Below are 144,179 nucleotides of genomic sequence, written 5' to 3'. Positions count from 1 at the left end.
AAACATAAGTGCCTCATAGTAGCAATGCTGGTCCGACTGTGATCTCCATCTGTGAGCAGGCCCTGTGAGGCCTGCATCCTTGTGAGTCGAGGCAAAGCTTGTGACTATTGCTACAACTCCAACAGGTACCACGCCAAGACCACCTGCTCCCCATCATCTTCATCCTTCTCATCATGCACAGTGATTATCCCTGTGTTGCCAATTTCTATCCAGAAAGGCAGTTGGTCTTCCGGTGGTCACTTGAAAGGTGGCTCTCTCATAGAAACTTCTCATTGCACCTTTTTAACCTGTCAAACGGGCACCAAAAGTATGAAGAGGTTCCTCAATGAAACCCCCACTCACTACCCAATTAATCGGCTGAGATGCTGGCAAACCAGCAGTGAGGCAGCAAGGCAGCAAGAGCAAAGAGAGGAAGACCCCAACCCAAGAACAGGGGGGCCCGTTTGGCGACCCGCACCTGAGCTCGACCAACCCAGCAGGATCGCCAACACTTGCCCAATCGATGACGGAGAAGCTGACAGAGTTTATCCCCACAGATATCCAAATGCCAGCGAGACGATAAAAGAGAACCTCGTGTCGGCAATGAAGTCAGCAATAAAGGAAATATTGGACAGAGCAGAGTGGAGACTGCAGGCCCAGGAGGTGACGGTTCGGGACCTGGAGAAAGCAGCCACTGACCAAGGTGAGCAGATCACTAGCTGGATACTGAGGTTGCAAAACTGATGACGACCCAAATGGCGCTAAAGGAGAGAGGGTGGACAGCCAAGAAAACAGATCCCAGCGGCACACCATTTGGATCTTCAGGCTACCGGGGGGTGCAGAGGGTAGGAGCCCAATGGAATTTATTTTAAAGATGCTCGAAAACAGGTCGGGGAGGGGGTTTGGACAAGCACCCAGAGGTGGACGGTGACCACAGGTCACTCCGAGAAAAACCCAAGTCAGGGGAACCATCCTGGTTCTGAGGTGGGCGAGGAGGGCGCATTCCTGTAAGTGGGAAGGACACACCACCCGCACGTATCAGGACGTTGGAACTAACCTGGCCAAGTGCTGGGCAGCGTTTAATGGGGCCAAAATCACATTGTTTAAAAGCAAGGTGTGATTCAGCATGTTGTACCCGGCAAGACAATCGGTCACATACAACAATAAAAACTCTATTTCAATACACCGGAGGAAGCAAACGGGTTCATACAAAAGAACAGACTAGGGAAGAAATAGTGAGGGAAAACTAAGAGCAATGTGGACTTACACGAACTGGGGGAAAGGGAGGAAGGGGGGGGGTGACTGTACTTGGGATGCGGGGGAGGGGCAGGAATCAGACAGGTTGGGGACAAAAAGGCCCGTTTTCAGTGGGGAGCCACCACACTAGCGAGCAGGCTGGTGCACAGAAGTAAAAAGCGGGGTGGGGCCATGGCATGTCTCCCAAAAGCGAGGGATGCGGGGGGGGTGGGGGTGGGGGGGAGAGCAGCAAATCAGGGAGAAGGGGGGGGGAGGGGGAGAGGTGGCAAGAGGCAAGTGAAGGGAGGACAGGGAAGGGGGGACAGAAGCATTAAGGGAGGGGGGGAAAGTAAAGGGGACTGCGCAGGCAGAGGGGTCGTGGGGGGGAGTTGGTGGTAGGTGAGGGAGGGGACAAGGGGGAAGGGTAGAATGCTGGTTACAACAGGTCGTATGTGCAGATGGTTGGAAAGAGGAAGGCGACGGCAGCCATCTTGGATGGCTCATGAACAAAGCGAAACCTGGGCATGCTGGGACACATCCATGAGGTAAGTATGGCTGACCCCACAGGAGGATAGCTTAAATCGGCGTTTTGGTTGGCATGGACTAGTTGGGCCAAAGGGCCTGTCTCCGTGCTTAGATTCGATGATTCTATCAGAGTTGCCACCTGGAACATGAGGGGACTTAACGGGCCAATGAAAGGATCCAGAGTCTTGGCTCATCTAAAATCCTGAGGGTTGACACAGTCTTCCTTCAGGACACACATCTATGGGAGAGGGACCGACTGAGGGTAAGGAAAAGCTGAATGAGTCAGACATATCATGCCTGCTTCGACACAAGGGCAAGGGATGTGGCCATACTGTTGAATAAAAGGACAGCCTTTACAGCGACAAACTCAGTGACTCACCCCGGGGATGATATGTAATGGTTAGCAGGATCCTAGAATGGGCCCCAGTGGTACTTGTAAATATATACGCTCCAATCTTTGACACCGCCGAATTGATGAAAAAGACTATGGCAGAGATCCCCGACCATGACTCCCACCGACTTATCTTGGGAGACGCTTCAACTGTGTGCAGGACCCAAAGGAAGACAAATCCAGCCCTAGATCGGGGGCAAAATCAGGAATGGCAAGATAACTAACCACATTCATGGAGCAGATGGGGGGGTGGACCAGTGGAGGTTCAATCACCCGAGGGAAAAGGAGCTCTCCTTCTTCTCCCAAGTCCACAAAGCCTATTCCCGCATAAGCTTCTTTGTAGTGGGTAAGTCAATGCTTCCAGGGGTGGAATATCCCGCGATAGTAATCTCGCACCACGCACCTCATGGATGGGAGATGGGTCGGATTCAGCGCCCCCCCCCCCCCCCCCCCCCCCCCCCATGAAGGCTGGACACTGCCTTCCCCATCTACAAGTAGTTCTGCAAACAAATATCACAAGCCATCAATAAGGCTGTAACCTGCAACCAAAATGGGACAGTCTCACTCTCCACATTCAGGGAGGCATTGAAGGCAGTGGTAAGAGGGGAAATAATAGTGTACAGAGCTCTCGGGGACAGAAAGGAAAGGGCAGCTAGGCAGTGGCTGATCAACTCCATGCTGGAAGTGAATCAACGATACTCTGCAGCCCGACCATGGAGCTGCTGGCGGAGAGGAAAAAGCTACAATTGGAATTTGACCTGCTCTCCACTGGGAAATCAGTACACCAGCTCCGCCAGATACGAGGGACTTTTTATGAGCAAAGGGACAAGGCCAGCCACCTATTGGCACACCGGCTGAAGGCGCAGGCAGCCACAAGGGAGGTAGCACAGATAAGGGGCGGTAACAGTAGGGTGGCCACGGCTCCAGATGAGATCAACGGGTCATCGCAATTTCCTACTGGGGATTGTACACCTGCAATCCCCCAGACGGGGACTCAAAGGTGAAAGGTTTTCTGGACGGGCTGGACATACCGGCTGTGGGGGAGGAGAGGACACTGAGACTGGAAGCACCATTAGGACTGGAGGAGGTGATAGAATGCATTACTTCTATGCAGTAAGGGAAGGCACCGGGACCTGATGGGTTCCCGGTGGACTTCTAAAAAATGTTTGCAGCAGCACTGGCCTCTCACTTGTGGGAGGTATTCAGTGACTCGCTGTCGAGGTGGGCCCTACCTCCCATGCTGGCACAGGCCTCGCCCTCATTGATCCCCAAGAAGGACAAGGGAAAGACGGTGTGGGTCATTCAGGCCCATCTTGCTCATGAACACTGATGTCAAAGTCCTGGCGAAGGCTCTGGCAAGATGACTGGAGAGTTGTGCCACTGGTAATCACAGAAGATCAGATCGGGTTTATCAAAGACAGACAGATAACGGTGAATGGCCTGTTGAATGTGATTATGACCTCACCCGGGGAGGAGGCACCAGAAATGATCATCTTCTGGACCCAGAGAAGGTCTTTGACAGAGTAGAATGGAAGTACTTCATAGAACTACTGGAACAGTTCGGGCTTGGCCAGCGTTCACCTCATGGGTGAAACTACTTTACTGAACTCCTATGGCGAGCGTACGGATGAATACCGTCAGCTGTAGCTATTTCCAGCTATACAGAGGCATGAGACAGGGATGCTCGTTGTCCCGGCTGCTGTTCACTCTGGCAATTGAGCCACTGGCTATCGCTCTCAGATCAGCGAAGGGGTGGAGAGTCGTTCAGGGCAGACAAGGATCCCAGAGTCTCACTCTTTGCAGATGACCTGCTCCTCTACGTCTCAAACCCCCTAGTCAGCATGGTTAAGATAATGGAATTCTTAAGTGAGTTTGAGCCTTCTCGGGATATAAACTTAACTTGAGCAAGAGCGGAATATTCCCAGTCAACCCCAAGGGGGAGAAGCAATGCTGGGAACACTGCCGTTCAAACTTGCCCAAACCAAATTCAAGTACTTGGGGATCCAGATAGCCCACGACTGGGCACGACTCTATAAATGGAACTTGTCTGGACTAGTGGAGGAGATGAACAGACACATGTGGTAGTGGGATTCGCTCCCTCTCTCCCTGGTTGGAAGAGTGCAGACAATAAAAATGAACATGCTGCCAAGGTTCCTCCTCCTATTCAGATCCCTCCCGATCTTCATCCCCAAATCCTTCTTCACCAAGGTAAATAAGGTAATCATGGCATTTGTTTGGACTGAAAAGGTCCCCAGGATCCCCATAAACGTCCTAAAAAGAGGATGGCACATGAGGGGCTTGGCTTTGCCGAACATCCTCGTCTACAACTGACCAGCACATGCAGAAAGGGTGAGGATGCATCAGGGAGCCGGAGACGGAATGGATGGGGTGGAGGACAGAACATCCCTTCGCACATTGGCCATTACCCCCATTCCCCCCAACCAAGTACTCCAGGAGCCCGGTCGTGGTGGCCACTCTAAGGAGCCAGCTCAGGCACCACTTCAAATTTGGTGACATGTTTGCTGCGGCCCCCATCTGCAGAAACCATAGATTCACCCAGACGAAAATAGATGCCACCTACAAAATGTGGAGAAAGGATGAACGGGTACTGACAGTAGGGACCTGTACGTAGATGGTGGAATAGCGACCCTGGGGAACTAACAGAGAAGCTCCAGCTCCCGAAAGGGAATGAGCTCCGGTACATACTGCTATGAGACCTCCACTGCAAGGAGACCGCAATGTTCCTCCCGCTACACGGATACCCCATACTGTACAGACTGTTAGTACCAGATGAGTAAGGGGATGGTAATTGTGTCGACCTGCATGGACAACTGTTAGAAAAGGCAAGATCCCCACTGGACAAGACATAGAAATGATAGAAATTCATAGAATCCCTAAAGTGTAGAAGGAGGCCATTCAGCCCATCTAGACTGCACTGGCCCTTGGAGAGAGCACCCTACTTAAGCATAAGAAAGGTGGGAGGAGGAAACGGGCATGGAGATAGGGAGAGGACTCTAAATCAAGGCACTGCACAGGGCGAACCCCACCTCCTCATGCACGGGGCTGAGCCAACCAGAAAGAGGGGGGAGGGTGAGAATGTAGCTTGCATAACACAGGGATAGTGATAGTTATGCATTACACAGGGGCTCAGGTGCCCACGCGCAGCACCACAGAAACATACCGCAAAAGAAGGGCGAAATCCCCAGATGAGGTCTCACCATCCTTAGTGGGCCCCATCCCGGGGTACTATGCGTTGGGACTATCCTCCGCACCCCCGCCCACCTCATAGATGGTATTAGGGTTTGTACTTCTTTTCTAAGCCATAAAGTTACCACACCTGTCACCATCTGCAAATATGGCCCACACCAGCAAAATATATATTACAAGTGTGAGGTCTAATCACACAGTGTCGAGAACAAATTACAAAATGTGTTATTTTTGTCTTGTCAGATGCAACTGTATAGTCGAAGTATGTGTGTGATAGGTTTGTTTGTCATAAAATGAAAGCCTTTCAATAAAAATATATTTTTTTAAAAGGCAGTTGGTGAGTTGGTGATGGATAGAAATTGAGCCAATTTTACACACATTTTTAAGCATCTATTTAGAGTTACACAGTACCAATAAGCACCTGCGAACGCATCAACAAAGGTTTCAGTGTGTGTCTATCAGGGTCACATGAGAATCACCAGTTAATGTCCAAAGCCTGAATATGATTGAACACAGCTAACATACAAATAGAAATTCAAGTGTATATGTACAAGAACAATTTCAAAACACATTAAATCAAGATTCCCCCATATTCATTATATTACAAGACACCTCTCCTTGAGGACCCCTACCAATTTATTTGTTCATGGTTTTTTTTGGTAAAACAATTGGCCATGTCTTGCACCTGTCAATGTGATTCTGGCAGTATCCCATCGATTGAGCTCAGTGAGGTAGAGTTACGTAGGCGGACTGTATCATTCTGGTCGGAACAATTAGTCACCGGATGAGCTCAGTGTTAATTGAGTGGCTCACATACTCCCTGTAAAGTCATCGGACGGTGTGACCAGTGAAACAGGTTGCCTGTGTAGGCTGGCTTTTAACTCAATGAAAACTCATTATCAACTACTTTGAGCCAATGAGTCACTTCCACAGGGACAAAGATAAGCACTGCGACAATATTTATAATCTGTTTAATTATTTGGATGAGATGAAGTTTCGGTAACTGACGGATCCCGCAATTATGGGATGGATATGAAACCGAAGGAGAAACACTGAAGCTGCTAATCTCCATATAAGGAGTCTAGTTAAAATCCCACATGCTGCATTTGAACAACGAGCTGCCCTGTTTTCCTCAACAGCTCCAGGTTCATACAGTACAGCAGGTTACATTTTAACAGGAAGTCAGCACCTCATTAGATAACGAATTATTTGACTAGTACATGGCATCACGGAGCTCCTGATGAACCAAAATGAGAGAGTGGTGGGATGGATCATGAAATGAAATGAAATGAAAATCGCTTATTGTCACGAGTAGTCTTCAAATGAAGTTACTGTGAAAAGCCCCTAGTCGCCACATTCCGGCGCCTGTTCGCCTATAAAGGAAAATAAAAAATTCACTTGTAAAAGGACCAGTAAGCCACAGACAGTTACAGACCGTCGGCCTTTTGGCTAAGATCAAGTAGAGGGTCATGCCTGAGATCAGGTGTAATGGCTGTTCTTTTAAGATTGGATCTAGTGCTTCAATCTTGTGGGGGACCATGAATTGGATTCATTTTGAATTTGAATTGGTTTTTGAAGCAAACAGGGAGATGGATTAAGTGTTTGCTCTCTCCACTCTGCTCATTGGCTTTTTTGTTTTGAAAGTTACGAGAAGGCTGGGAGTACGGCATTAGACTGGTTGTCATTGCTGGTTGCTATGGTTTCCAAATGAAATGGGGAATTGATGACAAGTTATCCGAGGGTACAATCAGTTGGCCAGGGTCATGACCAAGGTAATCGTGATATTCTCCCTGTGATCTCAATAGTCGATATGGTCACATCCATTATGGGTCTCAACCAAATGGTGACAGTTTCTACCCTGGGGTCCACTGGCAGCGATTGGGACATAGAAAGTAAAAGAAAAAAATAACTCCCAGTGGCCATTTAGGAACAGGATAACAAGGAAGGTTAATCACAGTCACCCTACCAGTGAGGACATTGGGCTCGGTAACCTGGTGGAAGAGAGGTACACAATATCATGGGGCAGCACAGTGGTTAACACAGCTGCCTCACAGCACCAGAGACCCAGGTTCGATTCTGACCTTGGGTGACTGTGTGGTGTTTGTACTTTCGCCCCGTGTTTGCGTGGGTTTCCGCCGGGTGCTCCGGTTTCCTCCGACTGTCCAAAGATGTGCAGGTTAGGTGGATTGGCCATGCTACAAAATTGCCCCTGAGTGTCCAAAGATGTGAAGGTTAGGTAGGGTTACAGGGATAGGACGGGGGAGTGGGCCTTGGTCGGGCACTCTTTCAGAGGATTGGTGCAGATGCAAGGGGTCGAATAGCTTCCTTCTGCATTGTCGGGATTCTATGACACTACAATATGTATTTTACAAAAGGTTGCTAAAACCAGCTAATAAAAACTAGTAGCTCTCTTGTGGCATTTCTCAGTCTGAGTCAGAATATACATTATCATACTGAGAGGAGCATTATACCATGTAAACACAAGAGCAAGTATTTCCATTGGAGTTGCTCATCATTACATTGCCATACTCTGCCATATGAACATTGGACTGGGAGCAGCTCAGCCCTCGACTATAACCAGGACATTTTTTTCTCCTGTACAAACAACACAAGTTTGTTCTTCCTGTAACTGTGTCTTTGTTCTTTTCCCACACTCTGACTCTTGTTTTCATCTCTAACTTTCTATTCAACTCTCTCGCTCACAATCTGTATATCTCTCACATACTTTTCTCACTGAGATGCACTGCAGGAACTCACCAAGGCAGCACCTTCCAACTCCTTGACCACGACCATCTATAAGGACAAGGGCAGCAGATCCTGTATGTTCCTGTCCAAGCCACCCACATCTTGACTTGGAAACGTGTCGTCGTTCACTCACTTTTGCTGGGTCAAAGTCCCGGGGCGAAATTCTCCACCCCCCACGCCGGGTGGGAGAATAGCGGGAGGGCCTCCCGACATTTTTCATGCCCTCCCGCTATTCTCCCCCTCCCACGTCCGATCCACGGCACGAATCGGCGCTCGCCGTTTTTTACGGCGAGCGGCGATTCTCCGAGGCCGATGGGCCGAGCGACCGGGCCTTCACGCCCGTTTCAACATGGCAGCAAACACACCTGCTCGCTGCCGTCATGAAATGGGCGGCAGATGCCTGTTTGGGACATCTGGGGGCCCGATTGGCATGGCAGTACCACGGCCGTGCCAAGGAGGGCATAGGCCCACGATCGGTGGGCACCGATCGCGGGCCGTGCGTCCGTAACGGTCGCACTCATTTCCCTCCGCCGCCCCGCAAGATCAAGCCGCCACGTCTTGCGGGGCTGCTGAGGGAAAAGACACCAACTGCGCATGCGCGCGTCAAGGCCGCGCCGCCGTGACGCACGGGGCCGCGCTCCTAGCCCCACCCGGGGGGGAGAATCGGCCCTGGAAATGGGCGTGAAGGCTGCCGTGGGTCATGGCCTGTCCCATGGCAGCCTTTACGATTCTCCGCATTTGCGGAGAATCTTGCCCCTGGAATTTCCACCCTCACAGAACAATAGGTGCACCTACATGACATGCCGCAGAAGTTAAAGAAGACGGCTCACCACCACCTTTTCAAGGGAAATTAGGGATGGGCAATAAATGCTGGCCTAGCCAGTGATGCCTGCATCCCACGAATGAATAAAAAAATTGTCAACTTATAATAAATCTTTAATTGGTTCAGGTGTGTTGCTGGAGAGGCCAACATTTGTTGTCCATCCCTAATTGCCCTTGAACTAAGTGGCTTGCTGGGCCATTTCAGAGAGCAGTTAACCACATTTATGTGGATCTGGAATCAAATGTAGGCCAGACCATCGAAGGGCGTCAGTGAACCAGGTGGGCTTTTATGTCAATTCATAAATTATTTGTTGTCATTTCCACTGCTTGAATCGAGATTTCAGCTCCAGGTTTTTTTCAAAAAGTCAATTGAACTGAAATCCCACCCAGATGCTGTAATGGAATATGAAGCTGTGTCCCCACGCCTGGACATCTGGATCACCAGTCAAAAGAAACTATGTACACCGCCATGTCCACTTAAATGGCAGCTCCAGTACTACAGCTCCTTGAAATGGTCTGTCAAACTTTGCGCAAGTCGAGAAGACACAGTCGGAGTGAGGCACATCCAGAGTGGGAAATTGGAACTTGGTAATTTGGTGCAGTGAGGTAATCAGGAAAGGGATAGAACCAGGGAGCATCTGAGACCCTGGGTGAGTTCTCCCAGTGAGCCAGAGAAGACGCAGCCAGAGTGAGGCACAGCCAAGAGTGAGTTTGGGAATTCGAAGCTAGGTGGGAATTCGAAGCTGGGTGGGGAGGAAGTGCTTTTAACCCTGGTAAGTGACTGGTAAGTAGTTTTTCTTTTTATTGTCTAATTTATTTATTTTTCTTTCGTTTTTTTGAAATTGTAGTTGCATACATTTACCGAAGGTTTAAGACATGGCAGGAGATCCCAGACCCGTGTCATGCTCCTCGTGTGGGATATGGGAGCTCAGGGACACGTCCACTGTCCTTGGCTCTTTCATGTGCAAGAAGTGTGTTCAGTTGCAGCTCCTGTTAGGCCGCTTGACGGCTCTGGAGCTGTGGATGGACTCACTTTGGAGCATCCGCGATGCTGAGGATGTTGTGGATAGCACGTTTAGCGAGTTGGTCACACCACAGGTGAAAGTTACTGAGGGAAATAGAAAATGGGTGACCAAAAGACAGAGCAATAGTAGGAAGGCAGTGCAGGTGTCCCCTGCGGTCATCTCCCTGCAAAACAGATATACCGCTTTGGTGGATACTGTTGATGGAGATGGCTCACCAGGGGAAGGCAGCAGCAGCCAGGTTCATGGCACTGTGGCTGGCTCTGCTGTGCAGCTGGGCAGGAATAAAAATGGCAGGGCTATAGTGATAGGGGACTCGATCATAAGGGGAATAGACAGGCGGTTCTGCGGACGCAATCGAGACTCCAGGATGGTATGTTGCCTCCTTGGTGCAAGGGTCAAGGATGTCTCAAAGCGGCTGCAGGACATTCTGGGGGGGGGTGGGGGGGTGAACAGCCAGCTGTTGTGGTGCACATAGGCACCAACGATATCGGTAAAAAACGGGATGAGGTCCTACAAGCTGAATTCAGGGAGTTAGGAGTTAAACTAAAAAGTAGGACCTCAAAGGTAGTAATCTCAGGATTGCTACCAGTGCCACGAGCTAGTCAGAGTAGGAATGTCAGGATAGATAGGATGAATGCGTGGCTCGAGAGATGGTGCAAGAGAGAGGGATTCAAATTTCTGGGGCATTGGAACCGGTTCTGGGGGAGGTGGGACCAGTACAAACTGGACAGTCTGCACCTGGGCAGGGCTGGAACCGATGTCCTAGGCGGGTGTTTGCTAGAGCTGTTGGGGAGGGTTTAAACTAATGTGGCAGGGGGATGGGAACCAATGCAGGAAGTCGGAAGGTAGTAAAACAGGGACAGAAGCAAAAGGAAGTAAGGGGGAAAGTGTAAGGCAGAGAAGCCATAGTCAAAAATCAAAAAGGGTGACAGTACAAGGTACAGTGACTGAGAGGAGCTCAGTGAATAGGACCAGTAATACTAAAAGGAATAAAACTGGAATAAAAACATTAATGGTGAGCGACGCGGCAGGTTGTTACATGAAGATATGCATTCAACGTAAAGGAAAATTAGAAGAAAAGTTAAGAGGCAATATAACTTAGGAGAGGTTACTGATAGAGATGTTAAGATTCAAAACAGAAAATGAACGTATTGCCCAGGTTCCTCTTCCTGTTTAGATCCATTCATATCTACATCCCCAAGGCCTTCTTCATAGCGCTGGACAAACTTATCATGGCGTTCGTATGGGGGGGGTAAAAATGCTAGGATCCCAAAGAAGGTCCTACAGAAAAAAAAATCCAGGGGGGGGGCTAGCCCTCCCGAATCTACAATTCTACCACTGGGCGGCAACAGCCGAGCGAGTAAGGGGATGGATCCAGGAGCCAGAAGCCGAGTGGGTGCGTGCGGAGGAGGCCTCCTGCATGGGGACCTCCCTCCGGGCCCTCGCCACGGCAGCACTCCCATCCCCACCCAAAAAACACTCCAGCAGCCCAGTGGTGACAGCCACCCTCCAATCCTGGAACCAACTGCGGCAGCAATTTGGCCTGAACAAAATGTCGGACAAGGCTCCCATCTGCAACAACCATAGGTTCAAACCAGCACTGACTGATGCCACCTTCAAAAGGTGGAGACAGGACGGGGGGACACTGACAGTCAGGGACCTATACACGGACGACAGGATTGCAACACTGGACGAACTGACAGAGAAATTTCAGCTAGCTGGGGGGAACAAGCTACGGTACCTGCAGCTCAAAAGCTTCCTACGAAAGGAGACAAGGACGTACCCACAACCGCCACGACAGACAATACTGGAAGACCTACTGGACGCAAGTATCCTAGAGAAAGGGAACTGTAGTGACATGTATGGCCGACTGGTAGATAGGGACGACACCGTACTGGACGCAACAAGAAGGAAATGGGAGGACGACCTGGGGGTGGAGATAGGGTGGGGACTCTGGAGCGAAGCACTGCACCTCCACGTGCGCAAGGCTCAGCCTGACGCAACTAAAAGTGGTACATAGAGCCCACTTAACGAGAAACCGTATGAGTAGGTTCTTCCCGGAGGTGGAGGACAGATGTGAGCGGTGCCAAAGAGGCCCGGCCAACCACGCCCACATGTTCTGGTCTTGCCCCAGACTTGTGGAGTATTGGACAGCCTTCTTCGAGGCTATGTCCAAAGTGGTGGGGGTGAGGGTGGAGCCATGCCCGATAGTGGCGGTCTTCGGGGTTTCAGACCAGCCAGATCTATTCCTGGGGAGGAGGGCGGACGCCCTTGCCTTTGCCTCCCTGATCGCCCGCCGTAGAATCCTGTTTGGCTGGCGGTCAGCAGCACCGCCCAGAGCTGCAGACTGGCTGTCCGACCTCTCGGATTCTCTCCAAATGGAGAAAATCAAATTCGCCATCCGAGGGTCGGACGACGGCTTCCACAGAACGTGGGAGCCATTCATGCAATTGTTCCAGGACCTGTTTGTGGCCAACGTTCAAGAGGAAGAATAGTCGGGGGAAGGTAGCCGGCGGGGAGGGGGGGGGGCTACGGGCTCGTTACGGGGGTTTGATGGCTAGCTAAGGCCCAAAACCAAACTAAATAAATGCCAATAAACATGTTGGGGAATGTAAAATATGTATGCCGGCGAAAAGGGGGAGGCCACAGTTATTACTACGAAGATGCTCACCTGTAAATATATATGTTAATTTTTGCGTGTTCTTTTTTTTTCTCTCTCTCTAACAATTTGTAATTTGTTCAATATAAAACATGAAAACTGAATAAAAAACATTTATAAAAAAAAAAGATTCAAAACAGAGGTAAAAAAGCCAACATAAGTGTACTTTACCTGAATGCTCGTAATATTCGGAATAAAGTAAATGAGTTGATGATGCAAATCATCGTGAATGACTATGATTTAGTGGCCATTACTGAAACATGGTTAAAGGGTGGTCACGACAGGGAGTTAAATATCCGAGGGTATCAAACTATTCGGAAGGACAGTGGATGGTAAGGGAGGTGGTGTAGCTCTGTTATTTAAGGATGGCATCCGGGCAATAGTAAGGGATGACATCAGTGCTACGGAGGATAAGGTTGAATCCATTTGGGTGGAAATCAGGAATAGTAAGGCAAAAAAGTCACTGATAGGAGTAGTCTATAGGCCACCAAATAGTAACATTATGGTGGCGCAGGCAATAAACAAAGAAATAACTGATGCATGTAAAAATGGTACAGCAGTTATCATGGGGGATTTTAATCTACATGTCGATTGGTTTAACCAGGTAGGTCAAGGCAGCCTTGAGGGGGAGTTTATAGAATGTATCCGCGATAGTTTCCTAGAACAGTATGTAATAGAACCTACAAGGGAACAAGCGGTCCTAGATCTTGCCCTGTGTAATGAGACAGGATTGATTCATGATCTCATAGTTAGGGATCCTCTCAGAAGGAGCGATCACAATATGGTGGAATTTAGAATACTGATGGAGGGTGAGAAGGTAAAATCAAATACTAAAGTTTTGTGCTTAAACAAAGGCGATTACAATGGGATGAAAGAAGAACTAGCGAAGGTAGACTGGGAGGAAAGACTTTATGGTGGGACAGTTGAGGAACAGTGGAGAACCTTCCAAGCAATTTTTCACAGTGCTCAGCAAAGGTTTATACGAACAAAAAGGAAAGACGGTAGAAAGAGGGAAAATCGGCCGTGGATATCTAAGGAAATAAGGGAGAGTATTAAATTGAAGGAAAAAGCATACAAAGTGGCAAAGATTGGTGGGAGACTAGAGGACTGGAAAATCTTTAGGGGCCAACAGAAAGCTACTAAAAAAAGCTATAAAGAAGAGTAAGATAGATTATGAGAGTAAACTTGCTCAGAATATAAAAACAGATAGTAAATGTTTCTACAAATATATAAAACAAAAAGAGTGGCTAAGATAAATATTGGTCCTTTAGAGGATGAGAAGGGAGTTTTAATAATGGGAGATGAGGAAATGGCTGAGGAACTGAACCGGTTTTTTGGGTCGGTCTTCACAGTGGGGCCACACCTGGAGTATTGTGTTCAGTTGTGGTCTCTTTACTTGAGAAAGGACGTACTGGCACTGGAGGGTGTGCAGAGGAGATTCACTAGATTAATCCCAGAGTTGATGGGATTGATTATGAGGAAAGGTTGAGTAGACTGCGACTGTACTCGATGGAATTTAGAAGGATGAGGGGATCTTATAGAAACATATAAAATGATGAAGGGAATAGATAGGATAGATGCAGGTAGGTTGTTTCCGCTAGCGGGTGAAAGCAGAACTAGGGGGCATAGCCTCAAAATAAGGGGAAGTAGATTTAGGACTGAGTTTAGGAGGAACGTCTTCACCCAAAGGGTTGTGAATCTATGGAATTCCTTGCCCAGTGAAGCAGTAAAGGCTCCTTCAGTAAATGTTTTTTTTAAATTTAGATTACCCAATTATTTTTTCCAATTAAGGGGCAATTTAGCGTGGCCAATCCACCTACTCTGCACATTTTTGGGTTGTGGGGGCGAAACCCACGCAGACACGGGGAGAATGTGCAAACTCCACGCAGACAGTGACCCAGAGCCGGGATCGAACCTGGGACCTCAGCGCCGTGAGGCAGTTGTGCTAACCACTAGGCCACCGTGCTGCCCTCATTAAATGTTTTTAAGATAAAGATAGATAGTTTTCTGAAGAATAAAGGGATTAAGGATTATGGTGTTCGGGCCGGGAAGTGGAGCTGAGTCCACAAAAGATCAGCCAAGATCTCATTGAATGGTGGAGCAGGCTCGAGGGGCCAGATGGCCTACTCCTGCTCCTAGTTCTTATGTTCTTATGTCACAGTTCTGCCATACCCTTACCCAAAACAAAATCGAGCAATCTCATCTTGAAATTTTCAATTAACCTAGCATCCATAGAGATTGTGTGGGTGGGTTTGTGTGGGGTTGCTGGGAGCGGAGGGGTGGGGAGGGGTGGAATTTAGCTTTAGAGAGTTCTATGTTAAATGAGCGAAGAGAAGGAAGGACAGGTTTATTTTAATAATAACCTTTATTTCACAAGTAGGCTTACATTAACACTGCAACTAAGTTACTGTGAAAAGCCACATTCCGGCACCTATTTTGGTATACAGAGGGAGAGTTCAGAATGTCCAATTTACCTCACAGCATGTCTTTCGGGACTAGTGGGATGAAACCCTGAGGAAACCTACGCAGACACAGGGAGAACGTGCAGACTCCACACAGACAGTGACCTAAACCAGGAATCGAACCTGGGGCCTTGGCGCTTGAAAGATTGAAAGAAAATTAGTGAGAAAACAACTCAATAAGAACAGGACACAGACCCTCTCAGTGAGAAACGTATGTGTGAGATATACAGATAGTGAGAGAGAGAGAGTTGAATCGAAAGTTAGAGATGAAAACAGAGTGTGGGAAAAGAATAAAGACACAGTTACAGGAAGAACAAACTTGTGTTGTTTGTACAGGAGAAAAAAATGTCCTGGTTATAATCGAGGGCTGAGCTGCTCCCAGTCCAATGTTCATATGGCAGAGTATGGCAATGTAACGATGAGCAACACCAATGGAAATACTTGCTCTTGTGCTTACATGGTATAATGCTCCTCTCATTATGATAATGTATATTCTGACTCAGCCTTAGAAATGCCACAGGAGAGCTACTAGTTTTTATTAGCTAGTTTTAGCAACCTTTTATAAAATACATATTGTAGTGTCATAGAATCCCGACAATGCAGAAAGAGGCTATTCGACCCCTTGATGGTGCACACTGCTCCCACTGAGTGTTGATGTGGATGGGGTGGATGCTTGTGGATGAGGTGCCGATTAAGTGGGCTTCTTCATCCTTATCTTAATGGTGATTGAGGAAGGAAACAAAGCCTGGAAAATCCCTGTCGGAAAAGCATCGTTGGATTCGAATTCAAAGTTCTGCCAGCTGTAATAGTGATATTTGAACCCATGCACCCAGATCATTAGCCTGGCATACGAGTTCAGGAACATCAGCACTGCACCATTCTTGCCATGCTTTGTAATTCAAGACCAAAAAGTGGACACAGCATAACAATTTCTCCCCCAAGCTAGGCCACAAACATGAAACTAGTAGGCCACAAACATCAAACAAAGAGCCTAAAGTAAAAGAGATTGCAATGGGTTAAAGGTTACTCTACCCTCAGGTCACTAAATTGCACTGTGTCGGTTGTTGGTATCTGTAAACAACATTACGTACCCTGTCAGGAAATGACTGTTCACGTTCAGACTTTGAACAGAAAGAAGGGAGAAGAGCTTTCAGTTGTTAATCATTAACCATGTTGTCTCCTCTGCCCCTGCAATCTGTTGCCACAAATAGATTAATGTGGAACCATCACAGATGACAATATTCTTTCATTTATCAAGAAACATTTTTAAGAGTGGGGTTTGCATTGTTAACTGCGAAGAGTTGAGCTGAGGTCTCTCTCCTCTCCGACATTGCAACTATACCCAAACTTCAAAAGTCCCTCTTGTCTGTAAAGTGTTTTCTGATATAATGGAGTCACGTAAGGCATTATTTCAGCACAAGGTTTCTCTACCCTCTTTTCCAGTTCATCTGTAATTCAACGTCCACTCTTTGGTCCTCCTCATGCAAGGTGCTTTCAGTTATTTTTCTGCATAAACGCTGGATAAATGCAAGTCTTTGGTGATGACACCAAAATTGAATTTCGGCACTGTTCACTAGCTGACGTCTTATTCCGGAGAAGATTTTACCACATGTTGCCTTGTGTTACCTGAAGAAGAAGAAAATAGAATAATGTGATTGATTACATTTAGATTGAAATATTAGTGCATCAAAATCAAGTGGGGCTGCAGGGTGTACCCATGCGACTTCACTTGAAATCCAGCCCAGTGTGAGGGTATGGAAGGCTCCTTCTCTTCACTGGCTGTTGGTGATTTTATGAAATACAGCTGCCATCAGTTTTGGATTCTGTCAGAGGTCCTGATCAGGGAAACAATGGTCTTGCCCAACTGATCAGGTGCAGAGAAGCATTACATGTTTGCCTCAACATCCATACGATCCCGGCTCTGGATCACTGTCCATGTGGAGTTTGAGCATTCTCCCCGTTTCTGCATGGGTCTCACTCCCACAACCTAAAAAAAAGATGTGCAGGGTAGGTGGATTGGCCACGCTAAATTGGCCCTTAATTGGAAAAAAGCAATTGGGTACGCTAATTTTTTTAAAAATTAGCTGTCAAGTACTTTGAGGGCATTATGAGATTATAGAGCTCACTATTTAAATATAATTTTCAGTACATTATGGATTTAAGGAGATTGCCTTGGTGAGGGCAAATCTTTCCCCAAAGGATCTAATTCAATCCATTCCTAAGGGGATACAATAGGGGATGGAGTTCCAATGGCCACTCACTTTCAGCTTTATTCACAATATTGGAATTGGTACCAAATAATATTCATGAATTTGTAGGTTGTGTGTATTGGCATATGCTTCCCTTGTGGTGTTGTGCTAGCATTCAGTGTTGTGGACCACTGCTGTGTTCCAAGTTCAATTCCTGATCAAGAAATGAAGATTTTACTAGGATGAGGGGACAAAGTTTAAAAGTAAGGGACCTCCCATTTTAGACAGAGATGAGAAGAATTTTTTTTCTCTCAGAGGGTTGTGAATCTTTGGAACTCTCTTTCCCAGAGAGCAGTGAAGGCAGGGTCATTGAATATTTTTAAGGAAGAGGTAGACAGATTCTTGACTAACAAGGGAGTCAAAGGCTAACAGCCTCGGCGGAGTGTGAATTTGAGGCTACAATCCAATCAGCCATGATCTTATTGAATGACAGAGCAGGCTTGAAGGGCCAAATGGTCTATTCCTGCTCCTAATTTATACGTTTGCTTATTTGTCCAGCAACTAGGTAGATTCCGTATCCGCACACTTCCGCTGAAAGTTTTTGCCATTCATAATATGGACTGTTTCATTGGTCAACAGGGAGGTAGTCCAGCTCATTCAACAGCGGGATAAAAATCCCTGCTACCTCATTCCTGATGTACACTGGGAAAGTACGTGATTGCACACTCATTGCCTGCAATGTTCTCTCCATTGATTTCAATGTTACAAAGCCATAAACCCGGAAAGCACAATTTTACGATGTCTGCTCAGACCCAAAGGATTTGGTGAGTGGTATTCTGTGGAGTTCTATGTTGAGTGTCCTATTGTTAACCATGGATCAACATGATTCGACCAGCAGGTTAAATTCAAAAGGAAGCTTCATGAGAAGAGTCCACACAAGGAATCCTCGTCAAAGTCCCAAAGCCGGAAGGAACAATGAAAAACCGCCCCAAGGTTACATTTCTGCAGGGCCCGCTCTCCGAATCTTCCAACTCAAAACAAATCCCACCCGGACAAATGAATGGAAATCATTGGACATGACAAACACGTACCTGGTCTCAAACCCAACCCAACAGCTGCCTGCTTTCAACCTTCCAAGGCAAAAGTGTTCCCTCAACAGGATCTGGACCAACCCCCTGTTTGGCCAACCTCCAGTTTAGGGACATTAGTGTCAGCCCCCTGTGTGCCTGAGAGAGAGAGCAAACTATGCACCACATCACAGAAGAGTGTCTAATCCACAGACTCAGCAGAGGCCTAGTCGCACTCAACACAACAGGATCAGAAGACACTGTTTGGCTTAACGACTTTGCATTCGCTAAAAAAATACATTTTAAAAACCATCAACTCAACACATTATAGAGTGAGGAAAATATTCTCGCCAGGATGTGGTACAATGGGATAGAATGCAAATTTCAGCTGCAGACGTGTCACAGCGTGGGTTTTATCTCCCCGAGCTAGGGGAGAGCAGCATCAATCTCTGGTTAACTGCTTTAAAGCGCACATATGTGTAGATTAGCTGAGCCAAGGATTGGGCTAGGCCGTAATGCATTTCATGGTGGAATAGCCGAGGACTTTTGCTGCATCGCAAGTGTAACAAATGGTCACTCAGGCATTGGAAATGGGCTGATAGCAGCAAATGTCCCTGGCATAAGTCAAGAAAGGGATCGAAGGAAAGTTTAGACAAAGTATTTAAAGGTGAAGAGTTTATTGACATTGAATATCACTTAACACCAGTTGAAAAAGCCCATGCTAGATCTTCAAGGTCAGTTCTAATAGTGTAGTCCCTGAGATGGGAACATTTACGTGTTTTATCTTGCGCACTGCTCCTGGTTAATCATTACCTCGCATTATCAATGGTTGGGTTCCAAAGTACCAAAAAGAACTTCATGTTCAGAGGCGACAAAGCACGGCCTGCAATGAATATTCACTTTAATGCCGGGATGGTGACCAGTGAGCTGAGTCCAAAGATGTGTCGGTTAGGCGGGGGTTACAGGAATAGGGTGAGGAGTGGGCCTAGGTAGGGTGCTCCCTCAGAGTGTTGGTGCTGACTTGATGGGCCGAAGGGCATCCTTTAGCATTGTAGGGATTTGATGTCCCTTCAGCTTGAAAATCTGATGCAGAAATGAAGCCTCCAGATGAGAAGGATCACAGCTTCCATCTGTGTTCTCTGTTGAGACAGTTCTCAGCTGGGGCAGAGGTGCTGAGATTGGCCTCAGTGGCACTCAGGCCATGGGAAGGGCCGGTACAGGGGGGGGGAAGGAATCAAACAGGACTTCCACTTCTTGATTGTGGGTCATTGGCATATGGCTGGAGAGACTCTGATTTGATTGGATTTCTGCTGTGATGCCCATTTCAGCCAAATGGCCACAGAATCCATAGAATCCCTACAGTGCAGAAAGAGGCCATTCAGCCCATCAAGTCTGCACTGACTCTCTGAAAGAGCAGGCTACCTAGGCTCACTCCCCCGCTCTATCTCCGCAGCCCTGTAACCCCATCTAACCTTTGCGCACAAAGGAACATTTAGCATGGCCAATCCACCTAAGCTGCATATCTTTGGGCCGTAGAAGGAAACCGGAGCGTCCGGAGGAAATTCGCGCAGGCATGGGGAGAACGTGCAGACTCCACACAGACAGTCACCCAAGGTCGGAATCGAACCCAGGTTCCTGGCACTGTGAGGCAGCAATGCCAATCACTGTGCCACCATGACACCCTATGACATATGACACTCAAATCCAGATTTTTCTGCTTTGGACACCCACCTGCCAACATAATAATCAGGCCAGTCAACAATTTCAGGCTTCACTCTTCAAGCTGGTATGTGAAGGGCAGAGAAAGAAAGAATTGCCTTATGGTATTGGAAATAAATAAATTAACAAATAAGGGACAAATTAAAGGGACAGTCCCTTAAAACATCAGCAATAACCACCCTGCTCTTCTTCAAGATAGCACTATTGGTGGGCAGCACGTTGGCACAGTGCTTAGCATTGCAACCTACAGCGCTGAGGACCCGGATTCGAATCCCGGCTCTGGGTCACTGTCCCTGAGGAGTTTGCACATTCTCCCCGTGTCCGCGTGGGTTTCACCTTACAACCCAAAAGATGTGCAGGATAGGTGGATTGGCCGCGCAAAATTTCCCCTTAATTGGAAAAAATAATTGGGTACTCTAAATTTTTTTTAAAAGATAGCACTATTGGATCTTTCATATCCTCATGAGCTGGTAAATAGGGCCTCAACTTAATGTTTCATCTGAAAGACAGCACCACTGATAGTGCGTGAAAATTGAAAGTCGCCAGAGTCCCATAGCTGCTCCCCACTTTGAGGGGAAAAACTGACTGGTGGTGATTAACCTGAGGGTCACCACACCTCAGGTGAGGGACATGGTTGAGACGGCAGTAGTGGTAACTTCAAGGTTAAGTGCAGGAAGACAACGTGAATTGGTTTTCGATGGATTTTGATTAAATAAATCAATCTCGAAATCTGAGAATTCGCTAGTTCGCTGTTGACATTACTTTGCAAAACAAACTAGCCATCCAGCCAACTGAACTGATTGATGTTCCTCAGTACAGCACACTACTGGAATGTCAGCCTTGATTTGGGTACACAAACATGGCAGTGAGACTTGAACCCACAATCATGTGATTTAGAGACCAGCGTGTTACGGACCAGGCCTCAACTGACATTAGCTGTTGAACGGGAGTTAGTAGCAATGGGATGAACAGGGAGAAGATGGAAAGATGAATAATTTTAAAGAAGTTCCATCTACCATCTCCACCTGGGTACAGCGGAAGTAATTGACCAGGATTCTCCCTTCTGGGGACTAAGATCCCACGCCCGCAGGCAAACCGGTGCCAACGACTCCAGCATTAACAGCCCCCCAAGGTGAGGAATTCTCGCCTTTCTAGGGGGCTAGGTTGACGCCGTTCCAGCCAGCGCCGAAGGGACGGTGCGAGTTCGTGCATGCGCGGAACGGCCGTCGTGATTCTGCGCATGCACAGACCGCCCAGTGTATTTTCACGCATGCACGGGTGGTTCTATTCTCCGCGCCGGCCCCCGGGGCAATATGGCGGAACCCTACAGGGGCCCGGCGTGGAAGGAAGAAGTGCCCACACGGAACAAGCCCACCCACAGATCGGTGGGCCCCGCTCGCGGGCCAGGCCACTGTGAGGGTCTCCCCGGGGTTAGATCCTCCCACCGCCCCCCCAGGACCACCCCCGCATACTCACCTATCAGGTGAGTTGAGTGATTCACGCCGGTGGGACTGGCCAAAAATGGACAGTCACTCGGCCCATCGGGGCCCGGAGAATCCCGGCCGGGGGTCGGAGTATCCCGTCCACTGTGTTAGAAATCAGGCAGTGATTATAAGAGAATATCAGCAAAGTCAAATTGGCATAGGTAACCATGAGGTACAATTCACAGAGGGTATTCAGGAAAGGTTCCCAGAACAATGTGTTGCAGATCCAACCAGGTATCAGGTTATTTCGGATCTGGTCATTTGTAATACGGCAGGTTTAGTAAACAATCTCAAAATAAAAGATCTCCTAGGAAACAGTGACATAACATGGCAGAATTTGACATTCCGTTTGAGAGTGAGAAACGTGGGTCAGAACAATTGTGCCAAACTTACATAAGGGTAATTGTTAAGGAACCCGGGCAGAGATGGCCGGAGTGGACTGTAAAATAACTTAAGCAGAAAAGACGTTCGATTAGCAATGGCAGAAGTTTACGAAAATAGTTCATGGCTCACAGCAAAGATATATTCCAGTGAGGAAGAAGGATTCTGCGAAGTGGATACATTAACCATGGTTGACCAAGGAAGTTAAGGATATTAGACTGAAAGAAAAAAATATATAATGTGGCAAAGATTATGATAAGCCAGAGGATTGGTAAATGGCACCTGTGATAAATTAAATCCCCTCGTCCACCTCCATTAACGAAGATTTCAGGCGCATTTCAGATGCAGTCAAACTGACTCAGCAAGACATAAAATATTTAGATGCAACTGAAAAGATATTGTTGTAATTGTCCAATTCATATACTTTCAACCAGTGTATTTACTCAAAGGTTTTACCTAGGTATCTTTTAATAGCGAGGAGAACAATGAACAACCACAAGTACAAATTCAGCAATCTTCATTAAGCACACAATTAACCCAAAATAGATAATACTAGAAACACCAAAGTTTTGGTGATACTACCCGCAAAGATGGCTTGATTAAATTGAGGATCCGATTCTTGAGTCCCTCTGGTCTGTCATCATGAAGGTGAGTCTCACTGGCAGCTTCTTTCTTCTTTCCTTCCTTGTCAGATGTCTTGATTGTCTCTGTCTGGATCTTCACTGCTGATGTGCCTCAAGTGCCTGTTTTTACACCACCTCCCTTCGCGCCCTTTTGCCATTTCCCCTGGCTTTCTGCCGATGAGGTGTAGGGAGGGAGTCTCAGCACCCAATGGTCCGGTTGATGGCCATTTGACAGGACACCTGAGCCCACCCCAGGTGTCCCACCTCTGGTGGTCTGCACATAACTGTAACAGAAGAAACTCTGGGTGCTAGAGAGTCTGGGTCAATTAAGGCTGTGGACGAACGGCCGATGAAATCAATATGGGGTGATGATCTCTTGATTGGCGATTGACAGGGCAGGTCCAGACATGCCCAGGCAGCCTGTCTGAGTTTGTATGTTCAAACTTGACCAAGTCCAAATTCCCAGCAGGCCATTTGCTGGAGCTGACTGGAGTTTAATTTAAAGTGTCCAATTCTTTGATTTAGGATATCCAATTTTAATCGGGTTCAAAACCAGGCTCAATAGGTTACCACATTATGTTAGGAGCAAAATCAACACATCAAGGGAGTATCTTCAATGTTTAGTGCAGGAGGAGAATGTGATTAAGTTTTCGATGGATATTGGACAAATAGATCAATCAATCTCAAAATCTGGGAATTCGCTTTTAATGAAGATAAAGTGCCGGCACCATTATTAGCATACTCTTTAAAAAAGATTCTTGATCTTTGTGTGTTGGTGGCAAGGGAGTATTAATTGTCCACCCCAAGGACATGTTAACCATGTAGTTTGGGATTGGAATGGCATGTAGACGAGAACAGGTTGTGGTGGTAGCTACTCTTACCTGGAGATTATTAGTAAACCAATTTTGTTTTTTGATTATAATCTGACAATTTAATGTAAACAAAACCTTTATGATTCCCCAGATAATCTCTTCATGTGAAAACCCCACAGAGTCATTGTAGCCATGGGAGATAAAGGAACCTATCCAATGTGAAGACCTACTGCGGTTCAGGAAGGCACGGAAACCAAAGAGGTGCAATGAAGTCTTTGTGGTTATCAGAGCTTAAAACATAATGGTCGAGGTGTAACAGATAACCAGACAAGATGGCTACAACTTCCGGGCATTATAGATGAGCAGGTAAACCACACGTCCTACTTAGCCTGAGGTTGGCCAAATTTGATTGCCTTGTGTTCATCCACATGCAAAAAAAAATCATATATATAATCCAGGTTCATTAAGTCAGTGACGTGTCATTCCTATCAGTGGATCTAGCAGGGGAATCATTCTCTTCTGCGTGCAGCAGGGTTTGTGGTGGGAGAGGGAGCAAACAATATGGTGGGAAATAACTCCTGGAAGAAGACACCGGTGGGAGTAGTCTACAGGCTTCCTTCCTAACAATAGCTATACTGGAGGACGGACAATGAATCAGGAGATAAGAAGGGTATGTAAAAATGGCATTACATTAACCATGGGTCACTTCAATCTTCATGTGGATTGGGAAAATCAAATTGGCATATAGAAGCCATGAGGAACAATTCATAGAGCGTGAACAGGACAGAATCCTGGAACAATGGGTGGGATTCTCCATTATCCGGCTGGCGGGCCGTACTGGCGACAAAGAGTGACGTGAACCACTCCGGCATCGGGCCGCCCGGAAGATGTGGAATCCTCTGCACCTTCGGGGGCTAGGCCGGCGCTGGAGTGATTGGCGCCGTGCCAACCGGCATCAAAGGGCCTCCGCCCGCCGGCACAAGTTGGCACATGCGCAGGAGCACCAGCATGTTCCCAGAACCGCTGGCGTGATTCCTGCGCCTGTGCAGTGGGTTTCTTCTCCGCGCCGGCCATGGCGGAGCTTTACAGCGGCCGGCGTGGAGGGAAAGAGTGCCCCCCACGGCACAGGCCCAGCCGCAGATCGGTGAGCCCCGATCATGGGCCAGGCCACCGTTGGGGGCCCCCCTGCGGCCAGATCCCCCAGCGCCCTCCCCAGGACTCCGTAGGCCACCCACAGAGCCAGGTCCCGCTGGTACAAACCTTGTGTAATTTGCGCCGGCGGGACTGGCCGGTAATGGCCGGCCGCTCGGCCCATCGCGGGGCGGAGAGTCGCCGGGGGAGGGGGGGCTGCTGCCAATGGCCCCCGACCAGCGCGACGCAATTCTCGCCCCCGCCAAAATACCGGCGCCGGAGAATTCGGCAGCCAACATCGAGGCGGCGGGACGGGATTCACTCCGCCCCCCCCCCCAGCGATTCTTTGGCCTGGCGGGGGGGTCAAAGAAACCCGCCCAATATGTTGCAGATCCAACCCACTTGTCCCAGAGTCACAACACAATTGAATTAACCAATAATTGTTAGAAAAATGGCCAAAGCCTTGGCCCTTGGCTGCCCAGTAATTACAGTCACCATGTTTGTAATTTAAACACAATTACTTGTGGGTGAGATGGTGGCACAGTGGTTAACACTGCTGCCTCACAGCTGCAGGTACCAGGGTTCAGTTCCTGCTTTGGGTCACTGTCTTATTCAAAATGGCAAGGATGATAAAAAAACAGGTAACTATTTGCCAGTTGGCTAATATCTGTCATTGGGGAAATGTTCGAGTCCATTATAAAAGATTCAATAGCAGAGCACTTAGAAATACATAATATAATGAAGCAAAGTCAGGATGGCTTCATGAAAGGGAAATCATACCTGAAAGATTTATTAGAATCCTTTAAGGTGGCAATGAGCAGGATGGTAAAGGAGAACCACTATATGTAATACAGTTGGCTTTCCAAAAAGCATTTGATAAGATACCAGGCAAAGGCTACTTAATAAGATAAGAGCCCTTAATGTTGGGGGTAGTATACTAGCATGGATAGAGGACTGGCTAACTAATAGAAGCCATGATGTGGAGATGCCGGCGTTGGACTGGGGTGAGCACAGTAAGAAGTCTTACAACACCAGGTTAAAGTCCAACAGGTTTGTTTCAAACACGAGCTTTCGGAGCACGGCTCCTTCTTCAGGTGAATGGGCATTCACCTGAAGAAGGAGCCGTGCTCCGAAAGCTCGTGTTTGAAACAAACCTGTTGGACTTTAACCTGGTGTTGTAAGACTTCTTACTGTGCTAACTAATAGAAGACAGGGAGTTGGGATAAGAGGGGTATATTCAGGGTGGCAACCGGTAACGAGTGGAGTTCTACAGGGATCAGTGCTGGGGCAACAATTATTTGCAATACATATTAATGACTTGGATGAGGGAAGTAAATGCACTATTGCCAAGTTTGCAAATATAGAGGGATATAGACAGGTAAGGTGAGCGGGCAAAAACTTGGCAGATGGAATGTAATGTAGAAAAATGTGACGTTATGCACTTTGGTAGGAAGGATAAATGAGCTGAATATTATTTAAATGGAGAAAGACTGCAGAGAGTTGCAGCATCGAGGGATTTGCGGGTCCTCGTGCATAGAATCCCTGCAGTGCAGAAGGAGGCCATTCAGCCCATTGAATCTGCACCAGTCCTTGGAAAGAGCACCCTACCTAAGCCCACTCTTCCACCCTATCCTCGTAACCCCACCTAAACCTTTGGACACAAAGGGGCAATTTAGCATGGCCAATCCATCTAACCTGCACATCTTTGGACTGTGGTTGGAAACCGGAGCACCTGGAGGAAACCCAGGAGGAGACACGGGGAGAACGCACAAACTCCACACAGACAGTCACCCCAGGCTGGAATTGAACCTGGGTCCATGGAGCTGTGAGGCAGCAGTGCAAACCACAAGTTAGCAGTGCATAAATCACAAAAAGCTAGCATTCAAGTTCAGCAGGTAATAGGGAAGATAAATGGAATGTTGGGCTTCATTTCAAAGGGAATGGAGTATAAAAATAGGGAAATCTAGCTAAAAGTACACAAGACCACACCTAGAACACTGTGAACAGTTTTGGTTCCCTTATCTAAGGAAAGATATACTGGAATTGGAGATAGTCCAGAGAAAGTTCACTAGGTTGATCTCGGGTATTGAGGAATTTTTGAATGAGGAGAGGTTGAGTAGGTTTGCCCTGTACTCATTGGAGTTCAGAAGAATGAGAGGTGACTTTATTGAGACATATAGGATTCTCAGGGGCTTGACAGGGTGGATACTGAGAGGATGTTTCCCTATTTGGGGGAGTCTTGGACCAGAGGGTATCATCTCAGAGTAAGGAGCCACCCTTTTAGGACAGAGATAAGGAGGAATTTCTTCTCTCAGAGGGTAGTGAATCTGATATTCTTTACCACAGAGAGTGTCGAAGCTGGAACATTAAGTATGTTCAAAGCCAAGATAGGTAGGTTTTTAATCAGTAAGCTCATCAAGTGTTCTGGGGGTAAGGTGGGAAAGTCGAGTTGAGGATTATTATATCAGATCAGTCATGTTCTCATTGAATGGCGGAACAAACTCGATGGGCCGAATGGCCTACCTTTGCTCTTATGGTTGTAAATGGTCGTGATGATGGGAAATTGTGGCAAGGATTGGGAGCCTGACTGCTGTCACGTTGGGCTATTGGGGTTCTCTATTCGGTATCTCATTGGTGTGATTCAAATGACCACCTGATTGGAACTGTCACTCCCCCAACTCCTCCCCCCGCCTCCCCATCCAATCATCTGGCCCACCAGTGGGAGTTCATTCTGTCTGGAACATGACCGGACCAACGTGCTACGCATATACCTGGACGTACAGGATGGATAGCTGGATTAGATGGACGGCTGCAGAAGGTCCAAAGTGCCCGGCGACCAGGTTGGTGGGGCCGTGGTGGGGGCCGTGGATCATAGGTGCGAGGGGAGAGGGCAGACATAGGTCAGGCTCGCGAGGGTGCTGAGATGGGTGAGGGGGTGTTCTTGTACCCATGAGGCTTTGTGGAGGTCTTGGTTGGAGGCAGGGGAAGGGACTAGGGAGCGGTACAAGGGCTGTGGGGTAGCGGGAGACAGTGTGGGGTGGGGGAACAGGAGGAGTTAGTATGGAGAGGGAGCAGGAATGATACATATAGGGGACAGGCCTAGTTAGTTTGGGGGAGCAGGAGGGACTAGTGTGGGGGGGGCAGGAGGTGTTAGTGTGGGGGAGACAGGAAGGGTTAATGTGGGGAGCAGGAGGGGTTAGTGTGGGGGGGAGATAGGAGGAGTTAATGTGAGAGAGCAGGAGGGGTCAGTGCGGGGGGAAAAGGAAGTGTTAGTGTGGGACGGGAACAGGAGGGGTTAATTTGGGGGGCCAGGATTCAGAAGGAGTCGTTGGTGTTGCCAATTGAAAAACCCGGATGCCAAACAGGCCTTTGAAGGTGGGAGGGACCATTTACAGTTTTTTTGGTCACTAAGGGCAATTTATCATGGCCAATCCACCTAACCTGCACATCTTTGGACTGTGGGAGGAAACCGGAGCACCCGGAGGAAACCCACGCAAATACGGGGAGAACGTGCAGACTCCGACAGACAATGACCCAGCAAGGAATCAAACCTGGGGCCTGTCATAATATACACATCAGTATATCATGGTGCAGACACACACTGATTAGCACACTGCAAGACCAATCAACACACACAACACAGTGAAAGTATGTTCAACAGTTCCTAGTTTAATAAAATAGTGTTGTACTATTTCAAGTGTTGATAGCCTGTATGTGTTAATGCTGAGGTAAACGCAGTCTCCACAGATCCAGAGTACCCAACACATCAGGTCCCTGGCGCTGCTTTATGCAGGTCTACCCAGCATGCCAACTCTAGTCGCTCCAACCAGCTACGCAGGGATGTCCGCGCCATTCAACCCACGGTCACTGAACCCGATTCTGACCTGCTGCCTGACATTGACACCGAGGACCCAAAGACACCTTTTTGAGTCGGTATCATTACCAAACACAGGGTCCCCCCAAAGCAAAAAGTCCAGCCTCTACCGGTATACAGCATTGATCCGGATGATGAGTGGTGTGCCACCCTCACAGTCAACCGATCCCGAATCCTCCGCCAATCTCATTGTGTGGTCTGACCTCGAAAGCCTCCGTGTCAAGCCAACCATCCTGCCATCAGCCTGCCAGCTGTTAGATTATAATGGCAATACTATTGCTGCCAGTGGCTCATACCAACTTGAAGTGGCGCACAGGTCACTTAAAGCCATCCTTCCCTTTGAAATAGTGGGATCCTCTAAAGCCTCCCTGCTTGATGCGCAGGCATGCAAGCTATTGAACCTGGTCCAGAGGGTTCACTCCCTCTCTCCTGCTGATGCATCTGCCTCTCAGGACACTGATTTTAGGGCGCAGCTGGATGCCATTATTAACCGATACCACAATGTTTTCGAGGGCATGGGTACGCTCCGGTACACCTACAAGATCTTATTGAAACCGAATGCCACGCCTGTGGTGCACGCACCTCGCAGGGTCCCAGCACCCCTCAAGGACCGCCTCAAGCAGCAGCTGCAGGACCTCCAGGACCAAGGAGTGATTTCCAGAGTCACGGAACTGACCGACTGGGTCAGCTCCATGGTATGCGTGAAAAAACCTTCCGGCGAATTGAGAATATGCATTGATCCCAAGGACCTCAACCGCAATGTTATGAGAGAGCACTATCCCATTCCGAAGCGCGAACAGCCCACCTGTGAGATGGCTCATGCCAAGTTCTGTACCAAGCTAGACGCCTCAAAGGGGTTCTGGCAGATCCAGCTCGACGAATCCAGCAGGAAACTGCACGTTTAATCCCCCCTTTGCCATTTGGGATCATCTCTGCATCAGAAGTGTTCCATAGGATTATGGAACAGGTGATGGAAGCATTTGAAGGCGTTCGCGTCTATGTGGACGACATAATCATCTGGTCCACCACCCTGCAGGAGCACGTTAATCGCCTCCAGCGCTTCCTCAGACGGATACATGAACATGGCCTCCACCTCAACAGGGCCAAATGCTCCTTTACTCAACCAGAATTCGTTGCCCACCTCAGAGACTAAATTTATGAATTTTTTGAATTCATGGACTCTCTGAATTGTTTTGTTGCTTTGTTTACTCGATTCACTGGTTTGTATATAATGTTGCTCTAGTTACTATTTTGTTGCATACTGTTCATCTGCACTAGACACCTTCCCATGTAAATAGCTTAGACATAGTCTTGTAAATATGCCTTCACACTCCACACGTAGTTAGGAACATTCTCACCACACATTATTTATTACCACAACCGCACATTTTTTTAAATAAAAGGGAGGATTTCATAATATACACATCAGTATATAATGATGCAGACACACACTGACTGACACACTGCAAGGCCAATAAACACACAACACAGCAGCCAATCACCAGTTAGAGCACACTCACTATAAAGACAGAGGGCACTAGTTTTCCCGCTCATTCGGGATGCAGCCTCTGAGAAGGACAGAGCTCGCAGCTTGTAGCACAGATCTTTACCATGTGCTGATAGTATAGACTGGTTAGGATAGACATAGGTCTTCAGTTTAATCTAACATAGTGTCGACCCACAGTGAAAGTATATTCAACAGTTCCTAGTTTAATAAAATAGTGTTGTACTATTTCAAGTGTTGGTAGCCTGTATGTGTTACTGCTGAGGTAAAAGCAGTCTCCACAGATCCAGAATACCCAACGCATCAGGACTCTGGCGCTGTGAAGCCACAGTGCCACAGCAGAGTAGGCTCGGAATGTCGGGACAGCCTTGGAGAATCCTGAGTGGAAGCTCCAGGGGTGTCTACCGGAAGCTCCTCCTCCCTTTGGCTTCCCAAGTGCCCTTCCTGAAAGGGACACCTGGATAGAGGTCAAGTTGTCCTGTCCCCTTTTCGCAAAAGTTTGCCCAGGGATACAGTGATGGAGTGCAGGTCAAAGTGCATCTCTGGTATAAACTGTGCACTCTGCTGGACCAGGTTCTGTCAACCTCCCCACGGTGACCTTACTATGCACATGTCAGGCCACTACATCAGAGAACAGGCGGGCAGACTCCTGCCCGACTTGTGCCGCTCTGTTGAGGGCATCTGACACCACTGCCTGAAGTTCCGCCACCTCTCATTGCATCTTGTCCAAGACCACTCCTAGAGGGCTGTCGTCCGACTCAGACTTAGCATAAGCCTCTTCTCCAGCAGTCCTACCAGTGCCGGGAACCGTAGCTGTCCCTCCTTCCTCCTGCTGTGGATATGCATCCTTATTTTTACTTTTATTTTTTATTTTATAAATTTAGATTACCCAATTATTTTTTCCAATTAAGGGGGCAATTTAGTGTGGCCAATCCACCCACCCTGCACATTTTTGGGTTGTGGGGGCGAAACCCACGCAGACACGGGGAGAATGTGCAAACTCCACACGGACAGTGACCCAGAGCCAGGATCGAACCTGGGACCTCAGCGCCGTGAGGCAGCTGTGCTAACCACTAGGCCACCGTGCTGCCCGGGGCATGCATCCTTGAGGTTCCCACTGCAGTGCTAGGTTCATTCTAAGTTAGATCCAAAACCCAACGAGGCGGGTGCCTCTAGGCTGGTGGAGGGAGCAGGTGAACGCTGTGACAGCTCCTCTACAGGTGAGAATTAATTATCATTGTCATTGCCCTCGGTCCTCAGTGAGCTGGGATCGGTACTGAGCTCAGGATCTATGGTCTCATAGTCCCAGGGCTATGCTGCCCTCACCATCTTCCTGCTGGCACCCCTGTACTGGGAAGAGAAAAGAATGAGTAACTGTGTGGGCAGCCTCTCACATTTCAGATTCTCAGCCTCAGGCTCCGGTGTGCTGAGATTAAACATGCTTCCTCTCTGTGTGGCTGGGGGAGGCTGGCCTCACCATCACCACAGAACCAGACGAGGTGCTCTCCTGCCAGCTCGGCAGCCTGATCTTCATATACTGTGAGGGGGCGGCGATTGGGCACATGCCCTCTCGTGTTCTCCCTCTCACACTAGCCCTGTGGCATTATTATTATCTTCTCCTGCATAAGGAATAAAGGTGGTTCGAGAGCACTTCCGGCACACCTTAAGTTTGCATGCTGCCAATCTCCACCACCAACCCATTGGCACATGTGTGCCATATGAAAGATGTACCACTTCGAGAAGGACAAGGACAACAGGTGCATGGCAGCAGGAAGATCTGCAGTTATCCTCTATGGTAACCAGCGCACGTACACCCCCCACCCCCCCACACCCTGCCACAAGCAACCCCCCCCACCTCCACCCTCCACCACACAAAATTTGTGTCCACCTTGTGGCTGATTCAGTGACTCGCTGTTGTCTCCCTACCTGCAATGGGACTACGAGGCACCTTGCAAAGGGCTTTTATGCAAGGGAAGCACAGCTGGAGGCCTATGTTCCAGTTCCCATTCAATGAGGTGAGTATGGGGATAGGACGGCTCACAGACCTTGGCGGCATGGATGAGGGTCATTCATCCTTTTCTTGCACAGCATAGTGTTGTCACTCCTCCACACTGGAAAATGCCTCCCATTCTAGGAGGGTGCGACAGGTGGGCCTCTTCTTGTCATCTGTCAGAAAAAGGAGCAGGTGAACGCTGTTCTCCATTGAATTCAAAAGTGAGTCCAGCGAGGCATTGCTGAACCTTGGGGCCGGTGCTGGCTGAGTTCTGACTGTCATGTCCTGCTCCGAACCCCAATGCACGACAACTGAATAGGCACCCAGATATGTTGGGGCACATGGCTTCCTGCCGTGCGAATTGCCTGGAAACCCCCAGTTGCATAAGTAATTATCCAGCGTCACACAATTCAATGCATTTTCCCGCTAAGGTCTGTGGCCAGATTCACTCTGACTTCCCATTCCCGCCCTGGGACATAGGCCCAGAGTGGATGACTCTGCCCCGGAAGTGGAATGTCGGGAATGGGCATTTTGTGCCCACGCGATCACATGGAAATTTAAAGGGTCACCAGTGGGAATATTGAACGCGTGCAATCGTGTGGCGGGGACAGGTTTCCATTGGGGAATCCCATCCAGCTGGACTCTGAAAGAGTCAGCTGGACAAACAGGGAGGCACTGTGTCAAGACCTTGGCTCCACATCTACCTCTTTTCAATCCGCAGTTTGGGAAATTTCATTTTGCAACCCGTCCGATTCCTCAGCCAAACTCAAGCATATTCCCTCATCACTGCTCCCTCATTTTTCTTGAGCCGTTACATCATTGGCGGGGACAATTGCCAGGGGAAATCCTGCCAAGTAAATTGTGCTTTGGGCCTCTCGCGATATTTTGCACTCCCATCGCCATTCATGCCTGCTGTGAACGGACACTTAGAATCCCGGCCATTGGAGATTATTCTCCTAGCATAGGGAATGGTGGGAGGTATTCTTTCTGAGGGATAGTAATGGCAGACACTTCCCTCTGGTCAAGGCGACCTGGACAGAGGATACAGAGAAAAATAGCAACCGTGGACTCCACTCAAGATAATGCCGTATCGAAACAGGGCCAATGCCAGGCACAGTGCCACAGACCTGTCTTTCATGTGGTTAGCAGGCTATGTAATTTTGCCAGTGCACAGCCAGGCCAGGCAGGAGGGTGTGGGATCCAAGTTATAAAGTTTTCTATCAGACAGGTCAATTGTCATCCAGAGATCGCTGTCAAGAAATGAATACCTTTATTTTTGAAGTCAACCTTTCAGCTGCAGTTGCCCACCCCACTTGCCATCCTGTTCAATGGCAAGGTCCATCCTTGAACTTCCTTTGGCACAGCTAGGAAGCACAGTAAATGGTGCGGGCGCTTACTTCTTTTAAAAATATTAATAACAATCGCTTATTGTCACAAGTAGGCTTCAATGAAGTTACCGTGAAAAGCCCCTAATCACCACATTCTGCCGCTTGTTCGGGGAGGCTGGTACAGGAATTGAACCCGCGCTGCTGCCTTGTTCTGCATTACAAACCAGCTATTTAGCCCACTATGCTAAACCAGCCCCAACCTGGGATTTGGACAGTTCAAATTGCCTGGAAACCCCCAGTTGCAACAGTTCAATGTTGGACCGCGCAGGTGTTAGAACATAGAACATACAACATGCAGTGCAGAAGAAGGACATTTGGCCCATCGAGTCTGCACCGACCCACTTAAGCCCTCACGTCCACCCTATCCCCATAACCCAATAACCCCTCCTAACCTTTTTGGACACTAAGGGAAATTTAGCATGGCCAATCCACCTAACCTGCATGTCTTTGGACTGTGGGAGGAAACCGGAGCACCCGGAGGAAACCCACGCAGACACAGTGACCCAGCGGGGAATCGAACCTGGGACCCTGGGGCTGTGAAGCCACAGTGCTAGCCACGTGTGCGACCGTGTTGCAGGACTTCGACTCTGCTTCACACCCACTGGACTGAGGGAGATTCGAGAAATTCCCTCCTTGCTGTCTAAGAGGAAGCCATTCAGCCCATTGCACATGTGCAGGTGCTCGCTTTTGAACTGGAGTAGTCCATACTACTCCCACTTCCCTCAACTTTCACTGTTTCTCCTTTGCAAATACCCACTCAATCCTCTTTTAAATACTGTAAACCCTCTGTCTCATTAGCCTCACGTGTTTAAACTTTTCCAAATTTTGAATGAACGGATGTATGAAACTACTTTGGAACTTTTCCAGTATTAACATTCTGTCTACTGCTCCCTTAATGCTGAGACTGCTAGTCAATGGAAGCAATGGGGGCGATTGTGACTTTAATCAACAGTATGAAAGGTATGATCATAAGCCGGCAGCCTGTTTCACATCACTCCCCCCATTTTAAATGATAAAATCCCTACAGTGCAGAGGGACGCCATTCAGCCCATCGGGTCTGCACCGATCCACTCTGCCCTATGGCCATAATCCCGTAATCCAACCTGCACATCCCTGAACACAATGGGGTACATCTTTGGGCTGTGGGAGGAAAGCGGAGCCCCTGGACAAAAGCCACACAGAGACGGGGAGAATGCACAAACTCCCCACACAGACAGTCACCCAAGGCCAGAATTGAACCCGGGTCCCTGGTGCTATGATGCAACAGTGATAACCACTGTGACACCCATAACAATGTTTCCATTACAATAGAGTCAAAATGATAACAATCTTACACGAACCTCTCAACATCTTCACTATCTTGAAAACTTTAGCTCAACTTTGTTAGATCTCCTCGGCATTTCCTGTTCAAGTGAAGAAACCTCTTCTGGCTTCTGTTTTTGTCACTTCCATTTAGAACATTCCTTTGTTGGTCCACATGTAGCAGAAGGGGCTCCAAACCAGATTCGACTGAGACACTGTAGTAATCAGTTCTAACTGCCCACTTGTTTCCTGCTTAATCACCAGCTGTGTTTTGAACAGAATGTAACTCTCACGTTACTGATGTTACAACAGTGACCACACTCCAAAAGTAATACATTAGAAATAACACAATATGTGTTTGTGAAAGGCGCTATAGCAATGCAATCGGACATCATGGTAGCACAATGGGTAGCATTATTGTTGCACAGCTCTAGGGAGCCAGGTTCGATTCCCGACTTGGGTCACTGTCTGTGTGGAGTCTGCACGTTCTTCCCGTGTCTGCGTGGGTTTCCTCCGGGTGCTCCGGTTTCCTCCCACAGGTCCCAAAAGACATGCTGTTAGGTAATTTGGACATTCTGAATTCTCCCTCTGTGTACCTGAACAGGCGCCGGAATATGGCGACGAAGGGCTTTTCACAGTAACTTCATTGTCGTGTTAATATAAGCCTACTTGTGACAATAAAGATTATTAAAAATATATATATGTCTTTCATGCTTTCTTTCTTGGCTGTGAGATTAATTCTGCGTTCAATCGTTTGCCCATCGCTTCTGTCCTCTCGAACTCTGACCTCTTTGGAGAGTGAGAGCCGCTCTCTGAACAGTGGGAGGGCTTGCAAAATCTGGTTTATTTGCAAAAACAAGGTCACCACCGTTACCCCACCGTACACCCCACCTGTACTTCAAAGCTTGGTAGAGAGGGCGAGAAAGATGAGAGAGTTCCTATCACTTACTATTTGCGCAACAGACAGTTCGTAGGACATTCGGGTCGACTGACAAACACACAGAGGTAAAAACATTCTAGAATTTGGTCTATATTACTGTTAACGTTGTTTTAATGGCCTGTTATCCCACAGCTTGGATCATTGTTTTACACCAGTCTTTGGCATCGCTTTCAAATTAATTGAAGTAAGATAGCTTAGTTACAATAACATCTATTCACCGTCAAATGTGACTCAGTGGTAGCATGCTGGTTTCTGAGTTGGAAGGTTTTAATTTCAAGCCTCCATCCGGGGACTTGAGCACAAAATCAAGGCCGACAACCCAGTGTGGTACTGAGGGAGTGCTGCGCTGTCTTCAAGAAGCAGCTGTTAAACTGAGGCCACCTGTGGTCTATCGGGTGGGTGAAAGTGACCCCATGGCACTATTCTGAAGAGTAGAGGACTTCTTCCCAGCTGTCTTTGTCAATATTTATCCCCTAACAATCCACAAAAGATTATCTGCTCGTTTTTCCTTTGCTTCTTGTCAGAGTTTGCTGTGAACATTTTTGTTTTACACTGTCCCTACGTTAGCAAATTGAATTTGCTTCAAAAGCATTTCATTAGCTGTGAAGTGCTTTGTGGCGTCCTCAGGGCAGGAGAAGCATTGCACAAACGCACATCTTTTTTTCTTTAATGAATTATGTGGGGTATATTTTTGTCGATCAGATTTCACTTTTAAAATTTTATTTTTCTCACTCTCCTTACCCTTTCATGTTACGGATAATAACTGGGCCAGCATTTGTTGCCCATCCCGTATTGGCCTCACCGCTGTCTTCTTGAACCACTGCAGTCCATGTGTTGGGTGTAGGCCGCGGTGCTCTTCGGAAGGGAATTTCAGGGTTTTGAGCCAGCGTGAGTAAAAGGACGGCGGTATAGTTTCACATCGAGGCGATGTGTGACTTGGAGGGGAAGTTGTAGGTAGTGGTGTTTCCATGCATCTGCTGCCCTTGTCCTTCTAGGTCGTGGAGGTTGTGGGTTTGCCGAAGGAGCCTTGGTGATTGCAATGCACCTTGCGAATAGTGTACACTGCTGCTGCCGCTGTGCGTTAATATTGAAAGGAGTGAATGTTGTATTGGTGGATGGAATGCTGATCAAGCAGGCTGCTTTGTCCTAGATAGTATTCAGGTTTTTGAGTATTGTTGGAGTTGCACTCATCCAAGCAAATAGAGTGGATTCACACTCCTGACTTGTGCCTTGTGGACACAGTATTTGTACGACTAGTCCGGTTAAGTTTCTGCTCAATGTAACTCTTCGGATGTTGATAGTGGGGGTTACAGCAATGCTAATACCATTGAATGTCAAGGGATGATGGTTAGAATTTCTCTTGCTGAAGATAGTCACTGCTTGTGGCACAAATGTTACGTGCCACTTATTAGTCCAAGCCTAAATGTTGTACATGTCTCCTTGTATATTAACATGGACTGCTTCAGTATCTGAGGAATTGCGAATGGTGCTGAACACTGTGCAATCATCAGTGAACATCCCAACTTCTGACATTATGATGGAAGGAAGGTCATTGATGAATCAGCTGAAGATGGTTGGGCCGAGGACACTACCCTGAGGAACTCCTGCAGTGGTGCCTTGGCACTGAAATAATTGGTCTCCAACAACAATGACCATCCTTTTTTGTATTAGGTATGACTCCCCCACCCAGTGCAAGGTTTTCCCCCTGATTCCGATTGATTCCAGTTTTGCTGGGGTTCCTTTCTGCCACACTCACTCAAATGATGCCTTGATGTCCAGGTCAGTCACTCTCATCTCACCTCGTGCATTCAGCTCTTTTGTCCATGTTTGGCACCAAGAGGCTCTGGTGGAACACAGGCATGATCAGTGAGCACATGTCTGTGCTGCTTGATAGCACCATCAATGAAACTTTCCATCACTTTACTGATGATCACGAATAGCCTGATGAGGCAGTACTTGGCCAGGTTGAATCTGTCCTGCTTTTTTTGAACAAGACTTGCTGTGCAATTTTCCACATTACTGGGTAGATGTCTGTGTTGCGCTGGGACAGCTTGGTCAGGGTTGTGGCTAGCTCTGGAGCACAAGTCTTCAGTACTAATTGTTAGGGCCCATAGCCTTTCCAGTATCCAATGCCTTCAGTCATTTCTTGATATCATGTGAAGTGAATTGAATTGGCTGAAGACTTGCATTTGTGATGATGGTAACTTCCGGAGGAGGCCAATATATATGGGGTTGGATTCTGCATCGGTGGAATTCTCTGCTTTGTTGGCAGTTCACTCACGCCCACGGATTTCCCGACGGTGTGGGGGTGTTCACAATGGGACAGACAATCCCGCTGCCAGTGGGGCGCGCCTAACCGGAAAATGGTGGGATGGAGAATCCTACCCATGATGTCACAATCCCAGTTTGCGTTCTAATTGGATGGATAGATCCCAGAATGGAACTCTGGCTCAAAAGACTGTCAATTTATTTATTTTTTAAATGAAGTGTGGTGGAACAGAGTCACAGCAACACTGATTAGTTTTAACAACCAGGAAAAAGACATTTATTACACAAGTAAAAATTGGATCATAATACAATACTCCTTTACTCCCCCCTCGGTTTAACAAATACACACAAGTTTCAGGTGACAAAATACATTTGACAATTACAGTGGTCGCATTAACACACAAAGTCCCTTTGAAGCACACATACTGCCTGTGGCCAAATACACACTCCTTTCTGAAACCCCAAGTGAATATCTATGTTTGCCTCCTCGGTCTCTACTCGCTCAAACTCGCTTTACAATCTTTTCTCGTAATCATGCTTTCCAAGAGCATTCTGAAATCCAGTCCATGTTTTCCAGAAGAATCTTGTGAATAGAGCTTCCACTCCACCTTTCCCAGAGAATCTAGTCCAGCATTTTAAATCAACACCTTTCAGGATTTCTTGGTCTGAAAGGCTTCTACACAGACTCTGAGATCCAGCCACTTGATTATTTCAAGTAATGTCTCACAAACATTAGCACCACTCTAGATATCCTTCTGGCCTCTCACGATCCAATGCTTTTTCAACTCTCTGTGACTTTACTGAGCAGTGATCTGTTCTTGTTTCTCATTTCCTCTTTTCTGTTTAACTCCAGCCTTCTTAAGAAACTCTTTTTGTTCCGATTTCCTGGTTGCCTGGACTGTGACTTGTTTCCTTGGAAATTTCCATCATTGAAAATCCCTTGTCCTGTCCAGATTCTCCTATCAGAGGTAAGAGCTGTTCACTCCATGATGATCTGGTTCCAGCTGCTGTGGCTTTCAGTTAAAAAAAAATTAAGAATAATGGAAAGCTTTCTCTCTGTGGGAAGTGACCACTCCTTTACTTTATTTATTTTTCATATCGTAGCCCTCTCTAAGCACAATAGAATCCCTATTGCAATTGAAACCAGCCCCCCATACATACTAACACCTTGCCCAGCATAAATCTAGCTACAGGTCTCACCCAGACACAGAAACATTACATTAAACCCACCTAAAACTACCTTATTTCTAATGTTTACTCATACAACTATAAATCCCCTAAAACTACCTTCGTTAGGGTGGCGTGGTGGCAGAGCGGTTAGCACTGCTGTCTCACGGTACTGTGGTCCCAGGTTTGATCCCGGCTCTGGGTCACTGTCCGTGTGGAGTTTGCACATTTTCCCCATGTCTGCGTGGGTTTCGCCCCCACAACCCAAAGATGTGCAGAATAGGTGGATTGGCCTTGCTAAATTACCCCTTAACTGGGAAAAAAATATAACTGGATACTCCAAATTTAAAAAAAAAATCATTTGTTTTCCTAACAATGATAAAGCCTTAATGATCTTAAGTGTGGAATAGGAAATGCAGCCCAGTATTGAATAGACTTGTACAGGGGCAATAGTTATTCCACACTTGTGGGTGGATAACTGCTATTCCTAATTCTCAGCCTTTACATCTAAGCAGCAGCAAAATAAATGATTATAGTTTTACGAAGATATGCAAGGAGGTGAAGTTAGTCGTAAAGTAACATTTTATTTGTGGTCTTCTGCTCTAATTCCCTTACACTGCCTCTTTCTGGTGTTCAGTTCCATTGGCTGCTGATTAATTCCTTATCCATGTTATATGAAGATGGTCATTTTTTCTCAATCCCTGTCCCCTTACCAGCCAGGTACCCCGAGCTGAACATAGAACATACAGTGCAGAAGGAGGCCATTCGGCCCATCGAGTCTGCACCGACCCACATTAAACCCTCACTTCCACTCTATCCCCGTTACCCAATAAACCCTCCTAACCTTTTTCGGATACTACAGGTAATTTAGCATGGCCAATCCACCTAACCTGCACGTCTTTGGGCTGTGGGAGGAAACCTGAGCACCCAGAGTAAACCCACGCAGACACGAGGAGAACGTGCAAACTCCGCACAGACAGTGACCCAGCGGGGAATCGAACCTGGGACCCTGGCGCCATGAAGCCACAGTGCTATCCACTTGTGCTACCCCAAAAAACAGGAGCACCCGCTCACCATCCTTAAGCTGGCCTGCTATGGGGATTTTGAGTGGTGGGAGGCTGGCAAGGAAAGAATTATAGAAACTAGTACTCAAAGAGATGAAGATTGGAGATAAGAGTTGAGCAGCAGAGAATGAGTTGAGGTGCAATGGTCTAGGAGTGAAAGGAAAGGTTTTTGGGGAAACATTGTATGTGGAGTAGAAGGGCAATTAGTGATGGGCAATGAATGCAGGCCTCATCAGAGCAGCCCACATCCCACAAATTCAAAAAAAAAGAAGCTGAACTCAGAGTCAAACAGAGCAGAATACTCAGGCTCTGCTGACTGAGCAATATGGGGAGATTGAATGAGGTTGGTGCCAGGTACATGTGGCTTCTGGTAAAATACAAAAATAAAGGTTTCATCCTGGTCCATATGAAGCTGTAGTAAATTCCAATGTCTCCATGATTGATAATTGAATGGTACAGCAACAGTCCTGGTTTCAGTGTGGGCAGCAGAGAGATCAATTTGTGCAAAAGCTGACCTTCTATTTCTGGGTGTCTTTGCTGGGTAGGGATTGTGTCATGCAAGTTCCAGGAAGAGAGGTAGTTTGAGGAGCTTGGTTGCGTCGAATTACTTAAGCGTGGTGATGCACCATGGAAGGCAATGGACGGAACAGAATGTCCAACATGTCAAAGGCAGCAAGGAATCTGATGAGCACAAGAAGGATGCAATCTTGTATGATGCCTCCTGCTGCTTAACCAAAACAGTTTTGTTGTTGTGCACTGATCAAATACAGCATGGAGGCAACCAATCAGCTGAGCCAATGTCAAAGCATGCGAGATGGGAAAGATATGTTCAAAGACCTTGCGTGAAATGGCAAATTGGAGATAGATGAGTCAGTATTTGCTTTACTTGATGAAAGGGAGTGATATAAATTAGCCTAGGGGCAAAGGGGAAGTTAAGTTTGAAGGAACTCAATTGAAAGAGAATCAATGGAGTGGTTATGGGAATTACTGAGAAAATGATATGAGTCAGAAGGAAGAGAAAATAGGGGTGTTTCGGAGGTGGGGGGTTGAACGAAAGAATATGGGGCTTCTAACTGAATTTGAATAAGTGGAATATTGGGCTCAAGGAGGAGGATAAGTTGGTGGAGGCAACAGTAATCTTCGCATCAATTGGAAAAATCGAATTGGCAAAGCTAATCTTGAAGATAGGTCCATGTAGGGTATTCAGGACAGTTCCTTAGAAGAATACATTTTGCAACCAACCAGGGAAGAGAGTATTTTAGATCTGGTGTTGTGTAATAAGACAGGGTTAATTAATAATCTCATTGGGTAGGATTTTCACCCTACCACCGGAAATGTTTTTTGTTTTAAAATTTAGATTACCCAATTATTTTTTCCAATTAAGGGGCAATTTAGCGTGTCCAATCCACCTACTCTGCACATTTTTGGGTTGTGGGGGCGAAACCCATGCAGACACGGGGAGAATGTGCAAACTCCACACAGTGACCCAGAGCCGGGATCGAACCTGGGACCTCGGCACCGTGAGGCGGTTGTGCTAACCACTAGGCCACCGTGCTGCCCTACCACCGGAAATGTTAGGGGTGGGTGGTGGTGTGGAGGTGGCAGGTAACCCATCCCCACCAATGTTTGCAGCGCTTTAGCCATTTCCATGGAAGAAATTTCATCTCCAAGAGCTGCCGACGAATCCGATTGGTCGCAGCGCTCTAGCATCAGCTGCACCACCGTGACAGGTGCCAACTGTTGGGACTACCGAGTCTCATGTGTCTGAGGGCTGGGATTCCAGGATAAAAGTAGGTGTAGGGGACCACCCGAGAGGTAGGATGGGAGGCCTGAGTGGGGTGTGGATGGGGGGGTGGGGGAAAGTCAAGTGGAGTGAGGGTCATGTTGGTGAGGACAGGAAGGGAGGGGCACCCAGGGGTCAGACCTTGGGTGGTTTACCTGCTGGGATCTTAGCCCACCTAAGGGCCACTCAGCCTCGTCTGCCCCCGCAAAATTTCTAACAGGTCGGTGGTGAGTGGATAGGTGGTGGGAAGGTCAAAGGTGAATTGGGCCCCACGCCTGCAGGTCAACCATTGTGGGGGGGGGGGGGGGGGGGGGGGGGGGTGGTATTGCAATGAAATTCAAAACTGGAAAAGTTGAACTATAAATAAATATATATTATAATTGTTAAGAAGTAGATATTGATTGAAATAACTTATAGCTTTGAATTTTAGTTTAATTTTTTTAAGTTGCCCATAAGCCTGAGGCTTTGTTTAGATGCCGACATTTTAATGAGGTTTTATTTCTTTAAAAGAAACATGGTATAAAAAAATTGGCTATTGCCTCAAAACCAGAGATCCACCCAGAAAAACAAAAGCAATTTGAGTTCAGTTGGAACAAGGTGACTCAGGAGGAATCTGTATTCCACAGAAACTGTCAGAACAAGCAGGACAATATGCAGGGACAGAAAGCTCAAGAACAGAATGGTCCAGAAACCGGAGAATGGGACATAAGGGCCGGGATTCTCCGACCCGACGCTGGCTTCCCCATTCTCTGGCGCTGTTTTTTGGGCGCCGGTAGGATCGCCGCCACGCTGATTGGGGGCCGTTGACAGTGCCCCCCCCCCCCCCTCCCCCCCCCCCCCGCCGATTCTCCAGGTCCCGATGGGCCAAGTGACTGACGAATGTGGCCCAGTCCCACCGGCGTGGATTATTCGCCTCCCACACAGCGGGACCTGGAAGGTGAGTGTGCGGGGGCCGTCCTGGAGGAGGGGAGGGCGGGGGGGATCCGACACTGGGGGGGCCCCCACGGTGGCCTGGCCCACGATCGGGGCCGACCGATCGGCGGGAGGGCTGGTTCCGTGGCGGCCTACATTACTGCGCTGGGTCCCTGCAGGGCTCAGTCATATTGCCAGGGGCCAGCGTGGAGAAGAGAACCCCCGCGCATGCGCCAAATCACGCTGGCCAGTCCGTGCATGCGTGGAATGCCATGATGGGCAAAGGTCTCTTTGCACGCCCTGATGACTGTTGCTGATGTGAGGTCATTCAGTCTGACCACTCGGGGTAGTTAGAAAAATAGTCCACGAGGAGGACGTAGTCCCGGCCTTTTGCGTAAAAGAGATCAATGCCAACCTTGGTCCATGGGGACGACACCAGTTCATGCGGCTGCAAAGTCTCTTTCGGCTGAGCCAGCTGGAACCGTTGGCACGTTGGGAAATTGAGGACAGTATTGGCGATGTCCTGATTGATGCCAGGCCAATATACTGCCTCTCGGGCTCACCGGTGACAGTTTTCCAACCCCAGGTGACCCTCCTGGAGTTGGCCGAGGACGAGCTCTCGCATACTCTGTGATATTGCTATCCTGTCCAGTTTCATTAGTATGCCATCGACCACTGCCAGATCGTCTTTTATATTGTAGAGCTGTGGGCACTGGCCCTTTTGCCAACCATCTGTGAGATGGCGCATGACCTGTTGGAGTAGAGGATCCTTGGCCATTTCATGATGAATCTGTACGACCCGTTCGTCAGTGGCTGCAAAGTTGGATGCGCAGAACTCAACATGGGCGTCGATCTGGCAGACGAAGTCCGACTGCTCCCACGGCGTGGTGATGGAGCGAGAGTGAATCGGCCACAATGAACTCCTTGCCCGGGGTGTAGACCAGGTCGAAATCATAGAGTCGGCGTTTGAGGAGTCTGCAACGGGGTGCTGCACTGACCAGACGTTCCTGCGCAGCTGCTGGGATCGATGTGTGGTGGGCAGTTGAGTAGATCTGCACAGGGCTGCGTAGTGGCCAAGCTTGCCACACTGGAGACAGCGTCCAGATTACGCGGGACATTGCCGCTTTAAGTGGGCGGACCCACAGTTGCTGCACGTCATGGCGCCGACGTCAGGATTCTCCGTGCGCCACTGCGCATGAGCAGTGCAGTCAAACGATGTGCGCACCTGCACAGTTCGGTCCTCGGCCTTGCCGTCCCCTTGGTTGTTGCGCGCATCCGCAGGAGCCCGGTAAAAGTGTGCAAAATGGCTGCCCTCACCCAGACTCAGGCGCTGGAGCTGTTTTACGGCCTGCACCCGCTCCTCATCATGGGGGCCTTGCCGCGCCGTCTCCGCCGCCTTGATGGGAGTACCGGTTATTAGCGTGCTCATGTAGAACGCAGGTCTCGATGGCGGTGGTGAGGGTGAGCTGCTTTACTTTAAGGAGCTGCTGGCGAAGGGAATCGGAGTGGACCCCGAAAACGATCTGGTCGCAGATCATGGAGTCGGAAGTGGAGCCGTAGTTGCAGGATGCGTGAGGAAACGGAGATGGGTTAAGAAGGACTGAAAAGATTCATCCTTACCCTGAAGCCTCTGCTGGAACACATAGCGTTCAAAGCTCTAGCTGACTTTGATGTCGAACTTCATCAGGACTGTTTTGAGGACTTGTCTTGTCCTCATCTTCAGCAAAGGTGAGGGAGTTAACAATGTGGATAGTGTGGTCACAGTAGAGAGGAAGAGAGCAATCTTCCTGGCATCCGATGCGGCTTCGATCAGACTTGCTGAGTAGTAACATCAGCAGGGATTGTAACAAAAGGTTAAGTGTTATGGGCAGGTATTAGAGAACTGTAACCCCAGTTTCCTTCCCTTACTTTCTGTAATCTGTCTGTTTTTTTATTGGGGAATGTGGTAGTATGACTAGGGAGATTACGGTACCTTAGAACCATGCTACCATTGGTGCAGAAAACTCGCTGCCCATTGGCTCAGACAAGTCATGTGCCTCTCTGCCAATTGGCTGAGGCTAGTCATGTGCCTACCCGCCGATTGGCTGAGAGGTTGGTAGCTCCACCTATGAGGTGGGGTATAAGAACCCGTTCCGGCTGGCAGTCGGCCTTTCTCTGTAAGTCTACTGCCGGGCACACATCTAGTGTATTAAAGCCTGTTGTTTGGAACTACTTCACGACTCGAGTCCAATTGATGGTGCATCAGGGAAGATGTGTGTGTTTCATAACCCCTGAGTGTATGGTTAATTTGAATAACCAGAAGCAAGCTTTTGGCTGTTTAAATGAAGAGAAATAATTATTCAGATGCTCACTTCAAAAATCTAATACTACATTACTCATTCACCTACACACACACATACACACAAATGCACTTGAGGAAAAATATAGTCGAAGAGGATAGTGCACTTTTAAAAGTTATAAAAAAGGAATAGTTCATGGGCTGGATTCTCCACTGCCGGGATTCTCTGTTTTGCCGGCAGCCCCGGGGATTTCCCGACGACGTGGGGCTGCCCACAATGGGAAACCCCAATGGCCGGCTGGCAAGTTGGAGAATCCCGGGGGCGCGCTGCACCGGACGGAGATTCCCGCCCCATAGCTCCTGAGATTGGTTCATCTCATTGCAGGCTTGGTGAAGTAGAGAATTTGTCCATCGCCAGGAGAATTTAATATCCAAAGATGTTTACCAAGTCATTGCAGGATGTCCTCAAAGGGGTAGAGTTTTAGTTGGTCACCAAGTTAGTTGTTAGATGTCTTATTGCTAGGACATAAGTTTCCGTACTTGTAAACTTGAAAATGAACAGATTTGGAAATTGTACCATATTGTAGTCTCCAGCTTTGGGCATAGGCAGTTGCTGATTTTTTTTGTTTGCAGACTGAATGGTTGCTCCTTAGTTCTTAAAGCAATTAAAATTGGTATCTGGGGACAGTTTTGTTCAGGTGGCCACATGATCAATACCTCTATTGTCCACTTGGAATGATGCGAAGTTCAAAGACATTGCTACATGATCGGAATGTTCAGGGGGTTGTTGGGGGTGGGGGGAGGATATGTATAGGATGATGACCATTCACACCTACTTATATTTTGACTGTTTTTTAAGTTTCAGTCATGTGGTACAGTGAACAGAGGAGTCAATAGATTTTGAGTTTTTGATAAATCCGCAAACAATAGGAAGTGTGAATTCCACAAAGAGTTTTGTCTTGGTATATCTATTCACAGGACGTGCTCCACCCATGATCATCCCATTGAATTAGGAGCTTTCTCATTTGTTGAGTTACTTCCGAGTCAATGCATCAATTGCAAAAACTACCTGACCTTGGGCAGCCATCTTAGCAGCCTTTTAAAGTCCATTTTTGAAAGAAAAGGCAGCTCCAGAAAATTCTGTACTGAATACAGTCCATTTTTTAAATTAGGAATATGACATGCCTTTACTGGGCATGACATAAGTAAGATAGAGCTTGGATTTTACATAACACCATGGAATAACCCCAAGTGTTTTACAATCAATAGCTTACTATTGTGAAATGCAATGTAGCTGCTGGTTTCTTTGCAAATATTTTGTACACAGCAAGGTCCCACAAATAATAGTGAATTGAGTGACCAGTTGACCTGTCTGTAGGGGTAACAGTACATTTTGAGAGAGAAACATTGGCCAGGAGATTGCAAAAACACCAGCTTTACAATGAACGGTGTCATTCAAAAAAGCCCTCCAACAGTGCAACCTTTCCTCAGTACTGCTCCAAAGTGTCAGCCTGAATTGCAGGCTCAAGTCATGGATGACACAATGGTTGGTGGAATTGCAGATAGTGATGAGGACTGTCAGAGACAATAGCAGGATATAGATTGGTTGGAGACATGGGCGGAGAGATGGCAGATGGATTTCAATCCAGACAAATGTGAGGTAATGCATTTTGGAAGGTCTAATACAGGTGGCAAATATACAGTAAATAGCAGAACCCTTAAGAGGCAGAGGGATCTGGGTGTGCAGGTCCATGGATCACTGAAAGTGGCAACGCAGGTGGATAAACTGGTCAAGAAGACATACGGCTCATGGCGCCGAGGTCACAGGTTCGATCTCGGCTCTGGGTCACTGTCTGTGTAGAGTTTACACATTCTCCTCGGGCGCAATTCTCCCAACGGGAAATAAGTGCCGACGCCGGAGTGAAAACTGGAGTGTTTCACTCTGGCGCCGGAGGCCGCTCCTCGCCCCCTATTCTCCCACCCCCAGGGAGCTAGGAGCGGCGCTGCGTCAATTACGCACGCCGGGCCTTAGCGCCCGCGTCAAAGCGGCGCCGCGTAAATGACGTGGTCGGCGGCGCTTAAATGACCCGCGCATGTGCATTGTGCTTTCAAAGGGACGTTGAAAGAGGGACATTTTTACACAGAGGGTGGTGGGAGCCTGGAACACGTTGCCGGGGGGAGGGGGGGTGTCTTGAAGCAGGTACAGTAGTCACATTTGAGGGGCATCTTGACAAGTATGTGAACAGGATGGGAATAGGTTAGATGGGCAGCATGGTTGGCACAAGCTTGGAGGGCCGAAGGGCCTGTTCCTGTGCTGTACTTTTCTTTGTTCTTTGAAAGCACAATGCGCCTGCACAGGTTGGCTGGCGCCAATCCGAGCATGCGCGGTTGTCATCCTCCCCGCAGTCACGGAGGATTGATCTTGCGGGGCGGTGGAGGAAAGGAGTGTGTACTTTAGAGACGCTGTCCTGCCGATTGGTGGGTAACGATCACGGGCCAGACCCCTCCTGAGCACCCCTCTGGTGCTCGATCCTCCCTCCTCCCCCCCACAGGCCGCACATGCAGCGTTCGTGCGCTGTTCCCGCCGGTAGCGACCGGGTTGGCGCCAGCGTGAACCGGTCGGATTGGGCAGGGAACTCGGCCCATCCGGGCGGGAGAATCGCCGCTCGACCGTTAGAAATTCTCCGAGCGGCCTGTCTTAAAACTCGGCACGCCGTTTTGGGGGGGGGGGGTGGGGTGGGAGAATCGCGTGCGGGTTCCAGGGCGGCATGGCGGGAATCGCCAAGAGCTCCCACGATTCTCCCACCCAACGTGGGGGTCGGAGAATCACGCCCCCCCCGTGTTTTCATGGGTTTCGCCCCCACAACCCAAAGGATGTGCAGATGAGGTGGCTTGGTCACGCTAAATTGCCCTCAATTGGAAAAATGAATCGGGTTCTCTAAATTTATAAAAGAAAAAAAAAGAAGGCATACGGCATGCTTGTCTTCATCGGACGGGACATTGAGTTTGAAAATTGCAAATTATGCTAAAGCTGTACAGAACCTTAGTTAGGCCACACTTGGAATATAGTGTTAAATTCTGGTCGTTGCACTACCAGAAGGATTTGGAGTCTTTGGAGAGAGTACAGAAGAATTTTACCAGGATGTTGCCTGCCTGGAGGGTAGATGCTATGAGGAGAGGATGTATAAACTTGGTTTGTTCTCACTCGAATGACAGAGGTTGACTGGCGACCTGATAGAAGTCTACAAAATTATGAGGGGAATGGGCTGAGTGGAAGAGCCAATTACTAGGGGACATAGGTTTAAGGTGCAAAGAGCAAAGTTTAGAGGAGATGTGCGAGGGACGTTTTTACACAGAGGGTAGTGGGAGCCTGGAACTCATTGCCAGGGGGAGGGGGGGGGGGGGTCTTGAAGCAGGTACAGTAGTCACATTTGAGGGGCATCTTGACAAGTATGTGAATAGGATGGGAATAGAGGGATATGGACCCCGGAAGTACGGAAGGTTTTAAGTTAGACGGGCAGCATGGTTGGTGCAAGCTTGAAGGGCCGAAGGGCCTGTTCCTGTGCTGTACTTTTCTTTGTTCTTTGAAAGCACAATCTTCAGATTTACAAGAAAGAGGGCTCCCCATCGAAACAAGTTAACACTTACCCCAGACTTTCAGTAGATCAGCATAACATAGGAACAGGGTGAGGCAATTCAGCCCCTCTGTTCTGTCAGTCAATTAGATCATGGCCGACCTGTATTTTCACGCTGTTTACCCAATTTCTTTCCACATTACTGCCCTCACATATTCTGTCTGGGTTGTGAAATCCATAATTCACTGCACCTTGAGAGCATTTTGGGGGAGAGAATTGGAGATTATTTTTGTGTTTTTTTGATTTTTTTTTGTCCTTTTCACAAACCATAAGATAAAACACTTTTGTTTTGGGATTATTACAGCTTCTGAAACATTTACAAAGGCTTTTATAAAGACAGTCAGCTTTAATCAGCTATTGAGGTCGCTTTAATGTCACCTTTATAATTGTTTTTCTTTTCATGCTCTTCCAAGGTTTCATGAATTCAAAAGGTTTTGATTCAGATTGAGAGGAGGAAATGGGAAAAGAAGTCTCATGACTATTTTGTGGCTTGTTTAATGTACCAAATTGTTGTTCAAAGATCCCAAAAGTTTCCAACTGTTAATAAATAACTATTTACTCGTCAGCCTTTTAAGGTGGATTCGTAGCTAATTCTATTTTAAAGCCTTTGGCTAAATGCTGCGTGAAAGGTTTTGGGGAGAAATGTCAAAGGCCAATTTGCTCTAACCTTTATTTCGAACCCAGATTTCCCCAATAAATCAAAGGACTTGCAATAAAACAAATTCTGCCGGGTTTGCAGGAAGAAGAGTCTTGGTGTGCTCGAGTGACGAAAAGCACTTTTCAAAGACGACGAGCAAATCCGGAACAAGCGGCAATGAAAATAAATTGTGCAACGCATTCAATTGCATAAAATGCTGAAGTCCTTATTTTGTTTATGTAAACATATCTCACTTATTCGAGTATTTCACAAACAGAAAATGCTACTTATGCAAATGCTTGGCCTTGAGGTTCATTCCCACTTGCCTTGCACTAAAATCCTGATCCAACCAACACTGAGCGCCACGGTGGCACATTGGTTAGCCCGGCTGCCTCACGGCATCAGGGACCCGGGTTCGATTCTGACCTTGGGTGACTGTGTGGCGTTTGAAGATTCTCCCCTTGTCTGCGTGGGTTTCCTCCGGCTGCTCCGGTTTCCTCCCATAGTCCAAAGATGGTCAGGTCAGGTGGATTGGCCACGCTAAATTTCCCCTTAGTTCCAAAAGGTTTAGGTGGGTTTATGGGAATAGAGCTGAGGGAGTAGGGTCCTCTTTCGGAGGGTCGGTGCAGAATCTATGGGCCGAATGGCCTCGCTCTGCACATTAGGAATTCTATGATTCTAGCACTTTAACAAGGCGATTATTTCCCACTCCAGGGCTGGACACATAATTAACACTCACTCTACTTGTCTCTTGCAGATAAAGAGCTTCAGGTTCCCTTGGCTCACATTCATTTAATCAGCAGTTGGAAGAAATGGGAGCGACAATCGTTCAGATTCTCTGTCTACTGTTGGCCTTCCTGGGAGTAGTCCTTACCTCTGTTTCCATGACATCCAATGAGTGGAGGATATCCAGCCCATCTGGCTCACTGATCACGACCATCTGGATCTATGATGGCCTCTGGAAAACATGCTCTGCCAATGCTATGGGCATAGTACAGTGTACCCAATACAGCTCATTGCTCTCCTTGCATTGTAAGTGGCAACATTCCTGAATTTCTGGTCATGGGTCCGATTTAAAAAATGCTCAAGGGGAATTTATATCCATTTCGCAAACAAACCCTTTCTGAAGCCGAGCAGACCTCCAGTGATGTTGCTTTTGCCAAGGACACACTGTCTGGAAATTTCCTCGCAGCTGCTCACACTCCACTGAACGTGTGGTCAGAAACCACACTCACCAATGTCCAGGGACGTCCTGCTCCAGTTCAGGCCAAGTTATGGCAGCGGGGCATGAGCTGTCTCCGGGAAATGTTTTCCTCCATCGTTTCGATGCCTGGGGGTGATTGTTGATTTACTGTGACTGAATAAGTCAAACCCTTAAATGATTAAAGGGTTCTCTGGGGATTTTCACCAGCACTTGCAGTATTGAATTCTATTAATCTGTCCCATATTCTGTGAAAATCATAAAAGTGGGTGGAAAGGTATACCAGTTAGAGGCAAGTAACTAAGCTTAAACTGTAGCGGTTAAGGTAGCACCTTGGCTCTGATGGTATGTGCCTCACTGGAGTATCACAGTTAATTCGAGTGAGGTTGTGGAGGGGGTGGGCTTTTACCATTCTGCGCACTCTCCTTTATGCATGTATTATATTACCAGAACAAATGTGTGCACTTGCCTATCGTGTTACGTGCCCCATTGCAGGGGTTTTGGAACAGTGCCATTTTTGACAAAAAGTGGGTGGAAATCCTGCTCCAATCACTTATGGGAGCTCATGACAAGAATGCCTAGCCTCTGGTACTTATTAGTCTTGGGTGGGCTTTATTGACATTAGAAATTGCTCCTCACTTTGGCGCATCTGGAGATGGTCCTTGTTGTGTTAAGCATGTTGAGATAACATGGGCTGCAACTGGATGCAGCTATAACTCAAGTAGACTCCAGACCTTGAAGTGAGTTCAACTTGATTTATTGAACCTGTCACACAGTTAGCACAGTTCTCTGTGAGTTCGACTCTCTGCTAACCGAGATAAGATTTCTCTATCTAGACTGAGCCAGACTAGCTCTTCTCCATGTGCTGTATACGTTACGTGATATGTACACTGGACTCACTGTAGATGTCCCCAGTAGATAAAGGCGGAGTGTGAGTGCCTCGTGCCTTTTATAGTGGGAAACCACCTCCCAAGTGTTCTGCCTGCTGATTGGTTATGTCCTGTTCCCTGTGCTCATTTGCTGCCTGTCTGTATCTCATTAAGTGCCTGTCTGTATATCATGACAGTCCTGGGCATTACGCAGAAGTGAATATTGGAGTTTGGAAGGGCAGAGGGGCTGTTAAGGCCTGGAAGCGTTGGAAGATGAATCTTTGGTCTGCAATCACTGCAGAAATGTGAAGCCAAAGTTGAACAAAGCTAGGGGTGGAATGTGAGGCTTGGTCCAATGAGTTCCTGATGTAATGAGAGAGAAGACATGGGCTGCTATTCTTCAGTGGTCCCGCAGCGGGCATCGTGGCGTGCAGGACCAGGAAATGCGGCCAAAAGTTAGGGGCGGGATTTTCCGGCCCCGTGCAGGGTCGGAAAACCGGCTGGGGGCACGATTCACGTAGCGCCGCCCAGAAGCCGGTCTGCCGAGTCTCCGGTGACCGGAGAATCGGCACCATTGGAGCCGGCGCAGTTGGCACAGCGCCAGTCGAGGGCCGTTCTATGCCCCCCCCCCCCCCGGTGATTCTCTGCGCGTGATGGGCTGAGTGCCCACCGAGACAGGCCGAGTCCAACCGGCCGTTCACATGTGGTCCTACCCGGCGGGACCTTGACATCCATGTTGCGATGTGCCGCCTGGTGTGGGGAAGGGAGGATCCGACCCCGGGGGGGGCCTTCCATGGTATCCTGCCCGCAATTGGGGCCTACCGATCGGCGGGCGGCCTTATCCTGGTGGGGCCTATGTTCCTCCATTCCAGGCCCCTGTAGCTCTCCGCCATGTTGCGTTGGGGCCGGCGCGGAGAAGGCAACCCATGCGCATGCAGAAATTCGCGCCGGCCGTAGAGCGCACGTGCGGATCTGCGGCGCCTGTTCTGACGCCAGTATCGGCAGTTGGAGCAGTGAGCCTCTCCAGTGCCATGCTGGCCCCCAGTGCAGCACAGGATCGGTGCACCTGGGGGCTTGTTGACAACGGCGTAAAATGCTCTAGCATTTACGACAGCTTCAACACTTAGCCCCAGGATCAGAGAATCCCACCCCAGTTTTCCACCAGTAGGAAAGCAGCTTGCGATTTTCCCCTCCCACTTTCAAGGTTGTCCATTCCACCATAACGGGAAATGCATTGACATGGCAGCCTTCAAGAGCCAGGAGCGGCATTGCCAACCTCAGTGTACTCAGGGCAGTATACTTGGAGCGTTGCAAGGCCCCTCAAGGAGGACAATCATCGATCACTGGTTCTCACTTAACCATCTTAGGACTGATCTGAATGCCGACTGCGGCAGCTCTCCATAGACCATCCCTCATACAAGAATAATGTTTTAACCTCAACCTCATACTGAGATCTCAGCACAAGATAATCCTTTAGGACGCAGTGATCTGTGACTCTCAGTCATGGATTTGAGCTGTGAGTCAGGTTATTTTTGTGTGCTCTCAGAGAGATTTAGCAGCACCATCATCTAATTATTGATTATTGACAAAGACTCATGACCCAGCCTTTGCCTGGAGATTTCCAATTTCACGTCCGGCGTTGCCTGAGTGGCGTGGCCTAGTCAGTCCTCGCACTGCATTTAAACAGTGATTTCATTGATAATGAAGAGCACTCGGCAGGTGTACTGAAGCTTCCCTCGCATCCCATTAGGGGCCTCCACATTTTCATTCTAGCAGTTTGGGATATGCACGAGGAAGCCTAGGACACTGATGATGCTGTCACGATCAGGTCGCCATGTCGCTTGCCCTTCTCCGAGCTCACAAAGGACTCTGTCAAGCCACAATAGCCAGACCTTCAAGTGGAAACCAGTAGGTTCACATATTGATAATATGAGGCTTAACACAAACCCAAACATTTCAGGAATCACTAAGTATCTCATGGCTCTGCATCATGCAGATGGAGAGTGAAAATTACGATGGGGTAAAGTTGAGCCGTAAACAAAATCACATTGCCGCTCGGTGGCAAAGTGGTTAGCCTCACAGCACCAGGGACCCAGGTTCAATTCCCACCTCAGGTCACTTTCTGTGTGGAGTTTGCGCATACGCTCAATGACTGTGTGTTTCCTTCGGGTGCTCCAGTTTCCTCCCTGAAGTTAAAAACTCACCACTATTCTTAGAATTCCCCCTATACAAAAAGGGTCAATATTCTAAATGGTGAACAGGGATTCTCACTTCCTGACTCCGATGCAGGCTTCGGTGGGTGCTATTCAGGTCAAACTACATTTTCAAGCCATCCCCCGGTATAACCCATACCTTCACCGGAGAATTTTATCCCTTAGTAGCATTGATATCCTGGGTCCTGCGATGCTAAGTAAGTAAAGTCGGCGAATAACCATTGTTTCAGGTTAAAACTCTTAAGTTATTTTATTATTATATATTTTTTCTTTTAAAAGATGCAATCACTGTTTTTACAGAAAAGTAAAAAGATCTTGCTTCTGGATCCTTCTGGTTGGTTGAAGGGACCTTCAGGCCCAACTTGACAATCAATCTTCTTTTTAAAATCTGGTCTTCTTTAGATGTATTCACTAGTTAGCTCGGTTGCTGAGTCCTATCTTTCCCATGTACCGAGCTGTGAGAGCTGGCTCTGGTGGCTGTCCCCTTTCTTCAGGTTTATATATTTTTCTAACAGTTATTAAGTTTTTATGACTTTATTGTAAAGTAATTTTTCTTTCCCTTGGATTGTAAAATGTATCTTTAATTTGAATTTTTCTAACACGACTAAGTATTCATTTTGGGCATGGCCTTAGCCCTCAGATCTGATTACATTGTCCTTTGTGATGTTCAAAGTTCCTTTGTGATATTCAAAAATGCTTTGGTTTCAATTGGGGTGTGAATTTTGGTTTGGTTCCTGTCATTTCTATAGTTTTATTTTCCAATTGTGTCCTCAGCTCATAATTTTGACTTTGATTTTGGCTGTAAATTATGTTTCTCGTAGACTGATAGTCTCCAAATTCCTTTAATTTACCTGATATCGGCAGAACTTCACACCTAGTATTGTCACCAAATTCAACTGAACCTCATCCTTTCTTTTCCAACTGCTTACTAAGATAGTTAATTTCAATGAAGGTGTGAAACATTGCTTTTAGCTGGATGCTAAAATCCACTTGGTTATAACTTGAAAGGTTTACATTTATCACCTAGTTCAACTGAAACCCTCATCCATGCTTTTCCAGATGCTTACTAAGATAGTTACTTTCAATGAAGGCGTGAGCCATTGTTTTTAATTTCAGACAAACATCCTGTTTGTTTGGGAGAAGGAATCTGCATTTTATAATCCTGCTCTTTGCAGCTGCTATTAACCCTTCGTGGGATCTTTCCCTGTATTCTTTCAGACCAGATATTGCCAGACTTCCATGTTTCAAATGACACATCTTTCCATATTATCAATTACATCCCACAGTCCAAAGATATGCAGGCTAGGTAGATTTGCCAGGCTAAATTTCCCCTTAGTGTCCAAAGATATGTAGGTTAGGTGCGGATAGGGTGGGGCAGTGGGCCTAGGCAGGGTGCTCTTTCAGAGGGTCAGTGCAGACTCTGTGGCAGTGTTCTTCAAACACTGGTCGCAGGCGGGTGTCGGGAGGGTCACGGAGCCGTCCTTCGCGGCGCTCCCGATCACGCAAATCAGCCAAGGCAGCCGGCTTTTAATAACGGCGGCTGCAAGCGGCTTTCAAAATGGGCGCGAACATATTGAAAACAAAATCGGCCGCATTGCGCATGCACGCCCGATCATTGGTGTGCATGCACAGAACTATAGTCGCCGTCATTAAAAGCCGGCTGCTGCTGAGACACAGAAGATTTTTTTACTTAATCTATCTAATCTTCCTGCCTAAAGGGAGGCAGAGGGCAGGTCACGCCCCCCCCCCCCCCCCCCCCCCCCCCCGAACATCGACGTCACGTGCTTTGGTCGCGATTGCGATTCCTCCATTTTGTTAGCGGCAAACAAGCAACAGGACAGTAAAATTTAAAATGGATTGTTTTGTTATAAGGAAGAGAGGACCAGAGACACAAACTGGCCAGGGTCTCACAATAAAACCTGCTGAAGAGAGTGGCTCAGGAGAATCCACACCAGGACAAAGCAGTGCTGGTGTGAGCTGTTCAGGAGGGTCCACACCAGGACAAAGCAGTGTTGGTGTGAGCTGTTCAGGAGGGTCCACACCAGGATAAAGCAGTGTTGGTGTGAGCTGTTCAGGAGAATCCACAGCAGGACAAAGCAGTGTTGGTGTGAGCTGTTCAGGAGGGTCCACACCAGAACAAAGCAGTGTTGGTGTGAGCTGTTCAGGAGGGTCCACACCAGGACAAAGCAGTGTTGGTGTGAGCTGTTCAGGAGGGTCCACACCAGGACAAAGCAGTGTTGGTGTGAGCTGTTCAGGAGAATCCACAGCAGGACAAAGCAGTGTTGGTATGAGCTGTTCAGGAGGGTCCACACCAGACCAAAGCAGTGCTGGTGTGAGCTCCAGGGCCTCTAGTGCACAGCCCACTAAGAAGAAACTGAAATCAGGCACAAAGCAGTATAAAGACAATTTTTTTAAGGTATGGATGTATTAATTGCGCCAATGCAAATCAGGATGCAAGGCCCATATGCGTTATATGCAGGGAAGTGCTGGCAAATGAAAATTTAAAACCCTCAAAACTTCAAAGGTGAGTTCGAGGACAAGCCTCTTGATTTTTTTCAAAGGATGCAACGAGAACTTAAATCGTCAGCTGAAGTCCTCAGCAGAAATGTTACATTGAACGACAAAGTACAATTAGCCTCTTACATGATAGCTTACCGTGTAGCTAAAGAGAAAATGCCCCACACTATAGCAGAGAGATTAATTCTCCCTGCAGCATTAGATATAGTTTGTCCGGTCATAGATGAGAGGTTCGTGAAAAAGTTAAATGCATCCCACTTCGTGATAGCACAGTGGCTCGCCGAATTTCTGATATTGCTGAGAATTTAGAAGCCCAGCTTATTTCTCATTTAAAATCAGGGCAGGCATTCTCAATACAACTGGATGAAAGTACAGACATTTCAGATTGCGCAACCTTGCTAGTTTACGGTAGGTATGTTTGGCACAATGAATTTGTTGACGATTTGCTGTGCTACCTGACTTTAGCAACCCACACGACTGGAGCAGAAATGTTTGAAGTTTTGAATAGTTTTGTGGTTGCAAAGTGTGGGCTCGACTGGGGTAATTGCAGAGGAATCGCAAGTGAGAGAGCAGCCAACATGACTGGGAAAAACAGCGGAGTTATAGTAAGGATTAAGGAGGCAGCTGGTCAGGAGATTGTTTGGAATCATTGTTTTATTCACTGTGAGGCATTGGCATCGAAAGGAATTCCATCCAATTTTGAAGAGGTGTTGAAAGGAACTGTGAAAGTTGTGAATTTCATTAAACGCAGCCCACTCAATACCAGACTTTTTGACACTCTGTGTTCCGATATGGGGGCTGAGCACACACATTTATTGTTCCACACAGAAGTACGTTGGCTGTCAAAGGGTCGGCTGCTACTCAGAGTTTATGAACTGAGGCACGAAATCCACGCTTTCCTCCTCGAGAAATTGTCCCCTCTGGCTGATTCGTTTGCTGATGAAACTTGGATGCTAGCAATGTCTTACCTTGCAGACATCTTTTCAATTCTAAATGAACTGAACCTCAAATTGCAAGGGAAGGATGATGATTGCTTTCAGCACTCTGAAGAAATCGAAGCTTTCCAAAAGATATTGAAAGTTTGGCAATTGCGAGTGCGGAGCCAAAACTACTACATGTTTCCCACACTGCTACGACACATTGAAGAAAACAGCATTAGTAAGGAAACTGCAAATGGATTTGCAAGCCTTATTGAGTTGTATCTGGCTGCCCTGATCGACAATTTTGGTCGCTACTTTCTACAGGAGAAGTTTAAGATTCTGTGAGAGAGAAGGTGGGTGAAAAATCCCTTTGAGTTTGAGACCCCAGAATCAGTTCTTAACTTGCAGCTGACTCCAAAAGAAAAAATTGAGCTTATGCGTCTCAGCTGTGATAGTATATTAAAAACACGGCACAAGTCAATGAGGCTGTCAGCATTCTGGAGTAGCATCTCTGAGGAGTATCCGGAGCTGAGTAAAACAAGCATTTTGTTGCTCTTGCCCTTCACAACGACCTACATGTGCGAGGTTGGATTTTCCGTCCTCACAAAGATGAAGACGCCACAAAGGAACCGGCTGAATCCTTCACCCGATATGCACATAGCCCTCTCTCCCTGTGAACCTGATTGGAGTGAGATCGTGAGGACCAAGCAGGCTCACCTCTTGCATTAACGGGAAGAAAAAATAGTATGTCGCGAAGGTCGGCCGGGTTGGGTCCCGAAGGTTTGCCGGTTGGTAAAAATGGGTCCCCGTAAAAAAATTTTGAAGAACACTGCTCTATGGGCACTATAATAATTCTATGGTTCCATGGCTGCTATGAACGACTAAGGTCCCGGGCTAGTGTTTAAACTGTAAACCAGAGGCACACCTGACAGACATTGCATGGAGGCTGTCATAATGTACATCTATGTATATAATGGAGTGCAGACAGGCAGTGATTGACACACAGGATGACCAGTAAGCCCACAGAACAGAGCAGCCAATCACCAGACAGGACATAACCACTATAAAGCCAGAGGGCACTAGGTTTCCCGCTCTCTCGGGACCCAGCCACAGAGACAGTCAGAGCTCGTGAGCTAGCCAGTGCAAACACCATGCGGTAGCTAGTAAGTCTGGTCAGGCTAGTACTAGGTCTCCAGTCAAGTCAGTATAGTGTCAACCCACAGTTGAACATGTATAGAAGTTAAGATGTTAAATAAAATCGTGTTGCATCTTATCGAGTGTTGGAGGTCTGTCTCTCGCTACACTGCATAAAGTGCAGTCCACATCGACCCAGCCTTCCCAACACATCAGAGGCCATTGGAAAATGCACCTGGTTGGAATGACTCCAGTGAGGCTCGCTATTAAAGCCTATAACACCCACAGAGAACAGACTTCACTGCAATAGCATCAGGCGAATCAGCAAACTGCAAAACCTATACACATGAGGCCACATTGTATGATCCTCTGATGTAAGTCTAACATTTGAATTGCTCAATGACCTTGTTGGCTTTGTTGATGTTGCTTCTATGGACATAAAGGCAGTTTACTGAACTGAGATTGGGCGAAACACCACAGACCTGAGGGTCATGCTAGGAGATAAGCGATGTCAAGGGTGGGGGGAGGTACCCTGGTTTGGGGTTGATGGGCTGGTTATGTGTGTCCCTCAACCTTTTCTGGTTGGTGGCTGTAATAGAGAGAAGAGATCATTTGTGACTAACTGGAGAGTCACCTACATTAAATAGCACTCGCAGTATCAGCAGCTGGATGAAGACTATTGGATGGATCCTCACTGACTTGTTGGGAGACGCCAATCTTACGTTTGGTGCAAGAACGATCTCTGTCCTCGCCAGGCAGCTCTGCCACCGGCTCCTCAAAGAGAGTGAGTGACGTGAACCGAGGCATCCTCCTCCAGTCCGGGATCTCTACCCCTTGTTGTGGGCAATCTTGTCCTCCGTAAAGCCAGACGGACAGACCATGAGCAGAATGGATACAAAAGTAGATGATAACCATTCCTGCCTGCTGTTTGTGCTGAGTGGATCTCTATAAGCACTGAAAATGCAGCTTCATAGAATCACTACAGTGCAGAAGGAGGCCATTCAGTCTATCAAGCCTGCACCGACCCATTCAAAGAACACACTACCTAGGCCCACAGCCCACCCTATCCCCGTAACCTAATAACCCCACCTAAACGTTTGAAGACTAAGGGGTAATTTATCATGACCAATCCACCTAACCTGAACATCTTTGGACTGTGGGAGGAAACCGGAACACCCGGAGGAAACGCACGCAGACACGGGGAGAAAGTACAAACACCACACAGTCACCCAAGGCTGTAATTAAACCCGGGTCCCTGGCGCTGTGGGGCAGCAGTGCTAACCTCTGTGCCAATGTGCTGCCCCGTGCAGGATGTTACAAGAGGTGAAGATGTAAAAGTATGTGTGAGAGAATAAGTAATGATGTCCCTTATTTTGGTACGATTTGGAGATGCCGGCGTTGGACAGGGGTGAGCACAGTAAGAAGTCTTACAACACCAGGTTAAAGTCCAACAGGTTTGTTTCAAACACTAGCTTTCGGAGCACTGCTCCTTCCTCAGGTGAATGATTTTGGTAGTGTGTGAGATCCCTGTGGACTGTAACACTGTGAGTGCCAGATTACCTTATGAGAGTGAGGAGAAGGTTGACTTACCCTGAGCAGATGCACTGAACACCTGCTCTCTTCTGAGGAGACCTCTTTCCAAGCCTGTGTGACGTAGTTGCCTTTGACTGCCTGGATGTATCTCTCTAGCCACCCGCTCATTGTCCTTTGGGTCAGAGGTTTGGGTCTTCTTTGAGCCATTCTGATGTTTGCCACAACAAGTCTAGGTGTGTGTCGGGGTGCGGTTTAAATATGGCGTCCAGTCCTTCGACCCGGTGAGGTAACAGCGGGGCAGTTGCATCCCAACTCTCCCTACAACGAGATACAATGAGCCACTCATTTGTGTAAACATATTAAGATGAAAGGTGGATGATCTGGTGTGGCAACCCACTTTTGGAAGGCAACTTCACCAAATTCTGCTTAATATTGGATTGATTATTGCTAATTTTTCACAAATAATAAATTAATGAACTCTTACTGAATGATTTCTCAATGCAATGCGTTTATCAAAGATCGTAGGACAAAAAATTTGACAAAGACGTTGCAGAGACTAAGGCAGGAATTTTACATGACGGATAGAATCTGCCCCTCAACCAAAATGGTGCCGGAGCCATGATGCCACCAGTCGAACCCCCTCAACCTGAGACCCTCTATTTCTGCCGGGTGTGTCTGGGGGGGGGGGGGGGGGGGGGGGGAGAGGGGTAGTGCTACTGGGGCTGGGGGGCGGGGCGGCTTGTACTTTGCACGTCTGTGATTCACGGAGGCAGCTGCACATGGAAAGCGTGTCTGCCAGATCATTACCGGGGTTTCCAAAAGATGACTTGCGGGATTGAAGGAAAAGATTCCAGGGTTATGATGCATGATCAATTGCACAAAGATGAGAGTTGGATACAACTGAGTCTTTATTGCTCTAAGATGTGTGGCCTCCCACAGCAGCTGGCGAAATGGCTGCAGCATGGAGGACACACACATTTATACTCCGCCTACTGGGCGGAGCCAGGAGGCAGGGACTACCGACGTACCTGTAGTACAGATCCTACCATACATCACCTAATATAGGTGCAACAGTGGTTTACCACATTCACCCCCTTTTAAAATTGAGTTCAGCGGGGTGGTGGAGAACTATATACAACAAATGGGATACACATTGGCAATATTGGAGAGAAAAAAAATATCTTTTGAAGTCCAGTTAGAGGTTTAACCGGTACGGGCCCTTGATATGCCGCTGGGAGCGACGCAGTGGTGGCGGCGATGCCGATGCTGGTCTGATCTTCGGTGACTCTGGGAGCGTGCCGAAAACCTCTTTATCCTCGGGCGTGGGCAGGGGGAGGACAGATGGTCCTGGGGGGGTTGCTGCTGGGAGCGCCGGGGAGGGGAGGGTGGCGCCGGGCCGGAGGGGTGTGTGTGGGTGGAATCTGCTGGTGCCAGGTCCCTGAGGGAGACAGTATCCTGGTGGCCGTCGGGGTATGCCACGTAGGCATACTGGGGGTTTGCATGGAGCAATTGCACCCTCTCCACCAACGGGTCCACCTTGTGGAGTCGGACGTGCCTACGGAGCAGGACTGGTCCTGGAGCTGCGAGCCAAGTCGGGAACGACACCCCGGATGTGGACTTCCTGGGGAATGCAAAAAGACGTGCATGGGGTGTGTTGTTAATGGCGGTGCACAGTAGTGACCAAATGGAGTGCAGTGCATCAGGGAAGACCTCCTGCCAGCGGGAGGCTGGGAGGTTCCTGGACCGTAGGGCCAGTTGGACGGCCCTCCAAACCGTCCCGTCCTCCCTCTCTACCTGTCCGTTTCCCCGGGGGTTATAGCTGGTCATCCTGCTGGAGGGGTATCCCCTGCTGAGCAGGAACTGACGTAGCTCATGAATGAGGATCCCCTGTCACTGTGGATGTAGGCGGGGAAGCCGAACAGAGCGAAGATTGTGTTGAGGGCCTTAATGACGGTAGCAGACGTCATGTCGGGGCATGGGATGGCGAATGGGAATCTGGAGTACTCATCGACCACACTGAGAAAATACGTCGGTGGAGGGGAGGGGCCATTTGAAGTCCACGCTGAGGCGCTCAAAGGGGTGCGAGGCCTTCACCAGGCGCGCACGGTCTGGCCGGTAGAAGTGTGGCTTGCACTCCACACACACCTGGCAGTCACTGGTGATTGTCCGTACTTCCTCGATGGAGTAGGGCAGATTGCGGGCCGTTATAAAATGATACAACCATGTGACTCCCGGGTGACAAAGGCTGTCGTGCAGGGCCTAGAGTCGGTCTACTTGTGTGCTGGCACATGTACCTCGGGATAGGGCATCTGGGGGCTCGTTGAGCTTGCCGGGGCGATACAAAATCTCGTAGTTGTAGGTGGAGAGCTCGATCCTCCACCTGACGATCTTATCATTTTTGATCTTGCCCCGCTGTGTGTTATTGAACATGAAGGCTACCTACCGTTGGTCAGTGAGGAGAGTGAATCGCCTGCCGGCCAGGTAATGCCTCCAATGCCGCACAGCTTCAACGATCGCTTGGGCCTCTTTTTAGACGGATGAGTGCCGAATTTCTGAGGCATGAAGGGTGCGGGAAAAGAATGCCACGGGTCTGCCTGCCTGATTGAGGGTGGCGGCTAGGGCGACGTCTGATGCGTCGCTCTCTACTTGAAAGGGCAGAGTCTCATCTACTGCGTGCATCCCGGCCTTGCCGATATCGGCTCTGATACGGGCGAAGGCCTGTTGTGCCTCGGCCGTCAGGGGAAAATCGGTGGACTGTCTGAGTGAGCAGGCCTTGTTCACATAGTTTGGGACCCACTGGGCGTAGTACGAAAAGAACCCCAGGCAGCGTTTGAGGGCCTAGGGCAGTGGGGGAGGGGGAGCTCCATGAGGGGGCGCATGCGGTCGGGATCAGGCCCCAGAACTCCGTTCTGGACCACATAGCCAAGGATGGCTAAGAGGGTTGTGCTGAACACGCACTTCTTGTTGTAGGTGAGGTTGAGGAGAATGGCGGTGTGGAGAAATTTGGCACGGTTGGCGTCATGGTCCTGCTGATCGTGGCCGCAGATGGTGACATTGTCTCGGTACGGAAAGGTGGCCCGCAAACCGTACCGGTCGACCATTTGCTCCATCTCCCTTTAGAAGACCGAGACCCTGTTGGTGACGCTGAAAGGAACCCTGAGGAAGTGATAGAGGCGACCGTCTGCCTCGAAGGCAGTGTATGGACAGTCCGATTTACGAATGGGGAGCTGGTGGTAGGCGGATTTCAGGTCTATCGTTGGGAAGACCCGGTACTGTGCAATCTGATTGATCATATCAGATATGCGTGGGGGGGGGGTACGCTTCGAGCTGCGTGTACCGATTGATGGTCTGGCTGTAGTCCACGACCATTTTGTGTTTCTCCCCAGTTTTAACTACTACCACATGGACTCTCCAGGGGATGTTGCTCGATGATGCTTTCCCGAAGCAGCCGCTGGACCTCGGACCTGATGAAGGTCCTGTCCTAGGTGCTGTACCGTCTGCTCCTGGTGGTGACGGGTTTGCAATCCGGGGTTAGATTTGCGAATAGGGAAGGTGGGTCGACCTTTAGGATCGCGAGGCCGCACACAGTGAGGGGTGGTAGGGGCCCGCTGAATTTCAGGGTTAGGTTCTGGAGGTTGCACTGGAAGTCCAGGCCGAGTAGTAGGGCAGCGCAGAGGTTAGGGAGGACGTAGCGGCGGATCCCGCTGAATTCTACGCCCTGGACCATGAGAGTGACCGTGCAGAACCCCCGGATCGCCACAGAATGGGATCTGGAGGCCAGGGAGATCCTTTGGTTTGCGGGGTGTACCGCGAGGGAGCAGCGCCTTACCGTATCCGGGTGGATGAAGCTTTTGGTGTTCCCGGAGTCCAGCAGACAGAAATCACGTGTCCATTGATTTTCACCGTTGTCGATGCGGTGGCCATGTTGTGTGGATGAGACTGGTCGATGGTCACTGAGGCGAGTCGTGGTCGATCGTCGCTGGTGTCGGATGATGGTGAGCCCGGGGGGCACAGGTCCTGGAACGCTGGCAGTGCCCATGTGCCGTGGCTGAGACAAGATGGCGGCGCCTGAAGATCTTGAGGAGAACAAAATGGCGGCGCCCATGGGCCGCACGTGGCGTGGGTTGAACAAGGTGGCGACGCCCATGGGCCCCACATGTTGCGCGTAGGGGAAAATGGTGGCACCCACTGGCCGTGTGTGGTCTGAGGGGGAGAAGATGGCGGCGCCCATTGTCCATAAATGAGGGGGCGATACGGCGAATGCATGGGCCTGGCGCCCATTGTCCATAAACGAGGGGGCGATACGGCGAATGCATGGGCCTGGCACACCACGGCGAAGTGCCCCTTCTTACTGCAAGCTTTACAAAGGGCAGCGTGCGCTGGGCAGCGTTGGCGGGGGTGTTTCTGCTGTCCGCAAAAGTAACATTGGGGACCCCCGTGATGCGCTGGCTGGTGCGTGGCGCAGGCGTATTGGCTGGGTAAGGCCCCAGCTGGGCAGCCGTCTGTGGGATCCACGATGAGTAGAAGCCGCGTGGTTGGGGGTGTAGGTCTGAATGTTTCGCGAGGCGACCGTCATAGAGAGCGCTAGCTTCTTTGTCTCTGCGCCATCGGGCGTGGCCCCTTCTAACAGTCGCTGGCGTATGAGGTCCGACCCAATCCCCGTAACAAAAGCTTCCCGCATAAGGAGGTTTGAATGTTCCGTGGCCGTAATGGCCTGACAGTCACAGACCCGAACGAGTGGGATTAGGGCCCGCCAGAAGTCTTCTATGGACTCACCGGGGTGTTGAGAGCGAGTGGCGAGTACGTGCCTGGCGAAGAGCGTGTTCGTCTTCTGAGCGTAACTTTCTTTGAGAAGCATCATGGCTTCGGCATAGTTTGGCGCATCCTGGATCAGCGGAAAGACGTTGGAGCTCAACCTTGAGCATAGTATCTGTATTTTCTGAGCTTCCGAGACAGGGCTTGGCGCCGCATTGGTGTACGCCTCGAAACAAGCTAGCCAGTGCTGAAAGTCCCTTTTGGCGTCGCTTGATTGCGGATCCAGCTGCAGGCGATCCGGCTTGATATGGAGGTCCATCTTTTGAAAATCTTAGAGCAATAAATTGATGCACGATCAATTGCACAAAGATGAGAGTTGGATACAACAAATGAGGCTTTATTGCTCTAAGATGTGTGGCCTCCCACAGCAGCTGGAGAAATGGCTGCTGCATGGAGGACACACACATTTATACTCTGCCTACTGGGCGGAGCCAGCAGGCAGGGACGACCGGCGTACCTGTAGTACAGGTCCTACCATACATCACCTAATGTAGGTGCAACAGTGGTTTACCACAGGTTACATGGAGAGTTAAAGTACCTTTTGGAAGAGGTAAAATACTCTTTTAGAGAGATATGGGCGTGATTCTCCCTTTTGGGGACTAAGTCCCCACACCCGCCGGAAAATGGGTGAGAATCTCTTCGGACTTTATCCTCGAAAGTACGGGGTGATTCTCCATTTTCCAGTGTGTCCCGCAGCTCTGGCTGTTGGCGGGGCCCTGCTAGCCAGACTGCATGGCCGCGGCATGCGCACGGCAGCTGCAAGTGGGTATGCGCATGCGCGCAGCAGCCCACCCCGGCGCAGGCGCCGCCGACATGGTAGGTCCCCCACAGATCACGATGGCTCGCTGGAGGCGGGTTTGGCCACCGCTGAAGCCTCCCCCGGAGTCAGATTACCCCCCCCCCCCCCCCGCAACCAGGACCGAAACCACAGCCGAGGGTCCCAGCTCCCACCGGGTGGTACCAGGTGTAAAGCCTGGTGGCAGGGTTTGGCCAGTCGCCCGCGGAGAATCACCGCGAGGGCCTATTTCAGCGGCCCCGACCAGCGCCACGGCGACTGCGCGGGCTCAATTGTTGGCAATTCTCCGGTCGCCGGAGAATCGGCGCCCCGTTGTCAGAGAGGGTGGCGGAACCTTCCCGCGTCTCCACCGATTCTCCGACCCGAGAAGGGATTGGAGAATCCCAGACCTGGTGCTTTATCTGCCACACCCAGACTGCAGTTGAAAGAAGGGTAGTGCGGGCGGGAGGGTAGGGGTTGGCATGAATCGGTATTAAATTGGCATTGGAGCTACAAAGAACCATGAGGATAAGTGCGGGTTCATGAGGTGTCATGGTGGCAATGGGAGAGGATTCTGAGGTGAAATGAGTTTGCATAGATTGGGAGAGTGTGAGGTCTGAGGGGATCTGAAGGGTGAAGGATAGATGGCTGTTTTTGTTTTTATTGTAACTGGGACAAGGCCCCAGAGCACCGGATCAGGCCTCATAATCAGCCCGCTTCAGCATCAGTCAGCCCCATGGCTGCCTCCTCACTCTTCTTGGGGTCAGCAGGCCTGACTCCTGTTAGAGCCTGCACTGCACCCCCCCCCCCCCCCCCCCCACCCCGGAACTAAAATCTGAACGTTCAGGGCTCCTACTCCCGAGACGGGAATTTTCACAACCCTGTGCTCCTGATTCAGGATGAAAATTCAGCCCTGAGAAAAGATGTACGGAAGGCCAAGGCCAGGATTTCCCGGTGCCTCTCACCACTGGATTGGAAAATCCTAGCCCAAGCCATTGTCGCTCCTCTATTATGAACAGCTCTTGAATTGTCATTCCCCGTTCCCATTCAAACATTAGTAACAGTAACCCTAATCTTAGCTCCAGCAATGTAATATAAATGATTTACAAATGACTACAGTTAATTGTTGTTGCTGCCTGTTCACACAGGCCCTAGGTCAGTTAATTAAAAGCTCTTCCCACCATTGTCCTGCTGACCGGCTATTTGAGTTTTGTTCTTTGCCTCAGATTGAGAAATTATCCATTTCGCAACCTGAGGCAAAAACGGTGAGTAACTAATCATGTGTGTTATCTGTGTTGGTCTAACATCGACTGCAACTGGATGCAGTGAAAAGAGAAACAGGCTTCCGACACAGGAGATGGTCCAACACTGTTTTATTGAACTTGCTGATTGCTGTACATAATCTGCTGTGAGTTGTCACTCTATTAACCTAACTGATAACCTCCTACTGGCTTGACCAGACTAGCTCTCTACCACACAGTGATGATGCTCACTGGCTTGTGCACTGTGATTATCTTCAGTAGCCGTGTCCTGTGAGAGAGGGAGAGCCTTAATGCCCTGTGGGCTTTATAGTGGTGGTGTCCTGTCTGGTGATTGTTTGTTCTGTGTTGTGTGTGTTCATTGGTTATCCTGTGTGTCAATTGATGCATGATCAAGATTGGCTACAACTGTAGCTTTATTGCAGTCAGATGCGTGGCCTCCTGCTGCAGCTGGCGAAATGGCAGATCAATGGAGGACAGGCATATTTATACGGCTCCTTGTGGGCAGAGCTAGCCGGCAGGGGCTACCGGCGAACCTGTAGCACAGGTCCTACCTTAAATCCCCTCATACAGGTGCACACAGTGGTTCACCACATTCACCCCCTGTTAAAAATGAGTCCAGCGGGGGTGGTGTGGAACTATATACAGTGTTGAGAATTATGTACAGTGTCATAGAAAATGAGTGGGGGAGGAAACAAAATGTCCATTTTGATGGTCCGGTGCCCGTTAGAGTTTCAGTAGATCCGGTGCTTTGACGATTCGCTGGGAGCGACGTAACGGTGGCGGCGATGTCGGTGCTGGCGGTGCCGGTGTCACCGACGTCGGTGCTGGCGGTGTTGGTGCTGGCCTGCAGTCAGATGAACCCGGGAGCGTGCCGAAATCTTCTTCGTCCACTTGCGTGGGCAAGGGAAGGAGGGATGGACCTGGAGGGGTTAATGTTGAGAGCACCGGGGGAGGGGAGGGTGGTGCATGGGTGGGGGAGTGTGTTGGAGTGGAACCTGACGGTGCCATGTCCCTGAGGGAGACAGTATCTTGGCGGCCATCGGGGAGCTCCACGTAGGCATACTGGGGGTTGGCGTGGAGCAAGTTTGCCCTGTCCACCAAGGGGTCCGCCTTGTGGAGTCGGACGTGCCTACGGAGCAGGACCGGTCCTGGAGCTGCGAGCCAAGTCGGGAGCAACACCCCGGATGTGGACTTCCTGCGGAAGGTAAAAAGATGTTCATGCGGTGTGTTATTTGTAGCGGTGCACAGTATTGACCGGATGGTGTGTAGTGCGTTAGGGAGGACTTCCTGCCAGCGAGATGCTGGGAGGTTCCTGGACCGTAGGGCCAGCTGGACGGCCCTCCAAACCGTTCCGTTCTCCCTCTCTACCTGCCCGTTTTCCCGGGGGTTGTAGCTTGTCGTCCTGCTGGAGACGATACCCCTGCTGAGCAGGAACTGATGCAGTTCATCACTCATGAATGAGGATCCCCTGTCACTGTGGATGTAGGCGGGGAAACCGAACAGAGCGAAGATTGTGTTGAGGGCCTTGATGACGGTGGAAGACGTCATTCAGGGCATGGGATGGCTAAGGGGAATCTGGAGTACTCATCGGCCACACTGAGAATATACGTGTTTGGGTCGGTGGAGGGGAGGAGCCCTTTGAAATCCACGCTGAGGCGTTCAAAGGGGCGGGAGGCCTTCACCAGGCACACACGGTCCGGCCGGTAGAAGTGCGGCTTGCACTCCGCACAGACCTGGCAATCTCTGTTGACTGTCCCTACTTCCTCGACGGAGTAGGGCAGATTGCGAACCTTGACGAGTTGGTACAGTCGTGTGACCCCCGGGTGACAAAGGCTGTCGTGCAGGGCCCGGAGTTGGTCTACTTGTGCGCTGGCACATGTACCTCGGGAGAGGGCATCTGGGGGCTCGTTGAGCTTGCCGGGTGATACAAAATTTCGTAATTATAGGTGGAGAGCTCAATTCACCACCGCAAGATTTTATCATTTTTGATTTTGCCCCGCTGCGTGTTGTTGAACATGAAGGCTACCGACCGTTGGTCAGTGAGGAGAGTGAATCTCCTGCCGGACAGGTAATGCCTCCAATGCCGCACAGCTTCAACGATAGCCTGGGCCTCTTTTTCGACGGATGAGTGCCGAATTTCAGAGGCATGGGGTGCGGGAAAAGAATGCCATGGGTCTGCCTGCCTGATTTAGAGTGGCGGCAAGAGCGACATCTGAAGCGTCGCTTTCTACTTGAAAGAGCAGTTTCTCATCTACTGCGTGCATCCCGGCCTTGACTATGTCTGCTCTGATACGGGCGAAGGCCTGTTGTGCCTCAGCCGCGAGGGGAAATTGTGTGAACTGTGTGAGTGGGCGGGCCTTGTCCGCATAGTTTGGGACCCACTGGGCGTAGTACGAAAAGAACCCCAAACAGCGTTTGAGGGCCTTGGGGCAGTGGGGGAGGGGAAGCTCCATGAGGGGGCGCATGTGGTTGGGATCGGGCCCCAGAATTCCGTTTTGGACTACATAGCCAAGGATGGCTAAGCCGGTCGTGCTGAACACACACTTCTCTTTATTATACATAAGGTTGAGAAGAGTGGCGGTGCGGAGGAATTTAGTGAGGTTGGCATCGTGGTCCTGCTGATCATGGCCGCAGATGGTGACATTATCTAAGGACGGAAACGTGGGCCGCAAACCGTACCGGTCGACCATTCAGTCCATCTCCCTTTGGAAGACCGAAACCCCGTTAGTGACGCCAAAGCGAACCCTAAGAAAGTGATAAAGCTGACCGTCCACCTCGAAGGCAGTGTATGGACGGTCCGATTTACGGATGGGGAGCTGGTGGTAGGCGGATTTCAGATTTCAATTGTTGAGAAGACCCGGTACTGCACAATCTGATTGACCATATCAGATATGCGTGGGAGGGGGTACCTGTCGAGCTGTGTGTACCGATTGATGGTCTGGCTGTAGTCCACGACCATTCTGCGTTTCTCCCCAGTTTTAACTTCTACCACGTGGGCTCTCCAGGGGCTGTTGCTGGCCTCGATGATACCCTCCCGAAGCAGCCGCTGGACCTCAGACCTGATGAAGGCCTTGTCCTGGGCACTGTACCGTCTGCTCCTGGTGGCAACAGGTTTACAATCCGAAGTTAGATTGGCAAAGAGGGAGGGGGGGGGTCAACCTTGAGGGTCGCGAGGCCGCAAACGATGAGTGGAGGTAGGGGCCCGCCAAATTTGAGGGTGAGGCTCAGGAGATTGCACTGGAAATCCAGGCCCAGCAAAAGTGCAGTGCAGAGGTTAGGGAGGACATAGAGACGGAAACCGCTGAATTTTACGCCCTGGGCTGTGAGAGTGACCGTACAGAACCCTCGGATCGGGACAGAGTGGGATCCGAAGGCCAGGGAGATCCTTTGATTGACTGGGTGGACCGCGAGGGAGCAGCGCCTTACCGTATCCAGGTGTATGAAGCTTTCGGTGCTCCCGGAGTCCAGCAGGCAAGAGGTCACGTGGCCATTGATTTTCACCGTTGTTGAAGTGGTGGCCAGGTTGCGTGGACGAGACTGGTCCAGCGTCATCGAGGCGAGCTGCGGGTGATCGTCAGAGGTTTCGGACGGAGAGCGTCGGCGGCCCAGGTCGTGGGATGTCATTGGCGTTCCTGCCCCGTGGGGAAGACAAGATGGCGGCGTCCGGAGGTCCTGTGGGGAACATAATAGCGGCGCCCATGTGACGGACATTGCGAGGGTGGGACAAGATCCACACATGGCCCTGGGAGGAGAAGATGGCGGTGCCCATTTTGCGTTTGACAGGGGGGAGGGGGCAATAGCGGCGACTGCGCGGGCCTGGCACACTGCGGCAAAGTGCCCCTTTTTGCTACAAGACTTGCAAGTGGCGGCGTGGGCCGGGCAGCGTTGGCGGGGGTGCTTCTGTTGGCCGCAGAAGTAGCAGCGGGGACCCCTAGGGTGCACGGATTGGTGTGCGCCGCAGGCGTATTGGCTAGGCAGGGCCCCAGCTGGGGGGGGGGGTTGTTTGTGGGGTCTAGGAGGGATAGGAGGGGTGGGCCGTGTGGCGAGGGGGGTAGGCCTGAACATCACGGGAGGCGACCCGTCATGGGGAGCGCTAAAGTTTTTGTCTCCGCTAGGTCGGGTGTGACCCCTTCCAGCAGTCATTGTCGGATGAGGTCCGACCAAATCCCCGTAACGAACGCATCACGCATGAGGAGATTAGAATGTTCGGTGACCATAACGGCCTGACAGTCACAGTCCCGTACGAGTGGGATTAGGGCACGCCCGAAGTCTTCAATGGACTCACCAGGGAGTTGAGAACGAGTGGCAAGTACGTGCCTAGCGAAGAGCGTGTTTGCTTTCTGCGCTTAGTTCTCTTTGAGGAGTGCCACGGCTTCCGCATAATTCGGGGTGTCCTGGATCAACGGGAACACGCTTGAGCTCAATCTGGAATACAAGACCTGTATCTTCTGAGCCTCCGTCGGTGTGGGGGTCGCTGCATTGATGTAAGCCTCGAAGCGAGCTAGCCAGTGATTAAAGTCCTTTCTGGCATCGGGCGAGTGCGGATCCAGCTGCAGGCGATCTGGTTTGATTCTGATATCTATCTTGTTGAAAATCTGACTGCAATAAATTGATGCACGATCAATTGCACAAAGACTCAGATTAGGTACAACTGTGGCTTTATTGCACTCAGATGCGTGGCCTCCTGCTGTAGCTGGCAAAATGGCAGATCAATGGAGGACACGCATATTTATACAGTTCTTAGTGGGCGGAGCCAGCCAGCAGAGGCTACCGGCGAACCTGTAGTACAGGTCCTACATTACATCCCCTAATACAAGTGCACACAGTGGTTCACCACATCAGTAACTGCCTGTCTGCATCTCATGATTTACATGAGTGAATATTATGACAACTAACACCTAATCCGTTGTCCAGTCAGGCAACAAAGGCACTACTTGATAGGATAAGGTTGGTAGTAATGCAGACGCGGAACATAATAGAATGGATTATGCCTCTTTGGTTCCAGGATCCACACAACCTGGGCCACAGCTCCCAGGGCCACCCGGAAACTTGCTATTGGTCGGCATTCGCATGCTCCAGCACGATCGGCCTGAGCCGTTCGCATGGTCCACCAGGTCCACCCCTTAAAGGGACCACACTACCACATCCCCCCATCCGCCCACCCGTCTCCCCTCAAGTCCCTTATTGCATTTTTCACAATTACTACAAACAAGTTCTAAATATATGGCAAAAGACATCAGGGGAAAGAGAGTTCATCGATGAGTCAATCGGTCTGAGGAGCTTTGAGTCCTTTCAGACCGTCACAATCCACCCACGCGCTCGACATCCTTTGAGGTAGTCAAGTTATCAGTGGCTGGTGACAGTTCAGGATGCACTGCCTCAACAGTAGGAGAATGGGTTGGATTCTCCGATCCTGCGGCTATGTCCACAGGATCCGTCTGGTCTTAAGACCAGAAGGTCGCCGCTCCCCCCGGCCCGATCCTCCGCCCAGTGGGGGGCTAGCAGCCGCGCAATGTAAAGCGCCCAGCTTAACCTGCAGATAGGGCCGCAGAATGGCTGGGTGTGGCCGCGCATGCGTACAGTGGCGGCCTGCGTCGGCTGCACCGTACAGCATGGAGCCGGCCACGCGCGGACCCAGTCTGACAAAAACTGCCCTCACCAGTCCCCCCATCCCCTGTCCCCCCTGGTCAGCAGAACGTCTCCCCTAAAGCCAAGACTAGGTCCCCCACCTGGAATGATCTTTTGCCCTCTGCTTAGTCTGTTGACTTCTCTGGGAGGCCTGAAGTGCCTCCAGGCCTCTTGCCAAATTTGGAACCACAAAATCCAAATGAGTTCTGAGGCAACGGTCCATCGGCAACTCAGCAGGTGTGACCCCGTGGTGATGTAATAATAACAAACAGGCTTACATTAACACTGCAATGAAATTACTGTGAAAATTCCCTAATTGCCACATTCTGGCACCTGTTCGGTTACACTGAGGGAGAATTCAGAATGTCCAATTCACCAAACAAGTCTTCCGGAACTTGTGGGAGGAAACTGGAACACCCGGAGGAAACTGACGCAGATACGGGGAAAACGTGCAGACTCCGCACAAACAGTGACCTAAGCTGGGAATCGAATCTGGGACCCTGGCGCTGTGAAGCAACAGTGTTAACCACTGTGCACCACGTCGGCCCTGTACCATCCTGCGTCTAATGGATTGGCTGAGACGGAAGTCTAGACTTTTAAGAATACCATTTGTCAGATTGTCTCCGCACGGCATTCTTAAAAGTCTAGACTTCCCTCTCAGCCAATCCATTAGACGCAGGATGGTTCAGGGATGACGTGGTGGGGCCCTGCTCAAATTCAATGGACTTCAGCAGTCCTTTAATAGTGAACACTCAGAGCAAGGTGTCCATCGTTGTTGCCAAGGTTATGATCCCTTATCTCCTAAATTACCAGCCACTTGGAGCGGGTGCCCGCCAAAACTAAAAACATCCTGCCCAAGAAAAGGACCATGTAGTCAACATGGACCCGGGTCCATGGATATCTGGCCATTCCCCAAAGGTGGAGAGTGGTTCGATGGTGTCAGGGACTGGTGTGTTTGAAAGGGCTGATATCGCTGTGCCATTTCTTCAATGGTTTTATCAGTGCCTGGCCACCATATATAGCTGCGTTCCAGCATCTTAATCTTTGTTTGTCTTGAGTGGGCATGAAACAGCTCCTGTAAGAGAGGTTCCCGAATGACGACTCGTGAGCCCCACAAGATTACACCATCCCCACAGGTCAGTTCATCTCAACAAGTTAAATAGGGTCTCAAGGGCTCAGACTTCTCATAGTGCCTCCCAGTCTGTATCATCTGCATTACTTTCGACAATATGGGATTCCTATGGATCCAGTTATGAATGTCACCAGCTGACATTGGTCAGGGGCTTAAGAGATTCAAGGCCAATACGATCTCTCGAGGTGCTGGTGGAGATGGCACATTTTCATCAGGGGAGTCGGCTCAATACGTCTGCATTGGCAATCCGCGTGCTTGGCCGGTGCTGGATGGCATAATTGTAGACCGCCAATAGCAAGATCCAACGCTACACCCTAGCCGAGGCTATTAGTGTTTTTGGTTCATTGTGATGACTCGAGACACACACTGGAGGTAGTTAACAAAGGGATTTATTGATGAAAAGCAAGGCAGTTAAGTAACAGGTACAGAACACTACATAACAGGTCATAACACTTCAGCTCCCTGGTCCACACTACCCGGGGTCCAGTTCCCAGGGCTCTGCTGATACTTCCGATTGGGCAGGGTTCACACTCTCCCATGAGATTGGCTCAAGCCAGTCATGTAGTCCTTAAAGGGGCCGTACTACCACAAGTGTCCTCCCTCAAAAGGCTAAGTAACGCCTTTATGTGACTCTTTCTCAATTTGAGCATAGTTACGCTCTGCTTCTGAAAGGGTCCTCGTGGCAAAGACAATGAGGCGCTCAGAACCGTCTCCCATCTTGTGGGATAATATTGCCCCTATACCCTAAGGGGCAATGTGACAAGATCAGTTTCCCAAAGTCGAAGGGAACCAAAAGGTTTAACGACTGCAAAGCTTGCTTCACCAAGCAAAAAGATTCTTCTTGAGGCTTCCTCCATTGCCACCGTTGATGTTTCTTCAGCAGCTGGTGTAATGGTGCCAATATTGTGGCTAAATTTGAAATGAATCTTCTATAATAATTTACCATGCCGTGGAAGGATTTGAGCTCAGCTACATTCTTGGGTGCTGGGCCCTCACTGATAGCCTTGGCCTTCTCCTCAAGGGGATGCAACCCTGTTGCATCTACATAGGAACCAAAATACGTCACTTCTGAGGCCTAGAATGTAATTTTTTTGCATTTGAGGTGGTCCCTCCATGTCCCAAACCTTTTTAACACCTCCTCCAGGTGAGACATGTGCTCTTCAGGAGTGGTGCCGGTGACTAAAACATCATCAAAGTAGACCATCACCTTGGCCATCCCTTGAAGGAAGTTTTTCATTGTACCCTGGAAAATAACACAGATGGTATGCTGAATGGCAACCTCGTGTACTGAAATAGGCCCTTATGGGTATTTAACGTGGCAAATTTCTGGGACTCTTCATCCAATTCTAATTGAAGATATGCACTGTTGAGAACTAATTGAGAGCATGTGAGGCCTCCTACTTGCTTAGCATAGAGGTCCTCGATCTGGGGGTTCCTATCCACATGGACAGCCTGATTTATGGCTAATTTATAGTCCCCACAGATTCTTATAGAATGATTTAGCTTGAGAACAGGTCAATGGGGGGCTGCCCACTCGGAGAATTGAACCGGTCTGATTAAGCCCAGTTCTTCTCATCTCTCAAACTCAGCTTCAACCTTCTGATACAGGGCACAGGGCACTGGCCTGGCTCTAAACAATCTGGTCGTTGAATCTGGATTGGCACAGATTTTGGCTTTGGCACCTTTAATCCGGCCTTTGTCGCTGTGAAAAACATCTCAGACCTTCTCAGGACATCTTGAAGGACACCATTGGAAATGTAAAACTTTTTCCAGCCAATTGAGTTTGATATGCTATAACCAGACCCTTCCCATGAGGCTGTGCCTGTGCCCTTCAATGACAACCAGGGGTAAATGGGCCTCTTGCTCTTTAAAAGCCACTGGTGTGTTGGTGGTTCCCAGGATTTTGAAGATTTCCCCATGGTAAGTGGCTGTGATGCTGCTCAAATGTAAAATCTGGGCTCCGTCATGGATATACTGAAAGGTCTCTTCCCCCACAATGGTCACTAAGCGCTGGTGTTGACTTCCATTTTCAAAGGTTTGCCGTTCACCTTTGGGCTAATTTCAATGAGGGCCACCTTGTTGAACTGCACTACATTCAAAGGGTACATTGCATGCTCCTCTTCAGAGCTCTTCTTCACTATGTATAGTGGCACACTGGACTATTGCTGCTGTTGTTTTGTTTTTTGCATTGCCATGCTTTGCCTTGCACAATAACGTGCTTGAATATGACCCTTATGATTACATCGGAAACATACAAACTCTCGACAATGGCAGGTCTCTTGGGGATGATCCCCCCCCCCAACCCCCCCCACCACACCCCCCCCACCCCCCCCCCCCCCCCCACCCCCCACCCCCCACCCCCCACAACAATAGCAGGCCAACACTGTTTAGGTTAAAGTCCTGTTCTTTCCCTGGTCTTTTGAGTCCAGTCCAATCCCATAGACAGTGTATAGTTCACTGCTATGTCTGTTGAACCTGCCATGCACCCTATGGCCATACTGCCCCATACTTGACTGATGTCCCTTTCATCCATTCTTTGGAGCTCAGTGACACCCTTTTCAGCACACTCCATTGCCTGAGCTATCTCGATCACGTTTTCCAACATTATAGTAGTTTCAGCCAGGAGTTTCTTTTGGATATTGCGATTATGGATTCCACAAACTAACCGGTCCCGCAGCCTATTACTAAGTGCGGTCCTGAACTCGCAGTGTTCAGCAAACTGACTAAGCCTGGCTATGAAGGCTGAGATGGACTCCTCAGGGTTCCTAACCACAGAATTAAAGGATAATGGAGGATAATTGAGCACCTGGGGTTAAAGTGTTCTTTGACCAACTTGACTATCTGATTAAAGGTCTTTGAGTCGGGTGCCTCCAAGGATGTGAGGTTCCGAATTAAATTATAAGTTTCTGTTTTTCTTCCCCTGTGATCTCATTCGCAGTGAAGAAATGGAGTGAAGATCCCGCAGTGGAGCCGCTCGATGTACTGGCTCCAATCTTCAGTTCCTTGGTCAACCGGTCTAGTTTACCAATAATAGGTATTTTCACTCACGTTTTGTGGGTTACTGTCTCTTGTTAGTCCTTCTCTCCCTTTCCATTTGCTCCATCATCCCCTCTCAAATCTCAAAGTACTGCTGGCTGTGATTGAACCTTTTATCTCATCGCCAATGTGGTGGCTCGAGAAACACTCTGGAAGCTTCCAGTAGTAACAAATGGGTTTACTAACAAAAGGCAAAGGCTGGTAATGATACAGGTACAGAATACAATAGGATGTGTCATGCCTCTCCGGCTGCACGGTCCACACTGCCCAGGGTCCTGCGCCCAGGGCCCCGCACAAGCTCGCTTTTGGCCAGGGTTCATGTGCGCCCACGTGATTGGCCCCGAGCTGGTCACATGGTCCGCCAGGCACGCCTCCTTAAAGGTGCCACGCCACCATCGGAGTAGACATCAGAAATTAATGGGTTGTGATCACAGCTCGTCCCATTTTCCCACCTTCGTGTCACATTGTATTCACTATGCCTTTATTGGAGATTGCAATCCAATTAGTTAGTGCATGGAGAATATCTTATATGTGTGCGTAAGTTATATAATGTATATATATATATATTTTAATCTCTCATTAGATCTGAGCATCACTGGCAAGGCCAGCATTTGCCCATTTCTAATTGCTCTTCAGAAGGTGGTGGTAAGCTGCCTTCTCGAACCGTTATAGTCCATCTGGTTCACCTGCAGCAGCGTGGCACATTAGGGTCGGGATCCTCCGTCCGTGCGGTGCGCACACTCCAGCGGCGGGATTATCTGTTCCACCGGGCCCCCGTTTGGGGGGGGGGGCGCAGGGCGATCGGACCCCGGGGTGTGCCCCCACGTTGGCCAGGCCCGCGATACGGGCCCACCAATCAGTGGGCAGGCCAGTGCCGTGGGGACACTCTTTCTCTTCCGCCGCCACCACGGCCTCCGCCATGGCGGAGGCAGAAGATAATCCCCCAGCGCGCATGCGCGAACCGGCAAAGGCCTTTCGGCCAGCCCCGGCGGCACGCCTGAAATGCCGCTGGTGCTGGTTTTCGCGCCAGTCGATATGGTGCCAACTGCTCCGGCGCGGGCCTAGCCCCCAAAGTTTGGGGAGGCCCGACGCTAAAGTGGTTGGCGCCACTCCCCTACGCCGGAACCCCCACCCCGCCGGGTAGGGGAGAATCCCGCCCCGGATGTATAATCATCTGGAAAGGAATAATTTGATCAGAGATAGTCAATATGGTTTTGTGAAGGGAAGGTCGTGCCTCACAAACCTTACTGAGTTCTTTGAGAAGGTGACCAAACAGGTGGATGAGGGTAAAGCAGTTGATGAGGTGTATATGGATTTCAGTAAAGCATTTGATAAGGTTCCCCACGGTAGGCTATTGCAGAAAATACGGAGGCATGGGATTCAGGGTGATTTAGCAGTTTGGATCAGAAATTGGCTAGCTGGAAGAAGACAAAGGGTGGTGGTTGATGGGAAATGTTCAGACTGGAGTCCAGTTACTAGTGGTGTACCACAAGGATCTGTTTTGGGACCACTGCTGTTTGTCATTTTTATAAATGACCTGGAGGAGGGCGTGGAAGGATGGGTGAGTAAATTTGCAGATGACACTAAAGTCGGTGGAGTTGTGGACAGTGCAGAAGGATGTTACAAGTTACAGAGGGACATAGATAAGCTGCAGAGCTGGGCTGACAGGTGGCAAATGGAGTTTAATGCAGAAAAGTGTGAGGTGATTCATTTTGGAAAGAATAACAGGAAGACAGAGTACTGGGCTAATGGTAAGATTCTTGGTAGTGTGGATGAGCAGAGAGATCTCGGTGTCCATGTACATACATTCCTGAAAGTTGCCACCCAGGTTGGGAGGGTTGTTAAGAGGATGTACGGTGTGTTAGCTTTTATTGGTAGAGGGATTGAGTTTCTGAGCCATGAGGTCATGTTGCAGTTGTACAAAACTCTGGTGCGGCCGCATTTGGAGTTAGAGCCTTTTTCCTCGATGGTGATGTCTAGCACGAGGGGACATAGCTTTAAATTGAGGGGAGATAGATATAGGACCGATGTCAGAGGTAGGTTCTTTACTCAGAGAGTAGTAAGGGCGTGGAATGCCCTGCCTGCAACAGTAGTGGGCTCGCCAACACTAAATGCATTCAAATGGTCATTGAATAGGCATTATGGACGATAAGGGAATAGTGTAGATGGGCTTTAGAGGGGTTTCACGGTCGGCGTAACATCGAGGGCCAAAGGGCCTGTACTGCGCTGTAATGTTGTCTGTTCTATGTTCTATGTCGTTCTGGAGAATTATACTTTTTTTACTCCTTTATTAAATTCTGCCTGTATTAAATTCACACACGTTTGATAAATTGAATCCTTTTTTGCTTTGCCTCCCAACAATTTGCCTCAACCGGAACATCAACAGGCACGCTATTAATACAAGATAACATTGCTGTTTCCTGCATCAAGGGGCAACACAGTAGCACAGTGTTTAGCACTGTTGCTTCACAGCTTCAGCGTCCCAGGTTTCATTCCTGGCTTGGGTCACTGTGTCTGCGTGGGTTTCCTCTGGGTGCTCCGGTTTCCTCCTCCAGTCCAAAGATGTAGTTTGGTAGATTGACTATGCTGAATTGCCCCTTCGTGTCCAAAAAGGGTAGGTGGGGTTATGGTGATAGGGTAGAGGTGTGGGTTTAAGTAGAGCTTAAGCAGGGTGCTCTTTCCAAGACCTGGTGCAGGCCTGATGGGCCGAATGGCCTCCTTCTGCACTGTAAATTCTGTGATTCTATCAACCATTCAAAAGCAGCTTTGTGAGAGAGATCCCTAAATTGTGAACTTTTCAATCAGTTGGGACTGGATTAAATCTACTCAAACTCTTCAGATGGATGGGATTAGCGGCCAGTTTCAGAAAGAAAACTTTTACTCTCCCTGTTGGGAAAACTGGATTCTAACTTAAACCCCCATCGAGTAAACTCTTGCGCTTGAATGCATTGCTCCACCAAATCTCCATAACTTTAGCGTTTTCCATTCTTAAACCCTTTGATAAGGCCTTTCCCAACCTCTCCCTGTGCTATTTTTAAAATGCACCTACTGATTACCTATCATTACAACATCGGTTCAAATTTGGTTCAGCCTTCCTGCGTTTCGATAATCGATCCTTTCCCAAAGTGAATCATCTCCTCACCCTGTGGTATCATTCTCATTGTCGAGTTTCACTGAAAGTCCCGGGTGGTATTGATACTGCAGATTCATATCTTGTCAAACATTAACTAACATGAACTTAACTGTCTGACTCAAGGGTTCCAACATAGTGAAACCAAGTGAAACAATTTTGAGAGGGTCTCTTTCAAGGCTGTATCAATATCCAACATTTGTGCTTCTGTTCCTTGCACAACATTTCTGAAGGAGAGCAAAGATCTCACTCAAAAGTCAAGGCATTGTTTCAACCAAGTTAATTAAATGGTGCCAGTCCATGGCTTTGTCACTTCACCCGAGTGACAATTCAAATATTTTCTATGCACGGAGAGCATATTGCGCCACACATTTCAGTCAATAAGTTTGTGTAATAATAACAAATTAGCATTAATATGTCATTGCATCATTCTTTTCTGGATATTTCTTTTTTTTTAAATGGTAGAATTGATACAACAATGTTCTGACCAGGAAACTCCATCCCTAAGTAATTAACACATCCACCCTAGGTCACACCCAGTTATTGTCCTTTACGTGCCACCTTATCATTTTATGGCCTTTGAGCAAGAGAGCGAAGGTTGGGTTGCCTTTATGAAGCACACAGAGAGACAGAGAGGGAAAGAGTGTCTGAACTTGAAGCGAGAGGTTTCCCGGTGCCCGAGCTCGTAACGTGAGGAGATCTTTCTCTTGTGACTTTCGCCTTGGGACAGGACTGTTATTACAAAGACTGACTATGGCAGCAGCTTTTGAAATTACTGGCTTTGTGATGGGGCTGGCAGGGTGGATGCTTACTGGATCCACGTTGGCGAACAGTTACTGGAAGATTTCCACTGTTTATGGGAGCGTGATCACAAGTTCCAGGTTGTATGAGAATTTGTGGAAAAGCTGTGCTCAGGATAGTACTGGCGTCTTCAACTGCAGAATGTTTGAGACCATGCTCGGCCTATCTTGTAAGTACTTTAATCTTAATAACAACAGTCGAATTGTTTTTCTTTAATCCTTAACGGTTTAATGTAGGACAACTAAATATTGTATAAATCGCTGCCACTCAAATTGATTGCTTTTACAACCTGTTTTTAGATTCGCTATATCTTCGGCTGCATCTTTGTCTCAATGAATAAGCTCTTGTTAGTTAGCAATTTTAAATAACTAGTGACAGCCAAAAAAAATGACCAAGGGCAGCAAATGTTTTAAAAAGTAATAGATTAACAATGAACAAAAGTGTTCTTTAATCCAACTTTCTTTCAAGTTAAGATTGGAGCCTTGGCGAATCGTACTTCAAAATTCCATTCGACTAAGCCTTTTCGAAAATGATCCGCCAATGCGAAAACTGACAGTGACTTTGATGAACGTTTATTCAAAGAATTTATGCTGCTCTTGGTTTAACAATAAAAGAATGCATGTTAACCAAAGCTTAAAACTGAAGGGATAATGTTGAGAATGTTTTAAATTTATATCGTCACTCAAAAATTGTTGCAATCAAATAAAAATTCTGACTTCCTTATTGTGCCCAAGGAAGATTTTTCTGCCTTTTTCATTGAAGTTACTCATCCAAACTCAACTTAAATCTATATACATTTATATTTTGAAACAGTGTTGCATTTTGGTTGAAAATAATATGAATATCAACAAGTTACAGGATACACTAATATCTGTAAGTGCAACATAAGCGCGGTGATCTGCTACACCTATTGCAGTGGATAGCCTAATGGGTTGATTATATCTTAGGATGGATTTAACACTCCAAGCCAAACCGTATGCCAAGACAGGAATATGTTCTGAAAGTTGTAGTTTGTTTTAGATAAACGCCCAATGTCAATTGAAACAACACTGGATTAAATTCTCAACAATGATGGGTACATTTTCTCCTGCAAAAACCTATACAGCAAAGATATCTCACGGAAAAAGTGTTAAAAAGCAGGTAGGCGTTTAAGGATCACTCGGGGTATATGTAGGTCACCACAGCCTCAATAATCGTAACCAATCCGAAACCAGTTGTAATCTTTGAAACAACAAAAATGTCAACGATAATATCAATCTTGTTTTGGGGTGATTTACTTGAATCGTTACCGAAGCTTCAGTTGGTTTACAACAGTGGTGATCAACCTATGGCCCAGGGGCCATATGCAGCCCATCTGGATTCTGAGTGCGGCCCAGGAGACATTTTGTTGACCGTTGCCCATGCGCAGAGTTGCCACGTTCCACTGATTTCCTCCCGCATAGTTTTTTTTCCAATGGTGTGACCAATCTGAATGTAAAGCGAGGGCAAGTGAAGTGAGGTGCATGCTGATTGCTCACAATATTGACTGAGAGCCTGGCGCTCCCTTTGCCCAAAGTGTAAATATTTCTTTTGTTTTAAACTTTACCATTTGAAGCTGATGTCCACCCTATTATTATATAAATGACTAAACAAGTTCTGTAACTCGATATAAAATATTTGGTGTATATTAAATGTATTTAATCTTATTCATGGGGTAATGTTTAGCGAACAAGCCTGATTTCAATCTTGCGGCTCACTGAGATTAAAAAGAGGCCACTCATGCGGTCCACTCACTACCCTAGGTTGCCCATTACTGGCCTACAAGATGGTCAGAATATTGTGCGATAGTTCTTATCCTCCATTTTGGTTCCGAGTAGTGCCTCACAGGAGTCCTGAAAGTATATTATCAAAATGGACGAAACCCTGATCAGCATTGGAGAGGTGAATTGCAAACCTTGTGGAAGAAACTAAACATATCATGCAGATGGTGTAAAAGATTGAAGCCATGTTTCTTGAGCGAGAATTGTGAGGATTTTTATAGGATTGAGTGTATTTTGGCACAATTACTTTTAAATTAGTTCCGTCTGTATACATTTACTGACGATTAATTAACTCTCAGAATTTTATTACACAGATTTAATCTTTATTTAATTAACCTTTAAGAATCAGCCCTAATTGTTATGTACTCTACTCATGTGATTTATGTAACTGGGATCATATCTGTTGGGAAAGACAATTTCCATCGTTATTTCCAAGCAGCTCTCCAGTTTACGACAATCTAGCAAATTAACGAGCTCCGATCCACCAAGTCTCATTTTTGCTGCACGTGCGCTTTTTACACGGGGATTAATCATTGAATCATTCAGCTCAGTGAGAACCCATTGTTCCTTCTGTCTTTGCTCGCTGAAAGTACAATCCAAAGGGTCTCAAACCCTTTGCTCTTTCCCCATTACCCTGTAAGATTTTGCTTTTTGAGTTTAAATCGAATTTACTTATGAAAGGACCTATTGAATCGACTTAAATTCACAGGTGTTTGGGTAATACATCTCAGATCATCGAAGACAATTTCTCCCCATCTTTCCCTGAGGTTCTTTTACCATTTATCTAGAGTCTCTATCTCTGCCAGTGATAACAATTTTCCTTCATTCTATCAAAACCCTACAAAATGTTGAATGTTGGACATGCTCAGAATTCCCTGTTTAACTTTCTCTGCTCTAATCTCTGCTTTAATCTACTTCAAATAAAAATTACGTGCACACGGGACAGAATTCTCCCGCCCTTCCGGCTGACGGGATCTTCCAGTCCCATCGAAGTTGGGTGCCCCCATGGCAGAACGGGCGAATAAAGTAAGGCCAGGATTTTCCTTCCCCCCCCCCCCTCCCCCCCCCCCCCCCTCCCCCACTCCCCCGCATCACATTTACTGGCAGCAGAGGCAGCTCATTCATGGCCTAGGGTGGGATCTTCCAGTGCCCGTTGAGGTCCGTGGTGTTTTGTATGGCTTGCCCACTCCACCGCCTGGGGAACCCACAGAGAGTGAGGGGAGGGGCGGGGGGGGGGGGGGGGGTGGAGTCGCCTTTGGCGGGACCAGAAGATGCCACCGGTGGAATTAGTTGGAAAATACCGTTCTAAATCTCCAGAGACTTCAATGTGACGGGGACTGCATCTGCTGCAGGAAGACCGGCCATGGGGAGGCGGGAGAATTCTACCATTTTGTTCATCTGTGACCTGCACTGTTCTAAACTTTGAGCGACTAGTTTAGTCAGGGCTGCCCACTTTCACCTTACTCTTGCCTACTTTCATCTGTTAAATTGAGATGGTAAATGTACTAAAATAGCAAGTTTAGTGTGATAATATATCAACGGAAGTAGTGTGCAGGGCAGCACAGTGGTTAGCACTGCTGCCTCATGGCACCGAGGTCCCAGGTTCGATCCTGGCTCTGGGTCACTGTCCGTGTGAGTTTGCACATTCTCCCTTTGTTTGCGTGGGTTTCACCCCCACGACCCAAAGATGTGCAGGGTAAGTGAATTGGTCATGCTAAATTGCCTCTTAATTGGAAAAAATGAATTGGGTACTCTAAATTTATAACAAAAAAGGGAGGTAGCGTGAATATCTTTGAAATTTATAACCATGCTGGAAAACGAGGATCCCGTCCATTTTTCACCGTAGTGGTCAAATCGCAATTTGAGTGTACAATGTAAATTGTGCTTCAGGGCTAAATCGCTGGCTTTGAAAGCAGACCAAGGCAGGCCAGCAGCACGGTTCAATCCCCGTACCAGCCTCCCAGAACAGGCGCCGGAATGCGGCGACTAGGGGCTTTTCACAGTAACTTCACTGGAAGCCTACTTGTGACAATAAGCGATTTACATTTCATTTCATTTCATAAGGATGGAGGTGCATAGGGGAGAGTGCAGAGAGAAGCAACAAGGATCATCCTAAGTTTAAGTGAGACGAAGAAAGTTGAGAGATCAAACATTGAGAGAGAAGATTACAAAGAGAATTTATCAAAGTATCTGTAAGTGCAGAAAAGATAAAACATATGACCCTAAGTCAAGCAGGTTAGCAGGACCAGAAGAAATAGTTTAGATGGGTTTCTTGAAAAACGTTTCTTCAAAGGATAATAAATATTTGTAGCAATACAGTGCAAAGACATTGGAGCATTCAAATGCAGGTGGATAGATGATCGATGAATGGCCCATTGGGGTTTTTCTCTGACCTCTTTTGACTGTCTTATGTTCCTTTGAGGATTGTTTGGCATCTGCCAGATAAACCATTTTGCATTAGCAGTTGCACAATGTGGCAGAACCGACAGGTTGAAAATTGAGGAGCAGCAGGACAACTGAGTGGCGTGGATGAGATAGATGTTTCCCACAAGTGGGCTCTCAGCCAGATACAGACCTTGACACATCCTGCTTTGAAAGCAAGAATCCAGTGGGGTGTTTTCATGACGAGCAAAGAGGGAGAGTTCCCTCCAGTTGGCTATTTTAACCACCCTGAATTCACCCTGGAATGGATGTTCATTGCCCACAATCAGAATTAATAGTCAGGCATTACCATCACTATCATATCACTATTAGATAATATTAATGTTCACGCAGTGGCCTCGGCTGTAGTGGAAACTAAAGGGAAGATTCAGGGATCCCATCTTCCGATGTTGAACCTCATTCAAAGGCAATGTGAGTCAGGGGACTGAGGCTACAGGAGCCTGTCTCTGACCACAACTTCTTTCAATAAGGCGCATTGTGGGTGCGAGAGAATCACCAAATTTGTTTATGAATTTCACTCTCTGTCAACCTACCTCGATTGCCATAAAACTCCTTCCCCAATAGATTTTATGTGCATGCATCATATTTACCAATAAACCAAATTGCAGGAAGATCCAAATAGATGGTTGAAATGGCAAAAGTTGGCAGGGAGGGTTTGTGAGAGCCACGAAGAATCCAGCACGAGTTGTAGAGTCAAACAGTAAGAAACTTTATTCACAAGGTTATGTACACAGTACCAGCAGTTCACTACTGGTTCCCTCTCCAGCTGGTACCACATTGGCCAGCTCTAATTATACAGCTGCACTGATAATGATTGCCACCTCCCCCCAACTTTCGGGGGAGTTAACTTTCCCCAAGGAACAAGGGTTAACCAACCTGCTCCACGTGGTGTCCATGCGAACTCTCGAGATCTTCCGTGCCCTGTGGGCACCATAGGGATTGCTTTATCGACCTTTCTTTTCACATTTTGAATTGAACTTTGCTAAGTTTCCGTTGTGTTTTGCTATTTTGGGGCAGTGCCCCTTTTAATTTGTCCCTAGTTGATTTATTTTATTATATTGTTTTTGATTGGACCCAAAAGACAAGGGATAACCAATTGTCCCCAGCCAATTGGATCCAGGCAGGTTAAAACAGGGGGCAACATGGAAGGAGTGGAATGTGATATTGGATTAATTGCATATTTCTTACAAAGAGCTGGCACAGAAATAAAGGGATGAATAGTCTCTTTCTTTGGTGTAACCTTATGAATTTATGTCTTGTTTAATCCCAAACATGTGCCATGCTCCGAAATATTCCAAATAATGTTTAAACTCACTGGAACACCCAACAATGCAACCGGCTGTATTGTGGGTTCATCTATTTTGTTTTGGAATATTACAAATGAGAAGTGTTCCTGGTTGGCCCAGGCAGCTATCCAACCAGGAATGCAGATCCAAGCCTTTGAGGAGATGGTAGATGCAGACACAAAAGTCTTTGGGAAAGCTTTATTTTGTCAGTTACCCACAATCAGAATGATGAGATTTTGTCCTTTTTATTCTTAGTGTTGTCCTTATTAGTTGAAATATTGGCTAAAAGCTTCTGGAATAGCTTGATGATTCACAAACAATAATTAGGTAGCAGTCTCTTTCAGTGACCTTGTTACATGTGCTCAATTACAGTCAAGGCCAAATGTGTGGTAATGCATTTTGGGAGGTCCAATACAGGTGGGAAACATACAGTAAATGGCAGGCCACTAAAAGTGGCAACGCAGGTGGAGAAGGTAGTCAAGAAGGCATATGACACATACTTGCCTTCATTGGCCAGAGCACTGAGTATAATAATTGGCGAGTCATGCTGCAGCTGTATAGTACCATAGTTAGTCCACACTTGGAATATAGTGTTCAATTCAGGTCGTCACAATACCAGAAGGATGTGGAGCCTTTGGAGAGTGTGCAAAAGAGGTTTACCAGGATGTTACTGGTATGGAGGGCATTAGCTGTGAGGAGCGGTTGAATAAACTCGCTCTGTTCTCATTGGAACGGCGGAGGTTGAGAGGCGACCTGATAGAAGTTTACAAAATTATGATGGACATGGACGGAGTGGATAGTCAGAAAAGTTTTCCCAGGGTGGAAGAGTCAATTACATGGGGCCATAGGTTTAAGGTGCGAGGGCCAAAGTTTAGAAGAGATGTGCGAGGGAGTTTTTTTACACAGAGGATAGTGGGTGCCTGGAACTCGCTGCCGGAGGAGGTGGTGGAAGCAGGAAAGATAGTGACGTTTAAGGGGCATCTTGACAAATACATGAATAGGATGGAAATAGAAGGATATGGACCCTGGAAGTCTAGAAGATTTTAGGTTAGATGGGCAGCATGGTCGGCACAGGCTTGGAGGGCTGAAGGGTCTGTTCCGTGCTGTATGTTTCTTTGTTCTTTGATGGGTTCATGAAATATAAAATCTGATTTTGCCAGATATTGAGGGATACAGATGAGAGACATTGGTATAGAATTTAAATTCATCACAAATTGTCATTTCCGACAAGCCGTCCATTGCCTCCTTCAGAAATAAATTCAGAGGGGAGATTTTCGGTAGCTCTCTTTTGATTCAGCATTATACCAGAGGAAAATCCACACTACAGAGTTACACCTTTACTGAGAGAAATTACATTGTGAAATTTGAGGCTTGATCACAGAGATGGGTAAAATATTCACCCTCCAAGTCTGGTGTCATTATTTATATGAGTTAAGCTATCAGAAAAAGGAAGAAAGTACTCGCTGAGCTGGAAGTGTTTTATGTTAGTCATTCTGATCGAACACTCTCCCACAAGACTAGATAAAGGTTCTCGTCAGAAGTGGTGTAGTTTAATGGCATCTATGAATGAAACTTGGGGAAAAAAATTCCCCTTCTTGTATTTATTGTTTCATTAATCACAGTTGCCACAGCAACCAAACCCCCTGAGCTCGCTGCAACACACCACCACCACCACGTGCGTGTGAGCATGCATTAATGTGTGCATACAAGTGACGAGATTTAAGTAAAAAGCCATTTCTATTTTGATTACAAGTGAATATTCAAAAATACACCGAGGACATCTAGGGCAGTGAGTGTAATTGCTAATAAATAACCGGCAGATTGCAAAAAGCAATTGATGATCACAAATAACTCGATGTCATGAATTTGTCTGGCCCAGCCTCAGAGATATCAGAATGAAGTTGCACAGAAGAAGTCCATTCACCTTCATTATCTAATTATTATTTGGTGACTCCACGCCCAAGAAAGAGTCAAGGTTGAGAAAAGGTCATTTGATCCATTGAGCAGAATCTCCTCATTACTCATTATCCACCATGACTTCATTGTGACCAACAAAAGGACTATCTTTAATATCATAACACCAACAGTTTGTATTACCCTTTGAGTAAGGACATTGGTCGTGAGTTAATCTTGGGTGGTGGTGTTAAATGGCGACAGGAAGTAAGCCTCCCTCATTAATTGCCTTTGCCAAGGGAAATGAAATCGAGGAGAGTGTAAAAGGGGTTGCAGATTTGCTGACACCACTTTTACATTTCTGCCCAAGTCAAATTTCATTGCCAATCATTTTAGGATTTGTATTCCATTTATTTTGTAATCATGGAAATGTCTGCCTTTCAATCCTACAGAGGAATGTGAGGCTCTGGAACGCAGAAGGATAGTTAGTGATGGAGGCAGAGATGTTGATTTTTAAAAATAGGCTGGATAGATGGTTGAAGGGAAGGGGATGAAGGAGTATGGGAAGAGGACAAACACATGGAATTAGGATGATTGTACACATGGAAGGAAAAAAACCAATGAGGACAGGTTGGGCTGAATTGCCCATGTCTATGAGGAATCATTTATCTATCTCCCTGTGGGGCCCGTGGAGTACGGGTTCCCATGGTAACGGGTGGCCCCACCCAGCTGGGACTTGCTACCGAGCCCTTTGAATGCTGTCCCAAACTCGGATCGGGAGTTCCGGCAGGTGGAGCTTTACTTTTGAGAACAGAATAAATCTGTTTCAACCTTCCTCTTCGTGGGTGGGATTCACCGTTCAGCGATGCCAAAATCGGGGATGGTGCGTGTTTGATGCAGGATTTGTATCCTCCACCCTCTTTGAAATGGCACATTGCGTCATGTGCCGCACGCCATTGGAATGGCATTAGCGCGTCACCTGAAGGCCCTCCCCCGATGCTCCACACCTCCGATGGGCCGAGTTTCTGACCGCGCGGTTGACGTATGGTCTCAGCAGTTGTGAACCCGGCGTGATGGCTGCCGACTGTGACCAGTGCCGCCACAGTCGGACAGGAGCCGTGCTGCTGGCTGAGAGAGCTTTCGAGAGGGCTGGTGGGACTGGTGGGGAATGGCCAGGGGGTAGCCAGGGGGGGACTATCTGGCACGTTGGGTCCGCGCATGGCTGGCACCATGTTTTAAAGTGCGACCACTGCAGGTCGTCGGCGTGCGCATGTGCAGCCACGGACCCAGCCATTCTCCGGCCGTTTATATCGTGGGAGCCGGGAGTTTTACTCGGCATGGCTGCTAGCCCCTCACCAGTCGCAAGATCAATTCTTTTGACGTAAAATGCCACAGATCCTCCAAACTTAGGCTCAAAAATGGTGAATCCGGCCTCATGTCTCCTGGATTGCTGCAGTAATATTCTAGATTTATTTTATTTAAGCCATTTCATATTTTATATATTAAGCGAGGTCAGCTCATTGGATTCACAGTGAGGATAGAGGAGGACAAGAAAGAGACAGACAGACAAACAGGGAAAGAGAAGAGATGACACAGACACAGCAAACAAAAACATAGTGCCAGAAAGAGTGTACAGTTTAGAAGCAGGACAATCAATCCAACTAGTTCATGCTGGTATTTATGTTTCCCTTGAGCCTGTCCCTATCCTTCCTCACCTAACTACCTCAGCGTAACCCTCAAAGCCATTCGATCTCATGAGCTTCTCAAGCTTCCCCTTAAATCCGCCACGAACACTTCCTGTGATAGCAGGCTCCACCTTCTCACCACTCTCCATAAAGAGATTTGTTTTGCATTCCCTATTTGGAGGATTGGAAGAATAACATTTAGAGTAACAATGCCCATTTCAATGTTGATTAAAAAAAAATTACAGGGGATGATTCCACCATGGAGCACTCCCAGTTGGACGTTGATTACATTCAATACATTGTAGTCTGGCCTTCAGCTGATGTTTCCATTGTGTGTAGCTTCCCCCATGAGATCATTGAGTGGCACATTAGGTGAGCAGCTCAGGCTTTGAGATGTTGAATTGAAGTGTGAGGACCTGAATTAGAATATTCCTCAACAGTGCTGGATTTTTCTGTCTAGATTATCAATGAAGGCCTCAGGAAACCCTGCTCTCCTAACGTCCACCCTGCATTCAGCAGGTTTCACCGTTGTACCCTGACATTTTGAAAATGCTACTGAGTCCGAACCAATAAGATAGAGAAATAATTTAATTTTTATTTTTTGAGGGATCCTTTTGCTAGTCCTGAAGAGTTGAAGAGTAGAACATTTTTCCATTTTTGGCACTTATGCCTGGTTCTATGAATCAGACATTCGGCGGAATTCTCCGCAAGGCCCGACGCCGTCCTGAAACCTGGAGAGGTTCACGTCGACGTCGGAAGCCTCTCCCAGCCCCCTATTCTCCCCTACCCGGGGGGATAGGCGGGCTGTACCGGGAACCCGGCGGCCGGGCCTTGTCCCTGTCTTCAAGGCCCGGCGCGCCAAGAATGATGACGCGGCGGAGCCTAATGACATCAGCCGCGCATGCGCGGGTTGGTCAGCTCAAACCCACGCATGCGCAGTTGCCGTCTTTCCCCTTAGCCGCCCCGCAAGACATGGCGGCTTGATCTTGTGGGGCGGCGGAGGGGAAAGAGTGCGTCCCCTTGAGATGCCGGCCCGACGATCGGTGGGCACCGATCGCGGGCCAGTCCCCTCCCGAGCATGGTCGTGGTGCTCGATCCCCGATCCACCCACCCTAGGCCCCACACTTACCTGGCGCGCCATGTTCACGACGGCAGCGACCAGGTGTGGTTGCCGCCATCGTGAACAGGTTGGGAACGGCAGGCCGCTCGGCCCATCCAGACACGCCGGAAAACCGGACACGCCATTTTGGGAGGGGTGGGAGAATAGCGGGAGGTGCGGGAGTGGACCTCCCGCTATTCTCCCATCCATCGTGGTTGCGGAGAATCGCGGCCATTGTACCTTACCTTCAAGGAAAGATCAGTGGATACCCAAGTTAGACATATTGATGGTATTAGCACTACCTTCATCGTTGTTGATCAGGACAACCATCCCATTCCTTCTCAGAGGAAACTCGGCTTGTGGTTTTACTGAGGAGGATTCCAAGACAAGCAGAACAGGGTCAGAATCAGCTCATTATATACTTCCCAGCAAGATGTTTCTCTACCAACCGCAGAGGAGTCACCCCTCTCATGCCAATGTGGAAATTCACCCTCACACATCAATCATCCTTGCGGTGGCTCGGAAAGAGATTGAAAGTGGCAAACTACTGCTGTGCCCTCTTGGGAATGGGTTGATATCATCCAAACTTTTCAACAGCGGATTCTTACAGTCAGCAGCCAGGACAGATTTTGATTACCTTGGTCTAAAATAAAATAAGCTGAGAAGGGAAGAAGGAGTTTTGCTTCGAGTTAAAAATAGGGGTCTGAATTCTCCGCCATTTGGGATTCTCCGTTTTGCCAGCAGCCCGGGGGTTTCCCGACAGTGTGGGGCTGCCCCACAATGGGAAACCTCATTGACCAGCTGGCGAAACGGAGAATTCTGACGACGTGCTGTACCAAAAGTCTGGTGCTGCGTGATGGAGGAACCCGCCCAGTGTTTTTATACAAACAGAAGGGGATGCAGACTATGGTGGCTAAGACGGAGGAGCTCTCTCGGTGGTTGTTTCTGCACCAGTCCTGGCTCAGTCTTGCACCAACACTAAAATACTTCCTTCTCCTGCAGCTTATATCCAAGCATGCCGTGCTCTGATGATCATCGCTATCATTCTGGGAGTTATCGCTACAATGATGGCTCTGGTTGGCCTGAAATGCACCAATATTGGAACTATGGATGAGAAAACAAAAGGAAAGGTTTCCCTTACCGCTGGGCTTATCTTCATTCTATCAGGTCAGTACAATTACAAGAATGTTCAAAGTGATAGTGGAGTCGGACACTTTAGGAACTTTCAAGCGGTTATTCGATAGGCACATGGAGCACACCAGAATGACAGGGGGTGGGATAGCTTGATCTTGGTTTCGGACAATGCTCGGCACAACATCAAGGGCCTGTTCTGTGCTGTACTGTTCTATGATCTATGTTCTATGTAATGGGTTAACCAGGTGACTGGCATACTGAACAAATGGAACAACTAACCCTTGGCACATTTTGAATGGAGCTAAAAGGTTGGTTTGGTTTATAGCCTGAGAGCACATAAGAAAAATTACAGGATGAATTTCCTATACTCCCTGGATACTGAATCAGTCCGTGACAATGTGCAGCAAGACCTGGACAACATCCAGGCTTGGGCTGATAAGAGGCAAGTAACATTCACGCCACACAAGTGCCAGGCAATGGCCATCTCAAACAAGTGGGAATCTAACCATCGTCCCTTGACCTTCAATGGCATTACCATCACTGAATCCCTCTCTATCAACACCCTGGGGGTTACCATTCAGCAGAGACTGAACTGGGCTAGTCATGTAAATACCACAGCTGCAACAACTAGTCAGGGTTGGGAATTCTGCAGCATGTAACACACGTCCTGACTCCCCAAAGCCTATTGGTGTCTGCAAGGTACAAGGCAGGGGTGTGATGGAACACTCCCCACTTGCCTGAATGAGGACAACACTCAAGCTGCTCAACACCATCCAGGACAAAGCAGCTCACTTGATTGACACCCCATCCAACGCTTAAAAACACTTAGGAAAGAGTTAATATTCCCTAATACTTAAGTGGAATTGTGTTTTAATTGTTTAATAGACTGCACCAATATATAAAGGGGACACACGTAACACTGTTTTACTGTTTTTGGTGTTGGAATTAGTGAATCCTGAAAAAAATAAACTTGGAGTCGAAAAAGTCAAAACTTGCTTCCTAGTCCTTATTATAGAGTTACTAAGAGCTTAACACAGAGCTTAACACCCTCCACCACCGATGCACAGTAGCAGCAGTGTGTACCATCTATAGGATGCACTGCAGCAACTCACCAAGGTTCCTTTAACAGCACCTTCAAACCCCAAAATCTCTACCACCTCAAGGGACAAAGGCAGTAGGCACATGGGAACACCACCACCTGCAAGTTGCCCTTCAAGCCACTTACCATACTGACTTACAAATATATTGTCGGTTCCTTCACTTCCGCTGGTCAAAAGACTAGAACTCCGTCTCTAACAACACTGTGGGTGTACTGACACAAAAGGGACTACAACTCAACTCCACCTTCTCAAGGGCAATTAGCAATGGACAATACATGCTGGTCTCTCCCACATCCCCCGAAAGAATTTTTAAAAAGTGCAGGTTGTTGACCTGAAATTTCTTGACCCTTGCTGCAGGCTGGCGATACAGGTACACGCATTGGTAAAATACTTTATACAGTGCCTTTTATGTTGCTCGAGGGTAAAATATTGGCTGGAAATGTCCCCGCTCTTCTTTGGATCAGTGGCATGGGGTACTGTGTGGCCTCCTGAGAAGGCAGAGTCTTTTAATGTGATGCCACGTCCAAAAGATGGCACCCAAACTCAGCAGTACTATTGTATGTCTCTGGAGTGGGATTGTCCCTTAACTTCAAAACGTAAAACTTGTCTGAAAACTCTCTGTAGGGATAGTCAACAATGACATGGACAGATACACGAGTCACATTATGAATTGTAGATAACAAGTAAATTACTCATTAAAATTGAAATGACAGCTTGGTAATAAAATTTTGGTAGCATGAGTAAGCCTCACTGAATGTTTCATCTTTAAACCTGGTTCGTAATTATAGAACCATAAAATCATAGAACACAGAAGGAGGGAATTCAGTCAGCCATGCCTATATCGACCCTTTCTCCCAATTCCAATTCTCTTCCCGCACCTAATGGTGCATTAAGGCAGACTTTGGTCTGTTTCCATAGCAAGTAATTCCCGGAACAGGTCACTAGTCTGTCGCCAGGGGCTCATAGCTTGATGGGCACCATTCTAGATCCAGCACGGCCGACCAGGAATCTCCCCAGCTTTTACCACCAGCCATTGGTGCGTTTGGAAGGATTTTCAGTTTGACACTTGACGTCTTTGGCCATCAAGCCCTAGGGTGGGCCTCGAACCTGGAGCTTCTGGCTCAGAGGTAGGGACGCTGCCCACTGCCCCACAAGAGTAAGGATGTTATGATAAACCTGTATAAAACACATATTCAGCCTCAACTGGAATAACATGTCCATCCCCATAGGAAAGATGTGAAGGCACTAGTGAGAGTGCAGGAATTATTTACTGGAATGCTTCCTGGGTTAAACGATTTCAGTTATATGGGTAGATTTGAGAATCTGGGGTTATTCCCACAGGAGAAAGGGTTGAGTGGAGAAATGCTGGATGCGTGCAAAATAATGAGGAATCTCGACAGAGTAGATAGAGACCGGGGTTTTCGGGATTTGACACCAGCGGGCACTGTCACGGGCAGGCCGGGAAAACCCAGAGAGTCATTGACCTTGAAGAGCCCTCCAAATTTTCCCATCATTGTCGGGGCCAGAAAATCCTTCTCAGAGAGAAATGTCCCATTGGCAGAAGGGGCACGAACCAGAGGACAGCGATTTAAAGTGATTGACAAGATAAACAATGGCAACATGAGGACAGGCCGTGGATGGGATTTTCCTCCATCCCGCCAGCCGGCCAATATGGTTTCCCATTGTGGCCGCCCCCACGCCATCGGGAAATCCGTGGGCGTGAGTGCGTTGACGGTGAAACGGAGGATCCCACCAGCCCCATATTTTTAGCAGCGAATGATTAGGGTTTGGAATGCACTGCCCAGAGTGTGGTGGAGGCAGGGTTAACCGTGGCTTTCAAAAGAGAATTTGCAAAGAAAGAAATGTTCAGGGCTATGGGGAAAGGGCAGTGGAGTGGGATTAACTGAATTATCCTCCCAGAGAGCTGGTACAGAGACGACGGACCGAATAGCCTCCTTCTGTGCTGTAACCATTCTATGATTCTATGATTCACTTCTTGAGTCGAACGTAATTAAATGAGTGGGAATGTTTCTGTCCATTTTTCCTGGAGTTTGATGTATTTCTCCGTTTCATTGACAGGTTTATGTGGGATGGTTCCCATTTCTTGGTATGCCTACAACATCACAATGGAATTCTACAATCCTGTCTTTGCAGGATCAAAGTATGTATGTAGTATTTAATGTGAGAGTAGTATTGTCAGCTGTATTTCTTTCAGAATCCAGAGGAGTTTAAGGAGAATGAAGGGGAGATTTTTCGAGTGTGCCCTCACAGAATGAGGCCCATCAAGAGTGTGAACTTGGCTATATGTATTTATAGTTATGTACTTCATAATCAATGAACACAAAGAAATGCTTGAAGCACTCAGCATAGATACGTGGGTTTGAGTAGGGTGATCATTGCTCGGCACAACATCGAGGGCCGAAGGGCCTGTTCTGTGCTGTACTGTTCTATGTTCTATGTTCTATCAGTTAACTTTAATGGCGAGAGAAACAGAGTCGGGGGCCAGACTTTTGCAGCTGTATACGACAAAGGGATCTTCCGGCCCTGCCGATGGTGCACCCCTGCCATGGGTTTCCTGGCGGCGATGGGTACATTCAACAGAAAACTCTGTCGGCAACGGCAGGACGCGAAATACACGGCGGGTTGCGCACACAATCCAACAGTATTTGATCTTTCTTCAATACTGGAAATAGTCAGAGGTGTAAGAGTTTATGAACCAATGCAGAGCAAGGGAAGGGCCGGGGGAAAGAAAAGAAAAGAAAAGAGCCTGTATTAGAGAGGAAAGCGGAAGATACTAAATTACAACAAAAAAGAGATGATCGTGCAAAGCAAAGTGGTAATGGAACAAGCAAGGAAATAGAAGATGGGTCAAGTGGAAGTGAAAAAGACAGCAGCGTCATTGCTAACAGCTTGGTTAAGATCTGAATATGCTGATCACAATATTGATGTGGGGAGGTTAAATATCCTGGGCTAGTAAAAGGCTCTTTATAAATGCACTTAGTGTTTTCTGGTTGACCACCTTATGCTCCCTGGTCTCACCCCCTCTCTTTATCTCTGTAACCTCCGCCAGCCCTACAGTCCTCCTGGAATCCCTCCAATACTCACCCCTTGGGCTTCCCTGGTTTCATTTGCGATTTTGTTACGATTATGCCTTTATCTATCTAAGTCCAGTCTAACCTCCGGAATTCCCTCTCTAAACCTTTCTGGCTCTTTACATCCTCTCTCTCTCTCTCTGGACGGGATTCTCCCAGTCCTGGGCCGGAGAATCCCCGCGACCAGGCCACGCTCCCCCGACGCCGGCACGTGATTCTCTGCAGAACCATTGGCGCCGGTGTGGCTGGCGCGGCGCCGGTCACGCGACGCTCTATGCGGCCGGCCCACCGATTCTTGGCCCGGGATGGGCCGAGCGGCCGTAGTTAAAACACTGAGTCCCACCGGCGCCGTCCACATCTGCTCGCAGCCGACGGGAACTCTGCGCACGCAAGGGTCGGGTGGCGGCCTGTGGGGGTGGAGGGGGCTCCGACCCCGGGGGGCCTCCGATGCGGCCTGGCCCACGATCGGGGCCCACCGATCAGCGGGGCCGGCCTCTCTGTCCCCGGCCTCTTTTCCTACACGCCGGCCCCTGTATCCCTGCGCCATGTTTTGTCGAGGCCGGCGTGTTGAAGGAGGCCGCCGTGCATGTGCACGTTGGCGCCGGTGCCTCTGCGCATGTGCGGATCTCGCGACACCCAGTTTGCACCAGGATCGGCAGCTGGAGCGGCGTGAACTGCTCCAGGGCCATGCTGGCCCCCTGTAGGGGTCAGAATTACTCCTGGCAGAGGCCCGTTCACGCCGTCGTAAAACGCAACGGCGTTTTCGACGGCGTGAACACCCTACCGCGGTATGGGAGAATCCTGCCCCTTGTTTCTGTCTCTATCTCTCTCTCTGCTCCTAAAAAGTCATGATCTTCCAGAAATTGCTGATCAAACCTGAGACCCACATGGTCCATGTGATTTAGTAACATATAAACTGACCAGATGGTGCCCTCACAGTTTGGGGCATCATGCAAATTTGGGCAGTTAGTTATCATTGTTTAGGAAATGGTTACCTTTAAGAGTGTGTGAGCCTAACGATTTCTTTGTTTGCAGATATGAGCTGGGGTCTGCCCTCTACATTGGGTGGGCTGGGTCAGCTCTCCTCATCTTGGGAGGTTCGTTCTTGTGTTGTTCCTGCAAAAGAAATGCACAGCCTGGGTAAGCATTTTTCTGTTACTTATTTCACCTTGTACCCAAAAGCTGCACCGTCAACATTAAAACAGCTTCCCTACAGGTACTTGACTCAGAGCGCGTAAACAGTCACTGGTTGACTGAGATTTCCATTTCTCCATACCAAGGCTCTAAATGAGTGACAAGAATGAAAACGCATTCAAACTATTAAAGAAATAAAGGTAGAATTATAAAGTCAACATATAGATTGGCCAAGAGTTTCAAATTTCTGAATTCTAACCTTTGCAGACACTCTTCCGATCTTCACCATCTTACTGTTAAACCAAATTCAAAAAAGTGATTGCCATGATAGGGTGAGCTTAGCAAAATAGAATGCCGAGACAGGATTTTGTAATGATTGTGACATTGTGTAATATTGCCTCATTATGAGGAGGCCCTATGTCAACCTCAGTATAAGTAAGGATCATACCAGCCTCAATGTCGGTAGGGTCTATAGTTTATACTTAGGATCTAGATTTCAAGTAAGTCCCATATGGGCCTCATTATACATGTACTGTCTACATTCTTCTCACTACAAATAAGGTGAAAGGCATCTCACTATTTCCTTGTAGGCACCATGATGAGCTGCTCCAACTAGGCCTCGCACAAAAGTTGTTATATATATTCTCCACTGAAGTAGACTCTATAAAGGCCTCATTATGAGTAGACTGAGGCCTAATGATAAGTGGGCTCTGTATAGGCTGCAGTATGAGCAGATTCCACAGAGACCTCTTACTTTTCCATTAACAAGTAAGATAACGTAATTGTTTATTGTTGCCCAAGATGGTGTCTGGGGGATGGAGCAACTCCCAGAACTGTTCTGGCTCCAGCTGTTTCATCCATTATAAAAGAGGGAGCGTTTGCCATGACTTGTCAAAAGATGTGTTGTTGATCGATTTTTTTTTCTTTCTGTTTTGTTTTTGTTTGTTACCTCGAGAGCCTTTTCCGTTCTCTCAGGGAGAGCAATCAAAACAAACATCAATATCTATGAAAAGAAAAGGGTCAAATAGACATGAGCAAAGGTTCAAAGGTGTATTAGTGGTAACTGAAATGAGACTGTGTATGTCTTTGCGCAACTAACGGTGACTCTGTGTTCTTTTTCATAGTGGCTACAAGTATTCTTCTGCTCAAAGTGGGCAACGAATCTACACAAAGGCAGAGTCAACTCAGTCAAAAGCTTACGTCTAAATCAAAGACTGACTAAAAGAAATGCTTCTTATGTTACTCAGGTCTTCAAAAGTCTTGTGAGAAAAAAATCATTTGTATTTTTTAATATCAGTTTGTCACTCTGTGAAGCATTTAAATAAATAGAGTAGGTATCTATACTGCAATGCTAAATGTCGTCAATGTTCTATCATCGCAATGCCACAGTTATATTTTTTGTTTCAAATCTACACAAATGATGTTGGCCTCGAGGCTCCAGTTGGTGAGAGCTGATTGAGTCACGTGCCGAGGCTCCAGTATCATTTGCTACAGAGGGTTTGGATGGGGGGGGGGGGGGGGGGAGGGGGGTGGTCATTGGACTGTGGAAGGCCTTGCACTCTCTCCAAGGGTGAGCAAGGGGAAGGAAACGATCGGCAAGGCCTTGCATCATCCAGCAGAAAGGGACTGTTTTGCAAATCTGGCTATCTCAAGCTTTGAAGTGAAGAGGGAATTTTCAAAACAAAATATCACCAAACGAAGAATAGTCTCCCAGGAATAATAATGGAGATGACATCCCATGGGTCAATCAATAACCTATTTCAAGGAGTGATGGCAGTGGGGGGGGGGGGGGGGGGGGGGGGCAGGTGGTGTTGGAGGGGTGGTGGAATTCCTGTTTTTGGATGCACAATAAATTACCTTTCTCAACTGTTTTAACTTATGACCGGTTCTGTAATACACTCCCAGCCTTCTGTTATTGTGCATTATAGAGAGAGTAGGAATGAATTCTCACAGAGAATTTGCCTTCATAACATTGGCTGAAAAATGGCGCAAATATACTTTTTCACTTTGCTCCTGCCATTATGTCCAAGAGGATTTGAGCACTGCAATCTGAGACATACATTACATAAGGAAAGTGTTTCACGACGGACCAGTTCATAGCTAGAGGTAATTTTGTGAAATCATAGCACCATAGCAAAACAGCAGCCCACCCTCTCTGCTCCTCAAGTGTGTCTCTGTACACTATCGCAGTGTAAAGTCAGAATTCAATATTGTCAAGATGTTTTGTTTTTACACCATACCCCAAAAATGAAAAGAATTTTATTAGCTATCTTTTGGAATCAAAAATCCTCTTCGTCCCAATGAGGCATTTTTAAAAGTGACTGCAAACTAAACTTTCTATTTATAAATTTAGAGGGCCCAATACTTTTTTTCCCAAATCAGGAGCAATTTAGCATGGCCAATTCACCTACCCTGCACATTCGTTTGGGTTGTGGGGGTGAGACCCACACAGACACTGGGAGAATGTGCAAACTCCGCACGGCCAGTGACCCAGAGCCGGGATCGAACCCGTGTTCTCGATGCCGTTAGGGAGCAGTGCTAACCACTGTGCCACCGTGCTGCCCTAGTTGCGAGCTGAACAGTGTTCTTTGTTCACTTCTACGCTGCAAATCTTTGTGCACAAGAATGCAGGAACTACAGTAGAATAAGCAGAATCCCAAAACAATGTGATTGCGCTGCCCTCAAAGGATTCACAGTAAAACAAAAACAACTCTGGCTTTATGATATCTTACCTCGCAACCTCCAAACTTGAAAATTGGGACACAGGTCTCAAGAAATCAGGAGTAATCACCCATGATCAATATATAAAAGCAAAGATCAGGGATAAAATCAGGCGCCAAAACATTGAGGACAAAGAGACAAAAGCAAAGACACATCTTTAAAAACTGAGAATAAATAATAAAATCAGGACATGGATTGGGCCTAAAAATCAGGGCCAAATGACCAAGGTAGGAAGATTCTATTTACAATGTGAGTTCCCATGAATAATTAAATAACCTGTTGCTTTCACTGTTTTATGGGTATTCAAGTGCCTCTGATCAGTTAATATACCGGCCGGATTTTCCGGCTCTTCCCACCGGCAGGATCTCCCAGTCCCACCGAAGGCAAACCCCACAGCGGGTTTACTAGATTTGGGGCGGGCAAGGCATACAAAAGTCCCGACTCGGTTTTAGTTAGTGAAAATTTAAATACAAAAAGAAAACTAATCCATAAAGATCAGAGGGCAGAGTTAGATATTTGTTGATACCTAGCATCAGAAAATTAAATGAAAAGAAAGGGAATGAAAGACTCCCGTTTATAAAATGTCTTTCACAAATTCTAGATGACTCAAAGTGCTCTCCAGGCAACAATGTACTTCTGTAGTTTGAGGCACTTTTGTAATGCCAGAAACTCAGCAGCCAGTTTTCACACAGAAAGCTCCCACAAACAGCAATGTGATAATGGCTGGATAATCCGTTTGTTGTGCCGTTGATTGAGGGATACATATTGTCCAGGTCACCAGGGATAAATACTCTGCTGTTCTTCAAAGTAATGCTATGGGATCTTTGATAGCCACTTGAGAGAGAGAGAGAGAGAGCAGACATGGCCTCAGTTTAATGTCTCACCTGACAAATAACTATCCCACAGCACTGAACTCCCTCAAAGCTCTGTTTGCACGTTAGACAAGATCTTTGTGCTCAAAAGTCTCTGGAATGGGACTTGAACTTCCAACCTTCTCAATCAGAGGTTACAGCACTACCCACTGAGCCACAGCTGACATGCAAAGATGAGTTCAAGTACATTTTAAAAGCGGGGAGGGAGTAGAAATTTAAAAAAAAGATAAGAGGTGGCGCGAAGAAAAACAAACATATTTTTCATCAATAGCCGTGACTCAGAAGCAGAACAAATCAATGATGTTTGGAGGAACGAATTCCACCATTTTAAAAACATTTCCAAATTGAGCGGGAAGGTAACAGCAGGATATGATTGAAATTGTTCGGCCTAGTCAGGATGTCCCAGTGAAATGGAGATGGTTGAGAGGGAAGTGTGTAATACTCCAGTTTTGAATCTATGTAATCTGATTGGCTTTCATTTTTATATGCATGTATACCAGTGCTGAACTTTTATAGCTTGCTTTTTATTTTATGTTTGGTAATTATGTTGTTTTACAGCTTTCTGGTCATTTTTAAGAATAAGATTTACAAAAAACAATTTAATTATTTGTGTAAATGCTTCAATAGAGTTTGTTCTTGTTCAAATTGTAACATAGACATTTAATAAAAATTGAAAATGATGATACGTGTTGCAGTGTGTGTTGTCTGAATTTTAACTGATGGGGTGGCGGGGGGGGGGGGGGGGGGGGGGTTGGGAGGTTCAGATGCATGAGGGAGGCTAAATCTGCAACAAAAAATGGTAGCGTGTCAGAACCCAACATGATCCCATTGATTTCCAGCTTTTACCGGGATGCATCACAAACACTTGGAAAGCCCCCATGGAGCTGGGTTCTGTAATTGAAATATGTGAAAGAGCCAATGCAGACTTTAAACACAGCATTTTGGCTTTAAAAGCCAACGTATGGCTTTCCTGAGTGGTATCCGGGCCAACAAGGCGAGTGCACAGTAGGATTCATTGCTCTATGAAACTGACAAGCTAGAAAGCCTTTAAGGAATGAAACTGCAGAACTGTTTCCCTTCCTACGTGAAAGGCTTTGTCTTACACGACTTTGTCCCAGAAATATGCTTTCACTGCTTCATTGGTAATTTCCAACGTCATATTCACCTTGACCTGTGTTTCCCTGCTGTCCGACTTCATTGCCACATGGGAGCAGTTTATGCAGCTCGAACTTGGACCTCCAAAATGGAGCACCAACACCATCAACACCTAGAGTAGTTATCAACATCCTTTTCCTCAGGCACATGTCGCTCCACACAACAGAGGATGTTGATGCAAAGTTTCAGCTGGAAGGAGGCTATACCATCAACGCAAGGAATAATGTTTATCGATGATGTTTATCGAAATCCTACAGTGCAGAATGAGACTATTCGGCCCATTGGGTTCACACCAGATATTGGAAAGAGCACCCCACTCAAGCCCAAGCCTCCACTCTATCCCCTTAACCCAGTAACCCCACCTAACTTTTTGGACACCAAGGGGCAATTTATCATGGCCATTCCACCTAACCTGAACTTCCTTGGAGTGTGGGAGGAAACCGAAGCACTCGGAAGAAGCTCAAACAGACACGCGGAAAAAGTACAAACTCCACTCAGTCAGCCGAGGCCAGAATTGAACCCGGGTCCCTGGGGATGTGGGGCAGCAGTGCTAACCACTGTGCCACCGTGCCGCCCAACAAAGGAGGAGAAACCACTTCCTCAGCATGACTGAGCAACAGTGCTTCGGAAGGCTCAGGTTTTCATGGCAAGTCAGTGCTGACATTTTTACCTCCTCCTGAAAAAGAGCACCTTCTGAACGGCCAGTGGGGCATGGGTTGCCAGTAGCATCAATAGTGGACATATAAGGACTATTAACAGTGCTTCTTCATTTACTGGATGGGCACTTTCACGACCTGTGCGGGATTGGGGAGAGGGGTGGTGGGGAGAAGGCAGAGGTGCACCGATACAAGAAAGGAGGTGGGGGACAAGGGGACCTGCCGACAGGGGGAAAACCGTGGATTGGATTAATGGATGGGCCTTATCCGCGTAATTGGGGACCCACTGGGCGTAATATGAAAAAAATCCCAGGCAGCGTTTCAGGGCCTTGGAGCAGTGTGGGAGGGGAAAATCCATGAGGGGGCGCATGCGTTCTGGTTCTGGGCCTATGACTCCATCGTGCACTACGTAGCCGAGGATGGCTAGACGGTCGGTGCTGAACACACATTTGTCCTTGTTGTAGGTTAAGTTAAGGATTTTTGCGGGATGGAGGAATTTTCAGAGGTTGGTGTTGTGGTCCTGTTAGTCGTGGCCGCAGATGGTGATGTTGTCAAGGTACGGAAACATGGCCCGCAAACCGTACCGGTCAACCATTCGGTCCATCTCCCGTTGGAAGACCGAGACTCCATTTGTGACACCGAAGGGAACCCTTAGGAAGTGGTAGAGCCGCCCATCTGCTTCGAATGCAGGGTACTTGCAGTCGTCCGGGCGGATGAGGAGCTGGTGGTAGGCGGATTTGAGGTCCACCTTGGAAAAGACCTTGTATTGTGCAATCTGATTGACCAAATCAGATATGCAGGGGAGAGGGTACACGTCGAGCTGCGTATACCTGTTGATGGTCTGACTATAATCGATGACCATCCTGTGCTTCTCCCCGGTCTTTACAACCACTACTCTCCAGGGCTCTCCAGGGGCTGTTGCTAGCCCCAATAATACCTTCTTTCAGTAAGCTCTGGACTTCCGACCTAATGAAGGTCCAGTCCTGGGCACTGTACCGTCTGCTCCTGGTGGCGACGGGTTTGCAATCAGGGGTGAGGTTCGCAAAAATGGAAGGCGGGTCGACCTTGAGGGTTGTAGCCACCTAAAATGGACGCTGAGCTACAAAGTAAGCCAAGCGCTAAGACTGCAGGGAAAAAGGCAGTTTAGCCAAAACAGCAGTCTGCAAAGAGAGCATTTTGCATTCTGCAAGTAGCAGAAACCAGTTTGGGCTCAGGTGAGAAGACCTTAGTTAGGTGCAAATGGCAAAACGCTTTGCATACTAATGAGGCAATCAGACCTGAGCACCCACACAATAGAAACATTTGACTCTGAATGGACACATTTGAGCCAAGGCCCAGACATCGAGGCACCAGAAACCTCCAAACAAAAGGGCATAAGAAACGCCCCCCCCATCACGGAAACCCCCTCGCATTGGGGAATTCAAACAGTATCGATAAGGAATCGACCCAATAAGATAACCAAAGGTTAAAGCCCGCCCCAAAAAGGCACGGACATTGGGGTCCCTATAAAAGACGGGACCCTCGTGTTGTCCGGTCTGTTTTGTGCTCCGGCTTAACTTCGATCAAGGTCTGTTGTTCCATGCTCCGGCCCTGACCAAGACCTTGAAGCTACATCCTGACTCCAGCCGTTGAGCACCAGCCGCCGAACCGTAAGTGCCAGTACGATGCTCGCTACGCGAACTAAGCCCGCTAAACCCCCCAGTGACCAGAATGCTTGCTGAAGGTTGCAGCCCAAGACCAGGACGAAGGCCTCGCTCCCTGACCTTGCCTGTTCCTGTTAGATAAGTATTCTGATTACTTTAGTTTAGTCATAGCTTAGTCTCTTAGTGTGTGCATGAGTATTTATTATAACTGTATAATAAATATTATCGTTTGGACCTTACTAATCGGTGTATCGTCTTTATTACTTTGAACTTGACCTTGGAATACTCGTGACGGTGTCTATACGGCACCTGGCGACTCCTAAGCTGAATAAATACATAGAACAGAGCCTAGTGGTGTTAAGCACTTGGAAGTTAATACACCCCAATAAACGCGTTTTGCACTCATAGCAAAACGTGCAACAGGGTCGCGAGGCTGCAGTCAGTGAGGGGGGTATAAGGCCGCCAAATTTAAAGGTTAAGCTCTGGAGATTGCATTGGAAGTCCAATCCCAGGAGCGTGGCAGCGCAGATGTGAGGGAGGACATAGTCGGAAATTCGTAAATTCTCTTCCGTGGACCGTGAGGTTAGCTACTCAGAACCCCTTGATCTCTACAGAGTGAGACCCGGAGGCCAGGGAGATTCTTTGATTAACTGGGTGTATGGAAAGAGAACAGCACCTTACCATGTTGGGGTGTATGAATATCTGTGCTCCCAGAGTCGATCAGGCAGGATGTTTTGTGTCCGTTGATGAGCATGGTCGTCGTTGCGGTCAACAGAGTTCGGGGCCAAGACTGGTCCAGAGTCACCAAGGCGAGTCGTGGTAGAAGCTGAAGGTTTTCCTCGGGCGGAGTGCAGTCATCCGAATCGGGGTCCTGAGACTCCAGCCAAGATGGTGGCACCCACAGGTCGCACATGGCTGGGGGTGGGCAAGATGGCGGTGCCCACGCATCGCACGTGGTCCCTGGCGAACAAGATGGCGGTGCCCGGGGCCCGCACATGGCTCAGGAAATTGAAGATGGTGGCGCCCACGGGCCACACGTGGCCTGCGGAGAGAGTTGTGGCGGCGGCCCCAGTCACCCCCGGAGACAGCGGCGACCGCCCGGACCTGGCATACCGCCACGAAATACCCCGTTTTGCCACAGCCTTTGCAGATGGATGAGCGGGCCGGGCAGTGTTGTTGGGGGTGCTTGGCTTGCCTGCAAAAATAGCAGCGGGGCCCCCCGGGGTTGCCTGGCAGCCGCGCGGCACTAGCTTGTGGGGGGTGGGGGATGCATCAGGGTCGGTCGCGGATGGGTTCCACGATGCCCATGGAGCTGCCGCGCGGTCGGGGACGTTTGCGCGGGCGTTGCGGGAGGCCACATCTAAGGAGCTAGTGAGGGCCCGTGCCTCCTTGAGGCCTGGTGTCTCTTTCTCCAGCTGCCGCTGACAGATTTGGGAGGGCAGCAAACCTGCAACGAATGCGTCCCGGATTAAAAGTTCTGTGTGGTCGCTGGCTGAAACCTGCGGACAGTCACTCCTACCTAGTACCAGAGGTGCGCGGTAGAATTTGTCTAGTGATTCCCCCGGATTTGTCGTCTTGTTGCTAGCAGATGTCGGGCGTAAACCTGATTCACTGGGCGAATATAGTATCCTTTCAACAGGACCATCGCGGCCTCGAAATCGTCCGTATCCTCGATGAGCATGTAGATCTCTGGGGTCACCCTCAAGTGGAGAACTTGCAGTTTCTGGTCCTCCGTTGGTGTAGTCGTGGCCGTCCTGAGGTACCCGTTGAAGCACGCCAGCCAGTATTTGAAGGTTGCCGCTGAGTTTACCGCGTGGGGGCTAAGTTGCAGTTGATGTGGAGCTCCATTCTTCAAAATCTAGTCCAAAAAATTGATGTACGATCAATAACTCTCGAAGCAAGATTGGAGAAGGCTTTATTGGACTAGATGTTTCCCCCAGCAGTGCAGGTACATAATGCAGCAGCTAGGGAGACACAGACTCTTATACTCCGCCTTACTGGGTGGAACCAGCAGGCAGGCTTCACCAAGGATCTTACTGTCTCAGGTACCTCCCACACCAATGATCTTACAGCATCAACCTAGGTACCGTAATACCTCTAATGCCGACTACCACACCACTAACATGTCCCAGGAAGCTTGACTCAATTCCTGCTCGCTACCATACTTAGAATTTTCTCCAGATAATCGCGCCCTATATATCTATATATAAAGATTAGTGTAAAATAGCAATGTAATCAATGCATTCACTCTGTATAATCTTTATAATTTGGGATTATGGCTACACACCTCTATTAAGAACTCGCTTTGTATAACCTTAAGCATAATTGATATTGTAATATTTCTAAACTAAGCATTATGAAAATAGTCTCTGAATTAGGAGGGGTGACCATATTATCCTTTATAAGTAAAATGATTCAGCAGTAAGAAGCTAGTTTGGGCCTCATGGCCAGATAGCTGATAAGGGAAACTAGGGCCTTTGCTCCTGTAGAAATTCAAACTGTTGCTATTAACCTGTTATCAGGAGCAGCCAGAAATTCCCCCTCACCTACAGGATGAAGGAGTCGCTGGCTAGCAGAGGTCAAGAAGCGTGATCTGTATTCAATTCTAAAGGTCATCAGAGACTCCTCGAACAACTGTGACAGGAGGTTAAACACAGAAATCTTTTGAGGGTCTTGAATAAATATCCTGGGCGGGATTCTCCATAACCCGACACTGAAATCGAGAACGGCGATCGGATGGAGAATGGCTCTCGACGCCGAAATCGATGCAGGCGCCAGTTCGATGTTGGTTCACGATGCTCCGCCCCTTCAAATCAACGTCATTGGGATGCACGCTGCGCGCAGTTGCAACCCTGTCGGATCGCCATCAGCAGGCCCACCCCCGATACTCCGCCTCCGATGGGCCGAGTGTTGCCGACGGCGCGGGCCACCTGTGGTCCCAGCGGTCGGCAACCTGGCGTGCCGGCTGCGGACAGATCTCGGTCAAGATCTGTGCCACTGGCAAGGCAGCTTCTGCTAGGGCGGGGGAGGGTGGTGCGGGGTGACCAGGAGGTGGGCTGTGGGGTCGGGGTGGGCGGAGAAGCAGTGCAGCACGGCCAGCACCATGTTTTCCGGCACAGCCGGTACGGGTGTAATCGTGCGCGGCTGCAGCTTGTCAGCCTTGCGCACGTGCGGCCCCAAACCTGCCGATTTTCCGGCCATTTTCCGCGATGGCACTTAGCCTCAGAAACGGAGAATCCATCCCCCTTTGTTCAGAAAAGGCCAAGATATAGGGGAGTGGAAAGAGTAGAAGGAGTGGTAAAGTTTGTCTAAAAAAGATATCTAACCTGCGCTCTCGAGTCTGTGAGGGAGATGAGTTTGGCTGTCTCCTTAAAGGAACGATGAGTCAGACGTTATCTCCTGCCTGCCTTCATGTAGATCCTCATTAAAGGCCGATGCACAGAACCTACCATGTTTGATCCTAGTCTACTTTCCTGAATCTAACAACATTCTGGGAGGCACTTCAGGAGGTGTAAAGGGGGGAATAACATCACACAAGGCACTCTGGGACAGGAAGGAGAGGGTGGTTAGGCAGCAGCTGATCAACTCCATACCGTAGATGGATCGGTGGTACTCCACAGCCCCCAACCGTGGAATTACTGGCCGAGAGGAAAAAGATGCAGTTGGACTTTGACCTGCTCTCCACACAGAAAGCAGTGACCCACCTCCGCCAGACACAGGGGACCTTTTATGAACAAGGAGACAAGGCCAGCTACCCACTGGCTGACCAGCTGAGAAAGCAGGTAGCCATGAGGGAGAGAGAGCACTGGTGAAGGACAGTAACAGTAAGCTAATCACAGCACCAGATATGATCAATGAGGCCTTTGCGACCTTTTACCAGGAGCTATACACCTCCAAGCCCCTGGAGGGGGACTCGAAGGTGAGGCGGTTTCTTGATTAGCTGGACATACCAGTTGTGGGGGAGGAAAAGAGGTAGGGACTGGAAGCCCAACGGACTGAGAGTTATATAGACCCATCTCACTCCTGAACACTGATGCCAAGGTCTTGGCGAAGTGTCATGTGAGAGTACCTTTAAGAAATGGGTGTTTTTATAGACTAACTGTAGTGGGTGTACCATTACAAAATGGGTGTTTATTACTGCAGTGATGTCAGAGTGTGGGTGGAGCTGGGCTGTCTGTCAGCTTTTAGTTTCACTTTGAGAAAAGCGTGGGTGTGTGTGTTTTTTTGGTTTCATTTCAGTGTTGGAGCTGCAGTCAGCCACAGAATGTGTAATGTTGTTCTCTCTGCCATGTAAAGACCATCTCTTGATCATTTGGTGAATTCAGAGGTATAACTGTTCTCAGTAGTGAATTTAAACCTGATGTGCTTCTGTTCAAAGGTTTTTTTAAAGTCTTATGGATGTTAAAAGGAAGTTTAAGTATTGTATCCTTTGGGGGTTATATTTGAATTGATGGTTGCTAAGATGTTTACTGTGTTTTAAAAAGGTTAACTTGAGTTCATAGAATAAACATTGTTTTGCTTTCAAAAATATTTTTCAATTTCTGCTGTACCACACCTATAGAGTGGACCGTGTGCTCCCCATACCATAATCTCGTAAAAACTGTGGGTCAGGTGAATTCCATGATACACTTTGGGGTTCTCTAAACCCTGGCCCATAACAGAAGGCCCTGGAGAGGCGACTGGGGAGATGAGTGCTGGAGGTAGTTGCAGAAGATGCCTTTTTAAAAGGTGGAGTTACATGAGCTACTTTACAATCTGCAGGAACTGTTCCACAGTCAATATAATCTTGGAACATGACCACCAATGCATCCACCACTTCTAGAGCCACTTCCTTACGGAGTGTAGATCAATAGGCCCTGGTGATTTACCAGCCTTCAATCCCATCAAATTCCCCAACACCATTTCTCTACTAATTATCATCTCCTTCAGTCCCTCGCTCTCATTTGCAAACCAATCCGCACTCTTATTCAGTATAAAGTATTTGGGCTATATTTTCCGGTCCCCGACGCCGTATTGGCATTCTGTGAACGGCCGGAGAACCATATTCCCAACCGAATCGGGGGCCGAGCATCACAAAAGTGGAGTACTCACAGAATACGCCGCTCCACGTTTCGACAGCCTGAGGCTATTGCCTGAGGCCCGCCCCCGAACAGCCGAGTTCCCGTCGGCGCGGGACACGTGTGGTCTCACCCGTTGGGAACTCGGCGTGGCGGCTGCAGATTCAGTCCAGCGCCGCCACAGTCGGGGGAGGGACGATCCGCGGGTAGGGGAGGACATCATTCGGGGCTTGGGGCACTGTGGTGGGGCGGTCCGGGGCACGCGAGCCTGCCGAAGTGGGGGGACTATTTTGCGGGCCGGTCCACGGGCTGCGTCCGCCATGAAGCACAGCATGGCCATGGACGCGGCAAATCTCCAATTCGGAATGGCAGCTAGAGCCGCATGTTCTCCGTTGCCGTCCTGCTAGCCCCCAGCAAAATGGGGAATCGGTGGCCGTTTTGCTCCAGTTTTCCAAAACGCCACCATTCTCACGCCGGCGTGGGGACATAGTCTCCAAATCGGAGAATCCAACCCATTGTTTTCTTTGACATTGGTATTCTTGTGATTGTCCTGATGAGTGCAAGACAAAAAGCTTCAACAAAATGGTTTTTTTCAGCCATACTCAAGTTCTGTACTACCAAACGTCTATTTATATGCTTCAATCTGATCACATAGAACATAGAACAGTACAGCACAGGACAGGCCCTTCGGCCCTCGATGTTGTGCCGAGCAATGATCACCCTACTTAAACCCACGTAACCCGTATACCCGTAACCCAACAATCCCCCCATTAACCTTACACTACGGGCAATTTAGCATGGCCAATCCACCTAACCCGCACATCTTTGGACTGTGGGAGGAAACCGGAGCACCCGGAGGAAACCCACGCACACACGGGGAGGACGTGCAGACTCCACACAGACAGTGACCCAGCCGGGAATCGAACCTGGGACCCTGGAGCTGTGAAGCATTGATGCTAACCACCATGCTACCGTGAGGCCCCCAACATCTTGTTCTTACAAATGCAAGAGAATATAGATTAGTCTACTTTATCTCTCCTCATCAGACAATGGTGAGATGGTGCTATAGTGGTATCACCATTGGACTAATAATCCCAAGGCCCAGGCTAACGTTCTGGGGGTGTGGGTTCAAATTCCATCAAGGCAGCTGGTGGAATTTGAATTCAATTAATAAATCTGGAATTGAAAGTTAGTCTCAATAGTGGTGACCATGAAACTTTCTTTGATTGTCATAAAAACCTTACCTGGTCTGGCCTACGTGTAACTCCAAACCCACAGCAATGTGATTGACGCTGAAAAACCCTCCGAAATGGCCTTTCAGGCCGCTCAGTACAAGGGCAATTCGGGATGCTGTGTCACCCACATCCCATGAGGAAATGAATTAATCCCCCCATCCCAGGGATCAGTCCGGTGTATATTTGTTGCACTCCCTTTCACATCAGTATGAGGGGAAAGTGGAGAATTCTTTCTTTTTGAGCTGGTGTGCATTCCATGAAAATATTCCACTTAACGCCGAGCCTCATCACAGTTTGACTCACAATAAAGAGGCTGCAAACTTAACTCCCCAGCCTGTAACTTACCCAACTCGGGGCTCAACCGAGCACCAAATACACCTATGGCGCGTGCCAAATGGCCAATCTATTGTGGTGCCCGTGACAGAAAGCCCTCAAACTGCAGCAGGCAGTCTGCTGTGAGGTACAGTCAATTGAAGGGGTAAGTTAGCAGACATGCCAGGAAGAGGCCTGGAGGGGAATGCGAACAGGGGAGCGATGGAACTGGGAGATGTTTGCGCGGTCGAATCAGGCTCTCTCCAGTTCAGCCAACTTACCTCTTCCGGATTCCTCGAGCCCCACTTCACACTGCCTCTTATGAGCAAGTCAGTTCCGGACCCAACACCTGGTGCGGGAAACCTGGCACCCGGGCATCTTGGCACTGCTATCCTGGTACTTTGGCAGTGCCCTGGCAGCCTGGAGGTACTGCCTGGGCACCCTGGCCGTGCCAGGGCAGCACTGCCAGGGTGCCAGCGTGTCCAGGTACCATCAGGAGTCAAGGTGGCACCCTGCCCAGTGCCCCACCACACAGGGGCCTCCCATGGCCTGGGGAAATAATTGCAGGAAATTGTGGGGCTATAGAGCAAAGTTAGGAGAGTGGGATAAAGCAGAAAGCTTTTTGAAAGAACAGGCAGAGGCATGATGGCCACTGTGATTATACAGCTAAAGTTTAAACTCATCTCACAGAATTCAGCAATGAGTTCCTGGTCATAGCCCTGGACAAATTGTGGTTCACAGCTAATAATAAGAATTACCTGCAAGGGCTCGCATTCAAAGTATCATCTAGCATCATTCAATTTGTCTATATATGTGGTTGTGGAACCCACCTCTTCATTCACCTGTGGAAGGAGCTGTGCTCCAAAAGCTCGTGATTCAAAACAAACCTGTTGGACTTTAATCTGGTGTTGTAAGACTTCTAACAATAAGAACCAGAGTGCATTACTTAATAGTGCAGTACCGCCAATTCACTTCTTCTCGACAGAGACAGACTTTCTGCAAATTATTGAGAAACCAGACAGAAGCTTTCAAAAATCGTCATGCAGGACACCACCAAAGTTGTGCAAAATAAATGAGATACAACAAAATATGGTGATTAATTCAACCCAAATGAAGATTTAAAGGCTTGTAGGTTGAATTTTCTTCACTCATTCAAGGGATGTGGGCATCACTGGCTTGGCCAGCATTTATTGTCCATCTCTAATTGTCCTTCAGAAGATGGTGGTGAGCTGCCTCCCTGAACCGCTACAGTTCATGTGAAGTAGGTACATCCAGAGCTGTTAGGGACAGAGATCCAGGATTTTGCCCCAGCGACAGTGAAGGAGCGGCGATATATTTCCAAGTCAGGATGGTGAGTGACTTGTCCTTCTAGATGGTTGTAGTCGTGGGTTTGAAATGTACTGTCTGAGGAACTTTGGCGAGTTACTGCAGTGCATCTTGTAGATGTTACACATGTATTCATTGGTGGTGGAGGGAGTGAAAGTTTGTTGAAGGGGGAACAATCAAGCAGGCTGCTTTGTCCTGGATGGTGTTGAGCTTCTTGAGTGTTGTTGGAGCTGCAGTCATCCAGGCAAGTGGAGAGTATTCCATCACACTCCTGACATGTGCCTTGTAGATGGTGGACAGGCTTTAGGGGGAGTCAGGAGGTGAATTACTCACCACAGGATAACTAGCTCTTGCTACCACAGTATTTATATGGCTAGACCAGTTAAGGTTCTGGTCAATAATAACCCCCCGGATGTTGATAGTGGGGGATTCAGCCATGATAATGACATTGAATTTTATGGGGTGATGGTTAGTTTCTCTCATGTAAGAGCTGGTCATTGCCTGGCACTTGTGTGGCGCGAATATAACTTATAATAATAATAATTTATTGTCACAAGTAGGCTTACATTAACACTGCAGTGAAGTTACTGTGAAAAGCCCTCAGTCGCCACATTCCGGCACCTGTTCGGGTGCACTGAGGAAGAATTCAGAATGTCCAAATTACCTAACAAGCATGTCTTTCGGGACTTGTGGGAGGAAGCTATAGCACCCGGAGGAAACCCACGCAGACACGGGGAGAATGGGCAGACTCCGCACGGACAGCGACCAAAGTCGGGAATCGAACCTGGATCCCTGGCACTGTGAAGCCACAGTGCTAACCACTGTGCTACCATGCAGCCTTGTCAGCCAAAGCATTAATATTGTCCAGATATTACTGCATTTGCATATGGACTGCTTCATTATCTGAGGAGCCGCAAATGGTGCTGAACATTGTGCAGTCATCAGTGAATGTCCTCACATCTGACCTTATGATGGAAGGGAAGTCATTGATGAAGCAGCTGATGGTGGTTGGGCCGAGGACACTACCCTGAGAAACTGCAGTCATGATCACCTGGAGCTGAGATGATTGATCTCCAACAACCACAACTATCTTCCTTTATGCTACGTATGACTCCAACCAGCAGAGTTTTCCCTGGTTCTCATTGATTCCAGTTTTTCCAGGGCTCCTTGATGCCATACTCGGTCAAATGCTGCCTTGATATCAAGGGCAGTCACTCTTACCTCACTCCTGGCATTAAGCTCTTTTGTCCAAGTTTGAACCAAGGCTGTAATGAGGTCAAGAGCTGGGAAACCCTGGTGGAACCCAAACTGAGCGTCTGTGAGTAGGTTATTGCTGAATGTGCCGCTTGATAGCACTGTGGATGACCTCTATGATGATTGTGTGTAGACTGATGGGAGAGTAATTGGCCAGATTGGACTTGTCCTGCTCTTTGAATACAGGATATCATAGAATCCCTTTAATGCAGAAGGAGGCCATTCGGCCCTTCGAGTCTGCACCGGCCATTGGAAAGAGAACCCTACCTAGACCCAAACCCCCACCCTATTCCAGCGATGCCACCCTAAAGGGCATTTTAGCCTGGCCAATAAACCTAACCTGCACATCTTTGGACTGTGGGAGGAAACCGGAGCACCAGGAGGAAACCCACACAGACACGGGGAGAACGTGCAAACTCCACAGACAGTGACCTGAGGTCGGAATCGAACCTGGATCCCGAGCGCTGTGAGGCAGCAGTGCTAACCACTGTACCACCATGCCACCCCAATACCTGGTCAATTTTCCACATTGCTGGATAGTACCAACGCTGTAGCTGAACTGGGATAGCTTGGCTGGGGGTGTGGCAGTGAAATTGCGATGAGTCAAACTCAGATGACATGAAATTCCATTTATGTCGAAGTTGCGAACCATTCCCACCAGCAGAATAATAAATTCCCTCAGCGATGCCCGTGATAAACTGATATTCCGCAGTGGTAACTCCAGATTAGCAAAGTTTGTCTAACTTGTCATGTGATTGTGCTGACCAAGTGGGGTTGATCCACACAAAAGCATGAAATCATGGAGTGCTGGGCAAATCATGGTTTGACATTGAGATTTCCCTGCAACCTGAGAAATATGAAAATATGTTTGGATGACATGAAAAGTCGGAAAACAGCGCAGCAAGCGGAAAAAAAAATGGAGTTTTCCCGGAGCTAACTCCCAACTTTGTTCAATGCAAAGCTCCAGACGGGCTTTTACACAAATACTGCCTTACTGTGTTTTCATTTGGTATTTGAATCTGTTGTTGACTTGGACTGCGTTTTTGCACATAATCGGGTTACTTAGAGACACATTCATGTGGAAATACGGCCTCCTTGGATCTCATACGGCTCCGCTCAACAAATCCCCAGGGATTTTCTCATCGGGATTTTACTTGTTCTGGAAGAACAAGAAATTTAAATTGTTTTGGAGTCCCACAAAAAAAAAACGATTCAAGGGGGAAAAAGGACATGTCCGTCAGTGCGATCCTCCGCTTCTCCGGCAGCTTACTCACGCCCGCGGATTTCCCGACGGCGTGAGATGGCCCCATTGGCCGGCTGCCGGAAGTGAGGATCCCACTCCCAGTGGAGGCATGCCACATCGGAAAGCGGGGCATCCCGCCCCTTGATTCTCGATGTCGACACCAGGATGATGTGGGGCTGGTTTAGCACAGTGGGCTAAACAGCTGGCTTGTAATGCAGAACAATGCCAGCAGGGTGGGTTCAATTCCCGTACCAGCCTCCCCGAACAGCGCCAGAATGTGGCGACTCGGGGCTTTTCACAGTAACTTCATTGAAGCCTACTTGTGAGAATAAGCGATTATTATTATTATATGTGTAATGCGGTGTAAATTTCAACACAGGAGAGTTCAGCTCATCAGCACCATTGTGAAAAGAATCAAAGAGAACGAGACAAGAAAGGCAGAAAGAGAAAAGATAGGTAGGAATTGGAAAATAGAATCAGCATGTGGTGTCACCTGAGTTTTATTTTAACATAACATGACAAATAGCTGCTACGTTCACCTTTGTTTTATGGAGGGGCAAATGAATGACACTATTAGTGACAACAAAATACATTTGCATCGTTTGACCTGTTGCATCAACAACAACTTAATTTATATATCACCTTTAAAGTAATAAAATATTACTTTAAATATCACAGGAGTGTTACCAACAAGATTTGACTCCAAGCTATACAAGATATTAGGTCAGATGACCCAAAAGCTTGGTCAGAAAGGTAGGTTTTAAGGAGCGTCTTAAGGAACAAAATGAGTTGGAGATAGGGATGTGTAGGGAGGAAATTCCAGAACTTAGAGCCTGGAGCTGAGGGCACAGCCTCTGATGGTGGAGCGATTAAAATCAGGAACGCACAAGAGGGCAGAATTTGAGGCGCGTAGGTATCTCAGAGAGTTGTGGGGTGGGGCTGGAGGAGATTACAGAGATCGGGAGGGGCGGGACCATACAGGGATTTGCAAACAAGGATGAGAATTTTAAAAGTGAGTTGTTCCTTCACCGGGAGGCAGTGTACGTCAGCGAGAACACTGGGTGGTGGGTCAAATGGACTCGGCGTGACTTAGGACATGGATAGCAGAGTTTGGAATGACCTCAAGTTTCCAGAGGGAAGAGTGTGGGAGGCCAGGCAAGATTGTATTGGAGTGGCCAGGTTTAGAGGTAACAAAGATATGGGTGAGGGTTTCAGAGAAAGATGAACTGTGGCAGAGTCTGGGGATGCGACGGAGATGGAAAATGTCAATCTGAGTGATGAGTGTTGTCAGCGTAGAAGTGGAATCTGATGTGTTTTTATGTAATGTTGCCAAAGGGCAGCATGTAGATGGGAAATAGGAGGGTGCAAGGATAGATCCATGAGGGACAACAGAAGTAACTGTGCCAGGAGCAGCACCATAAATCATTGCAAGTGACTCTGTGACTACGATTGAACTGCTAAGAATGGAAATGGGTAAGAGATCCACTCAGCCAGGCTACACTGGAGAGGTGTTGGAGGAGAATGGTGAGGTCAACCAGGTGAAGACAGGTGGAGAAGGATGAACAAAGAAAATTACAGCACAGGAACAGGCCCTTCGGCCCTCCAAGCCTGCGCCGATCCAGATCCTTTATCTAAACCTGTCTCCTATTTTCCAAGGTCTACTTCCCTCTGTTGCCGCCCGTTCATATACCTGTCTAGATGCCTCTTAAATGATACTATCGTGCCCGCCTCTACCACCTCCGCTGGTAAAGCGTTCCAGGTACCCACCACCCTCTGCGTAAAAAACTTTCCACGCACATCTCCCTTAAACTTTCCCCCTCTCACCTTGAAATTGTAACCCCTTGTAACTGACACCCCCACTCTTGGAAAAAGCTTGTTGCTATCCACCCTGTCCATACCTCTCATAATTTTGTATACCTCAATCAGGTCCCCCTCAACCTCCGTCTTTCCAACGAAAACAATCCTAATCTACTCAACCTTTCTTCATAGCTAGCACCCTCCATACCAGGCAACATCCTGGTGAACCTCCTCTGCACCCTCTCCAAAGCATCCACATCCTTCTGGTAATGTGGTGACCAGAACTGCATGCAGTATTCCAAATGTGGCTTAACCAAAGTCCTATACAACTGTAACATGACCTGCCAACTCTTGTACTCAATACCCCGTCCGATGAAGGCAAGGATGAGGAGGGATAGTTTACCCTAATCACATAGGATGTCATATGGGACTTTGATATGAGCCGTTCTGGATTGTGATGGGGCGAAAATATTATCGGGAGGAATCTAAATGATGTTCTGGGAAAGATGCGTGCGGATTTGGAACTCTCTTCCTGAAAAGGCGGTGGAAGCAGAGTCTTTGAATATTTTGAAGGCAGAGGTGGATACATTCTTGGGTAAGCAAGGGGGTGATAGCTCATTAGGGACAGGGGGGGTGGTAGTCATGAAGATTTGAGGTTCCGATCAGATCAGCCATGATCTTATTAAATGGTGGAGCAGGCTCGAGGGGCCACATGGCCTACTCCTGCTCCTTGTTGGTAGATTTGTATTTGGGAGGTGACAACAGATTCAAGGACTTTGGGGAGGAAAGGCAAATTGCGGATGGACAGTAACTCGCAATGATGAGGTTGAGGGTCAATATTCTTGAGACCTGTCCCTTACAAACTTTCCACCCCCGAAGTATTTTGTTACTTTAGGTCTGTAATGGCACAGAATCTGCAGCACAATGGATTAAAGAATTGCACAGTGTCAGAATATACTGTGGCCAGATGGAATTGTAATGCGATCTTCCTTGAAACATTGAACCAGTGGCAAAATAAGGCAGAACAACTGGTCATCTTACAGTAGCAGTAGCATTCAATATAGATTCTCTGTCATATCAGTAAAGCAGGTCCCAAGGGAACAAGTCAGTGAAAGGCTGCTGTGCTACTTGAAGCATTCATCCACTGGTTGAAGAATTAGCCCCAAGCTGCCTTGATTGAAGTTCGCCTTCAAATCTTTGAAGCTGGACCCAGAAACCCTCATTGGGTTCCACCACTGGCCTGGCTGACTTCACGTGCTGCAAAAACAAAACACAGTGGCAGGTTTAAAATAAGTCAGTCAGGCTATCCAGGGGGAAACATTGACTGATGTGATTCACCTCACTGGCTAAGGAGCCAATTATATTAGTCCCACTTTAACCCGAGCAGGCACCACCTAACTCAGGCCAGCCAAACAGCCCAGCCTGGCCCTTCCAGATAGGTTTGCCTCAGCACCAAGGTGGGTGTTTTGGTTTCCCACCAAAAGGTCTGCCAATTCTGAACAGTTCAGGTTCACACTGGAAAGTCAAACCCTTTGGACAGTAGCAGAAGCCCAACAGGACTGTGAGCAGAAATATCACAGGCCTCAGAGCAGAGTTAGATGGCAGAGGTCCGAGAACATGTCAGCGAGAGAAACTCGCAGGCATGGAGGCCCAGGCACAGAGAGAGCAGTGGAGGCCCGAGGGCACAGAGAGAGCAGTGGGGGCCCGGGGGCATAGAGAGAGCAGAGGAGGCCTGGGGGCACAGAGAGAGCAGTGGGTGCCCGAGGGCACAGAGAGAGCAGTGGAGGCCCGGGGGCACAGAGAGAGCAGTGGAGGCCCTGGGGCACAGAGAGAGCAGTGGAGGCCTGGGGGCACAGAGAGAGCAGTGGGGGCCCGGGGGCACAGAGAGAGCAGTGGAGGCCCAGGAGCACAGAGAGAGCAGTGGGGGCCCAGGAGCACAGAGAGAGCAGTGGGGGCCCGGGGGCACAGAGAGAGCAGTGGGGGCACAAGGGCACAGAGAGAGCAGTGGGGGCCCAAGGGCACAGAGAGAGCAGTGGAGGCATGGAAGCACAGAGAGAGCAGAGGGGGCCCGGGGGCACAGAGAGAGCAGTGGGAGCCCGAGGGCACAGAGAGAGCAGTGGAGGCCCAGGAGCACAGCAAGAGCAGTGGGGGCCCGAGGGCACAGAGAGAGCAGTGGAGGCCCGGGAGCACAGAGAGAGCAGTGGAGGCCCAGGGGCACAGAGAGAGCAGTGGGGGCCCGGGGGCACAGAGAGAGCAGTGGGGGCCCGGGGGCACAGAGAGAGCAGTGGAGGGCCGGGGGCACAGAGAGAGCAGTGGAGGCCTGGGGGCACAGAGAGAGTAGTGGAGGCCCGGGGGCACAGCAAGAGCAGTGGAGGCCCAGGGGCACATAGAGAGCAGTGGAGACCCGATGGCACAGAGAGAGCAGTGGGGGCCCGGAGCACAGAGAGAGCAGTGGAGGCCCGGGGGCACAGAGAGAGCAGTGGAGGCCTGGGGGCACAGAGAGAGCAGTGGAGGCCCAGGGGCACAGAGAAGGCAGTGGAGGGCCGGGGGCACAGAGAGAGCAGTGGAGGGCCGGGAGCACAGAGAGAGCAGTGGAGGCCCGGGAGCACAGAGAGAGCAGTGGAGGCCCGGGAGCAAAGTGAGAGCAGTGGAGGCCCGGGGGCACAGAGAGAGCAGTGGAGGCCCAGGGGCACAGAGAGAGCAGTGGGGGCCCGGGGGCACAGAGAGAGCAGTGGGGGCCCGGGGGCACAGAGAGAGCAGTGGAGGGCCGGGGGCACAGAGAGAGCAGTGGAGGCCTGGGGGCACAGAGAGAGTAGTGGAGGCCCGGGGGCACAGCAAGAGCAGTGGAGGCCCAGGGGCAAATAGAGAGCAGTGGAGACCCGATGGCACAGAGAGAGCAGTGGGGGCCCGGAGCACAGAGAGAGCAGTGGAGGCCCGGGGGCACAGAGAGAGCAGTGGAGGCCTGGGGGCACAGAGAGAGCAGTGGAGGCCCAGGGGCACAGAGAAGGCAGTGGAGGGCCGGGGGCACAGAGAGAGCAGTGGAGGGCCGGGGGCACAGAGAGAGCAGTGGAGGCCTGGGGGCACAGAGAGAGCAGTGGAGGCCCGGGGGCACAGAGAGAGCAGTGGAGGGCTGGGGGCACAGAGAGAGCAGTGGAGGCCTGGGGGCACAGAGAGAGCAGTGGAGGCCCGGGGGCACAGAGAAGGCAGTGGAGGCCTGGAGGCACAGAGAGAGCAGTGGGGGCCGGGGGCACAGAGAGAGCAGTGGAAGTCCGGGGGCACAGCGAGAGCAGTGGAGGCCCAGGGGCACAGAGAGAGCAGTGGGGGCCCGGGGGCACAGAGAGAGCAGTGGAAGTCCGGGGGCGCAGCGAGAGCAGTGCCCAGCTGCGTGTTTCTTGGCAGCGCGCCAATCGCTGGCGTCGGGATTCTAACTGCCGCTGCTTGTCAATGGGATTTCTCATTGAAGGCACCCCATGCCACCGGAAAACCTACGGGCAGAGGTTCGCTGCCAGCAGGAACATGAATCCAAAGGACGGAGAATTCCGGTTCTGCTATGTGGCTTAACCATGCTCTTTGTTTCCGATGCAGACAGCACAAAGACATTTGTCTTAATCATTAATCTAAATGATTGTAGAGTCTGAACAATGTGAAATGTGCTATTGAGCAGCTGCATGCCTGAGCGGGGACATGCAATTGTGAGGGACTAGCACCAGCTAAATATAACAAGCGCGTCATGAACGGAAGGTCATTGTGGAAGGAGCAGATGCCAGGCATCACTAGATGCAGTGGAGGCTCGGGAGCACAGAGAAAGCAGTGGAGGGCTCGAGGGCACAGAGAGAGCAGTGGGGGCCCGAGGGCACAGAGAGAGAGCAGTGGAGGCTTGGTGGCACAGAGAGAGCAGTGGAGGCCCTGGGGCACAGAGAGAGCAGTGGAGGCCCGGGGGCACAGAAAGAGCAGTGGGGGCCGGGAGCACAGAGAGAGCAGTGGGGGTCTGGGGGCACAGAGAGAGCAGAGGAGGCCCGGGGGCACAGAGAGAGCAGTGGAGGCCCGGGAGCACAGAGAGAGCAGTGGGGGCCCGAGGGCACAGAGAGAGCAGTGGAGGCTTGGTGGCACAGAGAGAACAGTGGAGGCCCAGGGGCACAGAGAGAGCAGTGGAGGCCCGGGAGCACAGAGAGAGCAGTGGGGGCCGGGAGCACAGAGAGAGCAGTGGGGGCCCGAGGGCACAGAGAGAGCAGTGGAGGCTTGGTGGCACAGAGAGAACAGTGGAGGCCCGGGGGCACAGAGAGAGCAGTGGAGGCCCGGGAGCACAGAGAGAGCAGTGGGGGCCGGGAGCACAGAGAGAGCAGTGGGGGCCCGAGGGCACAGAGAGAGCAGTGGAGGCTTGGTGGCACAGAGAGAGCAGTGGGGGCCCATAGGGCACAGAGAGAGCAGTGGGGGCCCGAGGGCACAGAGAGAGCAGTGGAGGCTTGGTGGCACAGAGAGAGCAGTGGATGCTCGGGAGCACAGAGAGAGCAGAGGAGGCCTGGGGGCACAGAGAGAGCAGTGGAGGCCCGGGGGCACAGAGAGAGCAGTGGGGGCCCGAGGGCACAGAGAGAGCAGTGGAGGCTTGGTGGCACAGAGAGAGCAGTGGAGGCTTGGTGGCACAGAGAGAGCAGTGGATGCTCGGGAGCACAGAGAGAGCAGAGAAGGCCAGGGGGCACAGAGAGAGCAGTGGGGGCCCGGGGGCACAGAGAGAGCAGTGGGGGCCCGGGGGCACAGAGAGAGCAGTGGGGGCCCGGGGGCACAGAGAGAGCAGTGGGGGCACTGTATCACTAGACGATTGATTTCGAAACAGAAAGATACAAATGATTGAATATTAAAGTCCCCAAGGGGTGGGATGGCAGGTTGGAGGTGGCATAAAATTGCAACAGCAGCAGACCCATCAACTGCCCACCCTGACCAACCCCATGGATATTTTATCAGCGGTAGGGTGGATATCAGGAATCTGCGCATCGATGGGCCAAGTGAGGCTGTAAAGTTTCACCTGACAATGTTGTTGCCAGGCTGGGGTGGGGGGAGAGGGGGGGGGGGGGGGGGGGAGGCCGGGGGGGGGGGGGGGGGGGGGGGGCGGCGCGGGGGGGGGGGGGGGTTGGGTGTGTATACCCAGTTTAGCCACCCCCTCCAAGTTTCCCCACCACCCTGTGTTTCCCCTGCCCTGCCTTGTAGATTTGAGACACCTAACCCCCATCACTGTGGTCTATCCCAGCCTGACCCCAGCGAAACCCTTGATTTACCTGAAAAGATGAGTCTCTGGCTTCTCTTCGTTGGGATTGACTGTAGTCCCAGCAGTGGCCACCGCTCCCAATGGCGCTGCTGGGAAAAGAAAACTAACACATGTGTGATCAGTGGGCAGCTCTTGGAGGCAGGACTTCCTCTCCAATGGGGGTTGAAGCTAATTAGCAGCCATTAAAGGCCATAAAATGGCGGTGAGGTGAACCAACCAAGTGCAGATGGTCTTTGCGTCATTTTTACGCTGGCGGTTGTTGATTCTGCCGGCCACCTAAAGTTCAGCCCAAGAATGGACAACAAGGCAGAGAGCAGGACAAAGGATTTTCCATTGTGGCATTGATGCTCGTAGTGGAGGCGGGGGTGAAGGAGAGAAGCCAACTATCCACAGGAGGGTGGGGTGCAGACAAACATTGGGAAGGCAATTGGACTAGGTGGTGGCGGCGATCAATCGCAGTCGTTTATCCCCATGATCCTGGCAGCAGTGCCCCAAGAAGCTCAACCAGTCACAGTCAGTGAATAAATCTTCAAAAGCCATATCCCACCAGCTGCCCCACGAGCCTCACGTTGTTCAAGACCATCAATCACTTTCTCCAACACAACTATTCTTACACCTCACCCTCAGTGTAATTGCTTCCGATTCAGCACAGCCCCAAGCCTCGCACCCGTACCTCACCACTTGCACGCACTCCCATATTCACAGCCCCATATTCAATCACGACGGGCGCATCACCAAACAGGTTACATGTCACCCACTGACCCACTGTTGCAAAACAAGATGGTGCAAAACCAGGGGTAGCAGGAGCTAACAGGCGGGGGACGGGCACGGCTGCATGTCTGAAGACCCAAACATTCAGACATCGGAACAGCTTCTGCTCCACAGCTACAAGACGTCTCAAAGACTCCCCCTCGGACTGATCTGTTCCCTGTAAGAACACTATTCACGACGCCCTGTGTTGCTCTTGCTTATGTATTTGTTTTGTTTGGCCCCTTCTTCAGCACTGTAACCAATCACTGTTTGTCGATGTACCGTTGGTCAATGTTCTCTGGTGATTATTCTTTTTGTCTCCTATGTATGTACTGTGTACGTTCCCTCGGCTGTAGAAAAAATACTTTTCACTGTACTTCGGTACATGTGACAATAAATTAAATCAAAAATCAAAATGTTTTTAAGTGACGGATGAAACAATGGTTCCTATCGTTGGACTGGCTCTTGCTGAGGCCATGGACAGTGCTCAAACAATTGAAGATGATGGAATCCTCCTCCTCGCACGCCGCTTCCTCCTCATCCCACAATTGCTTCTGCCACATGAGCCGCTGATGGGTGTAAATATGCAATTCCTGCTTTCCTCCCCCCCCCCCCCCCCCCCCCCCCCCCCCCCCCCACCCCCCGCCATCCCTCAACACAAATCTACCTTTACACATTTCTCCTTTCAGATTCCTGAGAGCTGAAACCTGTTCGGGCAGTGGTGGAGGAGAAGGAGGTGGAAGAGCAGGAAGTGATGAAGAAGCAATGCCATCACTCTCATTGTTTAGAAGATAGCTTAGATCCTGGAGCTTGCACATGGTGAGATGCCGGGCATGGGTGGCCTACAGTCAGAGCCAGGGGATAAGTATAAGGGGTAGCAGGGTAGCATGGTGGTTAGCATAAATGCTTCACAGCTCCAGGGTCCCAGGTTCGATTCCCGGCTGGGTCACTGTCTGTGTGGAGTCTGCACGTCCTCCCCCTGTGTGCGTGGGTTTCCTCCGGGTGCTCCGGTTTCCTCCCACAGTCCAAAGATGTGCGGGTTAGGTGGATTGGCCATGCTAAATTGCCCGTAGTGTCCTAATAAAAGTAAGGTTAAGGGGGGGGTTGTTGGATTACGGGTATAGGGTGGATACGTGGGTTTGAGTAGGGTGATCATGGCTCGGCACAACATTGAGGGCCGAAGGGCCTGTTCTGTGCTGTACTGTTCTATGTTCTATAAGTGAAGCACAAGTGCCAATTCACAAGAGGGCAAGGATGCACACGTGCTCTGCTGCAGAGGACTCAAATGAAAACTGTGATGGGGAGGCCGAGGGAAAATAGCTGATAGGAATGTACAATGAAATGCTTCGCACAATCGGAAGTCTGCTGGAAAACATGCACTCAATATCAAGGAGCGTGGAGGAGTCCAACGTGGCACAAGACTTTGTCCAGAGTTTGGAGCCTATTCTTTCTAGAGTGTACATGGTGTCCAACTCCATCTCCAGACTTGTGCACCCAACCATGACTAGTCTTGGCTTCTATTACAGCAGAATCAGAAGCCAAGTATAGCCTACTCTGACAGCTCAGTCTAAAGACAGGCAAAGTCAGCTTGCTGTTATGCAAACCTGAGCTGATTATCACAAGCTGCATAATTCTGACACACCCTCACTTCAAGTGCACTAAAGGCCGCACCAAAGTGCCACCCAGCAGGGTTCGCACCAGAGGCGTGCACGCACCAGGGCTGCCGTTTTGGTTGCAAAGTGGCACTGGCAGCACAGAAAAGCCACAAGCTATAGAGCCAAGGGAAAGCACTCCAAATCAAGCAGGAAGAACCCCTGCCTGAGTTGCTATCGTAGCATTTTTATTCATACACAGTAAATATGGCGATGGGTTTCTTCAAATGTCAGACAACAGACCAACAAAAAGTGCCTTCTATTAACCATTTTGGAAACGTTGCCAACAATTATAGTTTAAAACAGCATATTAAAGTAAATCAGCAGTAAAAAAGGAAAAGGCTGAACCTAACCTTTGGAGCAATTTAATTTATTTAATGGATTTACTTGAAGACCCTCCGCCTTTCAGTCCTATTGCTCACAACACTTCCTCATTGATTTCTATAAAAGCAATTTGGTCAATAGCATTACATCTATTGAGAACAGCTAGTACAAAAACATTAAACTCTGAGGGAACAAAGTGCAGCTGTCCATTACCCACAATGCTAGAGTGAACCTAAGGCTGCCTGCTGCCCTCGGTTGCTGTAGAAACCATCCCATTAATGTTGTGGGCCAGCTTCCACAGCAGGCACAGTGGTTTATTGTTCCTCTCCAGTTTCCTCCTGATCTCTCCCGAAGGTGCTGACTCATAACTGGCATTGATTTACGCTTGACATTGGCCCTTCTTGTGACCATTCCCCACGAACAAACTTAGAGGGTAAATATTGCTAGGCTGTTCGCTCGTAATAGCAGGAGTTAGGCCGACCCATCCCTCGAGCCTGCTCTGCCATTCAATTAATCCATGGCTGGCCTGCGCACCATTTCCATGTACCTTTCATTGTGCCATATTCCTGGTACCCTTACCTACCAGAAATGTCAAACTCAGTCTCAAACGCTCCAGCATCTAGAACTTTCTGAGAGAGCTGTCAGATTTCTGCCGCCTTTTGTGTGAGAAAATGATTCCTCATTTCTCACCTGGATAGTTTGGTCTTATCTTTCAGAATGTGGCCTCTCGTTCTCGACACCCCCGCCCCATCCTCAACCACCCCCCCAACACCCCTCCTCCCACTGCGAACCCCACAACCAGAGCAAATAGTTTCTTATCGGACCATTTTAACATTTTAAACACCTTAATCAAATCATCCCTCAGGCGTCACAACGTAAGGGGATGGGTGTCATAGGAACCTGGACCTATCTTCGCCCGATGTGCACGCATCCATGCTATCAAGCACGAGTCACTGGACATCAATAAGGTGTGCCAAAACCAAGCTAGGCTCAATCCCTCATGCATGTCAAGGTGTCTGATCTGAGGCAAGGCTTCTGCAGTTGGACTGGGTGCCCCCAGGCTGGGGTGGGAGAGTTGGGTTCCCACTCCTGATTACCATCCAGTGATTGCTGCTGAAGATTGAACGCATGTGGGCAGCAAAGTCTTAAATTGGGCTACAGCTACGCTGCCTCCATGCTTGAATAGCCTTGGGTCACTCACTTGGAGGGCTGTTGGAAACCACGGGACCATCCCACAAAGAGTAGAGCAGAGAGAAACTGGCCAAAAAGGAGTCGGCCTTTTTGTCAAGAAGTTCTGGTCGACCATCATAAACCATCAACTACAGACCGCAGCTGGAATATTGCCCAATTATGAAATCAACTGTTCATGTCAAGGCCTTGGAAATGGTGCAGTGGACATTTATTTGAATTGGACCTTGGATAAGAGTTGTCAGTTATCTGGCGAGAAGTTCTCCTGAGAGCAGAGAAAGATAAGTGGGAGATTTCATGGAGGTGTTCACAACTACGTGTCTTTGAAGAAATGAAAAAGTCACCATAATCCCAGGGGACTTTAGGCTGCGAGAGCGGGCAGGTGGTGTTTTAACGTGACACTCACCACATCTCAGGCCAGGGGCAAGGTTGAGATCATGGATAACCTCAGGCGGTAATGGGAATTGAACCCGGGCCATTGACCTCGCTCTGCATTACGAACTAGCCAACTGAGCTAACTGACCTCCCAGAGGCTTCGATAAAGTGCGCAGGGAGAAACTGTTTCCAGTGGCAGGAGGGGTGGTTGGGGGGGGGGGGGGGGGGGCAGCCAGGGGGAACAGATTGACAGGTTACTTGCAAAAGAATCTAAGGCCGGAAAAGTGATTTTATTATGTTTTGGAACACTTGCCGAAAAGGACTGTTAATACATGTTTGATAGGAAATTTCAATGGGGACTTGGATGAATATTGAACAATACACAATTGAGAAACACATGGGAGTGCAACCAATTGGGTCGCTCCTTCAAAAAGCCGGCATAGAACTCAGAATACACTCCAGAAGGAAAAGAACATTAAAACGGACAAATATGAATACTGAACTATTTTTTTTTCCTTCTGGGACTGTCTGATTCTAAGTTGCCCTCCTGTTGCGGAACGCTCAAAGAGAGGTGTGCCGGCAGTGGAAGTGATGGATGGTGATGTCCACTGGGAGTTCCCAGCACTTTTCACTCTGGGATACAGTCTCTTTATGGCACACTCACCTCGAATGCTTCCTGGAGGCAGAGGCGCCTGTGCTTCATGAGGTAAGCAGTGCAGATGGCCGCTGATCTGCTCCGGCCATTCTTGCAGTACACCAGGGTCCTGCCGCCCGCCCTCCCGGCATTTTCGATCGCATCAGCACACCGGTCAAAGTACTTGTAGAGATTCTCAGCCGGGTCGTCAAAGACCGGGACCCGCATGGTGCTTATCTTCAGGCCCGGGAAGGGCTGCTGTTTCGACACATTGATGCAAAAAGTCACCCCCTCTCGAGAGAGCAGCTCAACATCGCAGGCCGATCGGGAGTTACTAATCAGCAATGAGTCAGTGAGCTTGCACAGCTGAAGCATTTAACAAGAGAATAAGCAGGCACCACCAATCAAAAGTGAAGCTGAGTTTTGACGGGAAACCCTGTGGAACGACCTGTCTCCTGGAGGTATCAGAACTCAGCCCCGACGACACTTCATCTCGGTCAAGTAACATTCAGTGGCTGCAGTGGGATGAGGCAGTAATGGGGGCATTCTTTGCACTTGGAGAGCATCCCTCCGAAAGCTGCCTTGTACTCCCAATGTGAAGTGTGTGTGTAATGCATCTGCTACACTTACAGCCAAGTCATTGCTTAGGAGGATTCCACCAGGTCCTAATGCCACCTGTTTTGATGTACTAGCAGTACAATATTTTCTCTTGAAAGAATTTGGCAGGATTCTCCGTCGGCGGGATCCTTCGCTTCGCTGGCAGCGCACTCACGCCCGCGGATTTCCTGACGGGGTGGCCACAATGGGACAATGGGAAACCTCATTGGCTGGCTGCTGGGACACAGGATCCTGCTGCCGGTGGGGGTGGGTGGGGGGGGGGGGGGGGGTGATGGCGGGTGGCGGGACGGAAAACGGGTCTGGCGGGACGGAGAATCCTGCCCAAGGGAAACCGAAATAAATAAACATTATCTGGTCATTTTCATTGTTCTTTTTCCCATTCCACCGTCTTTTACTATCTCACCCACCCGACTATTCATTGTGTTATTAACAGCATTTTGTTTTCTTTATTCTTCCTTTCATAGGGATGTGGCCGTCACTAGGATTCACTGCCCATCCCTAAATGCGTTTGAACTGAGTGCCTTGCTGGACCATTTCAGAGAGGAGTTAAGAGTCAACCAGATTTCTGTGGGTCAGGAGTCATGTGTAGGCCGGACTAGGTAAGAATGCCAGAGTTCCTTCCCGAAATGCCCAGAGTGAGCCAGATGGGATATTACAGCAATTGATAATAGTTTCATGACTAGTACCATTGACAATAGAAATGGCGGAAAAAGCGGCACGGACCACTCCGGCGTTGGGCCGACCAGAAGTTGCGGAATCCTCCGTACTTCCGGGGGGTAGGCCAGCGCCAGAGGGGTTGGCGCTGCGCCAACCAGCGCCGAAGGGCCAGCACAAGTTATCGCATGCGCAGACTGGCCTGCGTATTCTAGCACATGTGCAGGGGGGTTATCTTCTCCGCGCCGGTACAGTAAGAAGGAGTGCCCCCATGGGACAGGCCCGCCCGCAGATCTGTGGGCCCCGATCGCGGGCAAGGCCACCGTGGGGCCACCCCCAGGGCCGGATCCCTTTGCGCCGCCCGAGGACCACACCAGCTGGCCTACCAGCCAGATACCACCGTGTGGGACCATGACCATTACACGCTGGTGGGACTGGCCAGAAACGGACGGCCGCTCGGCCCATTGGGGCCTGGAGAATTGCCGAGGGTGGGGAGGGGGCGACCAGCGTGGCATGATCCCCGCCGCCGTCCAAAAGCCGGTGCCGGAGAATACAGTAGCCGGCGACGGAGCAGCGGGGCGGGATTCACACCGCCCCCCCCTGGGGATTCTCTGACCCGGCGGGGGGGTCGGAGAATCCCTTCCTAGGTTTTATCCCAGATTTTATTGATTGGATTGAAATTCTACCCAATGCTTTGGAATTTGAAATCCAGGACCTCACTGGATTAGCTGGTTCAGTGATATTACCACTTTGCCAGCATCACCCATATGTGCCATCACAGCCAAGACCAGTCCCACCTTCACCCACAAGCACTTTCCATTGGGTGATTTTCCCCCCCCCCCCCCCGGTAACACTCTATGGCTAATTGCAACACCCTAGTTACCATGCAAGATGAGATTAGCCAGCCTCAGAATGGATGAGTAAATCATCTGCTGTACAAATGAATATTCTTTGGAAAATGTGAGTGGGAAAGGTGAGGAGTTGCATGCCATCTTTGTCACAGGGACATCGCAGGCAAATGGTGAGTCCCTGAATGGAATTCACCTTCTCACGATTGTGTGTTCAGAGAGAAGATGGCCAAATGCTTTTTCTGTATTCTCCCCATATCTGCGTGGGTTTCCTCCGGGTGCTCCGGCTTCCTCCCACAAGTTCCGAAAGACGTGCTGTTAGATGAATTGGACATTCTGAATTCTCCAAACAGGCGGAATGTGGCGACTCAGGGATTTTCACAGTAATGTCCGTGTAGTGTTAATGTAAGCCTACTTGTGACAATAATAAAGATTATTATTATTATTTTGGTGTGAGACATCGAGGCAGCTGAAAGTCACGAAGGTAAGTAATACGTTCAATAATCTTGCACTCTGTGATCACATTGCTGTTCCTTTCATTAACGGCTTGAGATGTTGAGCTCCCCGCTTGTTCAATGGTTGGAAAGAGTGAAAGTCAGCGAAGGTACCCATTTCTCCAACGTCAACCAGTGGCTCAGGATTGGGCATGTTTATGGTGCCCACCATAGCCAAGTAACTTGCCAACACATTCCCTCTTTGTGCTCGCTCGTGTCACATGCCAAGTGGTCGAAGTACCAGAGAGCTGCCCTCATTGGCACCCAGGATGAGTGAGGGGAGGAGGATAAAGTAATGACTCAAAATCACACATATTGGCCAAAAATCTCCGAGCATTCCTGCTGGAGGTGGGGGATCTTCCGTTCCCGCCAACAGCGACCCCTCACCACGGGTTCCCTGGCGGCAGGAGATGCAAACAACAAGAGAGGCCGTTGACAGCAGCGGGACCGGAAGATCCCGCCAGCAGCCAATTGCGGACCTCCGGAAGGGGGAGCGGGTGAATGACCCCACCCATTAATCTCCATGTGACATTACTATGGATGAGATCATTGGTTATCAGGGCTCGCAATGGACTGGGATGATCATATTCTTTGTTGGACACAATAGTCCCTGTGTTTGGGAGGGGGGGGGGGGGGTGGTCTGAAAACAGGTGAGAGGGAATGTTGGCTGGAAAAAAACAGGAAGAGTTGGGAATGTGAGGCTGGGTTAATTCAACGGGGTCTTGCCGAGTAGTTTTTGGCGAATCAGGGAATATTTCCACTGGACTTTTCCAGGGGAGATTAGAGTAGAATTCATGAAAGAGCAGACTGATCAAAGACTGTGGAAGGAGTGGTCAGAATGGTGTGTCTTGATCCCCGCCTTCTCTTGTTTCTTATGTATGTATTTGAAAAACTGTGAATGAGCACCGATTTTTCAAGAGGGATTTCAGTGGTGGAACTCTAGCACCAAGGAGATTCCCTATTCCCCATCTTTACTGCTTTATAATGAGGTGTAATTTGCCCAAATTATGACAAAGTTGTAACAAGCTCGGTAGAACTCTAATTTAGTGTCAAAAGTGACAGAGAATAGTGCATTACCTGGCATGATCAGGACTAGCTTGTGCATGCCAACACAGTGAGTGTTAGGAGGCTATTTTAATGTGAATGGCCCAGTTCTATTCATATCCAGCATTCACATACACATGCTCCAGTTGAATGTTTTGGATGGCAGTCAAAAGGCTCAGTTATTTTTGCCCGTCCTGGAGCCCGAGGCCTTAAGTCTATTTTGGCATTTCTTATTGCTGCACTGGCTGAAGTCAGCTACCTTAGCGCAGACTTGGTTTGCAGCTGGAAGGTTCTAGGGGGTGGGATTCTCCGTCGGCGAAATCGGGAAAGGCGATTGGGCGGAGAATCGGTTTTGACGCCAGAATTGTGGCCAGTGCCGGGTACACACCAAATCACAATTCTTCGGTGCTTCGACAGCGGCGCCAATGCTGCCCACACCACTGACCGCCCACCGTGGCCCGTGGTTCTGGGCAGTGACACCGGCCCCATGGGTGCCCACTCTCCACCCCACCATCCCCGCATCTCACCCACCCCACCCACCACCGCCCGCACCCCTGCCTCACCCTCCACCATTCCAGCCCGCACCCCAGCAACCAGTCCCCAACCCACACCCTCTGCAATACCGTCCCCCCCCCCCAATGGTCACTGCCCATTGGTGGGGCAGCACGTGGCCCACCCAAGGGCAATGCCCACAGTAGCCCCTGCAGGGAGGCGCCGAATGGGGGCCACAAAGCCTACGCTGGCACTTGCAGTGCCAGCCGATGGTACCCCTAGCAGAGGGATGGGCACCCAGGCCAGAGGCACCCACAATGCTGGGCCAGGGGTGCAAAGATTAGGGGGAAGGGGGCATGCGGGGACAAGGTCCGAGTGCCAACCAGGGCCACCATGTAGCCCGTTGGATCTGGTTGGGCACGGGAGTATGCACCATGTTAACATGTCGGCCTTTCACCCTCTGCAGGCAATGGGTTTTGGAATTCAGCCAGCAATGGTGGTCTTCCTCCTAGTCGCCGCAGCCCTGGGGGATGCACTGAGGCTGTACGAGCTGGAGCTTCTCGAGGAGGAGGAGGAGGACCATGCAGCAGCGAACCATTCCCCAGAGGAACAGGAAGCAGCCGGTGAAGTTGGAGAGCCGGCCGCCCAACAGGGCAAGGATGAGGAGTTGCAAGGCCTTGTGTGTACCAGCTGCGCCTGTCAATCGAGGTCTCCGACTGAGAAAGGGGACAGCGCGACATATCTGCCAGATTATGGTGCACCTAGCACCATGGAGAATGAGGGAGGACACCAGCCCAGGGGTTCTCAAGGCTGCCAAGGGGGTGGTCTCCCTGAACGTTTACACCATGGGGACCTTCCATACAATACCAATATAGAATACCTTTGCTTTTGATAGCAAAGATGAAAGCAAGAGCTACGATGAGGCGATAAAATACTTCGATTGACGTTTTCCGACAAAAAAATGAAACATTTGAACGTTACATATACCTGTACCCAAAAACCAGGCAAATCTTTTGATAGCTTTGTAACTGACTTGAGGTTGAAGGCCCAGTCCTGCAATTTCAGTAATCTAAAGTAATCGATGATCCGCGACCAAATAGTGTTTGGGATATCGAATGATAAACTCCGTGAGAGATTGTTACGGGAAGAAGACCTAAAATTAGAAAACGCTATTAAGATCTGCCATGCATAGGACGGCGTGTGGAGCCGTGGTTAGCACTGGGACTATGCCGCTGAGGATCCAGGTTCAAATCCTGACCCTGGGTCACTGTCCGTGTGGAGTTTGCACATTCTCCCCGTGTCTGCATTGGATTCACCCCCACAACCCAAAGATGTGCAGGTTAGGTGGATTGGCCATGATAAATTGCCCCTTATTTGGAAAAAAAAATTGGTACTCTAAAATTGTAAAAATGATCTGCTATGCGAGTGAGTTGGCTGCACAACAAATCAGTACACTCAGCTTGAAACATTTTGTCACCAAAATTGAAGAAGACTCCAGCACCATCAGCACTGTGACACAGTTCAATAAAAAACATGGTCTCAGTGCGGGTGGCCATTTTAAACAGCCGACAGGGTCCGCCATTTAATGCCAGAGATGTGGCAATCATCATGGTCCACAGCAATGTGTACTAAAGTATGTTCCAAATGTGGACGTACAAATCATTTCGCGAAACAATGGTTTTCACATGCTACAGTGGACCAAACAACGTCAGTCAATGCAGTTGATGAGATGTCCACTGAAAAACAGTTCTTCTTTGATCTCATTTCAACCAAGGACACCATGGGCGGGATTCTCCGAAACCCCGCGCCGGGCCAGAGAATCGCCGCAACTGCACCCCGACGCCCCGACGGTGACAGCCGATTCTCCGAGGAGCGGAGGATCAGCGCCATTTGCGCTGGTGCGTTTGGCGCGGCGCCAGTCGCGGGCCGCCATCCGTGGCTGCGCCGCCGAATCTCCGGCATTGAAGGGCCAAGCAGCCGCGTGGAAACGGCAGAGTCCCGCCGGCACCGTCCACACCTGCTCGCAGCCGGCAGGAACTCTGTGCGCAGGGTCGGGGTGGGGGGGGGGGCAGGAGGGCGGCTGCTTCACCGGGGGGGCCTCCGATGGGGTCTGACCCGCGATCGGGGCCCACCGATCGGCAGGCCGGCCTCTCCAGCCCCGGCCCTGTTTTGTTACGCGGCCGGCCCCTGAACCCCGGCGCCATGTTGCGTCGGGGCCAGCACGTTGAGGAAGTCCCCTGCGCATGCACGGGTTGGTGCCACTGCGCATGCACGGGTTGGCGTGGTGCCCAGTTGGCGCCGGGAAGGGAGGCTGGAGCACGTGGATCACTCCAGCGGGCCAGAATCTATAGTGCCCGCGCCTGTTTCACGCCATCATGAAACACAACGGTGTTCACGACGGCGCAGGCACTCTGCCTCTATTTCAGAGAATCCCGCCCCATGAGTCCAACCATGAAAAGTGTAGAAGTCTTACTGACCTGTTGTGACAATAGTAATGATGAGCCTGATACCATTTAAAACAGATGGACAACTCTCGTGATATTGAACGACGCATTGATAAAACGCGAGCTCGACACGGGAACGAGAGCCAACCTCCTCAGTCTTTCTGCTTTGCACAGGCTGCAGGTTAAACCCAAAGTTGTCAATCAACCAAGACTGCTGATAGACTACAGTGGAAAGGAGATTGAGATGCTTGGTGTATGTGAATTTGAGTTATTGTGCATGACAGAAGCCACACAATGCTATTTTTCATTGTGTACATGAAATGCGAGTCCATCATAGAAGTGGATACGTGTGAGGCCCTAAACCTAGTTGAGCGGCTGTCCGTTCCAGACAGTGAAGCGACAGATGATTACTACGACTCGCAATGAGATATGCTGGGACAGTTATACGATGAGAAACAAGCGAACGTCAAGGCGGAGGACGACAAATCAGATTAAGAGATGGAAAAGCTAAAGGGAATTCCAGACTTGTGGATAATAGTCTTCAAATATGTATATTTACTCAGTGGGACTGTACAGGAGCATGATGAGCCTATATTAAAGCATCTACAAGACGTGAACGTTAAATGTTCAGAGCTGGAGTTCACTCCAGAGTTTACGTTTGAGCCAAATGAGTATCTCACAAATGAGGTAGTCACAAAATTATACCAGATGGAGTCGCGGCCTGACGAGTTTGACTTTTCATTATTTGACGAACCAGAAATTACACAGGGTTCCAGATCCACTGGAAGAAAGGAAAAAATGTCACACTGAAAACTATTAAAACGAAGCAGAATCAAACAGGTTGGAGTGCTCGTAAAACAGTTACGAGAAATGTACCAAATGAATCATTCTTCAACGTCTTCAGTCCTCCTGAAGTTCCAGAGCATGGAGTGTTCAGTAAAGGTTCTGTAGGGAGACTCGCTGATAACTTCGAAATGGGTCGCCTCTTGCGTGATCACATAATTTCATGTGCTGTGTCGTCTTTTACGAGAGAAGCCATTGCAGATGACGATGACTCCGATGACGATTACTACGATGACCATCACAAGGATCATGAGTACGATGAGAAAAGCGGAGGCTCAGATTGTGAGCTAGATGAGGACGACTATGAAATGCTACACCAGTGGTTTGGCGGGGGTGACGAGATGGTCACAAGTTTTCGCAGGACACCGAGAAGTGTGAAAGCTCTCAGGTGGTGTACGCAGAGACTGAACGTGAGATCGCAGTAGCAGACACTTCAGATAAGAGTAACTCAGTTGCAAACAGACTAATAACGGAAGAAAGAATACCCATTCTGGAGAAACTGGCTCCAGAGGTATACGGTGAATCATCTCAGGCACACAAAATGGTTCCGGTAGTGGACTCCCCAATATTCGAGGCCACTGCACTAAAAGACATGATAGAGGAACAGATGGCTGTATTTGTATGCAACTCCACAACGACAGACAATATTTGTATCATACTACTAGACGAGGATGAGCCACTACTTGGTTCTTCAGGAAAAAAATTGACCCACGCATTATGATATTGAGTGACGAAGATCCATCACTTGGGGCTCAAACACAGGATGCAGGAACAGCACCCAATGTTGGGGGTGTGGTTCCAACTCAGAAATCAGAGTGCGAAGCTCCGCAGTTGCTACTGAAGGTGCAGACTTGACCGCGACTCCACAGTCCCTCATAAGTATGCCAACACGGGACGTCTCAGCCACCATCCACAATCACCCATTCCCATGGCACAGGCCAGCAGCAAGATGGGTGCTATCAGAACCAAACAGAAAGTGAGGCGCAGTCACAAGATCGCTCTCACAAAAAAAAGAGGAAGAGAAGGAGATGAGTCCCACCTGTGATACTAAACAAGAAGACATCAGCAATGAGGCCGACTGGCCATAAAGACAATTACAAAGCAGCAGAAAGCATTGCATTAAAAAGCTAAAGAAGCTGGTGACACAGGCAAGGCCAGCATGGAAATCAGTCTTCAGGAAGCATCGCGTCAAAAGGCTAAGACAAAAAGGACCTGTATGGAAACTGATCTTCTGGAAGCAAAAGCAATATCGGGACGCTAATAAGAGCCCAGAAAATCAAAGGGTGATCAGGCATATTATGTTAATTAAGCATCTATATATATATAAAACATGTTAATAGAATAATACAAATCATGTTTTTGTATATAAAGGCTTTTTTATATAAATATAAAGGATCCAAATAATATTTTCCAATTAAGGGGCAATTTAGCATGGCCAATTCACCTACACTGTACTTCTTTTGGGTTGTGGGGGTGAAACCCATGCAAACACAGGGAAAATGTGCAAACTCCATACGGACAGTGATCCAAGGCCGGGATTCGAACCTGGGTCCTCAGTGCCATGAGGCAGCAATGTTAACCACTGTGCCACTGTGCTGCCGTTTGTCTATAAATGTTAGCACTTCCAAAGGGGGATGTTGTGATTTGGCTGTGCACAGTTTTGTATATGGTTAGTAATGCAGCCTCCAACCAGCTGGTGATATCAGACATCTGTCATGTGTCTTTAGATGCCCGTCAGTTGGTAGTAAGACGTACAACATGATAGTCACACTTAGAGTAGCTCCAGGAGAGTTCACCAAATTCATCTAGTAACTTTGTCTGTAGAGTAATCTGTAAGTTATCTTTCCACATGTTTGCAAATAAATCATCATTCTAGTTAAACGACTAGATGTTTTGTGTACATCATTACAACGGTGGGATCACAGAACACAACACTGAGGTTATGAAAAGTGAAAAAAAATGAAAGCCTATCAATAACAAATATTCAACTATACCTTTCTTCACACTCTGCAACCATATAATAATAAGTGGCACAGTAGCACAGTGGTTAGCATAGTTTCTTCACAGCACCAGGGTCCCAGATTCCATTCCCGGCTTGGTTCACTTTCTGTGCGGAATCTGCACGCTCTCCTCGTCTCTGCGTGGATTTCTTCCGGGTGCTCCGGTTTCCTCCCACAAGTCCTGAAAGACATGCTGTTAGGTGAATTGGACATCCTGAATTCTCCCTCTGTGCACCCAAACAAGCGCCAGAATGTGGCGACTAAGGGCTTTTCACGGTAACTGCAGTGCAGTGTTAATGTAAGCCTAAATGTGACAATAAATTGTATTATATTATTACTATTATATTATTATTTTTATTCAAATTCCTACAGTGCAGAATGAGGCCATTCGACCCATTGAGTCTGTCTCGACCCTCTGAAAGAACGCTATACCTTAGCCCACTCCCCTGCCCTGTCCTCGTAACCCCACCTAACCTGTGCATCCTTGGACACTAAGAAGCAATTGTAGCATTGTCAATCCACCTAACCCGCCACCCTGCTGGAGTTTGCACTCTTCCCCTCCCTGAAACCAAAAATAACAAATAACTATGGGCTGCTCAGTAGTAGAGGAGGCAGATATTCAAGGTAAGCAGCAGAGGATTTAGAGGGGATTTGAGGAAAAAAAATTTCAGGATGGTGGGAATCTGGAACTCACTGTCTGAAAGGGTGATAGAGGTGGGAACCCTCACAACTTTTAAGAAGCATTTAGATGAGCGCTTAAAACACCGTAGCATACAAGACTACGGATCAAGTGCAGGAAAATGTAATTAGAATAGATCGGTGCTTGATGACTGGCGCAGACACACTGGGCTGAAGACCTCTTTCTGTGCTGTTAAACTCTGTGCCACGATCCTGCAGCCATGCTGCGCCCGAAACACAACTCACCGCGGCGCAGCGTGGCTGTGAAAGCCGGGAGATGGGCAGGATCACTTTTTAGCAACTCTGCATATTAGCGCGAGGCATTAAGTCTCACTCTAATGTGCAGATTCCGGAGGTACCTGAGGCATTGGGATTCAATCCCTTCACCTCAGAGATTTCGGGCAAGCGCTGTTTAGTACTAGGCCCCACAAACGGGTACCAGACGGAATGGCACTCATGGGGGTCTCCGGGGGGGCCCTCCAGCTACATGCCCTTTGGGAAGGGTGGTGCCCTGGCACTGTTGCTGCCATATAGGTACCCTGGCAGTGCCAGCCTGGCACCATGGCAATGCCACATGGGTGCCAGAATGGCTCTGCCAGCTGGCATTGGCACTGCCAGGGTTTCGGATTGGCACTTCCTAGGTGCCAAGCTGGCATTTTAGCTTGCGAGTGTTCAGGCCGGGATTCCCAGGCATGGGTGTTGGGGAGGGTGCTGGGGAGTGCCGGGGATCCTCCCATACTGCATTCAGGCTGAGGAGGGGAGGTTGGGGATTCTTTCAGGGGCCTCTGAGATCGGGACGCCATTTAAAAATAGTGTCCCGATTTCCCGCTACAATGGGGTGTTCCAGCGAGCAGAGCTCCCCACTGTAAAAAACTATGTGTGGTCTCGGGCACGCATTCTCCATTCAGGCCCCGATAAATGTGCGTCGGGTTAAATAGCCATGTGTTTCTCAGCATGATGAGGGCCGGGAATTACGCGGCGAAACGTGATCGCTGGGGGACTTTCTTCCCCTTTTGGAGAATCGCGCCCTATGGCTCTATGGCTATTCATGACAAGACACAGATCCTAACTGTGATTCAATCGGCAGCACAATCTCTGAGGGCAATAATCGTGGCAGATGATAAACATTGATTAAGAGATTGGATTACAGGCATTAAATCACATTTGCTTCAAAAATCAAAACAGAAACGCTGGAAATACTCCCCAGTCTGGAGGCTCTGTAGAGTTAATGGAAAACATATTGATGAGGTTTTTCTCTCCATAGAGACTGCCAAACATCCTGAGTGTTTCCAGCATTTTCTACTTTTATTTCAGATTTCCAGTATTTTATTGGTTACTCTTTGTTTTGGGAATGTTGTGTTCACAAAGATGGCAGATGCCAATGCTGGGAAATGGGAAATGGTTTCCCATTTAGATATCCCGAGATCTCTGCATTTCTCCCATTGTGGGCTCTTGTACGTCGCTCACTCCCCCCGCTCCACACTGGCAGCAATGCCTTCAGCTGCCGAGGTTATGGACTTTGGAATCCCTCCCAAGTCCCCACCTCTCTCACATTCTTTAAAGCTATCCTTCGAGCCGACCTCTGTGATCATGGTTTGGTTGCTTATCTTAATATTGCCTTTTATGGCTCAGGGTTAATTTTTGTTCTCTGACTGCTCTCCTGGGAAGTGTGTCAGATGTTTAATGACGTTCAGGGCACTAGGTATTAGGGCACTGAATAACGAACAGTGAATCTTTCTCCAACACTGTCGCATTAACCACACCCCAGGGCAAACCTCTGCCAAGATCATCAACCTCAACCTCAGAGGTCCCTTCACCACTCCTCCAGTATGAAATTTAAATGTTTGCACTTTGTGGCTTCTCCAGACACTTGGATGTTTCTGAGGTAGAACTGTGAGGATAAAGAAAATCTCTCTCATCTAGATCAGAACAAACATTGGAAAAGAGGAATACATTCTGATAATTGTATGGCTCTCCTTTACCTTGTCTCATGACTTCACCCACCCCATTGTAAATATGGCCAAAAAACCCTTTAAAGACCTGGGGCGGGATTCTCCAATTGCGAATGTGCCGCCGACGCAGATCTCATGGACTTTCACAACAGCAAAACTGGCGCCGCACCTGGATCGATTCAGGCACTGCGAAGGGGCGAGTGCCAGTGCCATGTGGAGCACAATTGATTCCAATGAAAAATGCTGCTGGATTCGCCGGGTCCCTGATTGACACTCAGGAGGCTGACACGTTGCATCTGCATACACTCATTACAGTCCCCACACACACTCATTCCAGCCAACAAATTGCCACTGATTGTGCTGCAGCGCGCCCATACAACTGATAGGTCTGCTGGGGCCAGAGGGTACCTAAGCTCACAGTGGGCTGCAAGCAGCGTGTGCAGCTGCATGGCTGCCTTGTTGGCTGCACCAATGGTGTTCCGTGCCCGTCCATCCCGATCCCACAGCCCACCTCCTGGCCACCCCCCACTACTGCCCCCGGCCCTGGCAGAAGGCCCTCGGCCAGCGGCACAACTTTCAGCAAACTATGGCGATGTTTACGTACACTTTCCGTACCCTCTCTCTCTCCCTCAGCAGCCGCCACGATGGTTTCAGGATTTTTAAAAGCACAAGAGAACCGCACCGTCGGAAACTCGGCCCAGCGGAGGCGGAGAATCGCGGAGGCCCCGGAGAATACCGTGTCGGTCCGCCGATGACATGCAAGCGGTGTTTACTGTACGTGCATTCTGGACCGCATTGGCACCACTGTCGAGGTGATGGAGAATTGCGATTTGCCATCAAATCGGCGCCCGCAGCGATTTTAGCGTCGGAACCTATTCTCCGCCCAATCGCAATTTTGGCGTCAGCCATGGGAGAGTCCCGCCCCTGGTTCTTCCCTGAATTGTTTTACTCTGGGTATTGATAGCCCAGGAGGCTTTTATCTAACAAACCTATCCTTTTTGTGAAAAGAAATGTTGGTTATTAAGTGTGTGGCATGAGCCTGATCATTTGTCACCGCATTCTGCTGCAAGAACAATGACACTCCAGCGAGCCAGTAAATAAAATTTGAAAAGGGACATGTGGCAATGTTTGGCTGAAGGTGACTTGAAAGCCAAAAGTGTCCATGATCAGATCAGGCAACCAGTGAGAGAGTTGGAGCAAAAACAGCAGCAGAAGAAGGTTACCGAATTGAACTCCACTAGCTAGCACCCAAGTGTTATGTTCCTGATAACTGCAGAGTAAGGGCTACCAAGAGAGAAGCAACACAGAAAGAAAAAAGAAAAGTGCAGTGTTGGAATGCAATGGAAATTAATCCAATCATCCCAGAGGGAGATGAGACAATGAGTGCTGTACTGACTCAGAGATAATTCTCTGCCATCTTTGCCAAAGCATAGTCGCAATCGTTGAATGAATTAGACTCACAATAATATCCAATGGACTCCTGGTTCAAGGTCATTAGCTTGTCAGGGAGAGCATATTGGGATGGCACAGTGGTACAATAGTTAGCACTGCTGCCTCACAGCGCCAGGGACCTGGGTTCAATTCTGGCCTCTGGTGACTGTCTATATGGAGTTTGCAGTTTCTCCGAGTATCTGTGTGGATTTCCTCCAGGTGCTCCGGTTTCCCGCCACAGTTCAAAGGTGTGGAGGAAAGGCGGGTTGGCCAAAATAAAATTGTCCCTTAGTGCGCAGGTTAGGTTGGGGTTGCGGGAATAGGGTGCTCTTTCAGAGGGTCGATGCAGACCTGATGGGCTGAATGGCCTCCTCCTTCACTGGATTGATTCTATTAAATTGGTCTTGGAGGAAGCGAGGCATGAACTCATCAGAATGACATTGGAGCTAAAAGGGAGCTAAACTTACAAGATCAGGTTGCTGGAGCCTGTCTTGTGTTCCCTTGAGTACAGAATATTGATTGACGTGTTTAAAAAATTTTTTAAGAGTTCAACAGGGTAGATGCAGAGAAACCATTTTCTCTGATGGTGGAATCAAGGATCAGGCGAGATCATCCTAAAATTTAGAACTCAGGCATTGGGCGGAGAAATCAGGAAGCGTGTTGTTCACAGAAAATCTGGAATGTTCTGCCCCAAAAGACTGTGAATTGATTTTAATCTGTATTGAAATTGAGGCTAAAATCAATTGATTTTAGTTGGGCAAATGAATCGGGGATATGGGACCAGTGCAGGAAAATGTAATTAAGGAGCAGGTCAGCCATGATCGACAGAATGACAAGTTCAAGGGGCTGAATGGCTGATTCTTCTTCCTAATGGAGGTAATTACGACCCCCAACAACCAGTGGATGTGGGTCAGATAGAAACTAAAAGGTTTCAAATTTCAAACATAGTCTCAACACAACTCCACCCCACCCACGTCTGATTTTAATGGAGCTGGGACAAGAAGCTGGCAACCAAACAACTTTCAGGATGCAGGATAGTCATTGGAATCGTTTAATCGGCTAGATGCCTCCATTTTAGCTAATTTCCATTTCCCTGGCCTTGGGAAATGCAATAGATTAAAGGAGGCAAGTAAGGCTCGATCCATATGGAGGTGTATTTCCAGCACTGCTTGTGGGCCAGGAGGAGCAGTAATCCTTTTTCTAGGCCCAGCAAACTTAATTCATCCCCCTGTGATCTACTCACCCTACTGCAATCATTGAAAACCCCAACTACATCCCATGCATATCCTCCCGACAATGACTGAACACTCAACTAACACAAAACCTTCCTGCTCCCGTGAAGCTCAGGCCACAGCCTTCCTCATCTGGTAGGAGCCATGCCTGTCAATCAGACTGTCAGGTGAAGAATGGGGGAACATATTCTTGCTACCTCTGAACTAAATACCTAACACCTTTCAGGGAAACTCCCATTTCTGGAATCCTTAGTTCCCCTGATGCATCTCATAGATTATCATAGAATTTACAGTGCAGAAGGAGGCCATTCGGCCCATTGAGTCTGCACCGGCTCTTGGAAAGAGCACCCTACCCAAGGTCAACACCTCATCCCTATCCCCATAGCCCAGTAACCCAGTAACCCCACCCAACACTAAGGACAATTTTGGACACTAAGGGCAATTTATCATGGCCAATCCACCTAACCTACACATCTTTGTGACTGTGGGAGAAAACCGGAGCACCTGGAGGAAACCCATGCACACACGGGGAGGATGTGCAGACTCCGTACAGACAGTGACCCAAGCCGGAATCGAACCTGGGACCCTGGAGCTGTGAAGCGATTGTGCTATCCACAATGCTACCGTGCTGCCCATCTGTCCTGGTAAGTGTCGGAACAATGTCCCAACCTTCCGATGCTGACCTAAAATTACTTGCAAACTTTCTGTCAGTCTTGTACATTTAGCATAATCATTTGCAGTAAGTGGAGCCCAGCTGAATTGACACGCTGACACTGTCGTTTTAACCTCAGATTTTAATTGTGCTGTTTAATTACAGTGAGTACAATATCACCCTTGACTTAAGTGGAGTCCAGTGAGTTGCTGTGATAAATTTGCACTGCTTTGTAAGCTTAGCTATTTATTCCATCAATTAATTACACAAATTGATTTTTTACTCTCTGCACTTGGTGAGAATGGAGAGGGCAAGCAACTAAAATGGAGTGACTCCAATTCCCAGTCCATTCCCACTGGTTTTTCACGGTAACACAATGTTCAGATCAAGCGTCCACTGGATCTGAATGGAGCCTTCATGAAGAGATGAGCATCTAGACGTGACCTTTCCAGCTTCGGGCAGGCCTAAAACATGCACGTGGTTCACAGGACCTCTCCCACATCGCTCACAGACATTCTCCACCGCCTCAAACAGCCGGCTCACCCTAGACTTTGAGAGGTGCACCCTGTACACTACCTTCAGTTGTATCAGCCCCAGCCTCGCACACAAAGTGAGGCAGTTACCCTCCACAGCACCTCACACCACAATCCCTCCTCCAGCACCACCCCCAATTCTTCCTCCCACTTCGCCTCAACCCCCTCCATGAAGATCTTGGGCGCGATTCTCCGACCCACACGCCGGGTGGGAGAATTGATGGAATGCCGGGCGAATCACGCCACGCTGCCCTGGCACCCCCACGCGATTCTCCCCCCCCCCCCCCCCCCCCCCCCCCCATGGCATGCTGCATTTTGCAAAAGACCGCTCGGCGAATCGCCGCTCCGGTTGAGCGGCGATTCTCCGGCCCAGATGGGCCGAGCGGCATGCCGAATCCGACCGGTTCACGCTGGCGCCAACCACACCTGGTCGCTGCCGGCGTGAATATCGCGCGACCGCTGCATGTGGGGCCTGTGGGGGGTGGAAGGAGGATTGAGCACCAGGGGCATGCTCAGGAGGGGTCTGGCCCGCGTTCGGTGCCCACCGATCGTCGGGCCGGCGTCTCTGAAAGACGCACTCTTTTCCCTCCGCCACCCCGCAAGATCAATCCTCCATGTCTTGCGGGGCAGCGGAGGGGAAGACAGCAACCGCACATGCGCGGGTTGGCGGCGGCCAACCTGCGCATATGCGGGTGACGTCATTTAGGCGCCGCCGGCCGCGTCATTCAGGCCGCACCGCTTTAACGCAAGCGTCAAGGCCCGGCGCGCGAGATTGATGCTCCGCCGCTCCTAACCCCCTGGTTGGGGGGGGGGGAAAGAATAGAGGGCGAGGAGCGGCCTCCGACGCCAGAGTGAAACACTCCGGGTTTCACTCCGGTGTCGGCTTTGTCTCCCTTTGGGAGAATATCGCCCCTTATCCTCCTCCAAAACCCTCCCGTAAAGCGCCGAGATGACCCCCCCCTCTAATCCCGCTGTTACCAGACTCCTGAATGACCCTCTTATGGACTGAACTGGTCTCTCCACGCATCTTCTCTACTGAGTAATACTACACTCCGTAGGCTTCACCTGATGCTTGTATCTATGTATTTACATTGTGTATTCATGTATGTCCTATGGGTTTTTTTAATGTATGGAACGGTCTGCCTGGACTGTACGCAGAACAATACTTTTCACTATACCTCAGTACATGGGGTAATAAAAGCAAATCAATCAATCGATCAATCAATCAAACTGGCTGCTCTTTACGAACCCTGTCTGATCCTCCCCAATCACCTTCAGAAGGCATCCCTCCAACGGTAATGCCAGCACCTTTGCCAATATCTCGGTGTCCACATCCAGCGGAGATATGAGCCTATACGACGAAAAGTCCACCAAATCCTTGTCCTTCTCAAGCAACAAGATCAAGGCCTGCCCCATCTTTTGTGGCAAGACCCCCCTACCAATCTCATCCTTGAGCATTTCCACCATCCCACCAGCTTATCCTTAAGTCTTTCATAAAATTCAACCAGGAACCCATCCAGCCTTGCCACCTTCACTGCCTGCATCCTCCTGATTGCCACCTTTGCCTCCTCTACCCTCATCGGCTCCTCAAGCCCTGCCCTCTCCACCTCACCCAACCTCAGGCACTCTAACCTGTCCAAGAACTCCCTCATTTCCCACTCCTCCTCTGCTCCAACTTATACAAGTCCCTAGAAAACTCCTCAAACACCTTGTTAATCTGTTCCGGAGCCACCACCAACTCCACTATCTTGTCTGAAATTATCTCCCTCGATGTGGCCTCCCTATGAAGCTACCCTGCCAACATACACCCTGCCTTCTCCCTGTACTCATACACAGCTCCCCTCACCCTTCTCAACTGACACACCGCTTTCCCCATGAACAATAGGTCAAACATTGCCTGCAATTTTGTTCTCTTTGCCAGGAGGCCCCAGGTCCCCACGTATCTCCCATCCACCTCTAAAATCTCTTCTATCAACCA

General features: G+C 48.9%; 2 protein-coding genes across 3 annotated transcripts; one reads left to right on the top strand and one right to left on the bottom strand.

Annotated features, from left to right (window-relative positions):
* The first annotated feature begins 35,404 nt into the window (after positions 1-35,404).
* LOC119976586 (claudin-15-like) lies at positions 35,405-98,181 on the top strand. 2 transcript variants are annotated; one of them, XM_038817189.1, is made up of 6 exons: positions 35,405-35,523; positions 49,960-50,234; positions 91,375-91,539; positions 94,686-94,767; positions 96,734-96,838; positions 97,957-98,181. In XM_038817189.1, the coding sequence occupies exons 2-6, from the start codon at positions 50,015-50,017 to the stop codon at positions 98,036-98,038; spliced, it is 654 nt and encodes a 217-aa protein (XP_038673117.1). In that variant the 5' UTR covers positions 35,405-35,523; positions 49,960-50,014; the 3' UTR covers positions 98,039-98,181. The 2 variants fall into 2 exon arrangements, with proteins under 2 accessions (XP_038673117.1, XP_038673118.1); XM_038817190.1 differs by lacking the exons at positions 35,405-35,523; positions 49,960-50,234 and adding an exon at positions 79,812-80,337.
* Positions 98,182-116,399: 18,218 nt separating this feature from the next.
* dusp28 (dual specificity phosphatase 28) lies at positions 116,400-126,872 on the bottom strand. The gene is made up of 2 exons (XM_038816329.1): positions 126,317-126,872; positions 116,400-117,360 (listed from the first exon to the last, which is right to left on the bottom strand). Exons 1-2 carry the CDS (start codon positions 126,659-126,661, stop codon positions 117,241-117,243), a joined length of 465 nt encoding a protein of 154 aa, XP_038672257.1. The 5' UTR covers positions 126,662-126,872; the 3' UTR covers positions 116,400-117,240.
* Positions 126,873-144,179: the final 17,307 nt, after the last annotated feature.

The sequence above is a fragment of the Scyliorhinus canicula genome, chromosome 13 (genome assembly GCF_902713615.1).
Source record: "Scyliorhinus canicula chromosome 13, sScyCan1.1, whole genome shotgun sequence".
Classification (NCBI taxonomy): Eukaryota; Metazoa; Chordata; class Chondrichthyes; order Carcharhiniformes; family Scyliorhinidae; genus Scyliorhinus; species Scyliorhinus canicula.
The sequence above is the reverse complement of the archived record's forward strand: the minus strand, read 5'-3'. Positions and strand labels throughout refer to the sequence as shown.

Coding starts and splice junctions, on each gene's coding strand:
- LOC119976586 (XM_038817189.1), top strand. CDS start 50,015: ATGGGAGCGACAATCGTTCAGATTCTCTGTCTACTGTTGGCCTTCCTG. Junction 94,768..96,733: donor CCTGTCTTTGCAGGATCAAA/GTATGTATGTAG, acceptor CTTTGTTTGCAG/ATATGAGCTGGGGTCTGCCC. Junction 96,839..97,956: donor AAAAGAAATGCACAGCCTGG/GTAAGCATTTTT, acceptor TCTTTTTCATAG/TGGCTACAAGTATTCTTCTG.
- dusp28 (XM_038816329.1), bottom strand. CDS start 126,661: ATGCTTCAGCTGTGCAAGCTCACTGACTCATTGCTGATTAGTAACTCC. Junction 117,361..126,316: donor GCCTCCAGGAAGCATTCGAG/GTGAGTGTGCCA, acceptor TTGTTTTTGCAG/CACGTGAAGTCAGCCAGGCC.